Raw genomic sequence first — 131616 nt, 5'->3', positions numbered from 1 at the left:
TTTCCCTGTCCTCAGCAGACTCATCCTCATTTCTCTAGACCATCTCCTTGCAAAACCTGTTGACAGGATCATTTATGATGAATTCTGAGACTCATACTTTTCTGCCATTTGTGTAATGTGAGTTATTTAATCTATCTGAGCCTTAGTGATATCTATCTCCAGACACAGGCAGTGAAATCTACTTCAATGTGAGGTAATGGAGATGGAATGAGGAAATACATGAAAACATTTAGGGCTGTGACTGTCATGTGTAAATTGAACTCTTAGGGTTCTCATTCATGCAATTCCCTGGTTGGCCTATACTAAAGAGTTGTTATTCCCATTCAAAAGACTACAATTTGGACCTTACTATGTTTTCCTTCCCTGACATAGCATACTATACCTGTTAAGCACTTGTAAGCTTTGGACAGAAATCCTAAATAAAAATAATTATAACTTTATTTCCATGAGTGTTTAGAAGATACTAGAAGATATTTTTAAATGTTTAAAAGTAGGGAAGAATCTTACTTTTGTGTTTATTACATCTTGCAGAAACTTACTTGACTTGAGATTAAAATAGCAAAATGTATATGATTTTGGGTTTCTGAATTCCTTATTCACCAAAAGTGTTTCTACTCTAACGTTTATATTGCTTTCAGGCAAATAAGAATTCAGTATTCCATGATAAATATATTAAAATAACCCATTGTAGAGATTTAGTAAAACTCACATACTCAAAGAATTTTAGAGTCATTTAAAGGGTTTTCTAATTCTATTTTCCCATAATTTGCAAAGTAATGTCTGCAATGAAGTAGATTTTACATTATTCTTTTTGATCACTTGCTTTCCTCAGGTGAACATAATTAATAAATTAACAATTTTGCACATGTTTTAAAGCTAAATTGACTCACTTATACAGTATCATTTCTGGAACACTACTGTTTGATTTTTATTCTTTGAGAATATTTAACATCTAAAAGCATTGTACCTAATAGAAATAATTAGGCAACCTATTATAATACCATCTGCTGTGCATCAGCGTCATGTTTTACTCTGGCTCACTGAAAAAAAATTGCATGAACTGACATACTCTGCTTTGATAGTCACAACCTGATAATGGCAAATTACCTGAAATAATATCATATAAAGCACAGCAACTTTTTAAAACACATTTACTTCTCTTCCCACCACATTAGGTTTTTTTTTGAATGGACTTAAAATTGATTGTGGTGATTAAATAATAGTTTGGAAAGACTTTTTAAAATTTGAATATTGATATGTTAAACAAAAGGAACATTCAAGGTTTGATGCTTAAAAATTCCCATCTATTCTTTGATATGTTTTACTTGGAATACCTATGTTCATTGTATCTTACAGCTGAGATTTCTCTATCAATTAAAAAAAATAGTCCTGTTTACTAAACCTTTATCCTTCAACTTATAGGACTTACATAATTGACTATTTTCAACATGATTAAGTGATTTTATGATATATGTTGTGAATTTTTCCATTATGAGATGCAAAATATGTGGATTGATTTATAAGGAATCAATACTGAATTTCTGGTTTCCCAGACAAATCAAATAAATCAGGCTACTCAAATATGGACATGAGCAAAAGTGAGATGGAACTATATGAATCTGAAAAAAATATATTAAAATGTTGGAAGAGCTTGCTGGGAGAGAGAAGATTCTTTTTGTCTTTTACTCTTTTTCTATCTTCTGCGGTTTTAGTTGAGCATTTAATGTAATTCCATTTCTCTCCTTTCTTGGTATTTTAGTTACACTTCTTTTCTAGTGGTTGCTTAGATTTTATAATACACGTTTATAGCAAGTCCACTTTGAAATATATATTTCCTCACAGGTTGTATGAGTACCTGAAATAACAAAATAATCCTAATTCCTTCCTCCCATCCCTTGTATCATGATGTCATTTATTGCTTCACTTATATTTAAGTACTCATAAATACATATGCATATATAAAATGTATATATAAGCATAGGTAATTAAATATATCTTCACTATTATTTTAAACAAATTGTTTTCTGTTAGATTAAGAATAAGAAAAATTAAAGTTTTTATTTTACTTTCACTTGTTCCTTCTTCTATATTCTTCCCTCCTTTCTGTAGATTCAAGTCTGACTTATATTATTTTCTGTTTCTTTTTTTTAAGATTTTTATTTATTTATGTGACAGAGAGAAAGAGAGCACAAGTAGGCAGAATGGCAGAGGGAGAAGGAGAAGCAGAGAGCCCCCAGTGGGCTTCAGCCCAGACCCTGAGGTCATGACCTGAGCCCACTGCAGACACCCGACTGAGCCATCCAGGCGCCCTTATTTTCTGTTCCTTATAAACACCTTGTGTTAACATTTGTTGTAAGTCAGGAGTACTAGGAACAAATGCCCTCAATTCTTATTTGTTTGAGAAAGCCTTTATTTCTCCTTCACATTTGAAGGATAATTTCCCAGGATACAGAATTCTGGGATGGTGTTTTCTTCTCAACACTTTCAATATCTCCCTGCACTCTCTTCTTACTTTCATGATTTCTAAGGCATCAGATGTAACTCTGTCTTTGAGCTTCTAAAGGTAGGGTGTTTTTATTTTTTCCTCTGACAACTTTACATGTTTTTTTTTAATTTTTTTATTTCTGTAGTTTGAAAATAATATGCCCAGATATAGTTTTGGCATTTTGCCTGCGTGACGTTCTCTGAGCTCTCTGAATACACTCTTAATGGACCAGAAGAGTGTCTGACATTAATTTGGAGAAATTCTCAGGAATCACTGTTGTCCATATTTCTTCTGTTTCTTTCATTCTTCTCCTTCTTGTATTTCTGTTACATAGATGTTATACCTTCCGTAGTTGTCTCACAGTCCTTTGACATTTTGCTCTGTTTTCTCCCATTCTGTGGTCAACTCGTTTATTTTGTTCATTGTTTCTTTTGCTGGGCAGGAGCTTTTTAGTTTGATGTGGTCCCATTTGTTTACTTTTGCTTTTGTTGCCTGTGCTTTTCGTGTCATATCCAAAAATGATTGCCGAGACCGATATCAAGGAACTTTTCCCCTCTGTTTTCTTCTAGGAGTTTTACAGTTTCAGGTTTTACATTTAGGTCTTTAATACACTTTGAATTACCTTTTGTGTGTGGTAGACGATAGGAGTTCGATTTCATCCTTTTGCGTGTTGCTATCCAGTTTTCCCGACGTCATTTATTGAAGAGGAAAACCTGTGATTCATAGTATCAACCAAACATATAAAATATCCGAGTAGAAAATAAGTAAGAAATATGTCAGACTTATCAGAGAAAAAACTAAAGAGCTTCAATAAAGTATATGAAACAACAAATACGAAACTAAAAATATATCTCACTTAAAAAGGGAACATAAGAAAGTTTTCAAAAATTTTTTTTTATTGAGAACTTAAATTATTTTTATCGCAATGGTACTTTGAAATATACAGAGCTAGAAATAATCTTTTATTTTAAAATCAGTTTTATTGAGACATATTTAGTACTGTAACTTCATCAATTTTAAGTGAACAGTGGTTGTGTTGTGACAAATGTACACAGTGCTTTTTATTATTAGCAAAATAAAAACAAACATTTCCATCATCTGAAGGCACTCCTTCATACTGCTTTGAAATCAATCCCTGTCCCAACCTCAGCAAACAATAATCACTGATCTTTTTAAGGTTTGCCTATTTTTCAAATTTGAAGTAAATAGACTTAATGTATTATGAAAGAAAAAAAAAAAGAAAGAAAATATTACTACTGGATCTTAACAACAGCCTGTGCTTGTAGAAGTCAAAGGACTTGACCTTTACTCTCCAGTGATATGTCCTACCAGCATTGTCAAAAATGTTTATCATATCTAAGCAACGTCTTTAGTGTCTGCCTAATTCAATATTTTTAGCAACTTAAAATTATGACCAATTAGAAGAATATTCTGTATTCTGTATATTTTCTAAAAGATAGGCTTCCAAATAGAAATGTGGTCTGACAACTTGGTAATATAGGGAACACTACTGTTGTAGCCAAGACACCTGGGTTCTAGTCCCGCCATTTTACCACCTAGTTATGTGATCCAAATACATTATTAAACTTCTCTGAGACTCAGTTTCTCAAAGGGTGCTCTATGTTCCAAGTCTTCTAGCTACTACACAAATACAAGGAAACTCTCAGGCATGTAAACATGTTAGGTCCCATCCTAAATTTTCCCATGTTCTAAAAGTAAGAAAATCGGCCATACCTTGAAACAGACACTGTTACTAATTAATAGGTTCAATTACTCATTGGATGATATATTGTTTATATGTGTGTGCATACACATATTTAGATTCAGACAGCTACGTAATCATATATATAAATATGTAAAATACACCGTAATACACATAAACATAAATCACCATTTATAGTAACATCCCAATTCCTTGTAGATAACACCACAATCAAAAATATTTACCCAATACAATATAATCCTATCTTAAATACTCTCACTTGGTAGTAATATAGAGATACTGTATTTTTCACTTTTTAATAAGAAAAATCATGCTGTTTCTTTATTCTTGTTTGCGATTCACTTCTTTTACTTAAAAATCCACAAGTGTGACCATGTTCAGTGTTCTTTCATCTTCTTTGTCTAAGAAATGTCATGATTTTGACAACTAAGCAGATATATTCAACATCTTGCAAAATTTACCGAGAGATGATGGTTTCACACAGCTGTATTCAAAGCACTACAAAAAAAAAAAAAAAAAAAAGTTGCCATTTTTTGTGTGTGTGTCTAAGTAATTGAACTACAACAATACCATGAATTACTTGTTAATTATAATATAGAATGGTTTATACAATCTAAGTTGTCCCAAAATGCATGTTTTTAGAGCAGCTATTAGGAGGATACCTTAGTCTCCCTCTAACCCTTCATCTCATAAATGGACTTCATATAAAGAAATTCCTGTGTGGGGAGGAGAGTGCATGCACCCTCTTTTTACATCTGAATGAACATTATGAAGAAAGTTGTTTAAAACAAAAAATATTTTATTTTAGAAGGGAAAAAGTGTGGAATTTTAAAAATAAAATGTATTTTCCAAGTTTTAAGTAAAACATATTATTCTCATTATCAATAATTCTTTGTAACTCTCAAGTACTGATTAGCAAGCCATTTTATCTGTTTAAAATCAGGGTTTTGTTTTGTTTTGTTTTCTCCATAAATGAGGAGCCTAGGCCAAATAATCTCCAAATTTCCTTCAAACTCTGTTTTGCATATAGATTATATATAACTAAGTTTAAACATATGATACTGCATTAAAATTGTGTTTTGTAATAAAGACAAAGGATGGGTAGTAAAATAATAATTTAATAATACACTAAAAGTAAGGAAATTCTCTTTTGCCTAATATATCTAATAAAACATATTTAAAATCCTCCTTCAATAATCATACCCATGTATGATTAATAACCATATTGTTGGTATAAAGTTGGCTTTAGCAGCCTACATTCTAAAAAACATAGTTTAAATCAGGGAATCAACAAGCTATGGCCCACGTGCCAAATCCTACCTGCCATCTGCTTTTGCAAATAAAATTTATTGGATAATAGCCTCACCCTTTCATGTACATATGTCTGTAGCTGCTTTCATGTTACAACAGCAGAGCTGAGTCATTGTGGCAGATATTACGGACAAAAATATTCACTGTCTGTCCCTTAATAAGGAAATGTTTGCCAAACCCCGGTGTTTGTCACAACACAGTAAAATTAGAAACCACTGTAGAGTAACAAGGTCAAATTTTAGCGAGTGGTTCAAAGTCACGGGGAGCCAACCAGCAAAACCTGGAGGAGAGAAACCTTAAGGGACTCTGTCTGTGATGGGGTGTGTGGGGACACCTAAGATTTAGGAGAGATTGCAGAGTATGGACACTTTGAATTTCAATTCAATGAGTCTTTTATTTTTTTTTAATCCTGAGGACAAGTAGGATTATTTAAATGCTGAGGACAGAGGAAATTTCCTTGATATTTGGTTATATTTTAAAAAAATTGTGTGTGTGTGTGTTTGTGTGTCTCTCTGTGTGGAGAGTGTGGGTACATTGGTCATGTTTAAAATTTAGTTCTTATCTGTACAAATACATGAAAAAATATTTAAAGAACACATGATGATGCTTTATCTTTGTTTCAAAGTAATTTTATGGCTGTTGGGGGAATGGAAAGGGTGGAACATAGAGAATATAAGATTAGCCCTGAAATGATCGTAGTTAAAACTGACTAATGAGCATAAATAATGGCGACATTGAACTATTATCTTTTATTTTTGTATAAGCTTGAATGTTTCCCTAAATTGTTATATTAAAATGTTATGTTATTATAATGTTATTTATCAACTTTTATTGTTTTAATTTTTATGATCATGAAATCTTAAAACTTATTTTTAAAAGATGGCTTCGTCTGAGGAATAGACCTGAGGATGGGGTGAGGTGGGTTGAGTTAGAGGACTTCTGTTCTCATGATAAAATTCCTGGTAATGCTTGACTTCTCTTTAATTATGTGACTATACTACTAGAAACTGAAAGTCTGCAGAATAATCCAAAATACTAATGATGTTTAATCAACGATCAAGTCTTTCTCCAGCTCTCATAAAGCGTAAGCCCAGATGGTCTTACCGATACATTTACCAAACTTGTGAGCTGAATTAAGGAAAGTTTACTTAAAAGACATCACAATTGATTAACCAATTTAATGAGAATAAAAGCTAAATTTGGAAGTGCTTTTAAACTGCTACAAATTCTAATAAAAATAAGTTAGAGAAAATGTTAAGAAAAATATTATGAACTAATCAAGGCTTTGTTAAGAGTAGGCGTTTGCTCCATAAGAGACTCTTCATCATAGAGAACAAACAGGGTTGCTGAGGGAGGAGGGTGGGCAATGGGCTGAAGGCTGATGGGCAATGGGGAGGGCGCTGGGGGTGAGCACCGGGGGTTGGTTCTAAGTGATGAATCACTAAATTCTAATCCTGAAACCAGTATCACACTATATGCTAAGTCATTGGAATTTAAATAGAAACTGGAAACCAAAAGCCAGAAACAAACAAAGAGTACGAGTTTGCTGACAGGCATTTCCCAGCTTTGTCCCAATTCAATCCCTCACTCCATTTTGGTCACATTTCAGTTTTCACTTTGTGAGAGGCTCTCCTTGACCACTTTATATTAAACCCACAGCTCACCCCAAACCGTCTGCATTTTTCCTTTTATCATGTAACTTTCCTTAACATACCAAGTCTCTATTGGTGTTTGGTATCTTGACTCTTTCAAAGGCACAGGTACCTTGGCTCCCTAGAAACTAGAAAGCTTCTTGGCACTTAGGAGTGGGAGAGAAAGAGAGAGAGGAAGAGAAGAAAGAAAGAAAAAGAAAAAAGAAAGAAAGAAAGAAAGAAAGAAAGAAAGAAAGAAAGAGAGAGAGAGAGAGAGGGAGGGAGAGGAGAGGAGAGGAGAGGAGAGGAGAGGAGAGGAGAGGAGAGGAGAGGAGAGGAGAGGAGAGGAGAGGAGAGGAGAGGAGAGGAAGGAAAGGAAAGGAAAGGAAAGGAAAGGAAAGGAAAGGAAAGGAAAGGAAAGGAAAGGAAAGGAAAAAAGAAAGAAAAGAAAAGAAAAGATAAGAAAGAAAAGAAAAGAAAGAAAAGAAAAGAAGGAGGAAAGAAGGAAGGAAAAAAGACAGACAGACAGACACAGGGCAACTGTGTGGCTCAGTCAGTCAAGCACCTGCCTTGGCTAATGGTCCCTGGGTCTGGGATGGAGCCCCTATCAGGCCACCTGCTCAGCAGGGAGCCTGCTTTGCCTCTCCCTCTGCCTGCAGCCCCCTGCTTGTGCTCTCTCTCTCTCTCTTTCTCTCCTCTCTCTCTCAAATAAATCCATAAAATCTTTTTTTTTTTAAAAAGGAAAGAATAATATAGAATAAAAAAGTATGTAAATAGTGTTCATTCTGTGTTAATCTTTAGTAGATGCATAGAACATTTTTCCATAAAGTTTATTTTTATGTTTATCGTAACTACCTAAATTGATTATTTGAATATAACCCCCCAAAAAACCCATTAAATTTCATTTTGAAAATAAGATGTTGGTCCATCCAGACTTTTCTCCTTATATCAATGTCAGCCGTTATAATTAACCGAATTCAGGATCATCACTAAAATACCTGTACACTATTGATACCAGAGAGAAATAATAGTGATTACTATGAAAGAGAAGAAATTAAAAAAATTTTTTTTCTGTTGTTTTTCTTTTTCCTTTTCATTCTTGGGAGCATAAATATAGGCTCATCACACTATTCTTTATTTTTCTGTTTTTCTTTAGTTTTATATATAGTTTTGCTTCTCATTTTTTGCAGTCAGACTAAAAAGAAACGAATAATTAGTCATGAAAATTAGATTCTGAAGGCTATACAATAACTATGATTATTTGCTTTGCAAAGCCAGCAACTATTATTTATCTTCCCAATACATTGTGTACAATTTATGCCATAAGCAATTATCTCTTTCCTATTAACACACGTTAGTGAGCATTTATTTTTCAAAAGATAAAAAAATTAGTTACAGAAGTTCAGTGGTACATAAATCTGCTAGAGATTTCTTGTAGTAGTTACTTCTTGAGCTCTCTAAAATGGATTAGCCAGGAGGTACCCGGGGGGGCTCAGTTGGTGAAGCATCTCCCTTTAGCTTGTGTCATGATCCCAGGGTCCCCACATCCTGTTGAGTGGAGTCTGCTTCTCACTCTCCTACTCCTCCTATTTCTGTGCTCTTTCTCTCAGATAAATAAATAAAATATTTTAAAAAATGAATTAGCCACATTTCTTCCTTAAAAAGTGTGATTTGGGGTGTCTGGATGGCTCAATTGGCAGAGCCTGCGACATTTGAGCTCACATCATGAGTTCAAGCTCCATGTTGGACATGGAGTTTACTTTAAAAAAATTAAGACTTATAGGTTAGAACTGGCTAAAACAGATGTTTATTATTGTATAGGCAGATTATCCATATACACTAGTGTGTGTGTAAATTCATTTTATTATGTAAATAGACCATTATCAAAATTATGTCTAATGACATGTCAGTTTTGATTATTTTGTGTGAAAAATCTGAGCAACTGAAGTGTTTGAGGATTTGAGCTAACTATAAGAATATATTTTTAAAGCTATTTCATCATTAGGTTACTTCTTTCACGTAAAATCTTAGAACTAATTTCTGCTTCACTTACAACAATTCCCGTGTTGTGGGTTTCTTTGTATGATGTGCGTAAGTAAGGATATGCACTTGTCTGTGATGTTCCTGGTGCTGTAGATTGATGCAAAGAATTGCTAGAAGGCAGGCAAAAAGGGAAGAGGGGAAACAGAGAGACAAAAAAAAAAAAAAAAAAAAAGTAAGGAAAGAAAGAAGGGAAGGGAAAAAGGAAGACGGGAAGAGGGAAAGTGAAGAGAGACAGCCATGCCGTCACCAAGCTGACATTCCAGAGCCCTGCATTTAAAACTGAGAATAAAAATATAATTTTGTTTTGTGACAAGTTCCATGAGAAACATAAAGTATGATTTCAGAGTTTGATAGAGGTATGATGGGCTATTTTACACCGAGGGTTAGCCAAGGCAGGTCTACTTCAGAAGTAAAAAAATAAAAATAAAAAACATAAACCAGAGTTGAATGAGTGAGCATGAAGCCCACAGGCGGGGGAAATGGGTGCTCCCTCCAGAGGCCAGGGGGGAAGTCAAGCTCTCACATCCTTGTGCTGGTCCTGGCAAGGAGTGGGAGAAGGAAGCACTCTTGGAGAAGTTTTCAGGAAGAGAACGAAGGGATCATTCATGCATATCATTTTGAAGTCTACTGTAAAGAGTCGGATTTTATTCTAAATGTGTGTCAAGGCACTTAAAGTTCAAAGCAGGGGAGCGACATGACTATTTAAAATATCATTCCAACCGTTGTTGTGAGAACAGCTTGGCTGGTGGGGCAAAGTGGAGCAAGAAATAAAAGTATATCAACAGTTAGGTGAAAGATGGTCATAGATGATATCAGTGGGCAGGCGTAGCGGTGGTGAGATGTGGTCAGATTTGGGACAAATTTTGAAGTTGGGAAGGATAAGATTTGCAGGTAACCTGGACAAGGGGTAGAGAGAATGTTGGCCCAAATAATTGGAACATTCATAACGTCAGATGGGGGAGATGAAGTAGAGACTATCTGGGGGAAAGACTGGGTTCTGTTTTTTATCTTACATTTAATAAGCATCAAGTAGAAAACCACATGGGTGTCGATCAAACATTTACATGATTGTGAGATGGACGCTCGAAACACAGGTTGCAAATTGTGAGCCACTCAGAGTTTATTAATCATGTAATCATAACGGGTCCGGAGTAGATTATACCTATGCAGCTGTTTGCAGACTTGTAGTTTGGGTGAGGAGAAGGGATGATCGTTCTATAAATATTTATTAATTAAACCAAAGATGGAATAATTAATTTCTGAAAGCAAATTATGATTGTTTTGCCCAGTTCTTAATAAATTTTATACCAAAATATATTTATATTTCCACTTAAAATATCAAATCTATATATACACATATTTAATTGTAGATCTCCGTAGGCCAAGAAGCACTGATAAAATTTTATGGAAACTGAAAAATAGAAATAATTATTCTTCTTGCAAAACTTACTTTTGTGTGTATGTGTGTGTGTTTGTGAGTGTGTGATTATAGCGATATTGTTCAGGGCTTTATCCCTTTTTTTCCCCCTCTATTTTCAAAGAGTTTTAGACTTAACAAAATTTATCGAGATAAAACAGATATCTCATAAATTAGAACCCATTTTCCTTCATTATTAACACCTTGTATTAGTAAAGATGATGTGTTACGATTGTTGAACAAATATTGTATATTTTTAATAAAGGGTGCATTGTATTCAGATATTTATTTATTTATTTACTTATTTATTTATTTATTTTAGTTTCACTTAATATCCTTCTTTCCATTCCAGGATCCTAATCAGAATATCATATAACATTTCATAGTCGTGTCTGCCTGGATTCCTCTCGGCTGTCACAATTTCTTCGGATTTCCTTATGTGGATGATTGTCAGTTTTAAGGAGTATTGATCAAGTATTTTGTGAGATTTTTCTCAGGTGGAATTGGTTGGTTGGTTGGCTGGTTTGCCTTCCTGTTAGGCTGGGTCATGGATCTTAGGGAGGCAAACCACAGAGGTAAAGGCTGTCTTCATCTTGTCACACAAGAGTGCACACCATCACCAACTTTGCACCATTGATTTGACCTGGATCATGGGGCTGAAACGTGTGTCAGGCGTCTCCACCACAGCCCACTCTTCCTCTTTATTTCATTTCTTGAAAGGAAGTCACTGGGTGTGGCCCACTCTTAAGGAGCAGGTCATTGTGCTCTACAATCTTACTGGTGTAGAGTCTACACAAATTATTTTGAATTCTTTACATGTGATATATCCTATAGTCTTCATTTATTCCTGCAGTCACTGATTTATATCAGCCTGGCCTCCCATATCTTTATTTCATATTTCAGTTGATAATCTAACACTGGTATTATTTATATCTTTTTACATTTTTCCCACCTTTGGCTATTGGAATATTTTCCATTTGGCTCTTGCGTGTGTAATGTATTTTTTGTTTGTTTTGTCTTGTTTTCAACACTTTACCTCCTGGTACCCAAGGGTGACTCAGGTTCACGTTGTGTTTTATTCCTGCCCTCCTCCTAGAATCAGCCTTTTCTGCAAGGCATCTCCATTCCTTAGACTGGAGAATGACATAAGGAAACAGGATCTGTGCCCTGGGGTGTTATTGCTTCTAAGCCACCTCAGCTGCACAGCCGAGAAATACATTTGTGTGTACTAACCTATGTGTACAACATACACATAAATATACAGCATACATACATAAATATTTCTAGACATAACCATCTGCATCTATATTAGACAGAGCTCAGACATAACATCTCCCACTTTAATCCATGGTCGCATGGATCTTTCTAGCCTTCTCCCCTTGCTTACCTGTAAATCCCTGCTCCAACAATGATGAACCTGCTCCCACAATCTGCTATGCATTTACTTAACTGCTGAATTATAGAATATATATATATATCCGTGGTAGCTTCACGGATATATATATATTATATATATATATATAATATATATATATATTTTTTTCCTACCCCGGTGGGAAACAACATTATCAAGTAGAATAATGCTTATGCATATCTTCTTTTGGGTTTACTCTTAAAGATTTTTCTCATTTCCAAAGTTACTTGACTCACACAAATTTCCTCATCCAATTCAGTGAGATGGTTTCATACATATATTTTTAAAAATATTTATTTATTTATTTGAGAGAGAGAGAGAGCGAGTGCAGAAGTGGAAGGGGAAGAAGGAGAGGGAATCTCAAGTGGACTCTGCACATCGGGGTAGCCTGATGCAGGGCTCAATCTCAAGACCCTGAGATCACGACCTGAGCCGAAACCAAGACTCAGATGCTTAACCAACTGTGCAACCCAGGAACCCCTCATACATATTTTTAATAGATTTTATTTTTTATCGCAGTTTTAGGTTCAGGGTAACAGTGAGCCAGAGGGCACTGAGATTTCCCCTATAGCCTCCACCCCCACACATGCACAGCTTCCCCCATTACCAACTACTACACCAGAGTGGTACGTCTATTACAACTGGTGCACCTGCACAGACACGTTATTATCACCCAAAGTCCATATTTATAGTAGTTTCTTGCACATTCTATGAATTTGGAAAAATATCAGATGACATGTATCCACTATAAGGGTATCATTCAGCCTTGTTTCATTGCCCTAAAAGTCCTCTGTGGTCTACCTATCATCCCTCTCACTACCAACCCCTGGAAACCACTGATCTGCCCACTGTCTTCACAGTTTTGCCTTTTCCAAAATGTTATGTAGTTGGAAGCACTGCATGTTGGTTTTTCAGATCAGTTGCTTTCACTTAGTAATATGCATTTAAGGTTTCTCCATGTCTTTCATGGTATGTAGTTCATTTCTTTATATATATATATATATATATATATATATATATATATATATATATATAATATAAGTAATACCTATATATATATAAAGTTATATATATACGTAAATTTTTAAAGTCAGTTAGAATGGGGACCACAGAATGGAGTTGATAGTGTTTACCATACTAATCTGAAACATGTTTTAAAATATTTATTTCTTTATTTTTAGAGAGAGAGAGAGAGAGAGCACAGGGTCAGGGAGGGACAGAGGGAGAGGATCCTCAGGCCGATTCCCTGCTGAGTGCAGAGCCTGACCCGGGACTCAGTCCCAAATCCCTGAGATTGTGACCTGAGCTGAAACCAAGAGTTGGATGCTTAACTGACTGAAATCCCCAGGCACTCCAGCTCATTTACTTTGAAAGATGAAAAATATTTCATTGTCAGTTTATACTACAGTTTATTCATTCACCGGTTGAAGAACATCTTTTTGCTTCTGGGTTTTGGCAATTATGAAAAAAGTAGTTATGAACATGTGTGCCCAGATTTTTGTGTGTATATAGATTTTCAATTCATTTGAGTAAATATCTAGGAGCCCAACTGCTGGATTGTATGTTAAGATGCGTTTAGTTTTATTTAAAAAAAGAAAAAAAAGCTGCCAAATTGTATTCCAAACTGATGGACCATTCAGCATTCCCATGAGCAATGGATGAGAGTTCCTCACACTCTGTATCCCCATTAGCCTTTGGTGTCATCAGAGTTCTGGATTTGGGCCATTTTCATTGGTATATAATGGTATCTCATTGCTGATTTAATTTGCATTTTCCTGTTGACATAGGATATGGAATATTTTTTCCTATGCTTATTTGCCATCAAAAATTTTCTTTGGTGAGGTGTCTGTTAAGATCTTTGGCCCATTTTTTTTTTTAATGAGGTTGCTTTTTTACTGTGAAGTTTTTTATATAATTTGAGTAATAGTCCTTTATCAGCTCTGAGCTTTGCAAATATTTTCTCCCAGTATGTGGCTTGCCCTCTAATTTTCTGATACGCTTCCTTTCTTTGTGTGGATCGGAGCTTCTGACCAATATCTTTTTTCCTTTCCCTAAGGAAAGGTTCCCCAAAGAAACTTATTAAGGTTCTTTGGCAGGGTATGTCTATGGGCAATGAAATCCCTGGGTTTTTGTTTGTTTATCTGAGCAAGTATTTATTTTTCCTTCACTTTTAAAGTATAATTTAACTGGATATAGAACTTTTGAGGTTTTTGGATTTTTTTCTTTCAACACTTTAAATACTGTACTCTATATTCTTTTTGCTTATTTGGTTCTGTTGAGAATTCCACTGTAATGTGTTTTGTTGTTGTTGTTCCACACATATAGGAGATTTTAGTTCTCTATCTTCTTTCAAGATTTTATGTTGGTCTTGGTGTCCTTTAGTTTGCATACAATATGGCCAATTTAGATTTTTTGCTTTTATAATTCTTGATTTTGAATGTTATACCTTTTGAAATCGTCACACAGTTCTCAAAAATTCTGTGTTTTAAAAAATCGATTTTGTTCTTGGCTCCTTTATTTTGGGAAGTCTCTGGTGACCTAACTTCAAGTTCGCTAATTTCCTTTTGTTTCCATCAAGTCTGCTGATGAGCCCATCAAAAGCATTCTTCTTTTTTGTCACAGTGCTTTTGATTTCTGTTATTTCCTCTGATACTTCTTGTAGTTTACATCTCTCTACTTACATTATCCATCTGTTATATGTTTTCTGCTTTTTTTCATTAGAGCCCATAATATATCAATCATAGTTTATTAAATTCCCTGTCTGGTAATCCCAACATCTGTGCTATATCTGAATCTGTTTCCTATGCTTGCTTTGTTTGTTCAGACTGAATGTTCTTACTCTTTCTCATGCCTTATAATTTTTTTTCATGCCTTATAATTTTTGTATAAACTTGAGTGTGTGGTTTTATGTTACTCTGCTTGTGTGTTGTTTTGTAGCTACACATGTCAGATGCCTGCAACACCTCTGCTGGTCTTGTTTTGCCTCCTCTATTGTCTTTGACTTTATCTAAGAACTCTTCCTTCAACAGAGACGTATGGTTAAACTTGCTTAATTATAACCCACTATGATTATACTGGAGCCTTGGTGGCTGGGGGTGAGGTGTGAAGGATAGGAAGCAATCTGTAATCCTGATTAAATCTCAGTCTTTTCATGGGCATAGGTACCTCGGCTGCGACCTTCAAACATGTTCTTTGGTCCCCTCACTCTTTGTAGAGATGGGAAGGCTGGAGACCTTCCAAAAGAAAAGCTTTCTTTCCCTGGGTTGGATAAAGTTTTGGTAAAATCTTTCTCCTGGAAAAGTAGTAGTACTTGGCTGTATGGAATCCTCTGAACACATTTCACAATGGATATCCTTTGTGGATATCCCCCACCCTCCAGAGCCATGGTGGGAACTTTCTCAGCTCTCTGCCATGTGAATCTGGTACTATTCCTGCAGGAAAATCATACAAGCATGTAGATGCTCCTATGAAATCGGCCCCCAGGGCTTTCCTCACTTTCATTGAAGTCCACACTCAGACATTAGCTCAAGAACTACCATTTAAGAATTCCTACCAGTTTATGATTTCAACAGGTTCTGTTCCAGGGAAGCTGGTCTCAGCTATGACCCTAGGTTTGTTTGTTTCTTTATATTTCAGGGTAGCAATTTGCTGTGCAAACTAAGATGGGTCGAAAAAAGTCATTGATTTTTTGTTTGTCCAGCTTTTTCTTATTGTAAGCGTGCTGTGGCAACTTTCAAACTCTTCACAGGATAGAGCCAAAACAGAAAGTTTCAAAATTTTTATTGTCGAACAAATAATAGTTATCACTATTGAGCATAATAATATTAAGAACATAATAGGCTCAAACTATTTTAAAAATGTACCACTTTGATGGTTTCCTCTGGTCTAGACTAAATTAAAACTTTTTAAAAAATCACTTTACCCTGCTGTGAGACTATTTAAAAGGACATACAATGGAGAGTAATGTAAGCAATTATGAGTAAAATAAAATAAAAGACCAAGGATCGACAATTGAAATAGGACTTTGCTATTAGCCACTGTGATTTTCTTTGGATTAAAGGTTAAGAAAGATAGAAGTGAACTCATTTTTTCCTAGGGGTGAGCTCAAATTTAAGCTTCTTAGATTAGTTACCTGAAGGGGAACAAATATCAATTATGAGTTTCTTTCTTCATTGGCAGCCCCCCAGATTCAAACCAGGAACCCAGTAGTGGGAACTAAGAAATTTCCAGGCATAAAAATGCAGGTAACTTTTTAATGGAGCAAAGAAGACCACAATAAATACAGAATAAGAAAAGTTTATAGATGTGTAAAACAAACAGAAACTTTCAAAATTTTTATGAGAATCTTGGGATAGATAATGTTTGCTCTCTATTAGCACTGACTTTGCAAAGATATTTCAAAAAGAAAGAAACTAAATAACTACCTGGGGGAAGAAGAAATAAAGATGAAATATAACATACTCAGCTTGATCTCTCTGAATAATTTAGTAAAATTTACTGTTATAAAAGTTATTATCTGTTTAGTGAAAACCCATTATAACATCTACCAACTCAGCCACAATTTCAAATAGAATGAGGCAGAAGCAAGACTTATTTAAACAAATCTATTTTTTTCAAGTTCTTACAGATAATGTACAAAGGATTTAAGGCTGGGCACTAATATCAGAAGCAGTCAAAAATTTAACTCCCATTTTGCCATGAAAATTTTTTTTTACTGGCCAGCACAATAGACTTGAACTGGTTGTACATTTAGTCCCAAGCTAATAATATGCATCTTTTCTTTTGATATTTGAAAAGATATACTGCAAGGCTTATGATAAACTAAGGAAAAACTGAGATAAAGTGATTTCAATTTACAAACACCATTAAAATTTCTTGATATTTTTATTTAAATTGTGTTTTCATTGTGCTGTAATCTTTAACCAAAAACTCTATTTCTAGAAAACTAGAAATTTATTCTTTTAACCAGAGATTTGTATGCTTCCCACAAGGACTCCAAGAACTGAGATTCTAAGAGATTAATCAGGATACAAAAAAGTATCAATGAGGGCTTTAAGACATAAAATTACAAACTGGAAAACTAATACCCACCCATGTATGTACATTTTATATTTTATTTATTTTATTTTATCTTATTTTAATTTTTTTCCATGTATGTACATTTTTTTCATGTATGTACATTTTTAACAAACTCCTATTTTCTGTGGGAAAAATTAATTCCCCTAGTGAAAAAAAATTGCATAAAATCCTACGTAATTACTGCTAAAACTTTTAATTGAAACTCTTATTATCTTCCATTTAAAATATCTATGTTTTAATTAGGCTCATAGATGCAATAGTCAAATAAAAGTGAAACCAGTATAATGAAATTATTTTCTGGTTAGCAGTGATTCCTTCATTTACAATCATCCATGTATTCTTACCGTATTTGTTCAGGTTACTTTCGTTTAGCATATTTTTGGGGGGCGGGGGGAGACATTTACACCTAATGAGAAACAACTTTATTCCTAATGTGAAAGAATTTGTGAATTTATTTCTTTACTTGGAATAGACTTCAATCAAAAAAATTACATCTTATTTACAATTTGGGAGATGGAATGGTAGTATATGTATTAAAAGGTAATAAAACTATGTAAAAATATCATTACCTAAATAGGATTTCAAGTGACTCATTTATTTTGAAGAATGTTTAGGTATAATCCGATATCCACATATACATACTTATATACATATTTTCTTATAGATTCTTAAACATTATATGCCTTTTATGTGCATAGATTATTTCCCTAATGACTTCTAATCTCTCATTTGAGTAAAGTGTAAAGGAAAAGGAAGACTGTTTGTATACGATAGAAACTATTGACCATCAGCTAAATAATTGCCACCAAAACAATGACAATGGTAGAAAACGGGGATAAATTTTTGGTTTTGCCTTAGTTTTAGCTATCTGTATTTTATTTATTTATTTTGCTGAAAGCTATGATGTGTGATTAGACATTCAGTTCAATCCACAGAAGCAATTTTAAATTGTTATGCAACTAAATCTTGTATGTTCACAAACCATATTGTTTTCAATTTTTTAAAGTGCAGTTCACTAAATTAAATAACTACATGTAGGGAATCGAGAGAATCCAGCTAACTTATCTCTTTTTCCATTTATGAAATAATTGGTTTGTATTTCAAAATAAATATTTTCCAATGAGCACTGCCATGGATAAATATTTGAAGCTAACCAGATAACTATTGATATATTTTTGCATATTTGATAAAACACAACTTTTTAAAATTTTTACTTATTTATTTTAGACAAAGAGAAAGCACACATGAATGGGGGGAGGATCAGGGGAAGAGAGAGAATCTCAAGTGTACGAAGCCCAGCGTGGAGCCCGATGTGGGGCTCAATCTCACAACACTGAGATCCTGATCTGAGCTGAAATCAATGTCTGGAGGCTTAACTGACTGAGCCACCAGAGGCCCCAAGGCACATCTTTTATTCTATCTTTTTCTCCATCCAATGCATTTTTCAGTCTGTACTACGTACTATGTACCCAATACTGTGAAACACAGACACAACTTATCTTCTCAAAGACAGAGGAAGATTGGAACAGATGGAAGATATTCAGGGACAGAGAAAATAGAAATGCTTTGTGTTTGCAAATAGAGAATATTATGTGTTAAATATATGGAGAAAAGGCAAATCAATGTACAAAAGCCTGGGGCAGAGACAAGTCCACCATAGGTAACTCACTGGTTACAGATGGGATAGGTAGTGGCAAGAAATGGAGAAGGTAGAAAAAAATCCAAGTCATAGGTACCTGGAAATCTTGTCAATATGTTAGAATTATATGTGGGGATTGATGTAGACAGTGAAATGAAGAGGACGTGAAGGTAAAGAGGCCAGATTTTATGCAGTCACTTTACAGATTTTGGCCAGTGGTGCGACTGGGTGGCTCATTCAGTTAAGCATCTCTCTCTTGATTTCCGCTCAGGTCATAATCTCAGGGTTATGAAAGTGAGCTCTGCTCAGGCTCTGTACAGGACATGGAGCCTGCTTAAGGTTCTCTGCCCTTCCTCTCTCTCTCTCTCTGTCTCTGTCTCTCTCTCTTTCACATACACACACACACACACACACACACACACACACACACACACAATAGGCCAGTATCTGAAGGAAGATTTCAACACGGTAGTGTCTGAGGTTGCATTTTGAAAAGATAATCTGTGATAGAATGAGGGAGAGCACGAAATGATAATACCCTAGAACGAGAAGATGGCTATTGAGATACAAAAATATTCACAAATTTGAACTGTATTTAAGTGGGAGAATAGATAGTATGTAGAGGTAGAGCGATCATCTGCAGGATGATGAGTCAAAGGGTAATCATAGATTTCTGGATCCACCAGCCAAGTGATAATGATCCTGAGTTTGGAAGCAAAGTAATTAGTAGGAAGGATATAGTACTGTCAATTTTAAAACTCAGGAGTCTTAAACATGTTGAATTGTAAGATGTGACAAAACTCAATTTCACTTGAGCCCTGTGGTCTTTGAAAGTGGACAATGAAGAAACTCATTTCCCTTTATGTCCCTGCAAGGATCTTACTGCATGACTTAGATAAGACTTGCAGATGCCCCTTCATTACTTACGATGAAGTGAGACACAGATCCTCCTGATTTTCCCTCTTTGTCTCATCAATAATTAGCTGAACTGTTTTGTTTTCACTGATCAATCAGAACAAAGTGCTTGTTAACCAAATTTTAGTTATGTTTCTTCTAGGACCCTGGGCTTTAACCCACCCTTACCTGAAGCCAATAGTCACTTTAATAGGCGCTCATGGGAACGGGCTAAGCTCAGACCAAAACATTCGCTGGGGGCTCCTGGGTGGCTCAGTCAGTTCAGAGTCTGCTTTAGGCTCAGGTCATGATCCCATGTCGGGCTCCCTGCTCAGTGGGGAGCCTGCTTCTCCCTCTTCCTCTGCTGCTTTCCCTTTTTGTGCTCACTCTCTCTGCCAAATAAATAAATAAAATCTTAAAAACAAAACAAAACAAAACCAATATTCCCTGATCTGTGACATCATTCCACCCTCATTCACTCACCTTCCTCATACCCGGTTCTTTCTAGCTTTGTCTACTCCTATAAAGAAGAGCCCTTGACAGGCTAACCATTCAGCACATCTCATGGTTGGAATGCCCTCCTGATTGCAGCAGCTCCCCTCATTTATTTCTCCCTTTCCCTCCTTTTCTCCCTTCCTCTTCATACTGAATAAGCAAAGGTTAGGAGGTACAACTAACTCATTTGAGGAATTAAGTTAAACTTCTTGAAGAAAATGGCTGAACAGCGATTTGAAGAATAATAAGAATTAGGATAATTCTTATTATTAGGCAAGATAATAGGCAAGAGAACAGCATGTTCGAAGAGGGGTTGCTGCCCTTGGGTGGCGTGGTGGGGGAGGCAGACTGATAGTGAAGCTCCAGGTGACTAATAGCAGGTGAGTGTAGGAAGGCTGAAGAAGAAGGCATGGGAAATTCTACATCTCCCAATATGTGTATGTATATGTACGTCTGTCTATCTATCGATCTACCTGCCTATGAATGAATACCAAGCTAAAAATGTAGACATTACTCTGAAAATGATAGGAAGTTGTTAGAGGGTTTTTAGCAGAGAAGTAACATAATCAGATTCATGTCTTCTGGGGAAAAAAAAGAAAAAGAAAAAGTTATTCCTCTAAAAAGGTCACTCAGGAACAGGGAGATGACACATTTTATAGATGAGACACTGAAAAGCGGTTACTTGAATCAAGAAAAGTAATGACGGATCTTGGGTTAAGATGGTCAGGGACAAGAAGAGTAAGGGAGGACGGATGGGATTCGGGGCACAGAAAGTCCTGTCTCATACCTCATATGGCTGAAAAGTAATATATGCCTACGATTCACTCAGGATATGTGGCGAGGCAAAGTCATGTTCTGCTATGACAAGAAAAATGATTTTCTACTGTGTCCCTAACGTGGAATTTAGGAACGAGTGATTTTAAGTTATGTGCCTGTGCGTGTGTGCGTGTGTGCGTGTGCGCGTGTGCCCACAACCATGCTTGTCTCTGTTTGTCCGTCTGTATGTGTGTTTCTTCTCTTCCAGGAGTCTTCAGCCCAAAGACTTACTTCTTGGTATTTCCTTCCGTTATAATGCATTTCTCAAACACCTTTATTTTTTCCAAAAGCTGATCATCTTCCTGAGAATGAAAACCAAGAATTGTACTATCTTTTCTTGGAGAAGATTATAAATGATCAGACTCTAATATTTTCAGATAAATGACAGTTTTAATGTTAGCAGTAAAAGCTTTACAAGTGTAAAAGATAACGTGTATATTAAAAAGTAATGCACATAGTAACCTTCATTTTAAAATAATATTTGATTTCAAGTGATATTTTGCTATGATTGCACATTGTAGGTAATATATAATCATTGGACATATATTAGCATTTAATTCTAAACATATATATAATTTTGCCTAATGACTGTGATAAAATGTTTAAACTTCCCAGCAATCATAATAGGGTTTTGACCTTTGCTTAGGTAATTTGTTTATTTTTAATCATTTCAGTAAAGTAGTAATTGGATTGGTTATATTCTAAGAAATTGTATTATTGTTCCTCGTGGAGAATAACCTTACAAACTGACTTCCATCAGTTGCTATCTTAATTTAATGCTGCATAATACCTTCTTTGTTTACTTGGTGCTCAGCTGAGTATTAAATGGAATCATTTACACAGAAACCTGAACTACAAATATGATAGTTTATTGGCGGAATGTACACTGCATGAATATTTGTACCGGGTTTTTCCCTCTATTATACAGAGGATGAACATGCTTTGATGTTTTCAATTACTCAATAGAAGAATTATATGATGTTATGAATTCAGCTTAAAAATATCCTTGCCAAGAGAAATCTGGTCGAGGCCCATGTTTGGGAGATCTTTTTGATGAACTCACATACTTGGTCAGCAGCGCATTTTGTTGTTTCTTTTCACTTTTGTTTACTTAATTTATTATCTACAACTTATCCAAGTAATCTTTCCAACATCCTTGGTTGAGATAAATGCTGACTTAGAAGCCAATTATTCACGTAAAAAGTTACTCAGTGCTTACTTCCACGAATAATCTATGAAACTATACAGGGAGTACAAAGAAATAGAAATAATTTAGGATAAAAATGAGTTGATGAATAGCTATAATGTCAGGTGGGATATAATCACACATACATACCTTGTTCCAGAAGAGGAGGGTGTCACATTTTTGCTGTCTTCACTGTGTTTGTGTTGTTGTGGGAGCAATCTTGAAGGGTAGGTTAGTGAAGGAACTGGAATTTCACCTGGATCTAGAACTAAGAATAAGTTGTTGATGGGCAAAAAGATGGCATAGTAAACACTGGACACACTTTGAGCAAAAGTATGTGCGAGGAATGTGGGAGGTACGGGAGAGCCAGTAATCTATTTTGGGCAAAAAACATTAATTACACATTAGTGTGGTTATTGATAGGGCTGACATGTATTTTGCAACAAAACAGATAAGAACTTGATTAAGCAAGGAATTCAGATGTCATTTGTGAGACTATGGAGTTTCACCGATGAAAAAAGAAGAGGAGGAAGAAGAAAAGGAGGAGGAGAAGAAGGACCCAATGCACCTGAGGACTTCCCCTGTTGCAGATACAGAGCAGGTTGGCCAGGAGGCTGTATTAATAGCACAGGCTGCATATAATGAGTCTGGTAAATAGAAAGTTGGATAAGACTCAAAGGTATAAACCAAGAAGACTTCATTTTTTTTCTTTATTTTAGCCCTAAACCAATGTTTTTGAGCACCTCCTATCAGCAAGGTATCAAGAATAGAAATGGAGGGCAAAGGTTTTTTTCTCTGAAGTAGGTGAGTGGGTTGTGCACAGGAGGGACAGTTTACTAAGATTGGAAAGTGAGCCTGAGTAATCGTTGGGCAGAGAAAAAGGAGTGGTTATGATGTCCTAAGTTTATTTATCTAAACTTATAGCTCCACTGTTATAGGAAGGGTACATTTAAACAGAGATGACTTTTGCTCTGGACAGACAGATCTGGATATTTCAGTTAGCCTTCTTAATTCTAATCTAGAATTTTAGAGAAAAGTGAAAGCAGAACTAACTCCTCTATTTGCTCTTGTCTTGAAATATTATGACCTTTTAGTCCATTTCCTTGCCTGGGTTTTTACACACGCCGCATGATAATTCTATTTCTATATTGATTGAACTTTGGAATCTTCTCATTATTACCATCATTTTCTGCTGTAAATATAATATCTGGTTACACTTATTTAGCAACTACTACACATCAGCCACTTTGTGTTTCTATAATCTGCATAAACCTTGGTATTTCAAACACCCTGAATTCTTTTACATATGTTATTATTGTATAGAAACAGAAATTTTATATTGTTTTCCAGTGCACATCAGAATAAGCTCCCAATATAGACCTAATTGAAATGAGGTGTGTTTTCTAACAGACTCTAGAGATAATACGTAGAAACACTTTGTTCCATAATCACTATCAAGGATGCATATCATATGATGATCATTGCCAGTAAGAGAAGTCTAAATAAGAGACTTGTTGATGAAACACGTGTTTAGCATTTACTTTGAATAATAAAGTACCACTGCCAATATAGAAGTGGATGCAAAGATATTGGATTTTAAAGTAGATAGAGCTTGCTTTCTTCCCTCTTCCCCCCCCCCCCCCTTAAGTTATGGAAGTGTTGCTGCACCTTAAATCCTAAAAGACTATATATATATATATATATATATATATATATATATATGTATTTTTTTTTTAAATTGAGGAACAGAAGGGGAGTGTGTTAAATTGTTGAATGCTCTATGGCCCCATCCTCTAGTGCATGAAGAAGAGACTGTGAAATACTATTGAAAAGCCCAAATAACCTTGATTTCAGGGCATCTTCTGAGTGCTGTAACTGCCTCATTAGGCAAACTGTTCACTAGTTGATTGTCATTGCTCTAGGACAATACAGAATAAGAATTTATTCTTTCTCTTTTTTGATTGCAATATTCAATAAAATTATCCTAAAGACAGAAACAAGGTAAAAAAAAAAAAGCAATTATCTAAAATACCTTTTTCCTAAGTATAACAATAAGGATGCATCTACGATTATCTATATAACTTTAACTCTGTCCTTCTAATAAATGTAATACAGCTGCAGAATCTAGACAGGAGATTATGAACAACCATGTTATTTTTAACGAAGTCACCTGGTGGTTTAGATGCAAGTGACTCACAAAGATGAAGACTGTATCTAGCTTTATTCATAATATGAATAGTGTATTTTTTTAGTTTTCAAGTTAATAAATTCTGGAGAAATCATGTATGATCTCAAGTGTTAGCTTCCATTTCATTCATCCTATTTGAGCCACATTTAATATATATCAAAGCTGATATTTCTGAGAAAATTTAGTTCCAATATCATAGAATGTGACACTCCATTGTTAGGTTTATACAAATTTCGTGTTGCTGTGTCTTATTTGAGAATTGATTATTTATGCCCCCCTTTATACCTGATAATCTTCGTTATTCTGAAATCTGCTTTCTCTGAAATGAATATAGCTACTCCAGCTTTATGTATCATTGAACATGTCCTATTCTTTACCCTGAATCTATCAGAGTCTATATTTAAAATGGGTTTCTGATAGAAAGTGAATCGTTGAGTTCTTTTTTAAATCCACTCTGACAATCTCTGTATTTTGATTGGTGTGTTTAGATCATTCACATTTATCTATAACCTCCTATTGATTCTGTTTCTTTAGAGAACCCAGACTAATATAGCCATCAATGGCCTACATGCTGTCACGGGAGTTTTAGACTTTAAGCAAACATAAATCATTAACCAGTTAGCTTACTTCCCTCTTTGGTGGTACAAGTCAAAGTTGGACATGCAGGGGCTCCTGGATATAAGTATAGAGATTTCCCAGTCCAATTGAACTTCTCTCTATGAGGCCATGTAAAAAATTTTGAGAATGTGATTAATCATACAATATATTGTTTATATGTGTATATATATATATATATATATATATATATATATATATTTATGGATGCATATGTGCATGGTAAAAAAATATAAAGAAAAGCAAGAAAATGATAGAATAATTATTAGCACTTGGAAGAAAGGAAGAGGATAGGATTTGGGACAAGAGCATTTAGGACACTTAGGAGTGTCCTAAGATATCGGTTCTGATTAATTTCTTAAACTCCATAGTAGGCACAGGTGTGTTTATTAGGAGTCATTACACTCTACTTACATGCTGTCACCATTCTAGCACCTTTGGACTTATTTTCACTGAATTAGTTTGAATGTTTTTGCTTATGAACGCCTTATATATTACAATGATAGTGTGAGCCATCCCCGTTTTACCAGTGTGAATGCTGACCTATAGCAAGGCCACGTCAACATCGTGATCCCACACGGCTAGCCAGACTGAGCCTGGAGTCTAACACAGGAGTCTGTCTCCAGAGCCTGTGCTCTTAACTATTATATATAAATTAAAGAATGCTCCAAAATAAAGAAGAATTGGACCAGTCAACATGTAACCTAGCTTACGGTATACGTCTGGGTGTCTTCGGGGCCGAAGGCATACCAAGGCTGGTGGTAGCCGAGTGAGGACTTTAGCAGTTTTTTTCACATGGTGGATATTCTGGGCAGTTTCCAGTGCTTCCCCTGGAGATGGTTTGCAAACAACACACAGATACAGATATACTTGTTCTTAGCCTTCTGGGAGATACTAGGAAAATGGAAAGCATAACCTCCAGAGGTCAGCACTCTGCTAATGCACGTCAGAAACAAGAGGAATGAGCAGAGGGACAGTTCCTTCCATTCCCTGATGTTCTTATCTTGCGTATTTCTGATGAAAGACTTGCTCATCACAGGGGAGCGACCTGTGGCTCTTCTGTCTGTGGGGATGGAAACTACTGCTTTACGTTCAGACTTTGTGTCTAGTTAATATATTTGTGTATTTGTATCCTTTAAATGTTCACATGTATATTATAAACTCATATATAGTATATATGAAAACATGGAGGTATATATTTTGTTCAGTTTTTTAATCAAGTGCAACACATTTATGTATGGAAAAGATCTAAGTCTTCATCTTTTTTTAAAAAAAAATAGGAGGACAGTTTGTCAATGTAGAAAAGGAAACATGCATCACTGCCACGTTATTCTCTGAAATCAGTGAGACTGGGTTTTAAAAATCCTACTGTAGGTTATGTCACCTCGAGCAACTTATCTAGATTCGGGGGCATTTCTAGTTTATTTGCAAAATAAACATGCAAGTACATCACTGGTGATGTAATAATTAAAAGAGATGATGGAAGTTTATTATACAGTAAGCCTTCAGTTAAATCTTCAAAGTTAATTCCAATCACTATATCCTGATTCCACTGAGTCATTATTTCTAAAGATACTTAAATGCTTTTTGTGCATTTTTCCTTGCTCTGAATGCTTAGAGTTCCAAACTATAATCATTTTCTGAGATTTTACCTCATGTGTCAATGAATAAGATAAAGTCCTAAGAAGCAAGTAACCCTCAGTTTGAAGTTTCTGGGTATTGATTATTCAGATTTTGGCTTCCCAAAAGGCATACCTCTCCTTTACAAAATGAGGTAAGTGTTAAACTTTACTAAATCATATGGGTATTTTGAAAGCTAGAGTCTAAAACTAAAGCAATTAGATTGAAAAAAATAGAGAAAGTAAGATTTCAAAAAGCAATAAAATAATAGCTCAGTCCTTGGGTAATCCTAAATAATAAGCACTTGTTCTATGTCAGCCTAGTGGGGAAAAAATAAACTTATAAAAGGTAATTTAGTGAACAGCATTTTTTGTCCACAATACGCTATGGGTGAGTGGTATCCAAATGTTTGAAAAAGAAAAAAAAGTCGTTTAATTTACCATTCGGAAAAATGCCTTTGTCACTCAATTCTAACATATGTTGAGAGAGAGAAAAATCACAATGATTTTTTTTAATGTCACTTATATATGAGAACCTGCTTGCAAGTCAGTTTTGCAAAAGGATAACTGCTAAAAACAACTGTGAGAAACCACCATGGGTTGTCATGTTTGGGGACGATTGTCACATCACTTAAGCCTTACAAGCTGTTTTTGTTCACACTTTATTAAGAGTGTTGGCTAAAAGAAAGTTATATCACTTTATCTATAACTTTGCCCATTTTCACATATTAATTCGTAACAATATAAAAATTTATAGTTAAATGTAATCATATGTATTCATCATTAACAATCTCAGTGCAAAGATAGCTAGAGCTTTGCAGCCATGTGAAAAGAAGTTCATATATATATTTTAAAGATTTTATTTATTTTATTTTAGGGACAGAGAGAGAGAGTGGGGGAAGGGACAGAGGAAAGGGAGAAAATCTCAAGCAGACTCTGCACTAAGTGTGGAGCCTGATGTGGGGCTCCATTCCACAACCCTGAGATCATGACCTGAGCTAAAACCAAGAGTTGACGCTCAACCAACTGAGCTACCGAGGTGCCCCAGGAAGTTCTGATTTGAAAATGGTTTTTTTTTTTTTGAAAATTTGTTTTTAAATGACTTTTTTAATGCATGTTTGACTTATTACGAACTAAAAGCAGTATAACAAATGACAGAGACTCACAAAATATATAAACTATGGAAAACGTTGTTTGCCCACTTTATGTAATGATTTAAGAAAATGAATTCACTGATTCTTATGAAGGGCCTTTTATAAAAGGCATGGCCTGAAATATTTTGGTTAATTAAATCCATTTATAAATTGATAAGGTCTTAACATAACATACTATATCATCTGGACAAAATTCAAAGTTTATTTGTAAAATCAGAAAACAATTTATACTTTCAATATTCCACTTGTTAATGAGCAGGGGAACCATGCAGACAATATCACTACACAGAAGCAACTCATTAAGGATAGGAAGAGGAAAAGCAAAATATCTCTTAGAGAGGTCTGTTTTATAAAGTTTAGCCAACAGCTAATTTCAAGACAGTAAGATGATAGGAAGAGTTTAGAGTGATAACTAGGTAATATTTTGAGATATTACATGGGTAATGTGAGATTATTATCATCTGATGAAACTAATAACTCGAAATTATGTATATAGCCTAATTGACATATTACATCAATTTTAAGATACAGTTTTGATCTCTAACAATCCTAAAAGCCGCTCCTCTATTACTATGTCTAGTCTTTCTGACAATCATACAAGTTAAACGTCATAAGCTGCACTTTTCAGATAAACAATAGTATCAAAAAAGAAGCACAGTCTGAGATGTTCAGGAAATGACATATTTCTGTGGCCAGTAAGTGCATACACCGTGGGTCCCACCCGGACCTGCTGGGTTGCAAGAACCCTGGCAGGCACACCCTGGCCAGGGGATCGCTGGGGGCAGCAGTGAATTAGATGAGGAGGCTCCCCTTGGGCTTTTTCACAGGTGCACAGAAGCCACGCCACACATCATGGGATTTAAGTCATGCACAGAGAGACAAAAGCTAAAGGTTCATTTTTATGCTTCTTTTGTAAAATGACCTCCCTTACCTGATTAAAATATATATATATATTCACTCCAAAGTCCCACATAAACGGGTTGTTTTCAAAACCCTGAGGGCTCCCTCAGCTAGCTTCCTTCACCACTCCAGGATCCCAGAGCACAGAGTGACCCTAGCCTAAGGTTCCCAGGACCTTCTCCATGTAAAATGCTGCCAGATTCGTAGTCATAAGCAACATAACAGGTGCGATAACTGGGTTTTCTATGACCGCACAGTGTGGTAACTAAATCAGTCTTATGACTCGGAGTACTGGTCTAAAATCCAACTCCTGCATGAGTTCCCAATCGTTCACCATTATTGGTAATTTCATGAAAGTGCATTTTTTTCTTTGTTGTCATAATATTTATATGCACAAATCACTCATGAATTTTTATTCTACCGTGATGATCGGTCCAAGGCAGGATTGGTTGATAAGGGCTAGGGCGTCTCAAATAAAAAAAAAAAAAACCAAAACTTAATTATTTGTGAAATTCAGGCAATAGTAAGATCTTGTAATTCTATAAGAAAGATAATTTAAACTGAATCACTGATGAAGACTGTCAGTGCAGTGTAAACACATATTTAAGTAATGAATTCTCTTTTCCACTTTCATATATGTTACCCTAAAATTAGTGTGATCTTATACAGGTAAGGACAAATGTATGCACATTAAATTTGCAACATCAGATATGTTAAATTGGTACTTGATATAAAAAAATCCCTTTATATCATGCATAATATATCAAACAATACATCACTTTGCATGGACATTACATTGAGGGGATCAATACTATTTTAGAAAAAAGAGACCAAAAAATGCTATGGGCAACACAAGCAGTGTTTTTACACTTTTTCAACAGTAATCTTTATGCTCCCCGCCCTCTCCTGTGGTTGATTTAAAAGTTACAACTTCAAAAAAAAAGCCAATAGAGTGTTCATCGGAATTTTCAACTTCACAGCACCACTCGATTAGTTATGTGTTGATCACTGCTTGAAAGTGAGTTGAAATGTGTCCTGGCAAGTTGTTGCACAAATGTTCCAAATGGCTAAAGCCTTTTCTTTTCCAAATTAGACAATTCAATTCTTTTATACTGGAGTCCTTATCAAGCCCTTTGCCTCTAGAAAATCACACAGGCTCTCTTTGAAACGCCCTAAAATAAAAATTTTATAGAGGGAAGATCATAGACACTAAAAGTGAAAAGGCCTGTTACATCAGAATTAAAAAGGAGTCGCAAATGCTCAGCGAGAACCTTGATGAAGTCGTTAGCTGTAGAGGTTGACAGTAAGAACTGTCCCTCCCAGCTGTTGTAAGTCTAGGATGAGCGTAAATTTTGCGTGTGTTTAATTTAAAACAAGAAGAACAAGAGGCATTCGTGTTGCCCTCATGTCTTGACCTAATTTTGCAACTGCAAAAACCTGCACGGCCATCTAATTTTGACTTGGTGTTTATTTTTGAAAACATTTTTGGCAAGTGATTTTGCTTCCCTCCTGCATCCCTGCCCTCCAGCCTATTTTTCTTGTTAATGGAGAGCATCATGTGGATGGGACAGCCCATTCGGAGAAGAGCACCTTGAAATTAGCGCCCCGTTGCTTCAACAACAGCAACAACAGCAGCAACAAAAATTCAGAATAAGTGCAACAATTTAAAATGCTAGCCCTAACGCTCCCTGGAATGTACACCTATCGCTACTCTGAGTGTGTGCTTAGAGAGTTTTCTTCCCCTGGAAGTAGAAAAAAAAAATAGAAAAAAAAGAATAAATGAGAGGAAGAGAGGAGCAGGACCCATGTATTTCCTGACTTTTCTTTGGACTAGAAATAAAACTGAAATTTAAACCTATTTCTGATGGCAGGCTTCTCACAAGAACTGAGAAGGAGTTACCACACTTACTTCTCCCTAAAGTTTGTAGCCTACTTACACATGGACAAGTAATAAAGAGCAATAAGAAATAAAACCAGAACCAAGAAACTGAAGCTAGATTTTTGATACCATATTCAACGAATGATTTTGAAACATAGCTTTTCTTAGAACTATTTGGTGAATGTTTGTATCAACCGTGACTACGCCAGATGTTTTAGTAGGTAAAATATGGTCAAAAGGTGGCCAGTTTAAATGTCCTCCTTTTTCTCTGTGATCCAGATTAATACTTCTGTTCTTCTGACTAGAAATAATTTTTGTCTATAGTTTGCAATTTGATTTTGTTACTATTCAGATCTTTAGCGTGGCTTTACTTTAGGCTTTTTTAGGAGTGATTTTAATATGAGTGATTTTTATTTTAGCATAGTTTTAGATCGACAAAATGACTGTCAGTATAATCCAGACAGTCTCTGTATGCCCCATGCCAACTTTCCCCATTGCTCACAGAGCGGAGGTCAGATTTGTCACCATTAATGAACAAATAATGATACATTATTATTACCCAGGGTTTTTACTCGTTTCCTCAGTGTTTCCCTAAAAGAGATGCCTCTTCCAATCTTTTATTTCCATCAGTAGGCACTCTACTCGTGAATATTTATTTTCCATTTTGCATTACAATCCAATAATAGTTTTCCTTTCTTACTCAAATTATTTTAGCTTTGAGTACTGAGAGCTCATTAAGTTGGCCCCTGAATCCTTTCGAAATTTCCATCATTGAAGTATTTTTGTTTCATTTGTTTTAGCACTATCTTACTTTCTGGTACTATAAAATAATTCAAGTCATCTTGTATATTTTGGAATTGTGCATATTTTTTTGCAGGTACTTAGCTTGGGTGTGGAATATGAGAAGTAGTTTTAAGTTAATACAAGCATTTGATCATGTTATATATGACTGATATACTAAAATTCATACAGCAACTAAATATAAATATTAATATTAGAAATATAAATATTTATATTTATATTTAATTTAAATTTAATTTCTTTTTTTTAAAAGGATTTTATTTATTTATTCATGAGAGACACACAGAGAGAGGCAGAGACACAGGCAGAGGGAGAAGCAGGCTCCCTGCAGGGAGCCCGATGTGGGACTCAATCCCAGGACTCCAGGATCATACCCTGATTGAAGGCAGTCCCTCAACCGCTGAGCCACCCAAGCGTCCCAATATTTATATTTCTAATATAAATCTTTATAAGCATAAAACATACAATCTTTATGTTAGAAATAAAAAATAATGTAGATTACTGTTATAGGTCCAATTTCATCTCCAAGAAAGATAGGCTAAAGAACTTACCCCCAAAGCCTGTGATTATGATGCCGTTTGGAAACAGAATCTTTGTAGACCTAATCAAGCTAAGTTGAGGTCATGATGTATTAAGGTGGGTTCTCATATTGGCTGATGCCTTTATGAGAAGAAACAGACACAAGACACAGAGAATGAAGATGTCCATGTGCAGACGGGACACTGATTAGAGTTATTCTCTCCCAAACAAAGGAAGGCCCGGAGCTACCACAAGCTGGAAGAGACGAGGAAGGAGCCATCCCTAGAGAACTGCAGTGAGTATCGCTCTACCGAGATCTTGGTTTTAGAGAACTGAGAGAGAATAAAGTTCTGTCATTTCAAGCTATGATACGGCAGTCCTAGGAAACGTATAATTATTAAGTTCAAAATACTACCTGTAGATCTTGAGGGATCCAATATGTTAAAAAAAAATGCATGACCCCAAGTATCAGAGTAAAGCATAGTTTCAGAAAACATCCTTTTAATTCATATTCAGTGCTAGGCCCTGTTCTGGCATGGATTACATCATAGTGACTCTGATATGAAATAGTTAATATCTTCATTTTATAAGTTTACAAAGTGAAACTTAATGCAGTTAAGTGGTAGCACAGCCGGAGTCTAGGCTACTTGACACAATGATCAATGAATCTCAAACTCTCTCTCTCTCTCTCTCTCTCTCTCACACACACACAGTCTACCTTTGAATCTATCAGACTTTGTGTCCATACACGTTTATTTCTTCTCTATCAGTACCTTTATCCATCTATTTTCTCTCTCTCTGCCTTTCTCTGTCCCTGCCATTCTTTTATTGTCTATCCATTCTTTATCTCCGTGTTCTTTTTCTCTAAAATGCTTCCATGCTTCAAAGAAAACATATCTCTAGTTTTTAAGTATCTGTGGAATATAAATTGATCATAGAAGGCCAAATGAAACCTTGAATGACATTCTTCCAAAGAACACTTAATACATTGTACTCTTTAATGCCAATGAGAGGAGATTATATCTATATATGGATTACTACACTCAATTAAAAAAAAAAAAACTTTTGTTTTGGTATTTTTTTTACAAAACAGGCATAAAGAGCTCTTAGAAAGAAGAAAAAACTGAAAATTTTAGATGACAGAAAATCACTAATACTGAACGTTAAAACCTACAATTAATGGGTTGGGATGTCCTTAGAGACAAAGTTGGAGCTTTAAATATTCCTATTTTTTTTTAACAATCATAAAAATAATTCAGTGTTCAGCTCAATTACTAGTTACAGTAGAAAAAAACAGTATCAGTGAAACCGATCAAGATGCTACATTAACCTGGGGACTATAAATAGGCAAGATCTCACCATCTTTGGCCTAAATCTAGGAGGGGAGGGAGTGTCAGAAAGAGGGCTGGAGGTAAACCATGAGGCTACCATAGAAGAGTGATTCTGTAAGGAGGGAGCTGAGGAGGTGGGAACCTCAGCCTCACTCTCTTTTCTCCCTCCGACCTGCTACCTGAGTGCCCATTAGTTCAACCCAACCTGGACTGAAAACATGAAACCCACTGATGGGACCATTGCAAGTGAGCCCCTCAGCAAGAGATGAGGTGTCAACAGATGGGCAGTGGATTTGAAGGGGAAAATTGATTGAATTGTTCATATATACTGAATGAATAGCTTCTCCAAGTGAATTCTGACTGACAGATACCTCGTGGCCACTTTGGCAGAGCTTGGAGGGTTAAGCTACCAGGACAGTCGGTGTTCAGTTCATAGCCTCTCACTGAATCTCACGCCCTTTAATGAAATTCCTTCCACCCAGAGCAAGCTTCATTCCTGGAGTTCATGCTCACAGTTCCAGCCTCTCCGTAAATGACATGCACAGTATTTGGCAGGACCAAGAGATGGGAATTATCACACAGCAGAAAGCTACAGAATACTCTGTTCTGCTTTTTCAGTCCCACACCCACCATTCAATGAAGAACCTAATTCCTGTACCTTTCTGGGATTCTAAGAATCAGTTTGCTTCTGACTGAAATTTCAATTTGGATGGGTCTGCAAAATTTCAAATGTTTTTAATCACTTCCAAAATGTAGTTTCTGTTCTCATTATTCATTTTAACTTTTCTTATAAAGTCCTTTTCTAAAATTTTAATGCAGTTTCAAGAGCGATGGATATGAAAATGTAGGTCACCACTGGCATCTTTAATCTAAGAGCATATCTTAAAGCTCTAATATTTCCTCCCACATGTGATGAGTACTAATCATAGAAAAGAAAACGTCACTATTTTTTATTACTTATTTTTTAAATTCTATTAGCATTGCCATGCAGCATTATATTAGTTTCAGGTGTACCATATAATGGTTCAACAATTCTACATGTTGCTCAGTGCTCTTGAATATACTCCTAATCCCCTTTACCTTTTTTACCCATCCTCCCACCCAGCTCCCCTCTGAGTCTGTTTTTGCACAGGTCTTTATTATAAATTTTGTAAAATTACTATTGGGGCACCTGGGTGGCTCGGTCAGTTAAGATCTTGGCTCTTGATGTTGGCTCAGGTCGTGATCTCAGGGTTGTGAGATTGAGCCCTGTGTGGGGCTCCATGCTGGGGGTGGAACCTACTAGAGATTCTCTCTCCCTTTGCCTCTCTTCCCTGCTCATGCTCATTTGCAATAAACAAACAAACAAACAAATAAATAAAATTATCACTTTTTGGAGGTGAAAGTATTAATATATTGGTCAAGAATGATGGATTCCCTGAGGAAGAGATTAAAGTATAAGTGATGGAGTACTGGGGTGTAAGATCTAGAAAAGTTGAAAAAAAAAAATAAAGATCTAGAGGAGTTGGAGCCACACTGCAAGAGCTCTAGTGGAATGAATGAAATGATCGGGTGGGGAGCCCGGGGAGGAAAAAGAGTAAACATGAGAAGCAATGGGCAGTGCCTTTCCTGTCAGGGAGCCCGGAGTGGGATATATAAGCAGAAGGTACGAAGGGATGTTATGGATGTGTTTGAGTGTCAGTAGGTCCCAGGGAGGAAGGGAAAGAAGGGGAATGTGTGGCAGGGACCAACCCTATCACCCCGGTTCACCTGCTCACCTGGGCAGGGTGTTCACAGCCTGTTTGTGAGAATGTGAGACATTTGGAATATATGAAGTTTTGAAAATTTACAATGTAAATACCTAGGCCATTTGAGGCAGAGGTTCAAATCTAGAAGATAATGTCTCTGATTTGAGGGGCAATAGATTATGTGATCCAGGCAAAATGCAAAGAACATGAGGGGAGAAGAGCTAAAGTCTGAGAAAACTGAATAAATACAGCCTTGATAAAGGTTACATAAGTCTTTATGAATCAAAGGATTTAACATAAGAAATAAATATAATAATAAAAATGATTAAACTGAACTTCAATTTAATATTGAAATCCAAGAAGAGTATGTTGACAGCAAGTTTCTTTGAACTACGTTTGGAGAAGACAAATAACATACAATTCCATTTGAATGTGTAATATGTTTATACCAACAGATCTTTTTAAGGACTTTTTTAAATTGCTTTATTCTCTAGTGATTTAAATAATCTCTAGAAGTATCTGTGGTAACTATAATTGTATGGGAATCTATTTACTTAAAGCTTGTATTCTGACTAATGTTGTAATAATGTCCATAATTTAATTTTAAGGCCTAAAAAAAAAGGTGATAACCCTGTGACTCCACGTGAAAGTAGACAACAAATCAGTTTAATATTTTCAGGAAAAAAATACATAAGTCCTTTCATGATGTGCTGTTATTTTTTCTCTTCTCATACAAGTAATTTTTTTTTTTTGCTGTTTTAACTGTTGAGAAATTTTATTATGCTATTTTTTTTATCCCGTTAGTCTTTAACTGTCTTTTTGTATTAGCTCACAACCTAGGGAAAGAAGCTGCTCTGTAACTGCTTTTTGTCACTGTTGTTGGGGGCCAAGGTATCACTGGAGCTGTCTTCCACATCCTGGTTTACTAACTGCTATAAACCCTGGGGTAGGTCGCATGAGAAGTGTTTCACACCTGTTGATGGTTCTAAGATCGACCTGCCCTATGTAAGTTTTTTTCAGCATTTGTACCCCTCAGCACAACTACTCTGTGTTAGGGATCAACTAACTTTGCTAGAAAATTTAGAAATGTGTCGTATAACAAACCTAATATGAACAATACTGCAGCCTGAAATCCAGTATCACCTGGTGAACAGATTCGTACGCATGGGTTTCTTTCTCTTATACTTCACAATGGGATAAACATTGTCCTCTGCTTTTGTTTAGCCTCCTCTGGTAAACTAAGCTAGTTGACTATGCAAACAATTGTCAAGGGCCTGTAAAATCCAGACAATAAGTTCCTTCCTTTGAAGGCAAACCTGATTTTTCCTCTTAAATACTAGGATTACAGTTGTCAGAGATGATACACGTTGTATTTTTACATCAAGAATCTACTTTTATTATTTACTGTTGTCATGTAGTTTAACTCTTTTCTTTGAGTAAAATTCTACTTTTTGTTTTTCGGTGAAAAATTCCCAATTCCAACACAAAAATAAAAAGGAAGGATGAGTTTATCCTTATTTACTTGTAGGAAATAATGTCAATATTCATGTTTTGTACTTTAAAAAATTAAAGTTATGCAGAGATATAATTATCTTTAGTTGTGGAATTAATATAGTTTAGTGTAATATAATCTTTAACAAAACGTTTTATTAATAGGGTTTTGAATTTTAAACGATCTGTAACCTTGGACAATTTAACTGTTTGAAACCATTTGAAATTTACCTATAAAATGGTGAAAATGCCTACCTTGAGGAGCTTTTGTAAATATTAAATGAGATAATATGTGTGAAACAATTAGCAAAGTTCCAGTCATGGAACTTTCAATAAATGAAAAATGTTATTAGGTTTAGGGATTGTAATGACTTTATAAACTTTAATTCTGATAATTAATGATGATTTTAATTCTTTTCCATCATATGCACTAGGCTGTACTTCAAATTTCCAAATTGAAATATTAGTAGAACATTACATTTTGATTTAGTAATAAATAGACAAAACAGGAAAATGCCTTAAATCTTATTTCTTATGCAAATTAAGACCATAAAATATAAGAAAAGAAATATGGGTGAAGTATGTAAATGAACAGAAAGAAATAAATTACTGCAAAATATAAATCAGCCAGACTGATATTTGCTTAACTGCAAGATCTATAGGAAAGAACTTTAATCTTCCAGAATACTAAGATTGTAAAAGACAATGTTAGACCTTTAGATTTAGCAAATAAAAACCTTGGCTCTAGCTTTAAACCATAGATAAAGCAGAAGGATGGTTATATAAATGATTAATATAGTTGGTGTATTCAGGAAAACCGTGCAATTATTTTTAACTTAAATTATCTCATTACACAATAGATACCAGGTCAGACACATAATTGACAAGACCTTCGCTGTTTCCCTCTTCTGCATATTAAATCAGACTAGATAATGCAAATTACACGTTGTTTCCCTCTCAATATACGTATTGCCTTAGTTACTTTTATTTATTTATTTATTTTTATTTATTTATTTATATATTTTTTTAATTTATTTTTTATTGGTGTTCAATTTACTAACATACAGAATAACCCCCAGTGCCCGTCACCCATTCACTCCCACCCCCTGCCCTCCTCCCCTTCTACCACCCCTAGTTCGTTTCCCAGAGTTAGCAGTCTTTACGTTCTGTCTCCCTTTCTGATATTTCCCACACATTTCTTCTCCCTTCCCTTATATTCCCTTTCACTATTATTTATATTCCCCAAATGAATGAGAACATATAATGTTTGTCCTTCACCGACTGACTTACTTCACTCAGCATAATACCCTCCAGTTCCATCCACGTTGAAGCAAATGGTGGGTATTTGTCATTTCTAATAGCTGAGTAATATTCCATTGTATACATAAACCACATCTTCTTTATCCATCATCTTTCGTTGGACACCGAGGCTCCTTCCACAGTTTGGCTATCGTGGCCATTGCTGCTATAAACATCGGGGTGCAGGTGTCCCAGCGTTTCATTGCATTTGTATCTTTGGGGTAAATCCCCAACAGCGCAATTGCTGGGTCGTAGGGCAGGTCTATTTTTAACTGTTTGAGGAACCTCCACACAGTTTTCCAGAGTGGCTGCACCAGTTCACATTCCCACCAACAGTGTATGAGGGTTCCCTTTTCTCCCCATCCTCTCCAACATTTGTTGTTTCCTGCCTTGTTAATTTTCCCCATTGTCACTGGTGTGAGGTGGTATCTCATTGTGGTTTTGATTTGTATTTCCCTGATGGCAAGTGATGCAGAGCATTTTCTCATATGCATGTTGGCCATGTCTATGTCTTCCTCTGTGAGATTTCTGTTCATGTCTTTTGCCCATTTCATGATTGGATTGTTTGTTTCTTTGGTGTTGAGTTTAATAAGTTCTTTATAGATCTTGGAAACTAGCCCTTTATCTGATATGTCATTTGCAAATATCTTCTCCCATTCTGCAGGTTGTCTTTTAGTTTTGTTGACTGTATCCTTTGCTGTGCAAAAGCTTCTTATCTTGATGAAGTCCCAATAGTTCATTTTTGCTTTTGTTTCTTTTGCCTTCGTGGATGTATCTTGCAAGAAGTTACTATGGCCGAGTTCAAAAAGGGTGTTGCCTGTGTTCTTCTCTAGGATTTTGATGGAATCTTGTCTCACATTTAGATCTTTCATCCATTTTGAGTTTATCTTTGTGTATGTTGAAAGAGAGTGGTCTAGTTTCATTCTTCTGCATGTGGATGTCCAATTTTCCCAGCACCATTTATTGAAGAGACTGTCTTTCTTCCAATGGATAGTCTTTCCTCCTTTATCAAATATTAGTTGCCCATAAAGTTCAGGGTCCACTTCTGGATTCTCTATTCTCTTCCACTGATCTATGTGTCTGTTTTTGTGCCAGTACCACACTGTCTTGATGACCACAGCTTTGTAGTACAACCTGAAATCTGGCATTGTGATGCCCCCAGATATGGTTTTCTTTTTTAAAATTCCCCTGGCTATTCGGGGTCTTTTCTGATTCCACACAAATCTTAAAATAATTTGTTGTAACTCTCTGAAGAAAGTCCATGGTATTTTGATAGGGATTGCATTAAACGTGTATATTGCCCTGGGTAACATTGACATTTTCACAATATTAATTCTGCCAATCCATGAGCATGGAATATTTTTCCATCTCTTTGTGTCTTCCTCAATTTCTTTCAGAAGTGTTCTATAGTTTTGAGGGTATAGATCCTTTACATCTTTGGTTAGGTTTATTCCTAGGTATCTTATGCTTTTGGGTGCAATTGTAAATGGGATTGACTCCTTAATTTCTCTTTCTTCAGTCTCATTGTTAGTGTATAGAAATGCCACTGACTTCTGGGCATTGATTTTGTATCCTGCCACGCTACCGAATTGCTGTATGAGTTCTAGCAATCTTGGGGTGGAGACTTTTGGGTTTTCTATGTAGAGTATCATGTCATCGGCGAAGAGGGAGAGTTTGACTTCTTCTTTGCCAATTTGAATGCCTTTAATGTCTTTTTGTTGTCTGATTGCTGAGGCTAGGACTTCCAGTACTATGTTGAACAGCAGTGGTGAGAGTGGACATCCCTGTCTTGTTCCTGATCTTAGGGGAAAGGCTCCCAGTGCTTCCGCATTGAGAATGATATTTGCTGTGGGCTTTTCGTAGATGGCTTTTAAGATGTCGAGGAATGTTCTCTCTATCCCTACACTCTGAAGAGTTTTGATCAGGAATGGATGCTGTATTTTGTCAAATGCTTTCTCTGCATCCAATGAGAGGATCATATGGTTCTTGGTTTTTCTCTTGCTGATATGATGAATCACATTGATTGTTTTACGGGTGTTGAACCAGCCTTGTGTCCCAGGGATAAATCCTACTTGGTCATGGTGAATAATTTTCTTAATGTACTGTTGGATCCTATTGGCCAGTATCTTGTTGAGAATTTTTGCATCCATGTTCATCAGGGATATTGGTCTGTAATTCTCCTTTTTGGTGGGGTCTTTGTCTGGTTTTGGAATTAAGGTGATGCTGGCCTCATAGAACGAATTTGGAAGTACTCCATCTCTTTCTATCTTTCCAAACAGCTTTAGGAGAATAGGTATGGTTTCTTCTTTAAACGTTTGATAAAATTCCCCGGGAAGCCATCTGGCCCTGGACTCTTGTGTCTTGGGAGGTTTTTGATGACTGCTTCAATTTCCTCCCTGGTTATTGGCCTGTTCAGGTTCTATTTCTTCCTGTTCCAGTTTTGGTAGTTTGTGGCTTTCCAGGAATGTGTCCATTTCTTCTAGATTGCCTAATTTATTGGCATATAGCTGTTCATAATATGTTTTTAAAATCGTTTGTATTTCCTTGGTGTTGGTAGTGATCTCTCCTTTCTCATTCATGATTTTATTAATTTGAGTCTTCTCTCTCTTCTTTTTAATAAGGCTGGCTAATGGTTTATCTATCTTATTAATTCTTTCAAAGAACCAACTCCTGGTTCTGTTGATCTGTTCCACAGTTCTTCTGGTCTCGATTTCGTTGAGTTCTGCTCGAATCTTTATTAACTCCCTTCTTCTCTTGGGTGTAGGATCTATTTGCTGTTTTTTCTCTAGCTCCTTTATATGTAAGGTTAGCTTTTGTATTTGAGTTCTTTCCAGTTTTTGAATGGATGCTTGTATTGCGATGTATTTCCCCCTTAGGACTGCTTTTGCTGCATCCCAAAGATTTTGAATGGTTGTATCTTCATTCTCATTAGTTTCCATGAATCTTTTTAATTCTTCCTTAATTTCCTGGTTGACCCTTTCATCTTTTAGCAGGATGGTCCTTAACCTCCACGTGTTTGAGGTCCTTCCAAACTTCTTGTTGTGATTTAGTTCTAATTTCAAGGCATTATGGTCTGAGAATATGCAGGGGACAATCCCAATCTTTTGGTATCGGTTCAGACCCGATTTGTGACCCAATATGTGGTCTATTCTGGAGAAAGTTCCACGTGCGCTTGAGAAGAATGTGTATTCAGTTGAGTTTGGACGTAAAGTTCTGTAGATATCTGTGAAATCCATCTGGTCCAGTGTATCATTTAAAGCTCTCGTTTCTTTGGAGATGTTGTGCTTAGAAGACCTATCGAGTATAGAAAGAGCTAGAATGAAGTCACCAAGTATAAGTGTATTATTATCTAAGTATTTCTTCACTTTGGTTAATAATTGATTGATATATTTGGCAGCTCCCACATTCGGGGCATATATATTGAGGATTGTTAAGTCCTCTTGTTGAATAGATCCTTGAAGTATGATATAGTGTCCCTCTTCATCTCTCACTACAGTCTTTGGGGTAAATTTTAGTTTATCTGATCTAAGGATGGCTACCCCTGCTTTCTTTTGAGGACCATTCAAATGGTAAATGGTTCTCCAACCTTTTATTTTCAGGCTGTAGGTGTCCTTCTGTCTAAAATGAGTCTCTTGTAGACAGCAAATAGATTGGTCCTGCTTTTTTATCCAGTCTGAAACCCTGCGCCTTTTGATGGGGTCATTAAGCCCGTTCACATTCAGAGTTACTATTGAGAGATATGAGTTTAGTGTCATCATGATATCTATTCAGTCTTTGTTTTTGTGGACTGTTCCACTGAACTTCTTCTTAAAGGGGAATTTTAAGAGTCCCCCTTAAAATTTCTTGCAGAGCTGGTTTGGAGGTCACATATTCTTTTAGTTGCTGCCTGTCTTGGAAGCTCTTTATCTCTCCTTCCATTTTGAATGAGAGCCTTGCTGGATAAAGTATTCTTGGTTGCATGTTCTTCTCATTTAGGACCCTGAATATATCCTGCCAGCCCTTTCTGGCCTGCCAGGTCTCTGTGGAGAGGTCTGCTGTTACCCTAATACTCCTCCCCATAAAAGTCAGGGATTTCTTGTCTCTTGCTGCTTTAAGGATCTTCTCTTTATCTTTGGAATTTGCAAGCTTCACTATTAAATATCGAGGTTTTGAACGGTTTTTATTGATTTTAGGGGGGGATCTCTCTATTTCCTGGATCTGAATGCGTGTTTCCCTTCCCAGATTAGGAAAGTTTTCAGCTAGAATTTGTTGAAATACATATTCTGGCCTTCTGTCCCTTTCGGCGCCCTTGGGAACCCCAATTAAACGTAGGTTTTTCTTCCTCAGGCTGTCGTTTATTTCCCTTAATCTATCTTCATGGTCTTTTAATTGTTTGTCTCTTTTTTCCTCAGTTTCCCTCTTTGCTATCAACTTGTCTTCTAGGTCACTCACTCATTCTTCCACCTCGTTAACCCTCGTCGTTAGGACTTCTAGTTTGGATTGCATCTCATTCAATTGATTTTTAATTTCTGCCTGATTAGCTCTAAATTCTGCAGTCATGAAGTCTCTTGAGTCCTTTATACTTTTTTCTAGAGCCACCAGTAGCTGTATAATAGTGCTTCTGAATTGGCTTTCTGACATTGAATTGTAATCCAGATTTTGTAACTCTGTGGGAGAGAGGCCTGTTTCTGATTCTTTCTTTTGAGGTGAGGTTTTCCTTCTAGTCATTTTGCTCAGTGCAGAGTGGCCGAAAGCAAGTTGTATTGGGTAAAAGAGAAAAACAGAGGAGAGAAAGAAGGAAAGAAAAGAGAAAGAGAAAAAAAAGGGAAGAAAAAAAAAACGAAAAGAAAAAAAAAGAAGAAAAAGAGAAAGAAAAAGAAAGAAAAAAAAGGGGTGGGGGAAGGAAACAAATCAAAAAGCAAAACAAACAAACAAACAAAAAGAACCACGGGGGAGTATCTTCTGATTCTGTGTACTGTAAGTCCCTTGACTTCCCCTGGAACTTGTCCGTCCAGCTGGTCTTCTGGGGGAGGAGCCTGTTGTGCTGATTCTCAGGTGTTAGCACTTGGGGGAGCTGCTGTGCCCCTGCCTGGTGCAGGGCTCAGTGGGGGTGTTTACCCCGTGAGGCCGCAGGAGGAACAGCCCTAGTGGCGGGGCCAGCTCTGCAGTCCTGGAGTCAGCCCCCGTAGTAGCTCCGGAGCTCTTCATCTGCAGGGCCTGGAGGCTCCGGGGCGGGGCCGCTGATCTGCTCAGCTGGGGCAGGAGCGTCCTCGCTGTCCTGGGCCCTCCCGGCCTCTGCCCGTCCCGGGGGGGAGGCCGGATCCTGGGCTGTGTCCCGGCGCCCTGTGCTCCGGAGCCTGCGCTGGTGGATTCGCGCTCCCGGGCCGCGCAGCCCCCTCCGCGGAGCCGCCCCCGAGCCCCCCGAGCTGCTCCCCCCCGCAGGCCCCTCCGCGGAGCCGCCCCCGAGCCCCCCGAGCTGCTCCGGGTCCCCCGTGCGCGCTGCAGCCCTTAGGGAGCTCGGCGCACTCTCCCGGGGCGCAGGTGTCTGTTACTGTCCCCGGGAGCCCGAGGGCCTCCCCGCCCTCCGGGTCCTGCTCCACCTCCCTGGAGCCCCTTTCCCCCGGGAAGGTCGGTGCAGCTCCTGCGTCTCCGGGACGGGGCTCTCCTGTCCTGGGGACCCTCGCCCCGGCCTCAGCCCGGCTCCTCGCGGCCCCTCCCCCTCGGAGGCCTTTGGTGTCTTTATTTCTTTGTCCCCGTCCTCCTACCTGATAGAAGCGCGACCTCTTCTCCCCGTAGCGTTCCAGCTGGTCTCTCTTTAAATCTCAGGCGGAATTCGTAGATTTTCAGGATAATTTGAAGGTTTTCTAGGTAATTTGGTGGAGACAGGTGACTTGGGGACCCTCCTCTCCCGCCATCTTGCTCCTCCCCCTCTGCCTTAGTTACTTTTAAAGAACGTGTGTAATGTCCACAGTACTTGAGGTTAGAATTTTATAACATGTCGCTGATGAATACAGACAGATCACATATTTGGAAGATATCAAAGTGGTGAGCAAGGGGAGGTTAGTTTGTGTGGCTTTTAAGTAAACAGCGGTATTCTTAGCATTGATCTGAGAGGACTTCCAATATGTTCCAAGCTCCAGAGAGTTATGAATTAGTGATACTATCAGACTGATGTATTATTAGATTGAAATGCTACGTAGAAAAGGTATTTTGCAATGGATTTCATAGTTGGAGATTTTGAAAATACATCTTCCTCGCTTAAGCTAAAGTCTTTCTCTGAGTGGATGTTCAGCAGCACAGATTCTTCTTTTCTCAGTAATTGTCTTATTGTCAGACAATCCACCAAAGTTTTTATTTTTATTTATTTATTTAGCTATCTATTTATTTATTCATAAAAGCATATTTATTTTTAATTAATTTAAAATATTAAATTAATATTTAATATTAAATTTAATAATTAAATTAACCAATTAATTTATAAAAGCCCGATTAGAGTCTGTGGATCCATGGGAGTGGCACATGGTCAGCATTCTGTAATGGCAAGTTAAAATTTACTTTTAAAAAATCTCTACTAATAGCTTACAATTGCATTCAGGGTTTCTCTGGTAAAGCTCAGAGTACGCCCAAAGGACAGAGCATCTAAGCACTGCTGCTCAATCACAAAGAAAGCTGAAGAATAGTAGTTTTCAAATGATTTGTCACTTGTTTGTCAGGCCAATTTGGCCTGACGCTAGTCATAGTGATTAAAAGCATCTGCTGTTGGGGCACCTGGGTGGCTCAGTGGGTTGAGCATCTGCCTCGGGCTTAGGTCATGATGGATCTGGGATGGAGCCCTGAGTTGGACTCTGTGCTCAGCAGGGCATCTGCCTCTCCCCCTGCTCATCCCTCACCCATTGTGTGCACACTTTGTCTCAAATAAAGTAAAAAAAAATAAATAAAACCTTAAAAAAAAAAAGTCATCGGCTATTGTAAATATATCAAAAAGATAGAATACGGGAAACATCCCATATTCAATTTTATAGTGATATTTATTTGCAACAACAAAAAAATTGTGTTCATCACTTAGGTCTTCATCACCAGTATTTTCATGTGTGATAAACATATATCATATGCAGAGTTGTGAATTATCCTGTGCTCTCGTCATTAGAATGACACTGTATTTTTCTGTATGCTACAGGTTAAATTTACTATTAGAAAAAGCAAGCAGATGCGGATGTTCAAATCTGAACACCCACTTTAAATTAAAGACATATAAAGAAAACACTCCAGGAAACAGAATGCCGGTGTAATTAAGTAATATATACCAAAAATTAACTTGAAATGGATATTAGACTTTAACACAGAGACTAAAACCACAAAACAAATTAGAGGAAAACAAATCATAGGTCTGCTCCATTATGATCTTGAGATTGCAAATAAGTTTTAGATAGAACCAAAAACACACTAATTGTAAAATAAAAGTGATTATAAAAATTAGAAAAATGATAAATTGGACTCCAAGCAAGTCACAAACTAAAAAACAGCAAATACATACACACACGCACGTACATGTATACATGTGTATCTGACATACATGCATATCTGACATAGAACTAATCCCAGAATATACAAAACATTTACAATTCTATAATAAGAAAACAATCCACATCTTTTAATTGGTGAAAGTTTTGGACAATTTACAAACGATGATCTTAAAAATTGCCAACAAGCACTTAAATTATTACTCTATATTCTAGTCCTCAGAGAAATAAAAAAAAAGAAATAAGAATACAATGAATTATAGCAACACACTCCCCATTACGTCTAAAATCAGAGAGATTGATAATACCAAACCTTTAGGACAATGTGGAGAATTTGGAATCCTTATACACTGTTGGTGAGAATGTAAAGTGGCACGACCACTTCGGAAAACAGTTTGGGAATTTCTTACAAAAATGAGCATACACTCACCCTAAGACCCAGCTGCGCTACCCCTCTGTACTTCTCTAGAGAAATGCAACATGTCCCCATGGCATCCTGCATGCCGTATGCAGGGCGGGTTGATTCACAGTAGCCCCAAAACTGACACGACTACACATGCATCAATATAAATGCATAAATAAATTGTGGTCTTTAATTAGTGATATAAATGAATAAATAACAGACGGGTACAAAAATCTGGATGGAACCATAAATGGAATCATAGATAGCAGCATCTTAATAAAGGAAAGATGCCAGACCCAGAAGGATCTATCTGTTTGATTTCATTTATATGAAATTTCAGAAGAAGCAAAATTCATCTATAGTGACAAAAAGCAAATCCATATTTACTTGGGGTTGAGGATAGTTAGGGAACTGACAAAAATATTTGGGCCAACTAAAATATTGTATGTTTTAAGAAAGGTGATTATATATGTTTACATGATTATATATGTTTATCAAAGCTCATCAAACATTGCACAAAATCACTATATTTTAATATGTTTTACTTTAATAAATACTTAAAAATTAAAATGCAACTGCATGCAATTAATTATATGTTAATGGTTATTATAGATAAAATCTGTTTTAGGTAAAATTTGTGATGAAACATAGAGTTGCAATTTAATACACTGAATCATTTTTGAGTATATAGTGCAGCTGCATTTCATCATATTCAACATTTATTGGATATATACTGAATACCAGATGGTACATATTTTAAGGTCTGGAATATAATTTTACTGTGGTTTATTATTAAAAAAATTTTAGGTGCTATAATTTATTTTACAACACTATCACACCTACCTAAGTCTAGAATCACATCTCTAATTATTAAAAGTTTTCTCATGGGAAAATACGATCCATACTGCAGGGCCTTTTTTCACGATGCAATAGAAAGGAATATTCTGGAACAAATGAAGATCAGAAATAGTGCTTAAATTTTTGCCGTAGTAATCTACTCTCTTTGAAGTTTCCGAACATCTTTATAAAATGATGTAATCTAATTAATTCAGAAGTTTCACCACTTGGTCACATACAAATGCAGGATGTTATCATTTAACTTTGCCATGAAATTTCAGGAAATTCATACCCATGGAAAGAAATATTTGAGTATTGGAAGAGGTTTCTACATATATAGCATTTCCCAAAACTCTAGGAAACTATATTCCTTTTGCTGAGAAACTGAAACTATGAAATAGTGTATTGTATATGATTAAATCGAACTATGACAAAGCTACACTATCTCCAGATCTGAACTTTACCATCATCTATCAGACATTAGAATAGCATTAACATTTCTGCTTAATTTTTTAATTTATAAAATGGGGATGATCATATCTATTAGTACTTTAAAATATTTTGGACATTACATAAAATTATATCTACGAAAATAAGTTGATAACTCATGAACACACCACCAATGTGAAATCTGCCTATGAAAAGACACTTTGAGTTTTATTGGCAATGAAGAGCAAAAATTGACTTTGTTGCTTTTATGAAGTCTTTTTATGATATTAATAACATACCTAATTATAAGTTTTAAAAATAGCCCTTAAGTTAGGAGCTTGGCCTTCATGGTTATATTTCTTAATGTCTTATAGATGATTATTGAGTCATGAAGGTAGGTAAAGTGTCAACTTGAGTATTCGGGGTTTTTTTGGCTAATATATTTATATTTGTCTACTATTAAATTGGGGAAAAATAGATTGATATGTAAGTCTCCACATAGTAAATAGTTTCAGTGTTGTTATTTGTTTTTTTAATGCTTCAAATAACAAAGACAAGCTTGCATTGGGGTCAGCATGATATACAGGCCAATAAAAAGGATAAATGATTAATTAATGGGATTCATTTACAGTATATGTCTAACAAATACTCTGTGCCTCACAGAGTGTGTACCAGATAATAGGAAACAGAAACAGGGATCAGATAAAAATGTTTGCCTCATGAGTTTTATATTCTGATACTGGAAAGGATGGATAAAATAAATAAATAAAATATGTGCTGTGACTTACTTGCCTCCCTACTAAGAGAGACCACCTAGGACAATAGTAATTATCTGATGGAGTTTTCAAAATAAATAATATGTTATCAGGAAAAGCCAACTCATAATTTAAAAGCCATGGGAATCTATACAAACAACATATTTTCTGACACAAAGAAGCTAAGTGTGAGGGCAAGAATCATGATGGCCAATTCTTTTTTTTTTTTTTTTTAATTCAATTTGCCAACATAGAGTATCACACCCAGTGCTCATCCCATGAAATACCCTCCTCAATCTCCATCGCCCAGTCACCCCAAATCCCTATCCACCTCCCCTTCCACAACCCAACCCTTTGTTTCCCAGAGTTAGAGGTTCCTCATGGTTCGTCTCCTTCTCTAATTTTTCCCCGCTCAGTTCCCCTCTTTTCCGTTATAATACCTTTCACTATTTCTTACATTCCATGTATGAGTGAAACTTTTTGATAATTGTCTTTCTCCAACTGACTTATTTCACTCAGCATAATACCCTCCATCGAAGCACATGGTGGGTATTTGTCCTTTCTGATGGCTGAGTAATATCCCATTGTGTTTATAGACCACAGCTTCTTTATCCATCATCTGTCGATGGACACCGAGGCTCCTTCCACAGTTTGGCTGTTGTGGACACTGCTGCTGTGAACATTGGGGTGCAGGTGTCCCACATGACAGCTAATTCTTAATATAAGCTGCAGTCATTGCTTTGCCCCATATGCCAAGCTAATTCTCTGAGTGCCAGTCTGACCCCTGATCAAACAAGCCAAGCTATTCAAGATTCAGGCCCTACGAAGATTTGCTGTACTTCCCAAGGGCTGACTTCTATCATGTCCCCTCCATGTGCAGGCATATTTGTTGTGAGGGGAAGCAAGCTGATCATGAGACTACCTTGGGAGAAGGTCGTAAAATGGAGGGATGATCTCCAGTGTTGCCTTTTATACCTTCCCTTTTTTACTTCCAAATGTATAGGTCTATTTTCCTGGTTTCTGGTATATAGTATGCTCACTTTTGTAAAATTTTATATGTAAGCTAAAAATAAATGAAAGATGCCACTGCCATTTAGAAATTTTAAAGTCAGTGTTTAATATCTCCAACACTTGGATCCTCCCATGGGTCTATTCCTGTTGTCTTACTTTTTCCTGGTTCTTGTTCTCAGTATACCTAGCAGTTTTTTCACTGAATGCCAGATATTCTACAATGATCATAGAGGCTCTGATTCATTGCTGTGTTTTCCTTTCTCATCCTATTCTCTGCCAGGCAGCTACAGTAGGAAGAGATCTCGATCGATTCAGGAACTAAGATGACTTGAGTCAAGGTGTCAACCATGATAATGCTTGTTCTCCCTCTGATTTTAGCTTAGTCTCTGGGTGTAGATCTTGAGAAGTCCCATCAGAGAGCTTGTGAGTTTTACTAGGGCCACTTTTTCACTCATCCATTTTAGTCTCCCACACTATAAGAATAGCAAAAGCTCCACACAGGCTTTCTGTCACTTTCTGTTCATCTTCTTAGGCTTTCATCATGAGAAGCTTAGGAATCACAAATATTTGTGAAAAAAACCAATGCACGGGATTGGACTTAGTTGTCTGTTCCTCCTGTTTACTAGGATCTTGACCCTACAAGTCCTATCTGCCTCCAAGTAGGCTTTATGCCCATGATATAATAATAAGAATATATGTGTGTGTGTGTGTGTGTGTGTGTATAGTGTTTGTTTCCTTTTTTTTAAAGATTTTGTTTATTTATTCATGAAAGACACAGAAACAGAGAGAGGCACAGACACAGGCAGAGGGAGAAGCAGGCTCCATGCAGGGAGCCCGACTTGGGCCTCGATCCCGGGTCTCCAGGATCACTCCCTGGGCTGAAGGTGGCGCTAAACCACTTAGCCACCAGGGCTGCCCTGTTCTCGGTTTCTGCGACTATCTGGTCTTTGACCTAGGTCCCTGACATGGACCTTCTAAAACCCCTGGAATTTCTCGGGTGATGGGAATATCTTTTGTTTTAATGAGACATCAATTGATGTTACTAGCTTGTAACTTTCAGCCTTACCCCTCCTCCAGAGAGGGCGGAGGGGCTAAGAAAATGAATTAATAATTCATCATCCCTACATGGTGAAGCCACCATAAAAATCTAAAGTATGGTGTTCAGAGAGCTTCTAGGGCCGTAATGCACCCCAAATCCACAAAGACAGGAACTCCTGTGTTTGGGACCTTTCCCAACTCACTCATGTATCTCTTCATCTCTTTTTTCACCTCTATTTTTTTAAATCATATCCTTTATAATAAATTGGCAATAGTAAGGCAACTACTCTCCTTGGTCTATGAGCCACTCCAGCAAATTATAGAGCTGAGGAGTGAGCCTTTACCTCTTGGGTCTGAACTAAGTTTGGTTAGTGTCAGAACTGAGCTGAATTTAGGACACCCACAAGGTGTTGCAGAAGTGCTCAGTGTGGGAAAACACACACACACACACACACACACACACACACACACACCTAGTAAGAGTGAAAGAAAAACAGTGTGTTTTTCTCTATATTCCCCCAAAGAATTGCCATATTACCCAAGGGAGACACTTGCATGTATGATGTTTGAATTTATCTCCATGAATGTTCCTTTCTTCAAGGATCATGATCTCTTACCTTCTGTCACATAAGATCTCTGATGCCTTCAAAAATATTTTCAACTATTTTATCCAGCTGTACTTGTTTTCAGTAGGGAAATGATTTTGTTATAAGCTATCCCCAAAGAACCAAAAGTGAAAGTCTGGAGTGTTCATGAGTTAAACATGGCACCCAGAAGCCATCTTACTAGAAGAAATAGCAATGGCAAATTTCTTATAAAATGCCTAAAAACTAATAACACACATGATAATAGGAAGCTATCTGACAGGAAAGGCGTAGGAAGGAATGTGTAATTAATTTCCCTTCCCAAAAGGTTTTACTTTCATTTCTTAATGTCAGATCATATGAACAAGAATTTTAACATGGGGCAAAGGAAATTTTGTTTTAATTTTCTGTACACTATGACCCTGTTGGACTTTTGAAAAGTGTCACACCATCATAAATTAGCATATTAGCTTCTTTCCTCCTGTGAACATAATTAGAAGACTTGAGTGAGCTAGGATAACTCAGAGTAGCAGGAACTAATGTGAAAAGAGTAAAAAATTAACTCAACAATAGCATTATTTTTATTTCACCTGGCATTGCTGGGCCAGGCCCCCCTTTCTTTCAATTGTCTATACTCTGGACCAGTTCCTTGCTTATTTCTCCAAATGACTTTACCTGATTACAGTCAGACACACCTTATTCCTATGCATTTCATTGGAGCATATGGCCTTTTCCTCATAAGTGCAGGCTTCCTATCAGTAAGATATGGACATTATTTTCTATCCCTTAGAGACATTTTGAAGCTTTAGATCTACCATTGATTACCTTAAAGACAAATTATTTTTGGAAATTTGCAGGGAAATTTTCTAATCACCACCAAATGCCCACAGTTTTCAGTCGACCCGCTTCTGTGCTAAGTAATGTAGACTCTATGCTTGGCAAAGTACAAGTGTAGCATAAGCGTTTCTTCACTGGCATGACTTTGTCTTAAGGCATTCACTACTTTCTGAAAACTGTAAATCAGATGGCATTACAATGTGTATTGAAAAGCAGCACACATTTTTTTTTATTTTAATGGGTTTTGTTTTATAAATTGCTTTTGACCAAATAAATAAATAAATGAATAAAATGTTAAGTGGTACTTGAAATTTATTTATTTATTTATTTATTTATTTATTTAGTTAGTTAGTTAGTTAAATAGGTATGTTCTTGCTATTGGTATGTTCAAAGAGACTTGAACGGTATGAGATTTCAGATGAGCAAAAAAAAAAACAAACATGTCATACTGAATGCTATCAACAAAGAGCTAATGGGGAATAATTTCACAAATGTCTGTTTCTCTTTCTTGCATGAAGAATTTAAATTCCCAGTTAAAATTATTTAAATTTCAAAACTTTGTAATACACCTTTATCTCATTTATGTTCCTATATAGTTGTGCAGTATCAAACAGCATAACATTTATACAATCATATGTGATGTTCAGCTACATAGATTTCCTTTTTTTAATTTTTTAAAAGATTTTATTTATTTATTCATGAGAGACACAGAAAGAGGCAGAGACAAAAGCTGAGGGAGAAGCAGGCTCCCTACGGGGAGCCCGATCTGGGACTTGATCCCAGGACCCCAGGGTCACGCCCTAAGCCAAAGGCAGATGCTCAACCACTGAGCCACCCAGGTGTCCCTAGATTTTCATTTTTATGTAAGTATCAGCGAAATATGACTTCTTGCTCATTAAATTAATTACTTTATTCTAATAATAAGTCAGAGAAGAATTGTAGAATGTCCTATAGTGATGAGGAATTATTATTAAGCATCATCTTCCTTTAAAAGTAGAGTCATTATGGTGTGATTATCTTTCTATAGTCAGTTATTTGTGGTCCCACATACCTGAATATGCATTTGCTTTTAAAAATTCATTTCCATAATATTTTTATGTTTCTAATGGTGCATACTATATAGTAGGATATATTATATGTGTTATAGAATATGATACCAATGATCCATAAACTAATATTATGTAGTAGACATTTCTTTCTATCCTTCTTAATAACTCAAGTTTGTGGAATTAACATAACTCAAGTTTGTGATTAGCATAGGCTTCCAATCCTTACTTCTAAATTAGCATATAAAAAATACTTTGTTCTGAGCATGTTTGCATCCATCATCCATCATTGCTGCTTCCATCCAGTTGCTTATTTTGCCAACTTTGGGCTCCAATTACAAAGCTCAGGTTTGGTATTTTTCAATTTCGGGTTTTTTTTTGACATCAAGTTTGTTTTTTTTTTTTTTTTTTTTTTTAGGTAGATTGTAAATAAAATATAACAGAGGTCAAGTGTATCTTTGATTTTCTTTCATTGCTTTTTTTGTCTCCTGAAAATGTTCTTAGCTTTAACCAGAGCCAATAAGAATCTAAGGTCTATCTTGAAAATTAGGGAGCTATGTTAATAAATTATAATTCACTGATTCTCACTGAAATAAATGCTCTTACTCAGAACTAACTTTACATTGTAACTACTCAGTAATTAATAAACATTTTGAAAAACAGTTTTCTTTCAGATTGCGTGGCTGTATGTCAGGGAAAAAAATCTCTTGTTCTTACTGCAAAGCACAACATACGAAACCAAGAAAAGGTTGATATAACCAACAACCACAGGCCCCCTCCTTCTCCTTCCAATCATAATCCTGTCCCTCCCCACAGACATACTACCCTGTTATGCAATAACATTGCATTGAAAACTGAAAAGGAAATCTACTACTGGGTGCCGAGGTGGCTCAGCGGTTGAGCGTCTGCCTTCGGCCCAGGGCGTGATCCCGGGGTCCTGGGATCGAGTCCCACATCAGGCTCCCTGCGTGGAGTCTGCTTCTCCTCTGCCTGTGTCTCTGCCTCTCTCTCTGAGTCTCTCATGAATAAATAAACAAAATCCTTTAAAAAAAGCAAAAAAAGAAAAAGAAAACCTACTACTTGATCAGATGAGATCGGGCGCGTTCAGGGTGGTATGGCTGTAAATGACTCCTTGAATAATATAACTTAGAGTTAAAAAAAATGCTTATACACAAGAAATCATATGCTGTGTGTTTTATATCTAATTTCTTTTAATTGATGTCTTTGAGATTCATCCATAATGTTGTAAGTTGAGTGGTTCATTTATTTTTATTGCTGCTTATTGACTTTAATTTCTCTTAATTGACTAATTTATTTTTGTTTCTATTGTTTTGGCTATTGCAAAAGATGCTATTAACTTTCTTGTGTATGTCTTTTGACACCGAGTCACACAAATCTGTTGGGTGTGAAGTTTGAAATTGCTGAATCACATAAGAAGTATATGCTCAACATTAGTGTACATTACCAAACAACTTTTAAAAGTGACTTTATAAATTTACACTAACAAATAGAGTGAGTGGAAATTCCTTCCACATAGCCTCCATCCTCACTTACATTTTGTATGTCACACGTATCATTTAGAATTTCAATGTAGATTTAATTTGCTTTACCCTGATTGTGTATTGCCTCTGTTACTTTGCCATTTCTTGTATTACATTTTATGAAGTGCCTATTCAAGCATTTTGCTCAATTTCTAATGCAGTGACTGCTTTGTACTTATTAATTTGTAATAAAATAGTTGTATATTTATTAGAGAAAATCTTCCTCCCAGGAAATCTCTATATTCAGATGGCTTCCCTGGTAAATTTTGCAAACAATTAGGGAGAAAATATATCCAATCTATTAAAAATTCTTTCAGAAAGTTGGAAAGGAGAGAATATTTCTCTAATTGCTATACGAAGCCGGCATAGTCCTGATGTAAAAGTCAGGCAGGAAAAGTAGAAGAAAATTTTATTACAGACCAATATCTCTCATGAAAATAGGTATAATAATTTAAAAAATCACTCAAGCAAATTTTAAAGGTTAGTTTAATATTTAAGAATAAACCAGTATAATTAACCTTTAAGAACCTAAAAAAGAGAAAATATTCATAATCTTCTCAATAGATGCAGAAAAACATTTTATATAATCTAACAATGATTCTTGATGAAAAGTCTCAGCAAATTAAGGGTAAAATGGAACTTTGTCATATATGATAAAGCTACAGTTAACCTCACACTTACTGATGAAAGCCTGGTTGATTTCCACCTATGATCAGGCACAAGAGCAATTAATGTTCATTCAAAATTATAGTGAAAGCTCTTTCCATATAATAAGAAAAAAATAGAAGTCATTCAGTTTGGGGAAAAAGTGATAAACATGTCTTATTCAAAGATAACATGATATTTCATGTAGAAAATCTAATGAGAAATGAAACAAAAAATAAACAAACACCTACCAGAACTAATTAGTGACTTTAGTGTGTAGGATGAAAAGTTGATCTTTTTAGTTGTAAAAAAACAATAAGGCATTGAAATTAATAAAATAATATCTATTGCAATAGTATTGAAAAATAAAATAGTAATAAATATGACAAAAATGTGAAGTTCCTTTATACTAAAAATAAATGTAGCTATGAGAAATTAAAGAAGTTCTAAATTAATGAAGAGCTGTATAATGTTCATGGATCAGAAGACCGCATATAGTTTGCATATCAGTTCTCTCTACAATTGTTGATCTACGGATTCAACAAAATCCCAATTCAAATATCTATACAAGTTTGGAAAAGTGGTAAAACTAATTCTAGGTTTCTTCTGGAGAAGGTATATGAGAAAAAATAAAACTGGAGGACAACACTTTTTTTTTTTTTTGACTTAACACTATCTTAAGACTATTCTAAGGCTACAGTAATCATTTTATTATGGAATTGTCAGTAAGATAGATAATTGATAGCTGAACAGAAGAGAATCCAGAAGTATACCCAAAAGTATATAGATAACTGATTTATGACAAACATGTAGAGCAACTTAAGTGAGGAAAGTATAGTTTTTTTTTAATAAATAGTATTGAAAAGATCAGGTATCCATTTGCAAAAAAAAAAAAAAAAAAAAAAAAAGCCCACCTTGATACATACTTCATACCATATATAAATTTAACTTAAAACAGATCACAGACCTAAAGTAAAACCTAAAACTATAACAGTTTTAGAAGTAATCTATCACCTTGGATTTGGAAAATATTTCTTTAGATATGATGCATAAGATATGATGCTTAAAAGAACAATTTATACTTCATCAAGATTAAAACCTTCTACTCTTTAAAAGACACTGTAAAGGGACACCTAGGTTAAGCCTCCAATTCTTGATTTCAGCTCAAGTCATGATCTCAGGGCCCTGAGATTGAGCCAGTGTCAGACTCCATGCCCAGCATGGAGATTCTCTCCCTCCTCTTCCTCTCTCCCCCTCCCTTTTCACCTAACATAATAATAATAATAATAATAATAATAATAATAATAATAACCTCTAAAAAAAAGTAAAAGACACTCTAAAAAGACAAACCACAAAATGCAAAGCAAAATGGAAAAACATATTTGCAGGTCATATATCTGATAAACAACTTGGATCTGGAATTGATTAAAAAAAACTGCTAAACGATTTGTTTAAAAAGGACATAGCCTTCTCATTACAAATAATGGCCCATAAAGCAATTACCTGAGCAATATAGGTTTAAAAGAACTCTTTGCTCCCACTTTTTAAATATTTTGGTAGGTAATTTTTTTGCCTAAATTTGTAAAATGATTTCCTTGATGTGCTTATATTTGTATCCATTAATATTCTTGAATGTTGCCTCGGCAATCCCACAAACATTACAAATATTAATCACAGTTCCACACACAGAGGGAGAGAGAATTGACTGGAAGACTGCAAGCCTAATTGCCATTTCTGGAGTATTTCCATTTTATATTCCTGAGGACTCTATTTTCAGTGCCAATAAGTCACATCAGGTAATGTTGATAAAGTAACTGAATTGGTTTCAATAGGCTCTGCTTTACATTTAGATGGGTTAACAACTTTCATTGTAACGACTGAGGTTTATCAAAAATACCCTTACTCATTTAGAGCTGTTCTGCGAGACATCAAAAATTTTGGATAAATCTCGTAATACAAATAATCTTGGGAGACTAATTTCTACTTTAAATGGCATATGTTCTTTCTAGATAAATGAAATATTTTTTTATGGGAAGAAATGAAATCTAACTGGCTGGATTATAGCTGTTGATTTGACTTCCATGCTGATTTGAATGATCTGATATCGGATTAAATATATTGATTCACTAATTTACCTGGTATTATCGGTAGCCAAAAAAACAAACAAGCAAACAAACAAAAAAACAACACCATTGGTCTAAATAAATGACTTCAGAGACCTTCTGTAGGAATTGAACAATTTGTCTTTGTTGGTGGAATGCCCTGGGATTCTGGGCATGCTCTCAAACCAAGAATTTCAGGTGGTTATGATAATGTTGCCACCTCTTCACTACCTTATAATCACACTTAATTAGTTACAGCAGGTGGTAGTAGCTGGCACAGCTGAATAGTTCTACTCACTCCACCAGCAATTGGCTATTTGTTCAGCAAATGAAAAGGACTCAGCATGAGAAAGGAGCAGAGAATAGCTATGCAGTAGCTGGTGCTTTACCAATGCATTTATTCTTTTTTCTTTTCCACTGTAGAATTTGCCCTTTTTTAAAAAATAAAATGGTGTATTATCATTTTCAGATAAGTAAACTATGTATCTGTATGTATAAATATATATATGTACATATATTGGTATATAAACATATATTCAGTTAATACCTTTTAAAGTACATGAATTGAACTTAGAATATTTTTTTTCTTGGGAGTGAAAATTCTTTTCTTCCAGATGCCCATTTTAATGAAAGAATATATTAAATATGCTTTTTTTTAAAGAATGAAGGCCTTTGTTATGTAACACTATGTTCTAGACTTAAGAGACATAATAAGGACTTCCAGAAAGCTCCCACTGAAGTGCTTTAATAAGTATCTCACATATGTATGTATATATACTACTAGTTGACCTGATATAGAAGCAGAGAGAACCAGGACTACCTCTGTGAGTTTGAAATAAAGTTTCTTCCCATTTAGAAACAATGACAATTTATCTATCAATGTCTGATGATCTCAAAATGACCACACATTTGCTTTTTTTTTCTTCTTTGGGTACATTAAAATAATTATTTTTATAACTAGAAGTTGTTTATTAAGATCGTTACTTACTATAATTATTATTTTACTTTAATTAGTTTTATAATAAGCCTGATTTTATTCCTTTAGGTGTCCTTTTATATATTCCTTAACATTATTTTATAAATTAGAGGTTTTGTCTAGTTTAGGGAAATACTTTTTTTTTTTTAATTCCTAGGCAATTTTGGAATAGCAATGTGGCAAAAATAAGTTCTTTGGCTCCTGGTTTGAAGGGAGTAAAGAGGCATTTTACATAGGCTTAAAGAAAACTTGATATTTTTCTATTAGCAAATAATATTACTGTGAAAATTTTGATTAATACCTGAATCCGTATATTAAATTTTCTAACTGCTGTTTTCTGGGATATTTCTAAGAATCATCTTTCTTTGTTTCTAGGAACAATCAATTTCTCTTGCACTCAAAAAAGAAACTCAGATAAAAAATATAGAATTATTAATATATTTTAACAGAGCAAAAACAAATGTGATTTGTTTGGGCAACTTTGAATTAGAATAGGATATTTTTGTAAACAGTACTTATTTAATATATCCATATATAATATATCAAAACATTTACATTGTTAAAATATGTGCTGATGCAACTTTAACATTCGCACTGCAGTAAATTAAATCCATGTACTTGTAAACATAGCTTGGATTTTGAATATTTAAATAAAATATTCTTCCAGTCTTTCAAATTTTATAGTGAGCTTTTTATTTGGTGAGATGGAATAAAGGTGAAAGTTGTAAAGCATAGAAATAGGTAAACTTGTACCACTGGACTCAAATACTGACCTCGGCCAGTGCCTATGACTGACTGTACACATGAGTTCCTCCAACTTCCTAGCCCTCTGTTACACAGACATAGCAAATACCCTGAATTTTGTATTTATCAGTGCTTTAATGAAAAAGAAAACACATTTGCCAGGGTGCCAGATTATCATCTTATATTACCGCATTGACTTATCTTCTCATATGTTGTCCATCTCATCAGAAAGAAACCAAGATCTGTGTTTCTTGACACAACTGTGAAGAGCATTTTGGGTTAGACTTTGATATTGAGAAACATGTTTTTATTTATTTATTTATTTATTTATTTATTTATTTATTTATTTAGATTTTATTTATTTATTCATGAGAGACCAAGAGAGAGAGAGGCAGAGACCCAGGCAGAGGGAGAGGCAGGCTCCATGCAGGGAGCCCCATGTGGCACTGGATCCTAGGACCCTGGGTTCACGCCCTGAGCCAAAGGCAAATGCTCAACCACTGAGCCACGCAGGAGTTCCAGAAACATGTAATATTTAGAAGGCAGAGTCCAAAGAGGAGGCTTTTTAACTGCATATATGTATTTTAATATAAATCATCCATTTGATATATGCCTACCAGCCAGTAAGAATACTAAGGATTTTCCTGAGATTTTATAGCCTCCTGATATTCTGAAGTCAGTGCAATCTTCCCCATTCTTTGCTTACTCCTCTCTTCGGGGGATTCTGTGAGCTTTTAATTCCCTGTATTAATCTCTTTCTGCCTCCTATAAATAGAGATGTTTCTGTGCTTCTGTCTGAACCTCAATGATAAACAATGTATATATGAATCCAAAACAAAGCGTAGTTTTTCTTTTATTTTTTTGAGACTTATCTCAAATATCTAAGTCTAAATTATCCTGTGTGGCTTGCTTTTTATTAACCCAACATTAAATGTCTATGATGTTTTATGCAGATGTGGATCTTTAATATTTAATTTTTAAGATCACCCTTGCATTAGTATAGCACTATTTCTTACCCACTCTTTATGTTGATAAACTTTTGAGTTGCTTTCATTTTCATTTTTCCTTTTTGTTTTTGTTTGTTTGGTAATACAAGCAAGATGGCCAGGTACATTCTTTTTTTTTTTTTTTTTTTTAAAGAAACCCTCGTAGACATGGATCAGGAGACTTCTTAAGAACATACCTGACCGAGTAAAATACAATGGAATATTACTCGGCCCGGTACGTTCTTATGAAGTCTCCTGATCCATGTCTACGAGGGTTTCTTTAGGGTACATACACAGAAATTAAATTTAGTAAGTGGGAGAACCAGTATTTTAAATTTTAAGCCGTGATACTATATGATTTTCAGAATTGATGCCAATGCAGGTATACCAGAAGTACCCATCTCTCAGCTATTTGCCCAGGCATTGATGTCTTACCATTTATTGACAATCTAATGGATTTAAACTGGTATCCTATGTAGTCTTAGTTTGCACTTCTCTAATTTTTGATGAGGTTGAATACTTTGTCTATTGTTACTTCCAATGTTATTGTTTATTTTTTAAGATTTTAATTATTTACTCACGAGAGAGGGGGGGGGCAGAGACACAGGCAGAGGGAGAAGCAGGCTCCATGCAGGGAGCCTGACGTGGGACTGGATCCCAGGACCGCAGGGTCACCCCTGGGCAGAAGGTAGGTGCTCAACCACTGAGGCACCCTGGTGCTCCCTTATTTTACTTTTTTGTAAGCTATTTGTTGACATGACTTTGTCAAATTCTATTGACAAATAGAATAGAATTATTAGAATTATTACTTTTTTTTTTTTTTTTTTAATTCTCACCCCTTCCTTATTCTCCTTTCTCTAAATAAACCAAGTGCTTGGTGGAGACGTTGAGCCAGGGAGGGGACAGGACAGCAGAGCAGAGGGGACAGAGGAGCAGGCCAGGGGGCCATCCAAGACCTGCCAGCGATGCACGCGGAGGGGTGGGGGGTGTGGAGAGAGAAGGTGAGATTGCCCCCCCTCTCCCCACCCCCCCGCCCATGGATGCCCAGCCTTTCACACCACCGGCCAGCAGTGGGGGACCCGGGGTCCCAGTACATGCGGAAGGGGCAGCTGTCAGGACTTCCAGAAGCTTCTGGTCCCCTCAGCCATGCTGCCTCACAGCTTTCCAGGCTTCTGCTTTCTCGCCCCCCTGCTCTCCCAGGCCCCCCGACCCTGTGCCATTAGCAAAGGGAGCAGCAGACCCTGCTATTATTTTTCTATTACATATGAATTTGTTGGAGTTTCTTATAGTCTTAGCATATAGTCTCATTGAAAATGCATCTATTTCAAATTATTTCTTCCATTTTATAGTCTCTATTTTCACTTCCTTTTTGATATCCCTTGAATACAAGAAATTTTTACATGTTAGCTTTTTATATTTCAAGAAAATTTCTAATTCCATAGACATAAAATATTAAGAATACCTCTATTCTTATGAAAGTTTTAGATTTTGATCTTCATTTCTTTGGTATTATGCAGACCTTCTCATCTCTCTTCTATATCTTTTGATCTCACCTTAATATTTTTAATCTCTTTATTTCTCTGTGGTTCATTCCAGATATCTGATTCTCTCATCGGTTATTTAATAGTCTTATTTTAATCTTATCAGCTAGTTTTTGTTTTCCACAATTTTGTCATTCATTTCTAGAGGTATTATGTTTGGATTCAAATCATCCTTATTATTTTTAATGACATATTGTTACTCCATTACTTATATTTCTTCTTCTATTTCTTCAAACATATTTAACATACTTATTCAATATTGTAAATTAAAATTTCAGATATCTAAAATCCTTAGTGATCTAAATATTTTCTGTATTTTTCTCTGACTCTCACTCATGCTGGCCTTTTTGCTTGTTTTATTTTGTTGAATTTAATCTCTGAATATTCTGAGGGTCTAAACTGGGAAATCTTAACCCCAAATAGGAAGGATTTAAAATATCATTTAAGTAGGGACCAAACTGTGCTACTGCGTTGAGAGAAATCTGGTTCTTTTCTCAGTGCTAGACTTACTTTAGAAAATTCAAATTTAGTTTCTCTTACTTGTGATGTTTTCAAAGTGTCAATCTCTTGATCCCACGGAACTGAAAACATTTGTTTCAAGAGTTTCATTATTCGTGGTGCCTCTACTCTTTTTTCTCTTCCCCATCTTTTCCCCTTTCTTCTTTCTTACCTTTTTTCTCTTTGTTCTCTCCATCCTTTCCTTCTTTCCTTCCTTTCTTCCTTTATGAAGGGCTTTGATCTCTACTGTGAATCTAGCAATGCAACAAAATAATGTTTATTTCAGTTTATCCAGGAGCTATTCATATTAGAGTCATCTTCAGAAGGTCTTTTTCCACCATACTGCTAGGAATACAATTTCTCAGTTGCTTTATGATAAAAATATGATATTGCTTTTATTTCAACTTTACATATCAAACAGAAAATACATAAAACTAAATTTACATTATTAATGTAAATTAATATTTCATATTAATTTTAGTTAGTATTAATATTTAATATTTAAATAGTATTAACATTTAGTAAAACTACTAAATTTACATTATTAATGATAATATTATTAAGATTTCTGTATGTAAACACTCAGCTAGCAATTGAATGTGGGAGGATAATGATTAATAACTGGTTCTGTTCCCTATCTTTCAGGGAGATAATGTATAAGAAATTGATTCTCTGCTTTCTCTTTGAAACAATAATTCAAGAAATTATTACGAATTTACCTATACTAGGTCCAACATGGCTGATAATCTGGCCAAGATTTATACATCGGACCAGACACCTACATCTCCCAGATAGGTTTTAACTAGTTGGTATTACTAAGTTACAGCTGTACTGGAGGATGAAAGCTAGGACATACTCTAAAGTGTTGCAAGTCTGGCTAGTTACATACTCCTGAGAGAAAAGTTGAAGTCAACTACAGTGATGACTGCTTTTCTGATTTGAAGTTATTTCACACCTCAGTATCACATGCAGTGACCTTACAGGCAATACAGAATAACTGAGTCAGGAGAATTTGTGCTTGGAAGTTAGGACTTTCCTATTCTATTCATGCTATTGCTATACACGCTGTGCTGTTTCCTATCTTATATCTTCACAATGTCCATCAACAGATGAATGAATAAAGAAGATGTGATATATATATATATCACTATATATATATATATATATCACTATATATATATATATATATTGGACTATTACTCAGCCATCACAAAGAATTAAGTCTTGCCATTTACAAGGACATGGATGGAGCTAGAGTATATTATGCTAAATGAAATAAGTCAGTCAGAGAAAGACAAATAACATAATTTCACTCATATGTGGAATTTAAGAAAGAGCAGATGAGAATATGGGAAGGGGGAAAGGAAGAAAAGGAGGGAGGAAAACAAACCATATGAGACTTTTAACGATAGAGAACAAATTGAGGGTTAATGGAGGAAAATAGGAGGGGGGTGAGCTGGATGGGTGATGGGTGTTAAGTAGGGCACTTGTTATGATGAGCACTGGGTGTTGTATGAAAGCAATGAATCATTAAATTCTACTCCAAAAACCAATATTGCACTGTATGCTAACTTTTTAAAATGTAAATTAAAAATAATTTTAATTAAAATTAAAATTGGAAAACAGTCTTCACAAAAGCTAAGGAAATTTGGAGCTGGGTGAAATTGAATGTAGACAGTGAAGTTGTTAATCCGAATCATGACTAATGGTGCTAATAGAGCAGACTGGGCATCAGGCATGTATTAGCTAATTTTAAATACCAACGACCAAATGGCATTAAAATCTATATTAATCAAACTTGTATGAGGAAACTAAAGATCACAAAAATCAATTAACTTAACTTTAGATTAAGTGCTTAGAATAGAACAAGTTGGCATTTAAAGAAAGTTTTCTTTTTCTTTATTCAGAAGTTATAAGATTTTCTTAGTACAGTTGACAGGTAATATTACATTAGTTTCAGGCGCACAATATAGTAATTCAACAACTCTATAGATTATGCTATGTTTACCATAAGTGTAGCATCATCTGTTACCATACAATTCTCTAATGGGATCATTGAATTTCTAAGAATTTCAAGGAAATGATTTTAGGATAACTATTCTTTCTGTTGTGTCAGATAAAGACCAAAATATTGGAAATATTCCACACATTTGACTAAAGCAAAATAAAATACTTGATATAAATTGATACCATAGAAGCTATCTAATTTGGGTACAAGAAAGTTAAAAGAAATGAATAATTAAAAACAATAAAACTAAATAGAACTTAAAAAAATTCATCAGGTTAAGTACCAGCACCAGATATTAATACTTGATATATCACTACAATAATTACGAGTGTAGCAAAGGAAAAGATGATATGGCAAATGATTAAAAGCAGGATCATATATTAAACTACCAAAGAGATCCATACATAGAAAGTAATTACTGGCAGAGCTTGACTCGCAACCTGGAAAAAGACAAATTCTTCATTTAATGATTTTTAAAGTTTTTGGAAAAAATAGTGAGACATGAGGCTTAAACCAAACCACATGGAAAAATAAATCCAGAGGCAAAGGGAAAAAAGTTAAACTATTTTGAATATATATCTGTGCTTATGGATATATGATATATGATACAAATATTTCTTTAAAAATATGAAAAATGCACTGACTATAAGTGGAGATTTTTATAAATTCAACTATAATTACTTACATATGTTTGTCATGTGGCATTATGAAGAAAGTAAAAATCTAACCTTCAGAGTAGAGGTTTACAGCATATATAATATAGTAAAAGCTATCTAAGCTACCTAAGCATGCCTATTTAAAGAACACTAAAAATTGTTTTGAAAAGATGGAAAAATAAAATAGAAACAAAGAAAAACAGTTTCATAATGTTTTTTGAAAATATATGTAAGCAAACATATTTCACAAGAGAGGAAACACAAATGGCCATAAGCGTACAAATATAGGCACAGCTTTCTTAGTAAGGAAGTAGTACAAATTGAAAATACAATAAAAAATATTTAACTCTATTAGTGTAGCAATAAAAAAATTCACCAGTATTAACTATTAAAGGACCTATGAATTAATCAGAATTCTTATAGATTTTTAGTGAGTCTATAAATATACACACACAATAAAAAATGTAGTACAGTTGAAAAAGCTCTGACTCAATGACCAAGCCAATTCACTCCCAGATCTATGCCTGAGAGCAGTGATACTCAAAGTGTTTGGCTGCGACACAAAGACAAAAATGTGCTTTCTTGGTGACACAAACACAACTAAAATAAAGTTTAATAAGTAAGTAAACCTTACTACTGACATTTCATTCTCATATTTTCTGTCCTATGTTTTAAGACCATTAAATTGATTTCATAATCCACAAATTACCCACAACGTCAATGCTGTAAAACATTTCCCAAGAGATTATTACATCTTTAAAAAATCTTAACTGCACTGTTTTGTTTGTTTTGTTAAGTAGGCTCCACACCCGGCATGGAGCTCAACATGGGGCTTGAACTCATGATCCTGAGATGAAGACCTGAGCTGAGATCAAGAATCAGATGCTTATCCAACTGAACCATCTAGATGCCCCTGGTAAGCTCTAGTTTTAAATATTGGGCAGTTAAACTAAGTGTCTCACCATATTATATCATAATTTTTATATTTTAGATTAATGAAGTTATTACCATCTTTTGATTCTTCGCCCATTTAATTTTTTTTTCCTTGACAATTTAATTCTTGAGTTAGTTAAAAGTTACAGGACTCCTGAAATTATTAAAATAGACAAATTGTGAGAAAGATGAGATAATGCATTTGAATAGCTTACACATTACTGTTTCTTAATATTATCACATATAGTCTACAGAAATTTATGCTAATTAAATGTTTCCATATTTATGTCACTTGATTTGTCTATTATATTATTATATATGTGCATGTAGACTGTTCTCAGGGCCACAAAGAACACTCATAGTCAATCATTTTACAGATTACCTAAAGGCTTTCCAGAAATCCAGAAATCCATAAAATTTGGTCTGTGAGATTGGGGTAATATAACATTTAGGATATATGGTGTACATGAAATCACTTTGGGCACCTTTGGGTAAATTCTAGTGGGATAGGAAGCCATCTATGAAAAAAGCTGAAAATTACATATAGTGAGAGGTCTATATGACAGCTGATTAGGAAAGACATACTAGATATATTAAAATGAAGTAAAAAACAAAATAATGTCTTCAAATATGAGTATGCTTTACATAACAGAGCAACAGGAATTTATTAATCTAACTATGAATAGATATTTTTCCAACAATACTCAGTATTAACAAGGTCAATTTTAATTGTTAATAAAATCTCAAGCTCTGAAAGCTTTTATGTTTGGGAAAATCTGAGGAATTTTCTAAAGTTCATCTCTAATAAAACCCAATATTGTTAATAGCTACCTTATTTTTGAGAAAATTTAAAAACAATGGATTATTAAATTTGAGGAACTATGTATCCCTCGGGCATTAAAATATATCACAAAATTATAGGAGTGCACTGTATAATTTTAAGGAATGTGAAAACAAGAGGAACACTAGAAATAAAATATATAGGCCGGTTTTCTATTGTGTGTAACCAAATGCAATCATATCTGATAGTTAACTCATAGTAAGAATCTCTTGGTTATTTGAAAACATATTAGATTGAAAAAAAAACAACAAAAAACTTTTGTGCCTTCCAGGAAAACGCAGGTGCTCATTGTCCTGCCAATCTTCTACATATGTTGATCTGCTTAATGGAATAATGCAGTATTGTCTGCCAACAACCAGAAATTGGTTTTGGCATAATTCAAGCCTTTCTTATAGTTCTTGTTGTAAATGACAAATTTGGTTAATTCTTAAGTAACTTCCAGGTCATAAATACATAAAGAAATTCCTAATCTGTTGTAGAAATAGGGCATAATTCAAGTAATTTTCAAGGTTCTGGCAAGTGATTTAAATAAGTAAACAACGAAGATTTTTTTCCAGCATTGCAATGTCACTTGAGAATGTAATTTTACTCCACATCTGAAAAATCACTTAATTTCTTTCACGATCCCAGCAATTGTTTGTAATTTTTCTGTATTTATATGTCTGAAAATCATCCTGATTTTTTTTTCATCTTTTTTTTTTTTAAAGATTTTATTTATTCATGATAGTCACAGAGAGAGAGAGAGAGAGAGAGGCAGAGACACAGGCAGAGGGAGAAGCAGGCTCCATGCACCGGGAGCCCGATGTGGGACCCGATTCCGGGTCTCCAGGATCGCGCCCTGGGCCAAAGGCAGGCGCCAAACCGCAGCGCCACCCAGGGATCCCTTTTTTTTTCATCTTAAGCTTTCTATCCCATTAGTGACACACCTTAGGATGTCTTTGGTATTTTAATATTCTTTTAATTTTCAAATTTTAAACACTTGTATATAAAACTAAAGTTATTTTCAATTTTAAGTTAACTTTTAAAATGTGAAATACACAATTTTCTCTAAAATATTGGGTTTTTCTTTCTGACCTTTTCATATGTCATTGTGGGATTCTTTTTTCGGAGAGAAAACATTAGTTAATCTTATTTTAGATAATAATAGGCATCCCATTTCTCAATTTTAGATATCAATACACTTATATCTTTATATCTATGTGCAAACTTTGCCTACTTTTAATCTGTGTAAAAACTGGTTATTTCAAGAAACCAGGTCCCACGGTAAGTTAGAAACAATAACAAAAGCTAATTTCACCATGTAGACCCAGAAAATGAAATGAGATTTAATCATTGATTTAAAAATTATGATAGATATACATGATGGTAACTATGTTATTAAACCTTTATAAAAGGAAAATGGGGGTACTCTGCTGGCTCAGTCAGTTAAGCATCTATCTCTTGATCTTAGCTCAGGTCTTGATCTGAGGGCCAGGAATTCAAGCCCTCTGTTGGACTCCATGGGTGCGGTAGAGCCTACTTAAAAAAAAAAATTAAAATTTAAAAATAAAGAAAAATGAAGTGACATTAATGAGTGATAATTTGAAAATAAGGCTTTATCTTTATTCAAGTTTGCAAAATAATGCAGGAGCTTGTAAAGCATGGCTGTAGATGCTTCCCATATGGAAAATATAATGTATGGTATTGATCATGTATAAAATTAAGAAATGTGAAAGTACTTAACGATTTAAGAACTAAAATATTTTTCACTATTACTTTTCTATTCTCATCAAAATATTTAATTAGTGATGAATAATCTCAGTGTGATATAAATGGACATAAATTACTGATTTATTTCTGGCTTGTGTTAGACTCAGTTTTAAAATACAGACAAAGGGCAGCCCAGGTGGCTCAGTGGTTTAGCACCGCCTTCAGCCCAGGGCATGATCCTGGAGACCCGGGATTAAGTCCCTCGTCGGGCTCCCTGCATGGAGCCTGCTTCTCCCTCTGCCTGTCTCTCTCTTTCTCTTTCTTTCTCTCTCTCTCTCATAAATAAATGAAATCTTAAAAAAAATAAAATACAGACAAAAATGAATATAATGTACTGAACTGCTTTATAAACTTATAAATAAATCTGCCACTTGATGTGATTCTAGCAATAATGACTTGGGATATATCTGTGGATGAAAACCACAGATAACCAGCGGTGGACTGGAGTTGGCAGATCCTAGTTTATAAGAACATCTTATTAATTATTTAGGATGTTTGTGAGGCAGTCATTGACTCCAATTGGCCATGGTGGGAATATTTACACTATGAAAATCATGCAAACAATTCACAGCAGGCCTTATTTTTTCTTAAGAGCCATTTTACCGCTACGCCATTGCAATTATCCCTTTTCTAGAGTAGAGAAGCAGACAATAAACAATATGCAAAATAAGTAGGGGTACCATAGAGCATGTTAAATGGGATAAGAGGTAAGGTCACCAAAAATAAAGGATAGAAGTGGCATTTTACTCCAGGTTAGCACTTTACTGTATAAAATAGGTTAGTCAGTGTAAGTCTCATCAAAGAAAAACATGAAGTTTTTTAGGGAGTTAGCCATATAAACATCTGGAAAAAAGTGTTCTGGGCACAGAGAAAAGGAAAAAAAAACTTGGTTTGAGATATTGCCTGGTACATGTGAGGAATAACAAATAAATTATACACTGGAGAAGAGTGAGGAGGGTAGAGTGGGAGAAAAAGCAATCAGAGAGGTAACAAGGTCAGATCAAGTCATCTTCAGAAGCCAGAAAAAGGTTTTGACTTTTCTCTCTCTTTTTATATTTTTTCCTTTTTTCTTTTCTTTTCTTTTCTTTTCTTTTCTTTTCTTTTCTTTTCTTTTCTTTTCTTTTCTTTTCTTTTCTTTTTTTTTTTAGAGAGGGAGACAGCGAGAGGAAGGAGGGAGGGACAGAGACAATCTTTAGCAGGCTCTATGCCCAGTGTGACTTTTCCTTCTTAATAGAATAGAAAACCTGCAGGGTTTCAAACAGAGTGACAGGATCTGATATGTTTTTAAAGATAACTCTAGGTTCTATGATGAATGGAAATTAGTATGTAGGAGACACGTGGATGAAACTAGAAGAGCAGCACATTAGGATATAGCCCGTTAATCAACATGAAAGAGGAGAGTAGCTTCATGAGAAAAGATAGCTGCTTACATAGAGTAGGAACAAGTAGACATGATAAGATGTCCTTGGATTCTAGATACATCTTAGAACTAGGATTCACTTAGCCAAAGAGGAGTTAGTGGTGGTAATTGCACATGCCTTCATCACTATTAACTTAAGGTGGATATTCTGAAAAATTAAACTTCCATCATGACTAGTGAGTTGCCTTTGGTGAAAAATTTTCAAATACGTAATTGATTATGGTCATTCTGATCTCGGCATCTCACTTTCCTGGCAGGCTTAATTTTGGAATTTTATAATAAAAAAATAGCTTAACTATTTCCCCAAATACTTCTGAATAGTTAGGAACATCATTTTGACTTTGAGCTAATTCAGTTTTATTACATTTCTGTTATCATATGCCATGAGAGGGTCTTATTCATCCAGAGTGTCACTAGCGCAGTAATTAACATACCACCAACCCGAGGCTATTAAAATCCATTTTGCTTCACACTGGATATTTGTGTATTATTCATCCTAAGAGTCAACATGTTTTTGTTTTTTTTTTTTTTTTTTTTCACTAAGGAATTGAGGTGGTATGGGATTTCTAATTTACTTGAAACTAAGACCTATTTTCTTTCAAGTCCCTGACTCTACTAATAGAAATCTACTTTAGGGCACATTTCAAGGTACATTAGACACCATCAACTTTATTCACACAATGGTTCCATTGTTGAAATATTAAATGACACCCCCCCCACCAGAGCACAGCATCTAGTCACTTGTGGAAATTAGCAGTTAGCAGAAATCTTTCCTAAAGATGTAACAAATGAACCGTGTCTGAATTAAAGAATTATTATTTCACACATAAAATGTTAGTTCAACCTTCAGAGGACTTTTGTATTCAGGTAGTAACTTGGCGTACATACTGGAGAAAAACTGAACTCTATAAACATAACTGATAAAAGGAATCATCTTAAGGCACCTTTATCAAACAACAGTTCTATATGGTGACCTATGATATTTGGCTATAATTTGCTTGATGATACCTTGATGGCATATCATAATTACATATCATATGAAAGCTATAACAATGATGTGTTTTAAAATAAATTTTAAGTGTCATGAAAATAATAAATATACAAATTCAAACATTTTTTTCTTGAGATTTGTATTTGAAATGAGGTATAATTAGCACAGGACTTTTATTTAGGTTTTTATTTAAATTCCAGTTAACATACAGTGTAATAATAGTTTGAAGTGTACGATATAGTGATTCAACACTTCCATACAACACCCAGTGTTCATCACAAGTGCCCTCCTTAATCCCCATCACCTATTTAACTCATCCCCCTATCCACCTCCCCTTTGGTAACCATCAGTATATTCTCTGTGGTTAGGAGTCTATTTCTCTCCTTCTTTTTCCTCTATTCATTTGTTTTATTTCTTAAATTCTATGTATGAGTGTAATCATATGGTATTTATCTTTCTCTGATTGACTTACAGAACTTTAGTTTTAGAAACATCACAAAGAGTGTGATATATATGTGTATATATATATATATATATATATATATATGAGATCACTACAACTGAAAGAGATTTTAGATGTCACTTCAAAACTCTCACCTAAAGAATATGGTGACTAACACCAAATGGGGTGATACACTGTTAGCCAGGACCATAAGCCAGATAGTAATGGAATTCAGTTCATTTTTCCTGAGTCCATATTCTGTGCCACTTGAGCCATGCCATCGTGTATGACTTCTGGACTTCACTATCATTTCCAAATTTGTTTGAGACATCACATAAAAGTTTTCTATTCTGTGGTTCAACATCAAACTATTGTTTGATATTGATGAAAATGTTAAGAATTTCAATAAACCATTTCTAATAAGCAGAGTAATAATCTTGAAAAATTTTAATAATTCCAAGTAAAATACAAGGTTGGGGACTGTATTATATGGGTTAATAAATATATTTTGAGTTATTCCTTTGTATAATTACCTACTTTACAAGTGACGAATTATGTTATATATAAAGTAATTCTTTTAAAAAGGATTTTTTTTAGCGCACCTCCCCCTGCAAAGGATTCTTAAATCTAATAGCAATGGCCTTAGTAAAGTGAATATCTAGGGATATTTGAACAAGTTAAATTGCTTACATAACATCATAAATCAAAAAGAAAAAATATAATTCAGATACAAACTTGTCAGAGTGTATGAAGTTTGTTGAACTGGACAATTAAGTATATATTCTATGAATATCATAAAAAGCGACAAGCTAGGGGGTGTTTACTAAAGGCCATGTACAACAAGCCCGCAGCTAATATCCTACTCAACAGTAACCTGGAAGCTTTTCCTTTAAGATCAGGAATAAGATGAGGATGCCCACTCTTGCTACTTTTACTCAACATTGTATTGGAAGTCTCAGGTAGAGCAATTAGGCAAGGAAACTAAATTAAAAGGAATATGATAAAAAAAGAAATTGTCACTATGTCAGATGACATGATAATATACACAGAAATCTCTAAAGATTCTACCAAAAACCTGTTAAAACTAATAAATTCAGTAACGTTGCAGGATACAAAATCAATATACAAAAGTTTATTGTGTTTTGATACAATAATAATGAGGTATTAGAAAGAGAAATTCAGATGACAACCCCATTTACAACTGCACGAGAAAAAAATAAAATATCTAGAACTAAATTTAACTAAGAAGGTGAATGACCTGCACACTGAGAACTATGTCATTGATGTAAGAAATTGAAGAAGACACAACTCAATGGATAGATATTTTGTGCTTGTGGATTAGAAGAATTAATACTATTAAAATGTTCATAGTACCCAGAGCAATGTATAGATTCAATGCAATTCCTATACAAAAATCTAATGGTGTTTTCACAAATTAATACAAATAATCCTAGAATTTGTATGGAATCATAAGAGACCTTGAATAGCATAGCAGTCCTGAAAGAGAAGAATAAAGCTGGGGACATTATACATTTAAATGTCTTTAGATTCCACATATAAGTGTGATCATATGGTATTTGTCTTTCTCTGTCTTAATTATTTTACTTAGTGTAATGCCCTCAGGTCAGTCCCTGTTGTCTCAAATGGCAAGACTTTATTTAAAAGTAGAAACAAAAAACCTCAAACTTGTCAATACAGAGAACAGATTTGTGATTGTGGGGTCAGGGGTAGAGAATGAGAGAAGGGGGTTAAAAAGTGCAAATTCCTGGCAGTAAAGTAAATAGGTCAGTGGGGTGTCATGTACAGCAGAGGGGTACAGTGAATAGTACTGTATTGGATATTTGAAAGTTTCTAAGGGAGTAAACCTTAAAAGTTTTCATGACAAGGAAAAAAAATTAAAATTATGTACAGTGGTGGATTTTAACCAGACTTATTTTGATCCTTTCACAAAATATACAAATATCGAATCATTATGTTGTATACCCGGCAGTAATATAAAGTTCTATTTCAATTATATCTATATTTTTTTAAAGATTATTTATTTATTTATTTATTTATTTATTTATTTATTTATTTATTTATTTATTTATGATAGAGAGAGAGAGACCCAGGCAGAGCCGACCTGGGACTCGACCCCGGGTCCCCAGGATCGCGCCCTGGGCTAAAGGCAGGCACCAAACCGCTGAGCCACCCAGGGATCCCCTATATCTACATTTTTTTAAAAATTGGCTGAAGTATGAATTCCTACAGTCTTTGATTATGTTTTAATCTGTAACACGACTAGGAAGACAGAGAAAGCCCACGTTTCGGAGCCCTTGGAGCCCTGAGGCACGGATGAGCCCCCGCCCTAAACGCCCAGATTTCGTGTGGAGAGAACACAGCGTCCGCCGCCGTCAAACAGAGGGATCGAGATGGAGTGGCCGGAAGCCTCCTCAAAAACAGAACGAAAAACCGAAAGAGCGAGTTTGGTGTTGGTGTCGAGTCACCTCGCTGTTCCCAATCCCGCCCCGGTTGGTTTTCCAATAATTAGAAGCGAAACGTTAGAGCCTGTCAGTGCGGGTTGACTCACGTCCCGGAGGCAGCTGCCCGCGGCTCAGGCCTTTGGGGAGCGTCACACACCCGAGGTCACTAACAACTCGAGGTAGCGACTATAATCCTTGTCTGTCCCCGCGTCGCTGGCCGTCGCCCGTCCAGGTGGAGCCCGCCGGTCTCCCGGGGCCCGGGGTGGGGGCGGGGGGGCTGCAAGGGGGCGACCCGGGCGCCCGGAACCCCGCAGGCCGCAGGATGGCAGGCCGTGCCCCTGGCCGGCGCCCGCATGTGGGGCCCGCAGGTGGTGCCCGCAGGTGGGGTCCGCACGTGGTGCCCGCATGTGGGGTCCGCACGTGGTGCCCGCAGGTGGGGTCCGCACGTGGTGCCCGCAGGTGGGGTCCGCACGTGGTGCCCGCACGTGGGGCCCGCACGTGGTGCCCGCAGGTGGGGCCCGCACGTGGTGCCCGCAGGTGGGGCCCGCACGTGGTGCCCGCAGGTGGGGCCCGCACGTGGTGCCCGCATGTGGGGCCCGCAGGTGGTGCCCGCAGGTGGGGCCCGCACGTGGTGCCCGCAGGTGGGGCCCGCACGTGGTGCCCGCAGGTGGGGCCCGCAGGTGGTACCCGCAGGTGGGGTCCGCAGGTGGTGCCCGCAGGTGGGGTCCGCACGTGGTGTCCGCAGGTGGGGTCCGCACGTGGTGTCCGCATGTGGGGCCCGCACGTGGTGCCCGCAGGTGGGGTCCGCACGTGGTGTCCGCAGGTGGGGCCCGCACGTGGTGCCCGCAGGTGGGGTGACCGCACGTGGTGCCCGCACGTGTTGCCTGCAGGTGGTACCCCCACGTGGTGCCCGCAGGTGGGGTCCGCACGTGGTGTCCGCACGTGGTGCCCGCACGTGGTGCCCGCAGGTGGGGTGACCGCACGTGGTGCCCGCACGTGGTGCCTGCAGGTGGTACCCCCACGTGGTGCCCGCAGGTGGGGTCTAGCATCTTAAATAATACAGATTGTTGATTCCTGGTTAATGTTTCTACTAAAAGGGTCGTATTCTTCTTCCTACTCCTAGATATTTTTAAACTCGTGTTGATGCTGCGGAAATAGCACCATCTCCTCTGGAATGGTTTCTTCCACCGTGTCCTACCTCCCGTGAATACTGGAGTATGGATTTCCTACAAATAAGTATATTTTTCTTTAATTTTTTATAATAGAATGATCAAACCCAGGGAATCAGCCCTGGCCGCGGCCGGCATGTGCTCTTGAAGGCCCCCGAGTCTCGAGGATCCCGGTGTCCCCACTGTTCTGTTCAGTTGTCCTGTCTCCTTATTTTCCTTCCATCTGTAACCGGTTGTTTTCAGTGGTTAGTGACACTTTAGGAAACCACAGGCCAGTTATTTTATAGAATGTTCCTTGATTCGGGTTCACTTAATATATTATTGATGATCATCAGTTCCATCACTTAATTAAGGTGGTGCCTGATAATTCTTTCAGTACAAAGTTACTTATTTTCCCTCTGCAGAAAAACTACTTTTAAACATCTTTATTGAGGTATAATTTACCATAAGATGCGTAAAATTTACCCACTTTAAATGTCCCAATGACTTTTAATAAATTTACGGAATTTGGGAAACCATCACAATAATCCTCCCAGAGTGTTTCCACTCCCTCCAAGAAAGATGGATTCGCACACTGTAGTCAGTTTTCACTCCACCTCCAGCTAGAGGCAATCACTGATCTTTACCCTCGCTCCAGTTTTATTTTTCTAAATATTGTTATGAAATTGCAGGAGATGTAGTCTTTGTGGGAAACTACTTTCACCTAGAATTTTAAGAACTCAATGTCTCATGGATAATATATCTTGTTTCAATACGTAGTCCCCTAATGACTAATAAGAGCATGGCTTTGTATGGTCAAACGCCACCCAGATACCTTCCTTGGTGTGGTATCTGTTCAGATATTCTGAAGATAGAATTGAACTTTTGGATGCTTTTATTGAATCTTCAGTTCTTTGTGTATTTGGTTTCAAATTCTTTCTCAGATAACAAAAAATTGCAAATAATTTCCTCAACCCTGTGACTTGTCCATATTCTAAACAATAAATTTTGTAGAACAATTTAGTAATATTAATAAATCAAATTTGTGGGTTTTTTTCTTCTTCATGGATGAAGGTTTTTTTGTTATATCTAAAAATATCACCCGACCCAAGGTCATCTAGTTTTTTTCCATAGGTTTTATTCTAGATGTTTTGTATTTCTGCCTTTCAAATTTAAGACTTTGATATAATTGGGATAATTTCTGTACACGGTAGAAGGTCTATTTCTATGTTCTCTTTTTCTTTTGCATACGGGTGTCTAATTGTATCAGCCTGCATTTTTGAAAAGGCTATTTTTTTCTCCATCGAGTTACCTGTGCTCTTATGTCAAAGTTCAGCTGACTGCATCGGGCTGGGTCTGTTTCTGTGTCCTCTATTCTGTCCCATTTGATCTCTGTATGTTCTTTCACCAGTATTATGCTGTCGCGGGCACTGCAGCTTGATAATAAGCCTTGAAAGTGGGTGTTGGGTGTCCTCCAACCTTGTTCTTAAATATTGTGTTGACTAGTTGTAGGCCTTTGCGTATCCCCATCGATTGTCGAATCAACTTTTCAATAGCTACAAAATAGCTCCCTGGGGGTTTGACTATGGTTGCTTTGAATCTATAGCCCAAGTTGAGAAGTGACATCTCAGTAATGCTGTGTCTTCTAATACAGGGACAAAAAAATAATGTTCATTTATTTAGAACTTTCTTTATTTCTTCCTTTGGTGTTTTGTAGTTTTCTGCTTAAGGATTTTTTTTTTATTTCTACCATTTTTTGATGTTATTTTAAGTGATGCTTTACAAAATTTCCGATTCTTGTTCATTGCTGGCGTATTAAAGAAGAATTGACTTTCATAGATTTTCCTTGTAACCATTGACCTTTGCCAACTTACTGCTTAGTTCCAAAACTTTTTTTTTCTTTTCTGCATGGACAAGCTTTCAATCTATATAGTTTATATATTTCTTTCCTAGTGGTACATATTCCATTACTTTTTTATCCTACTATTTTAGCTAGGATTTCCAATATTACGTTGAAAAGCAGTGTTGAGGGGGCACTTCCTTGCCTTATTCCAAATTGTTAGGGGAAAAGTGTTTCATTTCTCACTGTTAACTATAAGTTGTTTTGTTTTATTTTCCTTTGCATATTCCCCTTATTTAATGAAGTTCCCTTTACTCTTGTGTTGTGGGTCTTTTTGAGATTTTTCATGATTTTTTTCCTTCATAGATTATTACATGGCTTTTGTTACTCAATCTGATAAAATAATTTACAATGATTGCTTCAAAAATGTTGAATGAGTCTTGCATTTGTGGAAAAAATGCAACTTGATTTTGATCTATTATAATTTTTATATGTTTTTGGGTCTGATTTGCTAATATTTTGTTAGCATGTCAATGTTCATGAGGAATGTTGGATTATAGTTTCCCTTTCTTCTTACATCTTCCTATGGTTCTATTCTAAGTCTGATCTTGTAAAATGAGTTAGAAAGTATTCTCTTCTACTTTCTGGATAAAAAGGCTCTTGTCTGTTAAGTGTTTGGTAGATTTCACCTGTAAAACTTTGAGTCCAGAACTTTTTTTGAAGGGAGGAAGGGCTAAAATTTCTGAGCATATTTAATAAAGATCTATTCAGGTTATTTCTCTTAATATAGCATTTAATAGTTTGTATTCTCTAAGAAATTGAAAAATCTCATGTATGCTATCAGACTTATGGGCCTAGAGTTGCTCATAACATTTATATGTCTTTCTTTTAATGCACATTGAACTGATAGGAATGGCTCCATTTTTTAATTGAAGTAAAATCGAAATATAATATTCTGTTAGTTTCATGTGTACAACATTGTGTTTTGACATTTGTATACATTGTGAACTGATCAATAACTCTGGTGACCCATTGTCATCAAAGTTAATACAATATTATTGACCATATTCCTCACACTGTACATTATATCCACATGACTATTTTATAACTTGAAGTTTGTATACACACACATATATACACACATAGATATCTTCTTTGTATACACATGCACACTAAATAAATTTTTTTTTATTCATTCAGACATCAGTCTACACTTAAGATTGTTTCTGTATCTTGACTATTGCAAATAACACTGCAAAAAATACAGGGATACATACATGGTTTTATTTTTTTTTTAATTTTTATTTATTTATGATAGTCACAGAGAGAGAGAGAGAGAGAGGCAGAGACACAGGCAGAGGGAGAAGCAGGCTCCATGCACCGGGAGCCCGACGTGGGATTCGATCCCGGGTCTCCAGGATCATGCCCCGGGCCAAAGGCAGGTGCTAAACCGCTGCGCCACCCAGGGATCCCCATACATGGTTTTAAATTAGTTTTCTTGGAGGGAGGGAGGGGATAGACCCTGGAGGTGGAATTACTAAATCATATAGTAGTTGTATTTTTATTTTTTTTAGGAACCTCCATATGTTTGCCATGGTGGTTTTACCAACTTACATTCCTGCAAGACTGCATTAGGGTTTTCTTTTCTCTACATTCTCAACAACACTTATTTCTTGTCTTTTTGATCATAGCAGTTCTGACCGGTACAAGGTGATGTCATTGTGGTTTTGATTTGCATTGCCATAATTAATGATGCTAAATATCTTTTAGGTGACTGTTGGCCATCTCTGTCCTTTTGGGAAAAATTATTCAGATTATCTGCTTATTTTTTAATCAGGCTGGTTGGTTTGTTGTTGTTGTTGAGTTGTATAAATTCTTTATGTATCTTGTATAGTAACCCCTTATTGGATATGATTTGCAAATATCCCCTCCTATTTGGTAGGTGGCTTATTCATCTTATTGATGATTGCCCTTGCTGTGCAGAACCTATTTAGTGATATAGTCACATTTGTTCATTTTTACTTCTGGTGCCCTTGCCTTTGGAATCCAATTCAGAAAAATGAAAACATTGCTAAAACTCAAGAGCTTATTGCCCAGACTTCATTCTAGATGTTTTATGGTTTCAGGTCTTTTTTTTTTTTTTTAAGATTTTATTTATTTATTCATGAGAGACACAGAGAGAGAGGCAGAGACACAGGCAGACGGACAAACAGGCTCTATGCAGGGAGCCTGATGTGGGACTCGATCCCGGGTCTCCAGGATCACGACCCACGCTGAAGGCAGGAGCCAAACTGCTGAGCCACCCAGGGATCCCCATGAGCCACCCAGGGATCCCTGGTTTCAGGCTTATATTCATGTCTTTAATCCATTTTTAGTTAGTGCTTGTGGTATAGGATAGCGGTCCATTTTTATCCTTTTGCATGTAGCTGTCAGTTTTCCCAGCACCATTTATTAAGGAGCCTGCCTTCCCCCCAACCCACCCACTGTATATTTTTGTGTCCTTGTCTTGTTCCTGATCTTAGAGGAAAAGCTTCTAGCCTTTCACTTTTGAGTATGATATTAGCTACAGGCTTATCATAAATGGCCTTTATTAATAAGGTATGTTTGCTCTATAACCACTTTGTTGAGCGTTTTTATTGTGAAAAGATGTCGAATTTTAACAAAAGCTTTTCTGCATCTATTAAAGTGATCATATGATTTTTAGCTTTTATTTTGTTCATGTGTTATATATAGCTGATTTTCAGACATTGAACACTCTGAGTCACCTGAATAAATCCCACTAAATCATAGTATATGATCTTTTTTTAATGTATTCTTGAAATCATTGTGCTAATATCTTTTGAGGATATTTTGTATCTATGTTTATCAGCAATATTGGCTTGTAATTTTCTTTTTTGTGAGCAATATCCTTCTCTGGTTTTGATATCCGGATGATGCTGACCTCATAAAATGAGTTTGGAAGCATTCCCTCCTACTCAAATTTTTAGAAGAGTTTGAGTAGGATAGATATTAAATCTTCAAATGTTTGTTAGAATTCACAAGTGATACTGTCTGGTCCCAGCCTTGTTTGTTGGGAGTTTATTTACTGATTCAATCTCCTTACTAGTAATTGGTCTGTTTGGATATTTTGTTTCTGTAGGATTCAGTTTTAGAAGATTGTATGTTTCTACAAGTTTATCTACAAGCACACTTCAGTTTATGGCACTTCACTTTAGTGCTCCTTGCAGATAATGTGTTTCATAAAAAATTAAAGGTTTGTGGCAAACCTGCAGTAACCAAGTCTATTGGTGCCATTTTTCCAACAGCACTTACTCTCATCATATTTCTGTCATATTTCCTAATTCTTTATCCTTCCCCAGATTTAGACATTTTTTTAGCCATTATTTATTCAAATATATTTTCTGCTGCTGTCTCTCTTCCTTCTGGTATTCCTGTAATGTGGATGTTATTCTGTGTGATGCTGGCCCATAGATCCCTTAAGATATCTTCCCTTTTTAAATTCCTTCTCCTTCTGGATTGTTGAGGTGATACAACTAGTTAAGCATCTGACTAGGTTTCAGCTCAGGTCATGACCTCAGGGTCCTGGGATGGAACCTCACATTGGGCTCCAAGTTCAGTGTGGAGTTTGCTTGAGATTTTCTCTCTCCCTCTCCCCCTGCTGCTCATGCTATCTCTCTCTCTCTCTCTCAAATAAATAAAATATTTAAAAGTATATAAAAAAATAAATTCCTTTTCCTTTTGCTGCTGTACTCGGGTGAAGTTCATTGCTTTGTCCTCCATCTCACTGATCCATTCTGCCTCTTTTAGTTCCACTATTGTATTTGTCAGCTCTGTGACTACTGTCTGGTATTTTATTTTCTCTCTCTTTGATAACATTCTCCCTGTGTTCTTTCATTCTTCTCTCAAGGTTGATAAGCATCTTTATGACCATCGCTTTGAATTCTCTGCCAGGTAGATCACTTATTTCCATTTTATTAAGGTCTTTTTCTGGGGTTTTGTTTGGAACACATTCCTGTGCCTCCTCGTTTTGACTAATCCTCAGTGTTTGTTTCTATGTATGAGGTGAAACCCTTACCTCTGCTTGAAGTAGTGGACAGGTAAGAGGATGTCCCAGGGGCTAACAGCGCAATCTTGCCTGGTCTCCAGAGTCGGGTACTCGAGAGTGTCCCATGTGTAGGCGATGTGGTAGGGTGGCAACCAGGGCACAATGGAGTGGGTGCTCACTTGGCTGTGGTGTGTCTGTGCCTGGGGTGGGGATGCACTCACCTGGCTGGCTGTGGTGCACCTTCGGCACAAGACATGAGATGTACCCAGAGGCGCTAGTAAGTTAGAGTGAGGTACGGAATGTCATCTGCTAGTGCCAGTGCTTACAAAGTCGAGTGAGACTGCAAAAATGTCACCTGCTAGAACTTCTGTCCCCAGGGAGAGTCCCAACAGATTTCTGTCTCTTGGGCAGTTACTTTGAGATTAGTCAGTAGTTCTTTTCCACATATGGTCTCGACTCTTTTCAAACTACTGCTTTTGTGCTAGCTCCCAGGGTGAGTGAGTCTGTGCTTGATCCCTTTAAGAGCCCCACAATTCTGTGGTTCTTCTGGATTTTGTACCTTATTGGTTTTCAAAGCCTAATGTTTTAGGGAGTTTATCTCCCTGGTCCCAGACCCCAGGGGTATGCCTAATTTGGGGCGTCCCTCTCTACTCAGGGAAGGTTCATATTTTTTAGATCCTTCCCATGAGATTGTTGAAAAGAGCATGTCTGTAGTTCCTTCCCATGTTGTTGTGACTCTGGTCCTTCCTTGTGGAGGTACTACTCATCTAGTCTTCAGGACTTTTTCAAAGGAAATTATTCAATATTACCATAGATTTGTTGTGTCCAAGGGAGGGGTAAGGTCAGGATCTTCCTATATCACCATCTTGAACCCAAACTTCCCACTTATTCTGAGATTGACTTGTGTCTCCTTGCCCCCACTCCCGCCTTAGTTAACCTGGTTAGAGGTTTATCAGTTATTAGCCTATTAAACCATGTTTGGTTTCATTTATTTTTCTGTATTGTTTTTCTTAATTTAATGGATTTCTGCTCATCTCCATTCTATTTGATTTAAATTTGTTTTTTGGTCTTTGTCTACTTTTAAAAATGTAGGTTCTTGCTTTTATAACTTTCTTTTTTCATGACTATACATTTAATGCTATAAATTTCCCTCTCAATATGTTTTTGTTCATTATCATATTATATTAATTATCATACAATATTAATATCATATTATACTTATACATTATCATATTATATTAATAATATGCATTTTCATATAGTTTGAAATAGCTTCCAAACTCTCTTGAAATTTCCTTTTTGGTTCATGAATTATTTGGAAGTGTATTGATTAATTTCAAAATATTTGGTAAAATTTCACCTTTCTTTGTGTTATTGATTTGTACTTTAATGCTATTATATCCTGAGATTTTTACTCTTTTAAGTAGGTATGGTGTGTCCTGTGGCACAGAATGTGTTCTGTCTTGATGGATGTTGCATGTGAACTTTAATAGAATGTGTGTTTTGCTGCTTTTGAATGGAGTATTCTATAAATGTCAATTATGTCAGTAATTTGTGGTGCCGTATAGGTCATCAATACTCTTATTAAATTTCTGCCTACTTGATTATACTAGTGGGTTTGTCTATTTCTCCTTTTAATTATGACTTTTTGTCTTGAGTATTTTGATGACCTGTTGTTACATTCAAACATTTTTAGGACTGATGTCTTTAGGTATATTATCCCTGGTTATCTATTAATGTTAGCATGCTATATCTTCTTCCCTTTACTTTGAACCTATTTAAGTCTGTAAATTTAAAGTGTTTTTTAAAATAAAACACTTTAGGATATTTCATTATTCAACAAGAACCATCTCTGTTTAATTGGTGTTTTTGTTATGATGTGTTTGGATCATTTAAGTTATCATTGCTGCCGGTGAATTAATATCCACATTTATAAACGTTTTGTGGGTATTTTTGTATTTTTTTATTTGGTTTCCCTTTTATTGCTACATTGTTTATTTCACTTGAACATTTTACATTCTTCTATTTTCTCTCTTGCTATGTAATTTAATTTTTTATTGCAAGGAATTTAAATGGGTTTTATTTTTTATTTTTTCTTAAAGATTTTTTATTTATTCAGAGAGAGAGAAAGAGAGAGAGGCAGAGACACAGGCAGAGGGAGAAGCAGGCTCCATGCAGGGAGCCCGATGTGGGACTCGATCCCGGGTCTCCAGGATCATAACCTGGGCTGCAGGCGGTGCTAAACTGCTGTGCCACCGGGGCTGCCCCATTAAATGGGTTTTAATATGAGGTTTTATGTTAATATGTTTGGGATCTGAGCTTCAAATTTTTTTTTGATTGTCGATTGTCTGCACCCTTGACTTTGAGGTTTCCCTTTGTTCTCTATTTCAGAAAGTCTATTTCTTGAATCTTTTTTGCTAAAATCTTTTATTATACTCTTACAATAGCATAAATATTATTCTGGTGTGGTAATAATGCATGAGAGGGGCATGTACTGTAATCTTCCTATTAGGTTTCTATGGACTTGTGTTTGGTTGTTTGACTTTCCCAAATGTTGCTATTCAATCTTAAGGAATATGTCATTTTATTTTTCCTGTTGTCCATATTCCCTTCTCAGATTCAGCATCCCCAATCTATTTCCTTGAGGTCTTGATTTCTATTGACTTTCTCCTCACTTTTACCTGGATAACATACAAGGGCTAGAAGGGTTTAGGGTGGGGAGGGATTCCTTTCTTCCAGCTAACATAATGTTTAGAATTTCAGTCAGGCAAAAATCTTTGCTTTAAGGAATGTCTTTATGGAGAAAGCTTTGCACATGTTTCACAGCAATTACTTCTCCCCTGCCCCACCTTGCCATAATCTTTATCCAGTTTTCATATGGAGAAGGATCTTGGAGGAAACTCCATGAAAGTGTAGGGATGCTCTCAAGACTGAAACCACCAGGGGTTTCTTGTTCTTATATTAGTCCACATTCAGCCTCCAGCAGGTCTTCAAAATTTCTGTTTAAGTGTTCTTATAAGATTATGATTCCATTGCCTTCTCTTCTAGATAAGCAAACTTAGTTGCTGTATTTCTCTGGCTCTACCTTCTTTCTTCATATTTTGCTAAGACTGACTGCTTGGTTTGGTTTAAGAAAAGTGCTTGATTTTCAGCTTGCCCATCTTTTGGTGACAAGGACAGAAGTGACAACTTAAAGTGAGGGTGAAATATCTTTATTATATTATTTTAATATAATTTTATAGTATATCTTAATAAGGGGTTAGATAAATTATTATAGGCTGTTGACATTTTTCCCTATCTAACTCTGGAGATATAATGTGAGGGAAGAATATACAGACCTAAAAGACTAAGGAAAAGAGGAAAAACCTTGATAGACAGAAGCCTCTGGGCATATATAGAGAGAACAGCCAGAAAAGACAAAAGATTCTTCAGGGAAAAGTTTTTATTGGCATTCTTATCTCCACCTGATTTCCTGTAATAGATTATTGCTTCCCTGATTACCACTGTACCACAGATTATCTGCTTCTTTAAAATTGTCCTAGAAAACCAGATCCTTTAAAAAGAAATAAGACTTACAAAGATTCAAATGGGATGGAACCTACAATTATTTACCAATAATGTGATTGTGTACATGAAAATCCAATAGTTCAACCAATCACTGTGACTAATCTTAGAATTCAGCAACTTTGGCAAAAAGATCAACTTTAAAGAAGCTATAAAATTTGCTTCCTACAGCAATAACGTGGTGGAAAATATGATATGACAGTCAATTCTATATTCTTAAAGGGTGTGGAAATTGACAGTTGAAAGTGTGTACTTATAAACTTTGGATCTACCATACATACATGCTCCAAGACCACATTTTCCTTGGGATACTCTTAGCAATGTTTGAAAATATTAAGAATTCTTAGTGACTTTAGCTTTCCATATACAATCTTTTCCATATATAATCTTTTTTTCCTCTTCTTTTTCCTTTCAAATGTCTCAGACCAGCCTTACCTATGAGTTCTCTTTGCCTACTTCTGCTTCTGAGGTTAGTCAATGGGATGCCTTGAGAACATTGAATTTTTCTTGATCTTGGAAATGTTTTTCTATCATTTGACCAACTGTACTTATAAATTTGTGCCCATTGAATTAGTCTCCTATCTTCCCACAGAGACTGGGGATAGGGGCCCTATTTTTTAATATCTAAGGTCCTTGAGAAAGATAATTCCTGGGTTATAAAACCAGCAAGAGAGGTTTTGAAAGGGGATAAAAAAGGTATGATTGCACATTTTCTAATATAATTGCTCTAGGAAAAGGAAGGACAGGGCCCTAGAGTCAAGAAAAACCCTATCCAAAATTTAAGTCATACTGAGGGGAACATTAAGGCCTTCTTGTCACCTATAAAGAAAAAATGTGAGGACGTCTGGGTGGCTCAATTGGTTGAACATCTGCCTCAGCTTAGGTCATGGTGCCAGGCCCTGGGATGAAAGCCCTATGGGGACTCTCTGCTCAGCAGGAAGTCTGCTTCTTCCTCTCCCTCTGCTAAACACCCAGTAATTGAGTACATTAAAACAGAAAGGTTTAACACCAATTGTGTCACTTTGATAACTCATCTATTCTTTCAAGCCAAAAAACTTTTTCAAAAGTTTGAAAGAATTGTTTTTTAATCTATTATTTTTTATTGAAGTATCATTGACCCCCAATGTTACATCAGATTCAGATTTACCACACACTGTTTGACAACTCCATACATTAAGTGATGCTCACCACAAATGTAGCCCCATCTATCTGATGTAAAGCTATTACAGTACCATTGACAACATTCCCTAGGCTACCTTCTGTCCCCATGACTTATTCATTCCATAATTGGAAGCCTGAATCTCCACTTCCCTTTATCCATTATGCTTATCACCCCGCTTCATCTGGCAACCATCATTTTGTCCTCTCTATATTTATGGATCTGTTTTATTTGTTTGTTCTTTTTGTCTGTTTTCTTTTTTTAAGATTCCATATATAAGTGAAGATTACGGAATTTGTCTTTCTCCTTCTGACATTTCACTTATCATAATGCCTCCTAGGTCTGTAGCAAATGGCCAACTTTCCTTTTTATGGCCAACTAATATTCCAGTGTGTGTGTGTGTGTGTGTGTGTGTGTGTGTGTGTACCATCTCTTCTTTATCCATTCATTTATCAGTGGACACTTAGGTTGCTTCTCCATTTTGTCTCATGTAAATAATGCTGCAATGAACATTGGATATATATATATTTGAATTAGTGTTTTCATTTTCTTTGGATAAATACCTAGCAGTATGATTACTGGATCATATGGTGGTTCTTTTTTAAATGTTTTGAGGAAACTCCATACTGTTTTCCATAGTGGCTGAACCAATTAACATTCCCAGAAATAGTGCATAGGCTTCCTTTTCCTCTAAATCCTCACCAACACTCATTTCTTATCTTTTTAATTCTGGCCGTTCTGACAGTTGTAAGACAATATTTCATGGGCTTTGATTTGCATTTCCCTGATGATTAGTGATGCTGAGTATCTCTTCATGTGTGTCTTGGTTATCTGTATGTCTTCTTTGGAATAATGTCTATTCAGTTCCTCTGCCCATTTTTTAACCTAAGAATGATGATGATTATGTTGAGTTGTGTATGTTCTTTGTATATTTGGATATTAGCTCCTTATTGGATATATCATTTGCAAATATCTTCTCCTATTCAGTAGGTTGCTTCTTTGTTTTGTTGTTTTCTTCACTGCGTAAAAACTTTTTATTTCACAAAAATTTGATATAATTTTGAGGATATATAATTTTGAGTATATAATATAAAAGGTTCTCTCTGGAATATTTTTTGAGCTATATGAGTTCCATCTTTCCTGGCTTCTGAAAAGCTAGAGGAGAAGAAGGGACATTATATTAATGACATCCTTTTCATTCAGGAAATTCAGGAATCTTGAGTTTTATAGTGTGTCTCCCAACTTCATCTCAATGAAGACTCATTACCCATTAGTTTACAGTTTGCTAAGATCTAAGCCACAGAGCATATGACCAAAATATTATTGCTCTGGAATTTTAACTAACTTTGAGAAACACAAATTCAATGAATGATATTTTTTTTTTGATTGGGTTCCAATGATCCATAAAATGTTGATTTGTGATGGTCTAAATAAAGGAATGATAAGTCAGCAGCTAAAGATTCTGGAAAACACATTTCACTTTTTAAAAGACTTTTGAGATAGGATTCTATACTTGGAGTTAATGGTCAGGAGTGTCCCTAGGATCAATTGCTATAGAAAAGAAGGAAAGAAAGTATGATTGGGCAGATGGAAAAGTCAAACTCTGATGTAAGCCCAAAACTACACAAGGAGTTCCAGGAGTACATTGGCTCTTCATAGTTGTCAAAAGGTAAGTTGAGATATCTAGGCTTTTATAACCCCACATCAATCAGTCTAGGATGTAACCTCCCTAAAAAGGATGTGGATTTGGTCAATGTAACTTTCTGCAGTTGAAGTCATCCCTGAGGAGGCTAACAGGAAAAGGTATATGCCAGCAGCACCTTTACCAACTGGCGCAAGCCTTTCATTAAAGGGATGTCTTACTGAGTTAGAGCTACAGTAGTAAATATCCTAGACTGGGCAGTTTAAACAATAACACTTCTTCCTCACAGCTCTGGAGGCTGGGGTCTGAGATTAGAATGGTTGTGTCTTCATATGAGCGCACAAAAAGAGAGGTATCTTATATTTCCTCCTCTTTGTTAAGAGCATTAATCCCATCATGGGGACTTCATTCTCATGACCTTATTTAATCCTGATTAACTCACCAAGGTCTTACTTCCAAATACCATCACATTGGAGATGAGGGTTCAATATATGAATTTTGGGCAAATGCAAACATTTAGTACATAGCAAGGGGATTCTGGATAGCATGTCATGACATAGTCTCATATGTTTGGTAGTCATAAAAAAGTAAGAAATGTTCACTATATTAATAAATAATGACATGTATCTTTATATTATAATCTGGTAGAAGAGAGAAAAACTTTAAGAGTATAATTCCTGAAATTTCAGTAGAGAAAATAGAATCTTAGTTTCAAAATGGTAATCATTAACAAGATTAAACCTTCTTAGATTATTAGTTTAATTACAAAAATAATTCATGTTCATGTTAAAAATGCCTATATGATAGAATTGTGAAGAGCAGAAAGTCTTCATAATTTATAATCATTAACTGTGTTTTTTCCTAAAGTAAATGGTTTTGTAAATTGTCTGTAACTTTAACTGTGACTTCTTGTAGATTTTAAGTATGTTGAAGTGTTAGTATTTTTAAATATAAAAGATTTTCATGAAAAACTGAAGCCCATGTTCCAATAGACTCTCAACTGATCCTTATATTTTGCTCCATCTGAACCTCTAATTTAGTTAGCAGAAGTCATAGGCTTTCTACAATTCAAACAAGGCTTAGCCTGCTGCATCGTCCCATTTCTGTCTTAAATTTCATTTTTTTCTGACTGCTAAGTAAGTTACTACTTGCTTATCTATATCAAAACTTCAAATGTTTTTTGCTGCCATCTCCCCTGCTGCCTTCAACTTTGTAATGTTATTGGTATTTCAGAAGGAAATGATATTAACAATGTGTGTTAAGTTTGTCTTGGTGAACTAGAGATCCATGGATGGTGATAGCTCTCACCAGAATCATCACAGGTGCCTTTGAAGATATTATGCCTAAAATTTTCCTCAGATAATTCTTTTTTTATAATTTTTTTAATTTATTTTTTTAATTTTAATTTTATTTTTTTAGATTTTATTTATTTATTCATGAGAGACAGAGAGAGGCAGAGACACAGGCAGAGGCAGAAGCCGGTTCCCTGTGGGGAGCCCAATGCAGGACTTGATCCCGGGGCTCCAGGATCACACCCTAATCCAAAGGCAGATGCTCTATGCGGAGCCACCCAGGTGTCCCTCCTCAGATAATTCTGATTTAACTGGCCTGCCATGAATCTCAAGATAAGTCTAATGTATAGCCAGGGAAAAACAGCATATTGGTATATTATCCATATATCAAGGAATAGATTTCAGAAGGCCCATATAATGACCTAATAGGTAGAAAGTACACTTGGAATGCTAAATGTTGCTTCATTTTACTTTTTTTTTTTCATTTTACTTTCAAACTAAACAATCAGAAATGTTCTAAGCTAAGGAATGTCATAGGTTTATATATACATATATAAAATACAGAAAAAGTTTATTTTTATACATTTCTACAATACATGTGTGCATATTTTAATAAAAATGCTTACATAGTTTAATTCGTTTACTTTTGTCACATAGCAATATGTTTTTGTGTTCTTTCCTAACCAGTGCACATATGCCTACCTCATTATTCTTATTGAAAATTTTTATATTTTATTAAAGATTTATTTATTTTAGAGAGAGAGAGACAGAGACAGAGTGCAGGGGGGAGGGGCAGAGGGAAAGGGAGAGAATCCCAGACAGACTCTGTCCACTGAGTGAAGAGCCAAGGCGAGGCTTAATCTCCTGACCCTGAGATGATGAGCTGAGCTGAAACCAAGAGTCAGTTACCTAACCAACTGAGCCACCCAGGTTTCCTGAAAGTTTTTCTATTTTATAAATTAATTTAACCACTTTTTTTATTCTTGGGAATATATGCTGTTTCTGTGGTTATTACAAATGCCCCTATATTTAAACATCTTTGTACATATATGCTAGAGGTAGGACAGTAATAATTTTGATATATTTATATATATAAATATTCTCGTCAACCATTTGAGTCTGTTAACCCAAGCATCCACCCAACACATGTTTTTTTTTTTCAATCTTTCTTAAAGGTTTTCTAAATTGATAGCCAAAAATGCTTTGTAGAGACTTCCATTTTTACCATCATCATGTAAAAGGCTTGGATATTGTTGCTCCCATTCCTACAAGAAAAAGCTGAAATCTGAAAATGAATTAATTCTTGGCTCCTTAGTGGAATGAGGTTGCGGAGTATGTTAATTATAGTTTTGCAGAAAAACAGAGCCAATAGTATGAGTGTGCATGTATATGTGTGTATATATGTGTGTATACACATATTTATGAGATGTAACTTATCATAAGGTATTGGCTTACACAATTAGAGAGGCTAAGAATTCCCATGATCTACTCTCTGCAAGCTTGTTGGTTTACAAGCTTGCCCATTTGCAAAGGGCAAGAAGAAACCAAAGAAAGTGGCAGGCCCCTCCAGATTGGATGTTTTAATAAGCAAGGGAACTTACAAGGTTTGTCTTGGGCAGCCACAAGGCAAATAGAGTTCCACACCTGCCCATCACGAACCTAGAGCTTATAAAGAGGCCTTAAGTGTATGTTCAGTCATGTAAACCACACAGAAGTCTTAATGTCTTCCTTTCTCAAGGCTATGTTTTGGGAACAGCTCCTACTATGGGAATGATGCTAAGAAAGTTCCTTCCAAGGACAGGGCAGGGAGCCTCCGATTGCCTAGGCCCAGCTTGCTGGTAAACAAGTGACCACATCCTGTCAATGACTTCCTCCAACAAAGCTATTGACCCAAGAAAACTAGTGGTGTAGTTCAAAGGTCTGAGAGCCTCAGAGCCAATGGGATAGATTCCAAGAAGAACCAGGAGCACTAACGGCAGAAAATCAAAACACTGTGTCAGCTCAGTCAGGAAGAGAGAAAATTTAACCTTCCTCTGCCTTTTTTGTTTGACTCAGCCTCTCAACAGATTGGATAATGTCCATCCACATCAGGTGGGCATCTGCTTTACTCAGTCCCACCAATTTAAATGTTAATCTCAGCAACATCCTCAGAGACACACCCAGAAATAATATTTAACCAGCTATCCAATGGCCCGATCAAGTGGACATATAAAATTAACTGCCACATAGGCCAATTCATCACAGTTTAATCTGAAGAGTCAAAGACGGAGAGTCAGTGCTGATACCACTTTCCTGGAGCACAAGCCTTTGGAGCCATAAACCAATAGGGACACTTAAATGGTAACTGGCGAGTTGATGGAAACAGTGTGGATATTCCTGAAGGACACAATCTTAGTGGGTCCTCCACACGTCTGTGGGTTTTACCTCCAGGAATCTCACCACATTCTCATGGTAAAAACCCAGTTGGGGGGAAGAACACAACAGCCTTTGCACTTCTGGCAAGGGGAGGAAAAGGCAACCATTTTGAGACACCCCTGGAGAGTTCTTCCAAACAAACATTTCTTCAACAAGAGAAGCTCTGACTAGAGCCTTTCTAGGCCTGGAGGAAGGGAAATTTTCCAGCTTAGCATTCTGATTTCACGTAAGGGAGGAGGGGGAAGCTGAGATACACATCTTCACCTCACAGAACCTGAGATGTAATCATAGAAGTAGAGAATACTTTCCTTCTCTCCACACCTTTCCAGCATTACCAGCACATCGACATTTCAGTAAAGTAACAGTGAATCATGCCCGAGAGAACTGCACAGCTCAGACTGTATTTAAGAAAGAATTCTTAGGGAAGTCTAAAATCTAGGGTATTTAAAACAATGACATTACAGGTAATGAAGACTCTGGCACCTGCAACCGTGGCAAACATTACACAAAGCACAACTCCTAGACAAATGAACCTAAAACCTTACACTAAAGGCCCATTTACTTCAGTTCTAATTACCTGATGCATCACGTCCAGCTTTCAACAAAAATTATAAGGCGTGCTTGACAGGCAAGGAAAAGCACATTAGGAAGGGGAAAAGCCAGCTTTATAAACAAGCTCAGTAGGACACAGATTTTAAAATTATCAGACAGGACATTGAAATAACAATGATTAGTATGTTAACCACTCTAATGGAAAACAATAATAGAGGACATGCAAGAACAGATGGGGAGGGCAAGCAGAGAGATGGAAAAGCTAAGAATTGAAAGGGAATGCTAAAAAAAAAAAAAATCAAAAAACAGTGTAACAGAAGGGAAGTGTGTTTTCAATGGACTCATCATTTTACTGGGCACTGCTGAGGAAAGAACCCATGAAATTGAAGATAAATCAATAGAGACGTCCCCAGCTGAACTTAGAAGGAATAATGAAAATAAAAGCGAACTAGCAACACCAAATGCTGGCGAGGTTGTGCAACAGCAGGGATTCTCCTTCATTGCTGAGGCAAGTGCAAAATGGCACAGTGGTACCTCCACTTTGGAGGACAGTATATCATTTTCTTACAAATCTAAACCCAGGGCTACCAGACTACCCGGCATCCATACTCCTGGGGCTTCATTCATGTGATCTGAAAACTTGAGTAGGGATTTTAAATGCCTACTTCTAAGTGAAAGAAGCCGGTCTGAAATGTCTACATCCTGTATGGTTTTAACTAGTGACCTTCTGTCAGAGGTAAAACTACAAGACATTAAAATATCAGTGGGTACCAAGGATGTCTAGAGTGGTCAAGTTTATCATATGGGATCCTATAGCTATGAACACATGACATTATGCAGTTGTCACAACACAAAGTTCAGTATATGAAATGTGAGCCACAATGTATGTGAATTATTATATATAATAATATGCTTTTAATTTTAATATATTAAAATGTATTTTATTTTTAATATAACATATCATTATATGTTATTAATATATTATATTTTATAAAATATTTTGACATGTATATTTTGATGTTAATATATATGTGTATACATATTAAGTTTATATTTCCTATAAATATACATATATATATATATATATATATATATATATATATGCAAGCTTTAGAGATCCTATCAGGGAAAGCAGTGGGTAATAAGAGACTCTTTCTGTTTTACAATGCATGAAACAGCCTCACTTCAAGGGTGGGTAGAAAAGGTGCTGAGCTAAAGAAATTTAGAAATGACTGGAAGATGTTAGTGGCACTACGTGTACGCACTGCATTCTCACTGGCAAATTTGTCTCCATGTGGTGATGGGTTAACAATTCTGAACTTGTATGTATAACACAGGAGTTTTAAAAATTAAAGAAATGGGAGGCAGAGAGGCAGATAGTGGAGCCACCTGCATCCTAATTAATAGCCCCTCGTTCTTAGTCCCACACATACCCGGGCTTCCCCCTGGGGACGTGGAGAGCCACCTGAAAAGTATTCACCTTGAATGTCACAGAGTTCTTGCTGTATTGATTCTACCCATTTATAATGCAAACTTTAATAATATCTTCCCAGGTTGTCTGGATTCTATATTTGGACTTTGGCCCCGAGATGAGGTCTACACTTTCAAATAATGAGGAGGACCCACATATTAGCTAAGGAGAATTTTATGTTTGTTTTTATTGATACCAAATGTGTGCTTGTCTCTCTCACACATCCGCACACACACACAGGGAAGTCTGGTTAAGATGATACACAAATATTAGCATTTATTACACTAATAATAAAAGACAGAAACACTATTGCTCTTGTCCAACTGTTTAGAGGCAGATTTAAATGATTAGTGGACCTAATTTTTAATGATTTTCCAATTAGATTCCAGATAAGTAATTTAGAGTACCAGGCAAATGGAAAAACAAGATCACAAATTGTCTCTTTTTTTCTTCCTCGTGAAAATAATTTTTACTTCGATATACATACATGGAAGAGATCCATGCAAATCATTTTTTTCCTTTGTTAGTGAAATTTGACAATAATGCTGGCAACTCACAGCAGAATAAAAATTGAGAAAATAAAATCTTCATGTTTATTTCTCAACATGTTTGTGTTAAAAACATGTTAAACATAGGAGGACAAATTATAAAATGTTTATGTTCAATTTAGTCAAATGGTTACTGAATTACCGACAATCAAGATTGAATTTTTAAAATTCATTTGCAATGTAAACTGAACAACCAGTGTTCTATATATTGGTTATAGGCTATTTGTTTTGTTGCAAAAGAATTGGATGCTTTCTAACTCAAGTTCCATCCACAAACCGTATGGCATTTTTTCTCATCACTCTTTCCTAGGGAAATAGGTTATCAATTATCCCACCTTTGGGGGATTTTTCTTTGTTATTATGTATGAATAGTTTCTCTTCTATTTTACAAAAATCCAATAATAGCTACACAAGTAAAGAAAAAAAGAGAGATAATGCTAATACAGTTTTACATTGTGTCTATGGGCTTCATAAAATTGTCCTCTGGATATAATTTTCTTAATTGTTAAAATTACACTGAGTATTATAAAATCCCATTACATGCTAATAAAAAAGATTTTTTTTTAAATGACAAGCTAGGGATTCCTGGGTGGCGCAGTGGTTTAGCGCCTGTCTTTGGCCCAGGGCGCGATCCTGGAGACCGGGGATCGAATCCCACGTCGGGCTCCGGTGCATGGAGCCTGTTTCTCCCTCTGCCTATGTCTCTGCCTCTCTATCTCTTTCTCTCTGTGTGACTATCATAAATAAATAAAAATTAAAAAAGAATTTAAAATGGTAAGCTAATGTGTCGTGCCATGATCAAATATAAACTAACTGTAAGTAAGAAACGGATTCTTCTTATACTAATATTCCGACTTTTCTGGCAATACCGTGCTATTCTAAGTTATCAGAAGGTAGGGAAACTTCCTTGTGATTTTGTGCCCGTAGTGTCCTTTTTTCCAAATCTGAAGTGTATATTAATGTGCTTTTTAAATGATGAACAGAATAACCATTTTGCAATTAATTAAATTCACAAGTAGCTTTAATAAAGTTGGTAGCATAATGATTATGAGGATTTATTCAAAGCATGATTTTTAAAACATCCTTGAGATGACTCAGCCGTGTCAAAGTCAGTGCTTCATGTTAAAATGAATTACAGTTCGAGAACTCTAATGCTGCCGTCTTAACAGTGTCAGGGTGCGGGGAGCCTCAGTGGCCCAGCGGCTTAAGCTTGGGCTCAGGTCGTACCAGGGTCCTGGGATCAAGCTCCGCATTCGGTGGCCTCTCCCGCTGCCAACGCCCTGCCTGTTCTGTCTCTCTCTCTTGAATAAATAAAACCTTAAAAAAAAAAAGAATAAAGAACAATCTCAGGGTTTAACTTTCTCATCAGCATTCATCTTACTATTCTAAAAATTCCTTTTGGTGCAAGAGATAAAGCAGAAGAGCAGTTGAGTGTGTTCACACCTTCTCTTGCTGTGTTTGCATTATCCGTCCGTTTCAATGTGCTTTCAAGGGTCGTTGTGCCTCCAAAGGTGACTAAGAGAATGGATATTAAGGGAATCATGGTAGAATGGTGATGAAGTCAGAGAAATTGCTGATAGAAGAGAATCGATGTATCTTTACCTTCAAGAATGTGCCCCCCCAGTAACACCCGTTTATTATTTTTGTAAGCAGAAATTCTCCCTTGGCCACGGTCATCTCTCTAATCACTTCTCTGTAGTAGGTAAAGGAATCCTGGATGTATTTTCAAAAGAGAGTTATGACACATTTTTGATTGTTGTTTCCAGCCGGTGATTCCCCTGCCCTCAGAATCATGTTTATGCATTTAATTTGAACCTTTAATAGTTTTGCCTGTGAAGAACTCACCCAGTTAAAGCAGGCTTCTCCTTGCCCTGAGTCTTCATGATCGTACCCTCTCATGGAGCTGTGCTTCCTGGGCTCACAGAAAGGTCGTCTCTTTGCAACACGCACATCTGGTCTCTTTCCTCAGGCTACCATTCTTTACTGTGTGTGTGTGTGTGTGTGTGTATTTAAACTATCTAGTTGAAAATCAATGGACAGTTGTGCCTGGGTGGCTCATTCGGTGAAGCATCTACCTTTGGCTCAGGTTATGATCCCGGGGTTCTGGGATCGAGCCCCCAACATTGGGCTCCTTGCTCAGGGGGGAGCCTGCTTCTCCCTCTCCCTCTGCCACTCCCCCTGCTTGTGCTCTCTCTGTCAAATAAATAAATAAAATCTTAAAAAAAGGAAGAAATGGATATATCATGCCCTCTTTAAAGTTTTATAAAACAATTAGAATTTTAGAGATACTCACATAGTATATTTATATGCAGAATGTATATGTCAATATGTTGACAAAAAGAATGGAAATACACAAACATTGAAAGTGTTTGTCTCTGGGGAATATAAGATATTTGTCTCTTTCCTATTTAATTTTTTAACTTATGAGTATTTATTACATCTTAAATATGAAACAAAATCCTTACTGTAAAGTGATATTTACTCATTTTTAATTTTTTATATTTACTCTTAGGTTTATTTTTTGCAATATATATTTTTGTATATAACACACAGATGTGTTGAATAACAAGGGAGACTATCCCCCAATACTTCGGCCTTTTGTTACAGAAAACAAACCTGCCAACAAACAAAATCCATTATCTGAAGGCAGTGACATGGGCATAGTCAAGTACTCAGAGAAACCATTCTTTTAACAAAGACATTGAAGGATCAAGTCAAAGAATATACGTTAAAATCACCTGTAAAACTAATTGTTAAATATTTCCATGGCCCAACTTTTTTTATTGTGATTTAGTTATTTTATTTTATTTTTTATTTATTTTTTATTTTTTTAGTTCTTTTATTTCTAATGGGCCCCAGAACCATCCTTTATGGTCAGTCCATGTGCCATTTAAAAACCTCTGATTTTCTTAGGCATGTTACTCTAACTAGTCATTCCTGTTCGCCTTCTGTGAAAATTTATTGGTTTGACCCTGTAGATATAGAACAAATGTGAAACAAAGATAAAAATTTTAGATCTATGTTAATATATACCTTACTAGCTTCTGATCTCTTCTGCTACGTGCTCAGTATCAGCAATTCCAAGCTATCAATGGCTTCTGGCATGTGAAGTGCTGACTCTTCTTTCTGTTCCAAGAATCTATTTCCTATGACATATCATATCATACAGATTTTTTTTAAGTAGGCTCCACACTGGATATGGAGCCCAATGTGGGGCTTGAACTCACAACTCTGAGCTCAAGACCTGAGCTGAAATCAAGTCAGATGGTTAGCTGACTGATCCAACCAGATGCCCCTATACAGAATTTTTTCAGCATTCCAAACTATTCAGAGTGTGGAACAATGTTGTCAAACAGAACTGGGTAGAGCAAAGAATGCTCTGAACAAGGACCATAATATAAATCGAAGGGTTTTTGTGTGAATTTAAAAGATGGTCCAAAAATGGGCATTTTGACAAAACCCATGTTTTTATATGTTACTTTAGACAAGTCTGGTTAATTCCAAATATCTATGCATGATTCCTGTAAAATTTAGGGATTGTTTGGGCATTATTTAAATCTATAATCAATAAATTAAAAAGATAATAATAATTCCGGGAAAGTAGAGCCTATTTGTAAGGGCAGATCCACTTTTAAATTGTCTATTTGCTATTGCATTCATTAATTCTCCAAGAGTCTTATTATACTGTGATGCATTTTATTATACTGTATTATCTCATACAGGAGAGAAATTAATTTGGATTAACATTTCTAAAATAATAAAATGAGATCACTTTAGATTATTGTACCATAGTCAACTTACAAACATAGACACTTTTCCTGAAAACTAGGTCAAAAAAAAAGGCAAACACAAAACCCAGAGTATAGTTGCTCTGCTGATTTCTTACCTGAGGAATTAGCTAACTGCATCTCGCATTCAATTTAAAGACTTAGGAATCATCATTTTTCAAATAGGCTACCTGGTTTGTTTCTCTATCCCTTGAGGTAAATTTGATGTTTGTGGAGCATGTACAGTTCTCACCAGTTTCTAGTTAAAGTCACAAAACTTTACCTTCTTTCTTTTCCATTGCTGCAAAATTTTTAGAGTGTATCATTTCCTTTGAGTTTCACATAATGACTCAGTCAATGCTAGCAGTTTATTCCTTTGGGCCATCGATTGCTGTTTCCAGATTATTAACTTTCTCTGCTAATTTGTTCAATTTAGACTTCAAACCTTTATGCCCCCTTTGCATACTATCCGTCTTTTTGTCAATTTTCATTAGTAGGGCATGAGTGCAAAACCACTAATGACAGACAGTTCTATTGGTTCGTTTGATTGCTGTACTACTCACAGAGTGCTCCAGGTATTGGCTGGAAAAAAAATAACTTGGCGTGGCATTTATATTGATAATTTTCCTGGCTCCTTTGATCTAATTCTTACCATTCTAAAGCTCTCCCAGTCAAAGCACATAAATCACATACCTCTCCTGCAGATGAACCATCTTGCATCTTGATGATTGAACATCTGGATCCAGTCTGTTTATATTTCATTCATTGTGTGATGCCAGGTTTAGTTTATTTCAAGGAAAGAAAGCTATAAGGAGTTTTTACAGATTTGCTGAGTTGATCAAATTAGTTGATTTCCAATCTTCAATGCCAGACCCTAGTGTAGTGACGTGTGTATTTTAAGATACTTGTAGAAGAAGTATAACTTAGGGTCAACATTTACTATACTAGTTAATGAGTGAAATTGAAATAAGAGGAATATAATTTTTGTTTATAAAACCTTTGCATTAAGAACTATGCTCTTTAATGATCATAGTTTATGTTGAATTAATATTCTGGTAAATGTGGTTTTATGTATTTCTATACATATGCATTTTTTTGTACTCAGCGGTCTTATTTAGATATCTGAGTTATCTTCTGCAACAGGCTTCAAACATGAATCAAAGTAAAAAGTCTAAGAAATTATTATTATTTAATATCAAAGGTTGTTAATAGAAGTGATACTTGGGATAATCACGATTGTTTTGATCTTAATGAAGCATACATTTTTTTAAGACATAAAATCAAACCACATGGGTGTATATAAATGCAATGAAGTATAAATGAAATACCTCAATTTTTATTACATCATTATGAAACATTATAAAAGTCTTTGATGCTTCTTATAGTTGCTACCCAGGAATATATGATCCATAGTTAAATTTAGGAATATTTTCTCATTCTTAGTGGGACATTTATACTATAAAAACTTCCTAAGAGATGTTTTACCATTAAGGCTGAGTAGCATCACATTGATGATTCCATGGTATTCTTGTGTCTTTATTCCAAAGTGCAGTATATTTCTTACAGGATGTCAGCAGGTGGGGGTCTCAAATATTAGCCGAAGAATGTCATTGAAAGTTAAGACAAACCAAAGTAGTTTTTTTGTTTGTTTTTGGAATCAAAATTAACTTCTCTGAACTTTGCAGACACAATTATGTTTTTATAAAGTAGCATTATTCAAATATAAAAAGAAAGGACTTGCATTTTTACATATCTGTTTTATTATCAAAAAACATTTACACATAAAGTTAAATAATATGTGCTTCAGTTCTACTACCTCTTTTAAATAATAGTATCTTAAACTAAGGGGATGACAAAAGTTAGGTATCCTAATGTTTATGTTTCTAGTATAGAATTTAGACAAGTTTCAAAATTTTCAATGAACCAAATTCCAATAATTGGTCATATTCATTGAACTACTTCAGCACTAATATTAAAAATTAAATATAACATAGCAGTTTCTTATTTCCATGAGTTGGAATAAAATAATTTCAGTATTATTATCATAATGTAAAAAGCTAAGATTGAAATCTGAAGGCCCACTACAATATAAGAGGATCATTTTATATAAACTTTACAATAGTAACAGATGCGTCCATACCTATAAAACCAGAATAATAACTTTCAAAAACTAAATTTTCAGTAGCGTATGTACTTAGAAACAGCATTCCAAAATAGTATAGTATTAAATTAAACTAAAGTAGTCAGAATTAATAGTCCACCTACATGAAATGTGTCAAGACTCAAGATATTACTAAGAAACACATTAGGTCAGAAACAGTAGGTATTTTTATAATAGCATGCAGTTGGTAATTATTGCAATTTACATTGAATTCTCAAGTTTTTTGTTTCTTCTAACTGCTTTGTGAGAGAAGATGATAATAGTTAAAATCAATTTTTGTAGCTTCAATAAAATATAATAGACCAAATTTATTTTTATTTACTATTTTTTTTAGATTTTATTTATTTATTCATGAGAGAGACAGAGAGAGAGATAGAGACACGGGCAAAGGGAGAAGCAGGCTCCCTGCAGGGAGCCCAGTATGGGACTCAATCTCAGGACCCCAGGATCACGCCCTGAGCGTAAAGCAGACACTCAACCACTGAGCCACCCGGGGGCCCATAATAGACCAAATTTAAATGGAAATTTTGTACAGTTAACACAATCGTTTGAAAGGAATGTTAGAATATTGAAAAATCAGTGAATCAATCCTATCCATCAAAGACATTTAGTAGTATCTGATTTATTGACCTTAGATGTGGGGGAAATAGCCTTTTTCTCTTTATAAATTATTTCAAATAGACATTACTAGCAAATTACTTTTTTTAAGATTTATTTATTTATTCATGATAAACATAGAGTGAGAGAGAGAGAGAGAGGCAGAGACACAGGCAGAGGGAGAAGTAGGCTCCATGCAGGGAGCCCAATGTGGGAGTCGATCCCAGGACCCTGGGGTCAAGCTCTGGGCTGAAGGCAGGTGGTAAACCACTGGGCCACCCGGGCTGCCCAATTACTTTTATTAATATTTAGAAAGTCTGCAAATTCATTTGATAACTCAATGTTTCCATGACTGGCATGGTATTTAGAACATTTGGATCTATAACTCGGATGCAGGTCGTATAAATAACTGCTCTTAAAAATATCCGCCTTGACTCAAAGCAGATAACTTTGTTCTCTGCATTCTCACGAGTCGAATGGAAACAATCACACCTCTGCCTGTACTCTTCACAGTCACAGAGCTATCCTCACACCCTTGTCAAATATGTTCCTGGAGGATGGCATGTAAATCAAACTTACATAAAATATTATATTTTCGTGCAGGACTCAGGATCTCGGTCTACTTTCCTCTCCCCACTCTAGTCATAGGAATCCCTGCTGGGTACTTAGCATTAGCCTTGTCCGCTCTGTTCCCGGTATCACTCTGACCTTTACCTCCAGTGTCTTATTAACTAAGTTCCTGCCACTTCCCAAGTTCCTGGAAACCAATGTCACTGCCTCTAAACACCACCCTTAGAGACCAGTCCTCTTATTGGCCTTCGTCAGGCTTAGACATGGCAGTTGTCCGATGAATCAGTGGGGACAGAAGCAAGAGAGGCACAGCTGAGGAGAATGAAGCTAATGGGGACAGACCGCCAGCAAGGTTCATACAATAGGTTGTGTCTGGAGGCAGGAAACGTCAGTGTAAGTTCGAAACTACAGGATGAACCACAAACAGGGTCTCAAAGGGGAACTGACTCTAAAAACATGCCCAAAGAATGGAATCCAGTCTGTGTTAGGGAACAAGTTCAGAGTTTAAGGATGAATGTCAGATCCTGAAGCTCCAACAGCAAGAATCATCCATCTGTTCCCTCCATCTGAGAGGATTCAAGTCTTTGCCAGCTGTCCCACACTTGGAGAATCGGGGGACTGGAGGGGAATTATTGGTGAGCCCTAAAGAACCTTTATCTATCAAGGAGTATCATAAGTACTGAAGCAGTGATTACTCTGTCAAAGCTTGCTTGTTCAAGACAGCAGGGTATGAAATATGGAGACAAAGTTCCCGTCTTTGTTGTGGATGAAAAGACATTACCTTTATTCATTTGTCTGTTGATAAATTTTTAGGCTGTTTCCACATCTTGGTGTTTGCGAATGTTGCTACAGTAAACACAAAAGTGCAAGTAGCTCTTCAAAATCCTGATTCTAATTCCTTTGGATGTCTACCCAGAAGTGGGACTGCTGGATCATCTGGTAGTTCTATTTTTAATTTTTGAGAACCCTCGGTACTGTTCTCCATAGCAACTGTACCAGTTTACATTTTCACCAACGGTGTACAAGGTTTCCAACTTAGCCACACCCTCCCCAACACTCGTTATTGTTCTTTTTTAAACACTTTTAATAATTGACATCCTAACAGGTATGACATGATGTCTCATTTAAGATTTTGATGTGTATTTCCCTGATGATTAGTGACATTCAGCACCTTTACATTTATCTGTTGGACATTTGTATATCTTCTTTGGAGAATACCTACTCAAGTCCTTTGACCATTTTTTAATTGGGTTGTTTGCTTCTCTGCTGTGAAGTAGTAGTTCTTTCTGTATTTTGGATACTAACCTCTTATCATCTATAGAGTTTGCAAATATTTTCTCGCATTCAACAGATTAAGTTTTCACTATGTTAATTATTTCTTTTGCTGTGCAGAAGCTTTTTAGTTTGATACGATGTCATCTATTTCTGCCTTGTTACCTGTGCTTTTGGTGTCAAATCCAATAAATCTTCAAGACCAATGTCATGAAGCTTTCTGTTTCAGTGTAGCAGGAAATCTAGTTTTCTACAGTATTGATAGAATATGGGAACCACATTTCTAATGTTCACCTTTTACAAAATGGGCCTGATGGGAACTAGGAACAGAGAGAAGTACTCTAGAAGCTATAAATAATAGAAAATTTCAGTCCTAGGATATTATGGACCCAGGATTATCTCTTAATGATAGAATTGAAAGCATTTATTTTCTTAAAAGTATCTCAATAGATTACTATTTCCATTTACCAATTTTATCTTGTGATTTTTATAACAAATCCAAACTTCAGATTTGGCATCTATACAAAGTGTTACATCCTGGAAAAAGGTCCTTGGTGAGGATGACTGCAAAATGTTATTTTATATCTTAGCAATCACCGGGAGACTAATCATAAAGAAACAAAACAAAATTTATGCTCAGTAAGGTATATGGTTTAATATGCATGCAAGACACTTTAAATTTGTTTCCAAATTTAAATTTGAATTTTCATTAGTGAATTCTGATTATTGCCTCAAATACACTCATGCTCTAGTTAAACTGTATTCCTCAGATTTTTCACATGATATGATAGCTCTGTCATTGCGTGCAGTTTCATCTACCTGAATGCTTTTATATGTCTCTTGCCCCTTTTCTCCTAGTCTTCACTCAGAAAACTGATAGTCTTCAATATCTACTTGGAACTTAGCTTTTCTATTTATGCTAGAATTTGTTGGCTAGGATTCCACATGTTTCTGTGAATCTTATTTACAGCACTCAGTAAGTGCTATAGTTATCTATCTTTCTAATGAGACCACAAGCCATTTGAGGGTGGAGACCATGTATTTCTTAATCTTCATGGTGCTAGCAATTTTCCTAACCCTGGACATATAGAAATTACTCAAAAATGAATATTAAGTCCTGTAATATTTGTATTGTTTGTGGGACATGAAATTTAAATTTCCCATATTGAGTTCATTTCTTCTCATCATCAATTATAAAATTATGTAACACCTGTTATATACTGTAAGAGTAAATTATTTCTTACATAGCTTATACTCCCTGAGAAAATTTAGATTGAGAATTACTTTTAGATGGGATTCATGTTGATTAGTGGGCTCAAACTATGTTTTACTCTACAGAGTAATTTCTTAGATTTGTACAGTGTTCACACCAGCCCAATGTTTGAAAGTGGCAAATTTCCTCATTTTGAAATTGTTTTTTTCTTTTGAGATTTAGTTTTTTTAAATTTCTAATTGAACAACTATGATTTTCATTGTTTTCCCTAGCAAGTTTTATTTTTCATGTTTGCTTCTTTGAGTTTTGTCCTTTTTAGAAATGATTCTTATGATTAAAAATATGATGAATGGAAATAATTTCCCTCTCCTTTATCTATAGACTACTCTCTGGCTTGTGGGGATTTCTGTTTGCCTAACTTCTTATAGGTAGCTTAAAAATATTGTTCAAATACAGGAATTTATACCTGGGTGTGAAGCATGAATTTGAGGGCAGTATTGGCAGTACTAAGAATGGGAATAAGGGCTATATGCAGAAGGAGAAGAGACAAATCTCAAAAAGACCAAGAAACCAGAGTTGGAGATAGAACTATATCATGGAAAAGAGGATCAAAGGAAATACTTAGATCAAGAAGAAATCCAATCATCTCAGGTACTTAGAAGATAAAGTTTTAATAATCTTACAGTGAAATTTCAATATAATTTTCCTCTAATCTCGTTTAAGTACCTAATGGTACTAACATTAATTTGATCATTAATATGCACTGAGTATCCCCTATATGCCAGTGACTTTTGTAAGCACTAGAGATCCAGCAGTACACAAAACTTTCTGCTCCTAAGAAATGTAACTTATGGGGCCTGGGTGGCTCAGTGGTTTAGCGCCTGCCTTCGGCCCATGGCGTGATCCTAGAGTCCCAGGATCCAGTCCCACGTCGGGCTCCCTGCATGGAGCCTGCTTCTCCCTCTGCCTGTGTCTCTGCCTCTTTCTCTGTCCCTCATGAATAAATAAATAACATCTTAAAAAAAAAAAAAAAGAAATGTAGCGGAACTTAGTAATATTCATGAATAGTTGTAGGCAATCCATTTTTTTTTTTTTTTAGGTTAACAAAATTATTGTAGTTGGTTTCGCATTAAGAAAATAGGGCATAGGGCAGCCTGGGTGGGTCAGCAGTTTAGTGCTGCCTTCAGCCCAGGGCGTGACCCCGGGGGCCCGGGATTGAGTCCCACGTTGGGCTCCCTGCGGGGAACCTGCTTCTCCCTCTGCCTGTGTCTCTGCCTCTCTCTCTCTCTCTGTGTCTCTCACGAATAAATAAATAAAATCTTGAAAAAAATAGGGCATAATTACAATTTAAAGCATAATAATCATTGAGCAACCAAGTGTCTTAACTTAGCTTAAAAATAAAATATCACAAAATATTACAATAAATTAAAATAAAATATTACCAACACTATTGAAAACTGGCATTCCTTGCTCTGTCAGCAGGCCCTCTAGCTCAACTATAGACCCCAGCAGTTAAAACCAGAAATGGACAAAACCACTTAATTTATGTTCTCACTGAAACTCATCGTTCTTCTTTCCTTATCAAACTTTCTTGAGACATTGATGGAGATATTTTCCAATGGTCAGAACACACCAACTCTCAGAACAAAAAAGCCCTGGTAGGAATGGAATGCCTAGGGGACTTAATCCTACACATCCCTTCCTGGCCCATGGTCATCTGTTGAACACATACCAGTCCCAGCCATGATCACATGCTTTCTGCCTGCTGTCTCGCACCCACCTCCTCTAACTCCCTAGAAACTAGGTATCCATCTTGCCAGCAGAGAAGTCAGTTGTTGAGGCTTAAGCCTGACCTGTCACCTCCCCTGGCTACCGGCACCCCAAATAAATTTCTCCCTTTGTCTTTTCCAAACCCTGATCTCTTGAGTTACTGGCTTCTCTTGGGATGAGTTTATCTGGGTTTGTTCAGCAACAGTGTTGGCAAATGCAGCCAGGAGCTGTGCTTTCTATTTGTCCAACCCCCTCAGGATCCCCTGGGATGGAGCAGTTGGCCAAGGCAGCTAACCCATTTGTTTCCTCAGTTAGCAGCTGTGATAGATTGATAACCGTGCCATATTATTCCTTTCTGACCCTCAAGTCATTAACTTCTATCCTCTTTTTTTTTCCTAGTTGATGATGTTCTCGTTTTTCAAAAATGTATTTACAATATAAATATTCCTTAAGTAATTACTATTGTTTACTTGTTTTTAACATTAAATATGTTAGCAAGTTTTATGTATTCTTCTGAAATTTGTTTATTCAGTAATATTTGGGGGGAATTTGTGAGATAGCAAAAATTAACAATTCTGTGATGCTTAAAATGAACATAAGTAGTCTAACATTGCTACAATCTTTGACGTTTTCTTCAATTATTCCTACTTTATACATGAGGACAATATATCATGAGGAGGTTAAGTATCAGGCATAAAGCTAAATACCTAGTATGTGGCTAAGCCAGGCTTAGTAACCAGAAAATTTGGCTCTAAAAATTTAGTTATTATATTTTACAGCCCCATTAGATTTATTGATATTGATAAATATCAATATTTGCTTTTCTTCCATTTTCACAATTCTGTAATATTCCATTGAGTTATATGACTTTTTGAAAAGTTATTAAGGGGTACTTGTATTGTTTCTGGGTTATTTACTGGTATTTTGCCTTTCTAAGGAATGCCAATTGCTCAATTCTTGTAGCTCCAACCAGGACTTCAGGATATCTCTTTCCATGTTCATGTGCCTTTATCTGAAAAGTGTCTTAGTGGCTTCAATATTACATACAGAAAATTTTAACAGTGGCTGCTTAATTTTTTGGTCAATCATTTAAACTGTAATTTCATTCAAATTCTCTGTAAAGTTAAGTCTTCTATTTTGTTCATGGATTATTTATTTTCAAATTAAAAATACATGTTTTCATTTAAGTAAAAATGTAATCCAAGATACACTTTCCTTTCATCATTTATTTTTTATGTGTAAGTTAATATAAATCTGTACTCTCTCTGAAATTTAATGTAGATTGCTTCAGGACTAATGAACTGTAACCAAAATTCTTTAATGAGCATTTGCGGTTAAATGACTCAAATCAAGATTTTTTTTGTACCTATGTTTGACTCAGTTATGAATATATTCACTAAAATTACTTACAACTGCACTGATATTCAGAGCTTGTGGCTTACAGCAAATGTACCTCCTATTCACTCATAGTTCATTGGACATATGGCCTATAATTCTATCCATCTTTTGGCACATATGTACAACAGGTTATATTCATTCCATCTCTTATTTCTAAAATAATTAGATGTAAAAAAAAATGATGGAGATAGAGTTTTATGAAATTAAAAGAACTCCAGTAGAGAAAGATGACTTTCTCATAGAAAGAAAAACTAAGATAGGAAGAATGGCAGCAAAGAAGTGCTATCCTTGCAATGCTCTCTCTCTTTCTTTTTAAAAAGTCTTTAATGATCACTACTCTACTTACCAGAAACAGTTTTATACTAATACCTCAGATAAATTTTACCTTAAAAATCTAGTTTTGTGGTGGTTTTGTTTTTTAAATTTCCTTGGAAGCAAAGTTTCAGTAAAATAAGCTTCCAGTTGGTGAAAGTAGGATAATCTGCCTCCCCCTCTCTTTGTAAGTAAGAGCCTCTATATACATCTATTTAAATTCATATTTAAGCCCATTTGGAACTGTGATCCCTGCTTTTACCTTTGTTCTCCCGTTTCCCATTTTCCTCTGCATCTCTCTTGGTCTCTGTCCACTCTTATTTTCTGTCTCTTTATCTTTCCTGGTTTGTGTTTCTTCTATCCTTCTTTCTCCTCCTTTTCCCTTGTCTTTGTCCTTGTCCTTGTGCAAGGTTGAAAGCCTACTCAGGATGGACTGTGGCTTTCTATTCAGTACAGCCTTTGGTCTTGAGTCAAAACGTGATGTACCTGGCCACGTTTCACTGAGCAGATGGGGAAATACTACCGTGTAGAGTACTAGTAAAAAGGTCAGAAAACACAGAGTAATTTAAAATTACTCTCCTATTATAATCCTACATGAACAAAGTCAAAATACATCATCAATTGAGCATATGCGTGAATAAATTCAACCTAGTTAGTTTGAAAACCTATAAAATTCATAAAAGCTTAATGAAATGAAGAAAGTCTATTAACCCAAAATACCAACAGAATCCATTAGAGATAATTAAGCTTCTCAGACAACAGATAAATGAGCAAGTCTTCCTATGAAGGTAAGAGTGTGTGGGAGAGCGTTAGAGTTATCTCTTTTAAAACTATATCCACTCTCATTTGACTTTATGACATTCAGGATGAAGCAGCAGAATGAGTGTAAAAGCAAAGATAATTAAAATTTTATTTTCTTATCCTATATGTTAGAGCTTTTTGAAGAAAAAAATGCAGATAGCTAAGGCATACAATTTACTTTTCAAAAGATTTGATAGCTTAAATTCAATTTGTAGTAAGATACTATTTTTTGACATTCCTCATTAGATAAATTTTGTATGAAATATTCAGAAGCATACCACTCTTAAATGACATCAGTATTTAATTGTCAAAAAACAAAATTCAACTGAGTAGATTTGAAGATCCAATTGGCTTTATTCAGTGATTTTATGAATCAGGCAACACCCACTTACCATGTAGAAAAAGCTCTGAAGAAAAGAACTGTATAAAATGGGAAGCTCTTCCAGGCAGAAAGGGGAAGGGATAAGGAATGTGTATTACTACATCTTCCTTCCTTTGGGGCACAAAATAATAATCTACATAGCAGATTTTCTCATTGCTGCTGACCAGAAAATTCCGGACCGACCAGTTAGGACTGAAATCTTGGAAAACGTTGAAATTGCATTTAGGTTAGATATTAAGCTTTGGTTTGTTGACATAGGCTTAGCACAAGTGGCTTCATTTTGGGCCTTTTTGTCTTTTTTTTTCCTAAAGAAACATTATGTTCATACTTAAATAATATAACATATGAATTATAAATGTATATAAAATAAAACATTATTTTATAAATTCAAAATTTCAAATTATAAGTAGGTGTCAGAAAGGATTAGGCTTCTTTTTAAGTATTTTTTGTCACTATTACATATTTATTGTTATTAGAAGACAAATGACAGGGAAATTTATGAAGTGTTAAAAAAAAGCAAGACAATAGGCCCCAAATGAAGCCCCTTAGTCTAAGCCCGACATCACCAAACCAAGCAGCGTGGCTCTCCCAGAATTGAAGTCTTAAACCAGTCAATCAGGAATTGCTTGATCAATAGCAGTTAGGTAATCGGCCTGACAGGCCCCTACATTTTTCTGTAGGAAAGTAACCTCACGATAATAAATATACCCTTTGGCCTAGTACAACTTGCTCATTCCTGCTCCCTTCTGCCTATAAAAGTTTTTCATTTTGTACAACTCCTCAGAGCTCCTTTCCTTCTGTTAAATTGGGGTGCTGCCTGATTTGAATTGATTTTTTTGCTCAAATAAACTTTTGCAAGTTATAATATGCCTCAGTTTATCTTTTAACGAAGTGTTTTAGGGGATCCCTGGGTGGCACAGGGGTTTGGCGCCTGCCTTTGGCCCAGGGCGCGATCCTGGAGACCCGGGATCGAATCCCACGTCGGGCTCCCGGTGCATGGAGCCTGCTTCTCCCTCTGCCTGTGTCTCTGCCTCTCTCTCTCTCTCTCTATCATAAATAAATAAATAAAATTAAAATAAATAAACTGTTTTAAAAAAATAACGAAGTGTTTTAATTGGCTTAACTTGATTTTTTAAAGATTTTATTCGTTTGTTTGTTTATGAGATACACAGACGGAGAGGGAGAGAGACCCAGGCAGAGGGAGAAGCAGGCTCCCTGCGGGGAGTCCGATTTGGGACTCAATCCCAGGACCCCAGGATCACACCCTGAGCCCAAGGGAGATGCTCAACCACTGAGCCACCCAGGTGCTCCAGTTTAACTTCATTTAAACATTATTTTTTAACAAATGGTGTTGGGATTTCACTTAGAAGTATGTTAGGGGATGCCTGAGTGGCTCAGTGGTTGAGCGGCTGCCTTTGGCTCAGGGCGTGATTGGGTCCTGGAATCAAGTCCCGCATTGGGCTCCCCACAGGGAACCTGCTTCTCCCTCTGCCTCCCTCTCTGCCTCTCTGTGTGTCTCTCATGAAATAAATAAAGTCTTAAAAAAAAAAACAAAACAAGTGTGTTAGTATATTTAATATGAAAGTTATATTTTAATAAGTGTTATAATCATACTTTTTAGCTTCTATATTAACATGTAATTCACATACCATAAAATTCATCCATTCAAAATATATAATTAAACATAAAATATACAATTGAATGATTTTAGTATATTCCAAGAAGACCTGTACAACCATCACTACAGTGTAAATTTTATTATCCCAAAAAAGCATCTACCCATTTGCACTCACTCCTTCCTCCCCTCCTGAATCTAATTAAATGCTAATCTCTTTCTGTATCTACATAGTTGCCTATCCTTGACTTCCCATGTAAATGAAATCCATAAAATATGTAATCTCTTGTGACTAGCTTCTTTTAGCAAAATGATTTCAAGTTTCATACATGTTGTAACATGTACTAGTATTTCATTATCTTTGGTTAATTTGGAAAACATTCCTTTGTATGGATATGCCACAATTTATCCATTCTTTAGTTCATGGACATTTGGGTTGTTTTCAATTTTTGGCTATTAAAAATAATTCTGTTATGAATGTTTTATATACAAATTTTTGTGTGGACATGTCTTCATGTCCTTTGGTATATAAACCTAAGAGTGGAATTGTTGGGTCATAGGGTAGCACAATGTTAACTTTTTGAGTAGCTGCCAGTTTTTCCCAAAGTTCAGAACCATTTTACATTTCACTAGAGATGTACAAAGGTTCAAATTGTTCTACCTCCTTGACAACACTTGTGATTTATCTTTTTGATTATAGCCATTATAGTGAGTGTGAAATGGTGTCTTACTGTGGTGTTGATTTGCATTTCCTTAATGGCTATTAATATTGATAATTATTTCAAATATAATTGACTCTTGAACAACATGGGTTGAAATTCATAGGTCCGGGATCCCTGGGTGGCGCAGCGGTTTGGCGCCTGCCTTTGGCCCAGGGCGCGATCCTGGAGACCCGGGATCGAATCCCACGTCGGGCTCCCGGTGCATGGAGCCTGCTTCTCCCTCTGCCTGTGTCTCTGCCTCTCTCTCTCTCTCTCTCTCTGTGACTATCATAAATAAATAAAAAAAAAAAAAAGAAAAGAAATTCATAGGTCCAGTTACATGTGTATCCTTTTCAGTACAGGACTGTAAATGTATTTTTTTCTTCTTTATGATTTTCTTGATAACATTTTACTTTTTCTCTTTTCCTTTTCCTTTTTCTCTTTTCTTTCTTTTTTTCTAGCTTAATTGCAAGAGCATAGTATATAATACATATAACATACAAAATAGGCATTGATCAGCTGTTTCTTATTGGTGAGGCTTTCAGTCAATAAGAGGCTATTAAAACTTTTAGGAAATCAAAAATTATACACATTATCATGGGTGATTGTCACTCCTAATCCCTGTGTTGTTCAGGGGTCAACTGTACTTAATCATTTGCATCTTATCTTTGAGGAAAGCTCTGTACAGCTGCTGCAGAATTTGTTAATTGAGTTACTTGTCTTTGTTATTAATTTATTGTTTTCTTAAATTTTCTAGATAATAGTCTGTTATCAGATATATGATTGCAAATAGGCCTTTGGGTTGTCTTTCTCTTTCTGAATGGCATTATTTTCAACACATTTGAAATTTTGATGTAGTTCAAAAAGTTGAACTTTTTCTTTTGTCATATGTGCTTTTGATGTCACATCTAAGAAATCATTGCCTAAACCAAGATCACAAAAAATTATTCCTCTGTATCCTTCAAAGGGTCTTAGAGTTTTAGATCTTACTCTTATGTCTACTTTCCATTTAGAGTTAATTTCTATATATAGTGTAAGAGGCCTAAGTCTTTTGTATGTGAATATCTAGTTGCCCCAGTACCATGTGATGAACAGATTTTTTCCCCATTGAGTTATTTTGGCAACTTTGTCAAAATTCAATTAATCATGAATGTTAGGTTTCTCTTTTCTTAGAAACTCTCAATTCTATTCCATTCTATTTCTCTGTTTATCCTTGTACTAGTATCGCATTGCTATGTCACCAGTTTTATGGAAGGTTTTGAAGTGAGGAAGTATGAGTCCTCCAACATTTTTTTCAAGATTATTTTAGCTATCTCTACGTCTCATACATATACTTTTGAATCTTAAGTTCAGTGTGTCAGTTTTTACAACAAAAAAAGGAACTGTGATTTTTGTGTGTGTGACTGCACTAAGTATGTAGAGCAATTTAGGGAATATAGCCATCATAACAATACTAAATTTCTCACTTCATTAACAGATGTTTGTCCAATTATGTGGGTCTTCTTTAATTTCTTTTAATAATGCTTTGTAGTTTTCAGTTTATAAATCTTTACACTTTGTTACATTTATTCCTGAATGTTTTAGTATTTTGATGTTTTTTTTATGTTTAGTTTGTGAAGGATTGATACTAATTTTTCAAATGGTTGATAAAAATTCTCCAGCAAAGTCAATCTAATTTGGGGCTTTTCTGTGTGAAAAATCTTAAAATGAAAAATTCAGTGTTTTATTATTTTTTCTTTCTTTATTCTTTTTTTCTTAATGATTTTGGTAGTTTGTTTTAGGAGAAATTTGTCCATTTCACAAAGTTACTTAAGTTTAAAATATTCCCTTTTAATTTTTTCTTTCATTCTTGGTTTTCATAATTTGTCCTAATTTTTGTATTGACTTACCTAGCTAAAGGTTTGTCAATTTTTAAAAAGATTTTATTTATTTGAGAAAGAGAAAGTGAGCAGAATGAGTGGGGGAGGGGCAGTAGGAAGGGAGAGGGAGAAGTTTTTTTTTTATCTTTTCAAACTTTCTACTCACTTTTGTTGATATTTATCTATTGAAAATAATTCTATTTTTATATAGTATACTCAGGATCACCTATTTCAGCTTTAATCTTTATTATTTCCTTATCAATATTTTAGAATTAGTTGGCTCTGCATTTAAATTTGCTTAGGTGAATGATGAGCTTTTTTTTAATACAAGTATTAAAGCTATAAATTTCATTCTGAGCACAGTTTACCTGCATCCCTTATGTTAGATTTGCTGTCTTTCTTTTCCCCATTCTAATCCCTACTGTTTTGTATATTTACTTTTTTAAGTCAGTTAAGAAAAAAAGATGAAAAAGTATGCAATTATAATATATCTTATAATTTACCAACATAATTACCTTAACCAGCATTCTTTGCTTTTGTTGTATGCATTTTAATTATTCTCTAGAGTCACTTAATTTTAACACAAAGAACTGAGTATTGAATGATTGTGTAGTAGCAACACATTTTCTTAGGTTTTAAGAATCCTTAGATGTCTTTGTTTTACTTGTATTCTTGAAATATGGTTTCACTGGATGTAGGATTCTCATTTGGAATATTTTTACTTTCACTGTCTTGAATATGCAGCTCAGCTTCTTTATCTCCCCACTGTTTCTGTTGAAAGTTAACCATATTGGGGTTTCCGTGGTATGATTTTCTTCTTATCTTTGTCAGTATTTTGACTGTGATGTGTCTGGGAGTAGATCTTTTATGCTCATATTATTTAGAGTTGTTTGTTGGATGTGTACACAATATTCTTTTTTTTTTTTTTTTTTAATTTTTTTTTTATTTATTTATGATAGTCACAGAGAGAGAGAGAGAGAGGCAGAGACACAGGCAGAGGGAGAAGCAGGCTCCATGCACCGGGAGCCCGATGTGGGATTCGATCCCGGGTCTCCAGGATCGCGCCCTGGGCCAAAGGCAGGCGCCAAACCGCTGCGCCACCCAGGGATCCCGACACAATATTCTTTATCAAATATGGAAAGATTTAGCTATTATTTCTTTGAATATTTTCATGTCCTTTTCTTTCTCTCCTTTCCATCTGAAACTCTCTTCATGTGTATATTGATATACTGATGTATCCCACATTTCTCTAAAATTTTGTGTATTTTTTTTCATTATTTATTTTCCCCTGTTTTTCAGATTGCATCATCTTCAACATCGATCTTCAAGTTTGCTATTTTTCTGCCAACTCGTCTACTTTGAACCTCTCTAATGAATTTATTTTTCATTGTGACTTTCAACTTCATAATTTTCATTTATTTTTATAATTTCTCCGTTTCTACATACCTTATTTTACGACATTATTGCTACTCTGAATACTCACTCCTAACCCCTGGTGGTGCTATTGTTTCCATGATCATTTATTTGTTTGTTTAATAACTTGGGTAAACTGATTATGTGAAATCTATTTCCCTGCAAAGTATGACTTTATTGTTCCCTCTCATATTTTCTGTCTTTTTTATCTGTTAGCCAGCTTCTTCAAAGGTTTTCCAAGAGCCTTCCATAAACCTCTTATGTCTAAGATTATGCTAAAGGCCCCTTAACAAATTAGAGCTTACCCTTTTCCATTGTGTGTGTATGTGTGTGTGTGTGTTTGTGTGTGTGTTAGAGGATGTTAACATCGAAAGATGTCATTTTGCCCCACTTTCTCCCAGGGACTGGTAACTTAAATTCTTCCTCTTTAATCACTGTAACCAATCCTGAGAGTATGAAGCTTTAGATAACAGAGTTCTCTTGATTTTTATTTTATACCTGGTTTCCTGTGGGTTGCCCTGGGTCATAATATCTTATTGTTTAGCCTATGGTTGGCAGAGGCTTTGATTAAGTTCCTAATGCAACTAAGAGTGCATTTAGAATGTTTTCAGCTTGGCCCCATTTTCTGCTCTGATTGCTCTTCAGTGCAGGCAGCCTAGCACTTACAGCCTTCCTAACCCCTAGGGTTGATGGTGAATCTAGTCATTTGGGGGGGGGGGGGGCAGGGCAGGAAGTTAACAAAAAAGATACCATTGAGACCCATTTCCATAAAATGTTATTTAGCACAACCATTATCTACCTATTTAAAATATATACTTTATTTTAATATGACACTTTAGAGTTTTAATGTCATGCATATTTCTTGCAACACCTTATATATTTATTGAAAGTATTAAATGCCAATCTTCAATAATACTTCATTTAGAGAACATACTGTCAACATTGTGTTTATTTTTGCCCATTAATATTTTCATACAAACTCAGGCTTTGGAGACAGTCATAATTTAAAGTTGTGCCTTAAAACTTTCTAGGTGTGTGAAATTTCTAAAATTTGAGAAACTCTCATGTTTTTGTTTCTGTTTTTTGCAAATCTGCATCATAGATATAATTGTATTTCACTTTAAAAATATCATTTCCCTTCTTATCATCAAGGTTAAAGTAGGATCAAATAAGAGGATAGTTTCAATCTAACTTTATGATCTTAAGGCTTAACATATTTTCACTTCATCACTTCTCTTTGTATTTTGTTGATATAATGTGGGTAATGTAGAGATAGATATAATGATGATGATGATGATGGTTGATCATGTTTAACTATCTTAGACACTGCCTTTCTTTTATCCCAAGACCTGAATCTTCTAGAATTATTTTTTGAAGGTGATTCTGTTTGTTTGTTTTTTCCATCTAAGCCAACAGGAATGAAATATTCCTGAACTTTTATTCAGAAAGACTTTTCTGTGGTTCCCAATAGTTAAAAATTGCTTGCAATGGCACTCAGTCTTGTGGTTACCTGAGTAGTTATGTTATTATTAAGTCATATTCCTTTCGTTCCTTTTTCTCCTATATTTTCCTATGAACGCTTTGCACTTTTAATTTTTTAAAAATTTTTAATTCCAGTGTAGTTAACATACAGGATACATTAGTTTCAAGTGTATAATATAGTGATTCAACAATGAACTCAATGTTCATCATAATAAGTATACTCTTCCTCTCAAACACCTATTTCACACATCCCCCTGTATGCCTCCCCTCTGGTAACCATGAGTTTGTTCTTTATAGTTGAGTCTGGTTTTTTTGTTTTGTTTTGTTTTGTTTTTCATTTGCTTTGCTTCTTAAATTCCACATATGAATTAAATCATACAGTATTTGTCTTTCTCTGACTGGCTTATTTCACTTAGCACTCTACTCCCTAGATCTGTACATGTTGTTGCAGATCATATTCTTTTTATAAACTTTAATATTTTATATTGCAAAGAATTGTACTGTAAAGAATTGGGGTGATTTTTTACTTCTTCAATTTAGGTTGTATATATTTTTCTTGCCTAGAAACTATTAAAATTTTTAATTTACAATTGAATAAAAATACTGGAGTATGTTTAATGATTAAAATGTTTTGTCTACATTAAATCTATTTCTTAGCATACAGAATCTTATTGTTCCCTATTATTTCTAGCAATTCTTTCTGAAATCTAATTCCATAGTAAACAGATGGGTTCTTCTAGATCTGATTTTATTTTTTTTGTCATCATTGTTAATATTTTTCTTTGCATTATTTTACTTATTTTGGTTCTGGGAGAATATCTCAACTTCATGATTTTTACCTTTTTCCCTTTATAAAGTAGTCCTTTATTAGGCCGAAATAATCTTCTAACATATAATATAACTATTTATGTATGCATTCAATAAAGATATAATGACTATCTTCTAAAGTTCAGGCACCAAGTTAGAGCCTCAAAAGGCACAGAAAATAGCCAGTCTTCTTAGCCCAGGGTTAATTAAATAATATGTATTTTTAACAGCATGTACTTCCAACCTTATAGAAATTCATTATTAGAGACAAATTGAACTATAAATTCTATGCATAAAGTACAACTTTGCTCATTCTATTGGAACTTTTTTCCTTTTTTTTTTTGGTCTTTTTTCAAAAGACAGCTAAAATTTTGATAGTGTATTGAATATATGTATCAATTTTGGGAATATGACCATCTTAACAATAGCAATCATTCCAATTCGTAAACACTGAATATCTTTCCAATTATTATTTAATTTCTTTCAAAAACATTTCATAGTTTTCAGTGTAAAAAGCTAGCATTCTTCTTGTTTAATTTATTCCTAAATATTATTTTTGATGACATTGTAAATTGAGTAGTTTTCTCAATTTCACTGTCATTTTCTTCATTGTTAATGTATGGAAATGTAATTAATTTTTGTATGTTGATCTTTTATCCTGCAACTTTATTTAACTTATTAGCTCTAAAAGACTGTGTGTATGCATATATACATATAACCTCTAGGATTTTTTTTTTTTTTTCAGTATGGCAATCTCAAATCCTTTTTCATTTTGAAAGATGATCTTACTGGATATAGAACTCTTGATTGACTGTGTTTCTTTTCATTCAGCATTTTGAATATTTCATTCCACTGCCCTCTAACTATATTGCCTCTGGTTTTAAATCAGCTGTTAATCTTACTGAGTATTATTTAGTTAATGAGTCTATTTGGCTACTTTCCAGACACTTTGTTTGCATGTGTCTTTAGATTTGAAGTAAAATTTTTTGTAGGCTACATATAGGGTTTTTTAAACCATCCAGCTACTCTATGTCTTTTGATTAGGGAATTAAATACAGTTCCATTTCAAGTAATTGTTAATAGTTAAGTACTTATTGCCATCTTGTTAATTGAATCCTTGTTCCTTTGGTCTTTCCTCTCTGTTCCTGTCTTTCACTCTCTTTTGTGGTTTGGTGACTTTCTTTAGTGGTAACTTTAGATTCCTTTCTCATTATCTTTTTGTGTCTGCTATAGGTTTTTTTCTTTATGGTTATCATGGGATCACATACAAATGCTGTCATATATAATGCATATACATATGTTGTATGTATATATATGTATAAAAGTTTATTTTAATTTGATAACTTAAATTTAAATATATTCTAAAAATTATATTTTTCTCACTGCTTTAAGTGTTAGGTTTTTGTTATTGTATTTTACATGCTTTTATTGAGTATAACTTTTAACTAATTATTGTAATTATAGGTAATTTTATTACTTTTGTGTTTTATCATTCAGCACTTAGTATAAATTATGCTATTCCTTTATGGCCAGCAAAATTTCTCCCCAAAAAATGACCTCATAGGTTTATACAGGTATCTTCATAAATAACATCTTGTTTTTCTCTTGCTCTTTTAAGATTCTCAGTCTCTAACTTTTGACGTTTTAATTATAGTATATCCTGGTATAGGTCTCTTTGGCTTTGTCTTATTTGAAACACTCTGGACTTCCTAGAATTGAATGTCTGTTTCTTTCCCCAGCTTAGAGAAGTTTTGAGCCACTGTTTCTTCAAATAATTTTTTGCTTCTTTCTCTCTTTCTTCTCCTCCTGGGATCCCTATAATGCTGATCTTATTCTGCTTGATGTTATTCTGTAGGTCCTTTAAGCTCTCCTCACTTTTTAAAATTCTTTTTTTTCTTTTTTACTGCTGTGTTTGGGTGATCGCTCTGTTTTCCATGTCACTGATTGACTTCTACTCCCTCTAGTTTGTTGTCAAACCCCTCCAGGGTGTTTTTTAATTCAATTATTGTGTTTGTTAGCTGAGTCACTTCAGTTTGGTAGTTTCTTATATTTCCTTTTTCCTGCTGAAATTGTCACTTTGTTCATCTAATTTTTTTTTTCAATTTGTTGAGCATCTTTATGACCATTACTTTGAACTTTTTGTCATGTAGATTACTTATCTACTTTACAGTAAGGTCTTTTTCTTAGGTTTTAGTGTGTTTCTTTTTTTTCCCTATTTGAAACATAATCTTCTGTCTCCTCATTTTCCTTGATTCTCTGCATTTGTTCTATGTATTAAGTGAAATAGCTGTTTCTCTTAGTCTCAGAGAAGTAGACTCGTGTAGAAGATGTCACTTATGTTCCAGAAGTGCAATTCCCCTTGCCACTAGAGCTATTAGAGTTGCCCCCTTTGTGGCTTTACATGACCACTCTCTGCGGTGGGCCTTGAGAGGCAGAGAATTCCTAAGACATGGAGTGGGAAAGCAGGGTATTTACCTGACCTGTTGTGGTGGCGCCATGGCTGGGTGCTATGGAGAGATGGGCCACAGTAATTGGCACTAAAGGTTAATGGGAGCATACCAAAATGGCACCTGACAGCATGAGTACTAGCAAAGTAGAAAGAGCTTTAACAAAAATTGAGCCCATGAGTACCCAAAGAGAGAGTCCCAGTAGGTTTCTGCCTCTCCTGCAGATGCTTTAAGATTAATAAGCTTGTCTACTTCAAATATGGTCTAGGTGCTTTATTATTATTATTTTTTAAAGATTTTATTATTTATTCCTGAGAGAGGCAGAGAGAGAAGCAGATTCCATACGGAGAACCTGATACAGGACTTGATCCCAAGACCCCGGGATCATGCCCTGAGTTGAAGGCAGATGCTCCACCACTGAACCACTCAGGTGGCTTGGTCCAAGACTTTAAAACCTGCTCCTAGTGCACTGACTCCTGGGTGAATGAGTTTGTGTGGGAGCCCTTTAGGAACATGTCTTCCATTCCCTATAGCTCTGTAGTTCTTCTGTATATAAGCTCTGTTGGTTTTCAAAGCCAGATATTTTGGGATTGTCTCTCTAGTGCAGGTCCCAAGGGTTAGGGGGCCTCTATTGGGCTAGAAATACCTTGTTCCTTAGGGGAAAACCTCCATTCCTTTTCTTTTCTTTTCTTTTCTTTTCTTTTCTTTTCTTTTCTTTTCTTTCTTTTCTTTCTTCTTTTCTTTTCTTTCCTTTTCTTTTCTTTTCTTTTCTTTTCTTTCCTTTCCTTTTCTTTTCTTTTCTTTTCTTTTCTTTTCTTTTCTTTTCTTTTCTTTTCTTTCTTTTCTTTTCCCTTCCTTCCTTCCTTCCTTCCTTCCTTCCTTCCTTCCTTCCTTCCTTCCTTCCTTCCTTCTTGTTTGAGATCCCTGCCTATTATAGGTCACCATACCTGGAATGGATGTTATGGAGTTTCCATATCTCCACCTGTCTTACCTGTGTTGATGTGAACCTTTTATCCTTTGTTGTGGAAATGCTATTCATCTAGCTTTTACATGTTTTTTTGGGGGAAATGATTTCTTATATACCTGTATATTTTTTGTGTCCATGAGAGAGATAAGTTTGGAATCTTACTATGCCACCATTTTGAACTGCTGCCCTCCATTACTTTTGATAATGATTTTCTTGTGCTTCTATTTAGGTTTGTTTAGTATTCGTATTTTCTGGCTGACAAAAACAATTGCTTGCTTTCTCAGCCAGTCAAATTAATTGTGAAATCAAAACCTGTAGCAATTAGAAATTCTGAATTTGTCAACACTACTTTTAATCCTTAACCTACCTATCATGTACAGTGCTAAAAATTTTAATTGAAATGTGCCAAATTAAGTAACAGAAGAGAAAGGTAAGTAACTATTTTGGGATCATAAGGTGCTGCTAAAATCTAAGTGGTTTGTTGGTTTTTTGTTATAAATTTTGCTTTTGGAGTATATAGCAAATTCTTTTTTTTATATATATATAGCAAATTCTAGGTAATAGTATAAGGTTGATTTTTATCCCTTCGTATTTTCTTCAATATATTCTGTGTTTCATCTCAGTGATATGAAATTGATATAATTTATGAGATATAATATTTTAAACATACAAATAAGGGTTTATACCAATACAAGCAGAAACAGAAGAAATTCTGTCAATAACATTCCATCCATTGGAGGTAGCTTGGTATGGCACAAAATATTTGGTCATGAGAATGAGTAGATACAGGTTTTGAAATTCCAATCTCCAGTAATAAAACAGTGGTGGGTAATGACACATATAATGGAGAAACTGTTAAAGTTAAATAGAACCTCAGCAGATAGCACATGCTCAGAGATTGTCAGTTTTCTTCTTCTTTCTTTTAGCTCTATTTTACAGTTTTAGACAGAATGATTTAAACCAATAAGCTTCTAAGACCATGATAAATTTAGATTGCCTACATTGAGGGTGAATTTCCTGTCAAATTTCTAAAATTAAGGTGGACGTTGTAAAAAAAAAAAAAAACAGTATGTTATCCTGACAAACTAAATTTTAAAAGTTTCAACACCTTCCTAATGACTAAATCTCTCAAGATGAAGAGTTTGAAAGAGCTAAAGGTAACCCTCAATCATGAAGATTATATGGTGAAAAATAGCCTTGAACATTGTCTTTCTAAGTGCTCTTACAAATCTGCACTTGAAAAAAATTGTAAATTTTACTGGTGGAGAGGAAAATCATACCAATTGTGAAGTAATGATATTGGCCTTTCAAAAGTGCAAGTAGTGCCTGATTATAAGGTTACTGATTTATTTAGGCAACATGCTGCTTCTAGCTTGCACTTTCAACTGTCATTTAAATTGTATTCAACTTCAGCTTAACTTGTATTCAGCTCATTGCAAACCTTAGGAAACCAAATTTAATTCTGTCTCAGAGGTTAGGGAGACTGTATAATCTCTTTCCAGCTCAATTCTGGCTGACAAAAACAATTGCTTGCTTTCTCAGCCAGTCAAATTAATTGTGAAATCAAAAGAAACAAATGATGATTAACTGGCTTGCCATGTGAGTGTTGTTTCTATTTTTACTCTGTCTCTACCGTATATTCTCTTTAAAATGTACAGATGGCAAAATATTTTTTTATATATCAGTTACTATTTTCAGACTAGCATGAATTAAATGCCAGTATTCAGTCTTCTTCACTCTCCTTTCCTGCACCTTCCTTTTCTCTCTCCCTCCATTTTGTTCCTCTCCTCTCTCCCCTCCTCCCTACTCTCCTTCTTTTCTTTCTTTCTTTCTTTCTTTCTTTCTTTCTTTCTTTCTTTCTTTCTTTCTAACAGGGAATACTTTGTGTATTAAATATCAGATGAAATAGAACTTTTAAGTAGGTATCATATAACAGATGTCCATCATCAAGTTCTATCCACTAGACATATGAATTTTTGTTGCAAAAAGAGATGACAGTCCTCTGAGGTAATTTATAGATTAACACTAATTCTTGGAGGGATTATGAAACTTTATCTTAATAAAATAAGTACGATAAATTTATAAAACTTAACAATATAAACTAATTAGAAGCAAGAAGTGAAGCGACCCCTGATTTAACTTTTAACAAGTTTTGTGGAGTCACAAACATGCAAATTTATTAACACATATGTGAATAATTCATGTGTACATGTAGCTTACATGTGTATCCTGTACCTTCCTTTTTATATAATTCCAGGTTTATCTATAGAACTATTGAATGGAATTAGTGTTAGCTCACTTAACACATTCTTTAAAATAGTTTGGGAAGATCATTAATACAAAATTAACTGTACCAATCTCAGTTATGTGTTTCTGCTATGTTCTTCCAAATTTGAGATGTTTTCAATTTTATTTATTATTACAACCTTGCATAAAGGAATTTAAAATTTCTGTTTGTCAATTTCCCTTTTCAATCTGTTTATTTAGCTGTTACCTATAATTTTTCCATAGATGTATGTTTTAATTGCCCAACCAGGGGCATGCATCTTGTAGAAATTTAGCATTTTTAAATGGCTTTAAAAGGAATAGAAGTATATTTTGAACATAGTAGGTTTAGGACCCACGAACTAAAATTGTGACAGTTACTTGCGGATATAATCTATAAATTTATCTTAACCACAGAAAAATAATTCAAAGCCTATTAATGAGAAACATTATATGTATAAAAAACATAAAATAAGTATGTGTGCATTCATACACACTGAATATATATTGGAGAAAAAAGAAAGTTGGATTTGTATTATTTAAATTGGCATTTCTCAATTTCAACTATTGTGTGTAGCTGAATACAATTTATCTTTCTTACTCATTATTTCCTCAGTTTATCAAATTATTCTGCCCTTCGAATGTATGGCTCTAAGGCCACCCAAAGAATTAGGCAGAGTTTATAACATAGGATCTAGGAATCCCTACTCTTGAAATTCTTTCTAATATTCCCTTCTCACATTCCAGGAGCTATGGTTATTTCCAAGTTAGTCTCTGTTCATCTAACAGAAAGACTTTTTAAAAAATCAGTTTTAGAGGTACTAGTAGACTTTATCCTTAAAAATGAGTAACTCATGCTGTGCTATTCCTTTCTTCCCAACTTCTAGTTTCTTCCAGAATTTTCTTTTTTTTTTTTTTTTTTTTTGTCCTTCATACAAGTGATTTCCTAGTGTTTTTACAGTCTTTTTAGGTGTTATTAGTGGGAAGTTGATGTTGGGGGACAGTGGGAGCTTACATGTTTATATTAGTTCAAAATTCAAGTTCTTCCAGAACAGGAAGGTGGTTGTAGTATTGAGAAGGCAGATTGAGGATACAGGGAGTTTGTTGGTGACAGATCCTGATCTCCAGAGAAGGTTATATTTGGGAGGATGAGGACAGGAAAATGTGGAAGATATGTCATCTCAGGGCATTTTTAAGGCATTATAGAAATAAGTGTGGCTGATGATGACCTGGGAGGTTTTCTGCCTTTGAGAGAATAGGAAAGACATTGTGACAAGGCGTGGAATTGTTCTTTGTAGGTTTGTCTAGATTTCGCTGGAGGACAACTCTAATCCTGCAGCTTTAGATAAAGGAGGCTCCCGTGCTGGGAGATGGCCTGTTAACGACTCACAGAACTCCTGACTTGTGCTAGCCTGAGATAGAGGGTGATCGCTGGAAGTATGAGAGAGAGAACAGATATTCTGTAGACTATAGAACATGGACACATGAAGCAGAAGGTGATATGGAAACTTCTAGGGCAATTGATTATGTCAAAGATAAACACTTGATGGAAGAACACTGTTTCCTTCCTTTGATTACTATTTATATTTCTATGTATGAAAATGAATAATAGTATGTATTTTCATCATATTCTGCTAGTTTTCTGAGAAAGAAATATATGCATATCTGTGGGTATGCATAATTTTTACACCTTTTACATTTTCCAAGGAGATACAATATGTCATTTTTTTAAAGCATAAATTAGCCTTGGAGGCATTACACAGTTTGAGACAGATATAGAATAGACAGGAGTTTTGGTAATTATGATTTATTTTTGGTACTAGAATATTTACTACCAAAATATGTGCTATAATGAACAATAGATTATCACTTATTCAATTATTATAAATAATATTCCAGGTACAGTCCCTTATGTATGTTTTTAACTTTCATTACTTTAGATTTTGCCAGTATATCAGTTTTTTCTTTCTGATCACAGCTAAACTGCTTTGTCAGCTCCTATCTTATTTTGTTGTCTTCTTTTTAATAAGTTTCATCCTATTATAAAATAGGTTTGGTCAATGGGATCGCTCTCTGTGCAATCACAGCCTAGGTACATTTTTGTTCTCATACAGCACATCTAGCCCATCTGTTCTTCGCTCCATCAATGACTTGGACAACATCTGTTTTATTTGTTTGTTGACATATATGAGCTTTTGGGATGCAGCTGCAAATAGAAATCTGCACATTCATCATTCAATTGATCTTTGAGGAACAGACAACTTTCTTTCTTGGCTAACTTTAAAGATCTCATATCTCCCTTCTTTCTCCATATATCCCTCCCTCATATTGCCCTCCTTGTGTCTCACAGAACAACCAATGAGTTAGGTTATTGACATTCTTTGCTATGCTTATTCTATTCAAAAGAGGTTACATCCTTTTACTTTTATTTACCTATCAAAGATTCATTTCAGTTAAATCTTATTGATTTTAATTTTTTAAGTATTAAGCATTTTTTTAAAACAATTTTTTAAAAAATTAATACTATCTGCTTAAAATAATTTTGCTTTTTTTGCGTGAGAGAATCTGCGTGTGTGTGTGTATATATATTTCTTTTAAAGAAATGATGACATAGAAGAAAAAAGATAAGACAATCCATAATTTCTTTTTCTTTCAGTCCCTGCTTACTTATCAGTGAGCCAAAGGTAGAGAATGTTGTATCATATGCATGTATCAAGTGAAATAAAAGCAGTTGAGTTAGATTTCTGCCACATTTCCCCTGTTCATACAAAATACATATGCATGTGTGAACTATAAAACACAAATTATGTTATTTCAGGGATCTTAAAATTGCCATTACCCCATATAAAGGTTATGATAAAACTCATGTAATGATTTAAATTTTTATTTTTCTTTACCTAAAACAACATTAGAAAGCAAATTAAAATCACAATGACAATTTGCAAAACAAATTGTGAGAGGATGGAAAAAGCTTTATATTTATTACCTTAAACAGCACTTTTCCCCTGCATTTCTAACAAGGAATCTCATATTTTGTTTTTTGTTTTTTTTACAGTAGGCCCTGCAAATCAAGTAGCTGGCCTTGCATTTCACCAACCATTCTAAGCTGAATAGGGCTATAATGTGATATGGATATTAATATGAATTTATGATTGTAAAAGCAGCAGCCAGACAGTGTTTCTAGTATGAAGACTGAAGAGAAAAAAGAAGTTGAGATGAAAATTAGGCTAAGACTAGATCTGTTGGAGGTAGTCCAAAATATTCACTTCTATGAGATTACTCATTATTACTTTGCCCTGCACAGACAGGTGAAAAATGATAGATGGGTGACATGTTCCAATATTGACATTACATTTTTTGACATATATATGACATAAAATATGTCTCCCACATGGGAGAGAGTTTCACATATTTTAATTTATGCCACACATAGACAGTGTCAGGCTATCTTATTGTCATCATTTCACATCTCAATAGAAATGATCTGCCTGCCTCTGCTTGGAGCAGTTATCTGCCTGTATTTAAATCAGCAAGGTCCATAGGAAGGAAAATATAAAATTCATATGACATCAAGTAGCAGATATGGGGGTCAGCTTTACATAATGTCCTTGAGGTGTCCAATATAACCATGTAGATTTGCTAATGTGTGTGTGCTGATTCTCTTCTCATTCAATGGACACTTGTCCTCATTTCACACCATGTAGTTTAAAATAACATGCAGGTGATCACAGTCCAATTAAATTATCTTGAATTCCTACATCATAGTACGTAAGTCTCTAAATCCTTCCCTTCTCTTTATGTTCACTCATTATTTTATGTCTTTCACCACTTTTATTTTAGCCTTTTACCATTTTTAAGATGATTCTCCTCTCTCAGTTGAAATTCAGATTATTTGCTTTAAATGGGTGTGTGACCCTTGACTTAGTCAAGATCTGAGCCACTTTGCTGAAGTAGGACATTTTTTTTCCCTTTTCTTAATTTTGTTTCCGCCAGACTTATTTGACAGGAGGTATCTTTCAATCAATCAAATTTATATTAGATATGTATCAGAAAGCGTACAGGAACTACAAGGATGACAGCACTTTAACTGACGTCAAGAGACACTAATTAATTGATTTGACTGGAAATATTTCTATTATGTGACAAGATCTATGGTTCCAAATAAAACATTTATTTTAAACATTTCATGGAAAAAATCACATTTTGACTTTATGGCACTGATACATTGGTGCATGCAGTTTATTTCATACCAAATGCTTTCCCTCCTCATGTAAACATATTTTGCATTTGTGTAATCATCCTTTAATATAATTTAAAAAACCCTATTATATTTCAAACAATGGACTGTGAGAATGTGAGCAGAATCAGGCTATGAAGATATAAATGCTTGAAAAATATTAACAATTTAATTATAAAATTTTGTGCTAAATGTTTTAAAAAAGTGCTCTTTTTATATAAAAAAAGAGTCTTATTTGAGAAAGAGAGAGAGAAAGAGAGTACACAGCAGGGGAAGGGTAGAGGGAGAGTGAGAAGCAGGCTCTCTGCTGAGCTGGGACCCCAAGGCAGGGCTTGACCTCGGGATCATGACCTAAGCTGAAGGCAGATGCTTAACCCATTGAACCACCCAGGTGCCCCCCCTAAACTTTATAGTTTTATATTGTTTTAATGGATTCACCAAAACTGAGCAAGTCCTCAAATAATATTTAAACAAAACTGATGTGTACACCTCAAATTCTAACATACCATTTATTTACTCTAGTACATGAATGTGTGCTTTGTTAATTAATTTAGTTTTTATTACATATAAAGGCAAGCACCAAGTAGCATCACACAATCCTTCTCATCAATTTGTCAGTAATTTTAAATTAATGATAATAGCTTCACAAAGTCAGTAAGTTTCTGTTTAGAAATTGTTAAGGAAAAGTGCGCTCTACTACATGGGCTGCACTCCATCATCCAGACAGTGAGAATTTCTGATATTACTGGAATTGTCATTCCTACGACGTCATGTGCTACAGCCACTTTGTGATACAATAAACATATGATATAGTTTCCCAATTATAATATGATAAGCAGAATTTATAATGTATAATAAGGCCACAGCATTATACATGAATTTTTAACTAAATTCCATTAAAAACTTTAAAATTCTTAATAGTATTACATAATTAAATAGAAATGTGAATTAAGATGCTTTGGAGGAAAAAAATCTGAAGAAATTTAGCAGATCTATCTGTAAAATTTAGTTAATTCAGTCATGTTTTAGTTGTTTATTATATGCTATTAATAAATAATCTATTTTATATTAAATAAATCAATCATCTATTTGATATTCTTTATATAGGGTTTGATATGTAGATAGAGTGACTTGCAGCCCCTTTTCATGTTAAAAAGAAAGAGGGAATTGAGTTAAGGAGCTTAACGTTTAAACAATAATAATTAAACCAGAGCTTTCCCTTGCTTCTTCAAGTCTTTTATGATATCAGTGATATGAAGTGGTTTCCTTGTCCTTTTGTATGTTTGTGTTGTTTTAACTGCTTCATGAACAAAAAAAATTGGCATAAAAAAGTTCTCTAAATTGAACTAATAAATTACACACATAAGTTCCTATTATTAAAAATACAGAAAAGCTCAATGTAATTATTTTCACTTCATGTCTCAAATCCATTAATTGGAATTGAGATTTCTGCTATTTTTCAAAAATACCTTCTGAAGTTAACTTAGAGTATAAGGATATGTCTATTTTTCAGCAGTGGGAAGAAGTTAAAAACATTTGCATGCCTATCAGAGCTTCAAAGATTATTGCTGAACAACCTGACTCTAGGATCTTAAAAAAAAAAAAAAAAAAGTCTTCTTATATCTGAATTCAAATTTTGTCTTTAGGAAGAGACTTAGGAAGACAGGGATTAGTTCAATTTTTACTGTATTGCCTAAAAAGTGCTGAGAGAAGTTTCCTAATAGGAAGTTAGATATATTTTTCTAAACTAAGAAGAAAAGTCTGTGTTAAAAATAACAGCTTGCTAATAGGGACTACATTTTTAAAAGAAATGGTTTATGACGTGAATACTTTTATGATACCAGTATAATAAGAATAACTTGAAAGGGAAAGTCCCAATCTTTGCGATGAGATGTAACATATCTACAAGGATGGTAGTAATACTCAGTTCTAATTATATTGTTTCTTTTACACTAAATGGGAAAAAATAATTTCAAAGAATGGAAACACGTGAAAAGTATTTCTTAAAAGCTTAATTTCCACATGGTACTAGTATATCTCTATAGAAAATGATACATATAAAAATAATAAAAAATAAAAAATAATACATTAATATTCAGGTTTTTTTAAACATTTAAGTATTTTAACCTATCATGGGATAAACAACAGTAATTTATAATTCCAATTTATAGAGATGATATTTAAACACAAAATCACAAGATTATAGCTCAGAATGATTTTATAGAAAACACATTTTGATAAATCTAAGTCAAAAGAAACACCTACAACTCTGTGAATTGTCATTGAAAAATTAATCCTTCAATCAATATAAATTAAATATAACTCTTGTGTTATATCTATTGAAACCTTTGATTATTGTTTGTATATAGTATTTAAGTAACCAAGCCAAATACTTTCTTTTATCATAGGCACAAAAATATCTTTAAAAAAATCTTGGATTGCCTGGGAGCCTCAGTGGTTGAGCATCTGTGTTTGGCTCAGGTCGTGACCCCTGAGTCCTGGGATCGAGTCACACATAGGGCCCCCCACAAGAAGCCTGCTTCTCCCTCTGCCTGTGTCTCTGCCTCTCTCTCTCTCTTTGTGTTTCTCCTAAATAAATAAATAAATAAATAAATAAATAAATAAATAAATAATTTAAAAAAAAATCAGAAAAATTGGACAACTATGCTGCTATAGAAAACCAAATTATACAAAATCAAATTGAGCTGAAATAAATTCAAAATAGGTATAAAAATAATCTACAGGTGGTAAGATCTTGTTTAACAGCAGGTTGGGGAAGGGGCAAGAAAGATATGTTGAGATTTCTATTGAAGATAAACTAGCAAAATGGTTAATTTATGTGTTGATACCAGTTACTAATGGCTTCTGGATCAAGAGAGGGAACAGCCTTACTACAGTTAAAACTGATCTAAGCACATATGATATATTATATCTAATTGTAAAGATCATTCTTTAAGTAAAAAACCTGGATACGTTAGGATGTGTTTGTAAGATAAGCATAGTCGTGTGAGGGGAAATAGCATATGAAGTCAAATATTGGGGGAATAAGATGTCAGTCTGGAAAAGTGCATGTGTGTAGAGAAATGTATAAAAACTCCATCTCTACCCACCTGGACTGCTGACCAGGTGACTGACTGATGGTGCAAATGTTCTGCAGTTTTCTGCTCCCATAACTTTATGTTAATCGCTCAAACTGTAATGCTTTCTCTCTTTCTTCATTTTTTTCTTTCCAATGATTAAGTGAAATTACGCTGATGCTTCAAAGTCAACCCTACAACTATCTCATGGACATGCCTCCCTTCCAGGCATGTCCTCCTCCTCCTCCTCTCCAGTAACACTCAGTACTTTGGGGATCACTTTCTCCCATGTATAACATTCTAGAAGATTGTTTTATCCCCACAGAAAAAATAAGAATGTGTTTTTTTCATCTTTATGACACCCCGGGTTTTTGTAGAGTCCAATAAATACTTAGCAGAAACATCCTGTTAATTAAATATCCATCAACATTTCATTCAAAACAAGGTCATTCGTATGTCTTTACATAAAGTGGCATGGAGTACAAAGGAGAGAGGGCATAGATAATTTTATCGATGGAAGAAAATGCTGAAAATGATTAAATTTCACATTTTAGAAATTTAATAATGATTATTTAAAGAAAGTAGGCTGTTTTCTGTGAATAGATAAAAAGAGGAAATTAACATTGGTAAATGCATTTAGAAATAAAGGAAATACTCTCAGAAAGATACAGCTCACACAATTGTACAAATTAGAGGTGAAATCTCCTTTTGCAATAATGAAAAACAAATCTTTGATAAATTTCAGATTTTAATGCTTTTGATGAATTTAAATTTTCATGGAATCAGTCCTAAAAATGAAATTATCAGTATGTATTTTTAGTAACATGATCATATAGATCTAGGATGTGGGATTATCTAGATCACATACAATTTTTAGTATTGTTTTCCCTCCAAAGTATGTTTCATATTAATAGTAAATCAATATGCTTTACTATTAGTTTACTGCATTTCATTTTAAATTATGAGTAATTGGTTGAAATCAACTTAGGCAATATAAGTACTGTTTGAACTCCTTATAAGAATTACGAGTCAACCACGGGATGAAAGGTGAAGCGTAGGGAATATGGTTGGGGGTGGTGGTGTATGGCAACTGATGGTAACTACAGAGGTGGTGAGCGTGGGCTAACCTATTGACTGGTCAAATCACTAGAGTGCACACCTGAAAGGAACCTAACTAACATTGGATATTCACTGCCCTTTGATTAAAAAAAAAAAAGAAAATTACTAGTTATTGATCCGATAACTGTCCTACCTATGAAATAAATGTTTAATTAGGGTGATTTTTTACTTTATAAGAAGTTGTTAGGGAACAGCTGTTAGAAATTATTGGACATATAGATGCGTGGGGGACACAGGCAGAGGGAGAAGCAGGCTCCCTGCGGGGAGCCCAATGTGGAACCCAATCCTAGGACCCCAGGGTCACGCTGAGCCCACTGAGCCACCCAGAGGTCCCCATAAATAAATCTTTTTTAAAAAAGAAAAATTACTGGACATATAGAAATGATGGATTTTTGAGAAATGAAACTTTTGATTTTTGGTGGACATAGTTTGACTAGAAGTTTGAGGACATTTAATGATGGCAAAAGAATTTGGTAAATCACAGTAGCCTTTACACAGAATCATAAGGCATTCCAGATCAGGTATGTTCTGTTTCTGCAAACTTCAGAAAAATTTACTGTTCTTTTTCTACTCAGCTTTTTTCTGTCATTCAAGATTTGTTTGATGCTGAAAAATTATTAGAGTGGTGAATGATATAGAAACTAATCAATATTTTAACAATTTGTTTAGGTTTTTATCCTATGAAGTGGTCATATTGTATGACCAAATGCATACTCTAAATGTTATTTTTAAATACTAAGGATGGTTTTTGAATTTCCATTATAGTAGAAAATTTTAATCTTTTGAAGACTAATTTATTTTTGGAAATAGCTATAAGTCTTTTGGTGCCAGGTCAGAATACAGTACATGGTCACTGAAGCATACACACTATTTGATGGCCAGGATTGAGCCTTACTATAAAGTCAGAGTTCAAACTTTCTTATATGGTTTCTGTAAACTGAAAGGACATAATCGGAAAAGGATTTCTAAAGTCGTTTTTAGGGACCCCTGGGTGGCTCAGCGGTTGAGCATCTGCCTTTGGCTCAGGGAATGACCCTGGGGTCCCAGGATCGAGTCCCACGTTGGGCTCCTGCGTGGAGCTTGCTTCTCCCTTTGCCTGTGTCTCTGCCTCTCTCTCTCTCTTTCTCTCTGTGTCTTTCATGAATACATAAATAAAATCTTTTTAAAAAGTCATTTTTAGCATTAATAACATGTAGATTTATGCTGTAATTTAATTATTTTGGCATCAGAAACAAAGCACTATTGCAGTAGTGAGCAGTGAGCTCTAAAGGGGAACTAGAAAAAGATAACAGTGATTTGAATTTTGTTTCTCCCTGAAAAAGACCCATCTTTGCACTTCCATGACATCAGCAAGAAATATTTCTTGGTGCTAATTTAGAGGGACAGCTGCAGCACATTAATACTTGGTCACAGCAAGTGAGTGGTAAACATCTTGTGGTCTTTATCAAAAAGATATAATTACTATTCAATCTTTAGCACCCTGAGGACATTTGGCACAGTAGAATCATTTGTTCATCATGCAACTTTTCTTTCTGGCATTTTCAGTGGTATTTGCTAAGGGGAAAAAATGCTCGGCACAAACAGCAAACTATAGTCTTTCAAAGACGTTCTTGCATGAGACTATTCCTAAGAGATTTGCTTCACTTAAAAGCATTCTTCTGTCCTGTGGATATTTGTGTACATGTCTGATTGAGTGGAAAAAACTGCAGGAGAAAAATGAGATCACAAATGTATGTTTTGGCTGCCATCAAGTCAATACAGTAATAGGTTGGTGAAAACATCAAAACACAATCAAAGCTGCCTTCAGTGTCTGAGTGCGGAATTCACTGGGCAGTCAGCCAGAAAAGGTCATTTTTCTTTTTTTCCCATCTCATCAGTAATCATGAAGGAAATAAATTGTGGTTTTTGCAAAAAAAGTCTAAGTGATTGCTCTATGGAAAATTTCTGAATACTCCCAAGGATGCGTGTTTATTTGACTTAGATTAGTAAGCGGACATGTGACAAGGAGGTATCAATAACCCAGTGAATTTGTGCTTGCATATGTTTATCTACGGGGAGTGGGAATTGCCGAGGAGAAGCAACTGTGTCTTTAGGATTTGAAGTCAAAGCTTCAGAAGAGGGTGTGTTTTGCTAAGTTCCAGTGTGGTGTATCCATAACATCGACGATTTTTCATGAGGGAAATGCTTCCAAGAGAACGACCACAAACTTAATGTCTATTTCCAGAGACACTTACAGGGACTTTTGGGCCTTTATGCATTCACAATGAAATGGGCACTGTTAGACGTCTTGACGTTAAAGACTTTCAGTCCAGTTTTATTTTTGTTTTTGGGTTTTGTTTTGAGCTCTGCTTTTTTTTTTATTGAAGTAGGTATACAATATCACATTAGTTTCAGGCATATAATATAGTGATTTAACACTTATACCCAGTAAGATCACCAGGACAAGTCCCGTTACCATTGCTCACCATGCAAAGTAATTACAGGATTAGTGACTGTAGGCCCTATGCTGTACTTTTTACTTCCCCATGACTTATTTATTTTATGACTAAAAATTTTTACTGCTTATTTTGCCTAACTCCCATCCTCTCTCCTTTGGCAACTACTAGTAGTCTTTACTTATAAGGCTGTTTCTGTGGGGTTTTTTTATGTTTATTTTTTTAGATTCGACATATAAGTGAAAACATATGGCATTTGTCTATCTCTAACTTATTTCATTTAACATATAATTCTCTAGATCCAAACATGACACAATTCGCAAGATTTCATTCTGATGACTGAGTAATATGCCATCGTGTGTGTGTGTGTGTGTGTGTGTGTGTGTGTGTGAGAGAGAGAGAGAGAGAGAGAGAGAGAGAACACCAGATCTTTACCCATTCATCTATCAATGGATATTTAGGTTGTTTCCATATTGTTGCTATTGTAATTAGTGTTGCCATGAACATGCACATGCATATCTTTTCAAATTAGTATTTTCATTTTCTTTAGATGAATACACTGACGTGGGATTGCTGGATCATATGGTAGCTCTATTTTTAATCTTTTAAGGAACCGCCGCACTATTTTCCACCGTGGCTGCAC

General features: G+C 35.4%; 1 long non-coding RNA gene across 2 annotated transcripts; it reads right to left on the bottom strand.

Moving 5' to 3' along the window:
• Positions 1-17939: 17939 nt before the first annotated feature.
• LOC144305119 (uncharacterized) lies at positions 17940-72979 on the bottom strand. 2 transcript variants are annotated; one of them, XR_013372133.1, is made up of 5 exons: positions 72738-72979; positions 61301-61382; positions 22284-22401; positions 21179-21249; positions 17940-20028 (listed from the first exon to the last, which is right to left on the bottom strand). It is a non-coding gene; the product is annotated as an uncharacterized LOC144305119 (long non-coding RNA). The 2 variants fall into 2 exon arrangements; XR_013372134.1 differs by lacking the exons at positions 17940-20028; positions 21179-21249; positions 22284-22401 and adding an exon at positions 58159-58363.
• Between the last annotated feature and the right edge of the window lie 58637 nt (positions 72980-131616).

This window comes from Canis aureus, chromosome 35 (assembly GCF_053574225.1).
Source record: "Canis aureus isolate CA01 chromosome 35, VMU_Caureus_v.1.0, whole genome shotgun sequence".
NCBI lineage: Eukaryota > Metazoa > Chordata > Mammalia > Carnivora > Canidae > Canis > Canis aureus.
This window is presented reverse-complemented; position numbering and strand designations above follow the sequence as displayed.